The 137143-nt window shown below is 48.5% G+C and overlaps 9 protein-coding genes across 12 annotated transcripts; 4 read left to right on the top strand and 5 right to left on the bottom strand.

Moving 5' to 3' along the window:
* Positions 1 to 4871: 4871 nt before the first annotated feature.
* DARS2 (aspartyl-tRNA synthetase 2, mitochondrial) lies at positions 4872 to 22751 on the bottom strand. Of its 3 annotated transcripts, XR_007708595.1 has the most exons (18): positions 22486 to 22712; positions 21380 to 21479; positions 19995 to 20061; positions 19600 to 19701; positions 18238 to 18333; positions 17144 to 17267; positions 16476 to 16522; positions 13315 to 13421; positions 12429 to 12498; positions 11675 to 11854; positions 11090 to 11197; positions 9854 to 9916; positions 9504 to 9656; positions 8434 to 8652; positions 7450 to 7560; positions 7187 to 7262; positions 5077 to 5967; positions 4872 to 4960 (listed from the first exon to the last, which is right to left on the bottom strand). XR_007708595.1 is itself a non-coding variant. In XM_035537394.2 (17 exons), exons 1-17 carry the CDS (start codon positions 22589 to 22591, stop codon positions 5780 to 5782), a joined length of 1917 nt encoding a protein of 638 aa, XP_035393287.1. In that variant the 5' UTR covers positions 22592 to 22751; the 3' UTR covers positions 5033 to 5779. The 3 variants fall into 3 exon arrangements, 2 of the variants coding, with proteins under 2 accessions (XP_035393287.1, XP_035393288.1); XM_035537394.2 differs by lacking the exon at positions 4872 to 4960 and having other exon boundaries at positions 5033 to 5967; positions 22486 to 22751; XM_035537395.2 differs by lacking the exons at positions 4872 to 4960; positions 19995 to 20061; positions 21380 to 21479; positions 22486 to 22712 and adding an exon at positions 19811 to 19973 and having other exon boundaries at positions 5035 to 5967.
* Positions 22752 to 22769: 18 nt separating this feature from the next.
* On the top strand, positions 22770 to 25627 carry CENPL (centromere protein L). The gene is made up of 4 exons (XM_035537393.2): positions 22770 to 22986; positions 23075 to 23326; positions 24043 to 24585; positions 25481 to 25627. The coding sequence occupies exons 1-4, from the start codon at positions 22819 to 22821 to the stop codon at positions 25550 to 25552; spliced, it is 1035 nt and encodes a 344-aa protein (XP_035393286.1). The 5' UTR covers positions 22770 to 22818; the 3' UTR covers positions 25553 to 25627.
* Positions 25628 to 27653: 2026 nt separating this feature from the next.
* On the bottom strand, positions 27654 to 52891 carry KLHL20 (kelch like family member 20). The gene is made up of 12 exons (XM_035537392.2): positions 52764 to 52891; positions 51342 to 51402; positions 43516 to 44089; positions 39142 to 39300; positions 37904 to 37998; positions 36577 to 36692; positions 36005 to 36188; positions 34720 to 34863; positions 34400 to 34533; positions 33605 to 33813; positions 31812 to 31918; positions 27654 to 29569 (listed from the first exon to the last, which is right to left on the bottom strand). Exons 2-12 carry the CDS (start codon positions 51362 to 51364, stop codon positions 29485 to 29487), a joined length of 1830 nt encoding a protein of 609 aa, XP_035393285.1. The 5' UTR covers positions 51365 to 51402; positions 52764 to 52891; the 3' UTR covers positions 27654 to 29484.
* Positions 52892 to 61549: 8658 nt separating this feature from the next.
* On the bottom strand, positions 61550 to 78719 carry UCK2 (uridine-cytidine kinase 2). Its single transcript, XM_035537989.2, has 7 exons — positions 78472 to 78719; positions 69918 to 70077; positions 68917 to 69013; positions 67986 to 68128; positions 64463 to 64560; positions 62446 to 62494; positions 61550 to 61944 (listed from the first exon to the last, which is right to left on the bottom strand). Exons 1-7 carry the CDS (start codon positions 78568 to 78570, stop codon positions 61805 to 61807), a joined length of 786 nt encoding a protein of 261 aa, XP_035393882.1. The 5' UTR covers positions 78571 to 78719; the 3' UTR covers positions 61550 to 61804.
* Positions 78720 to 82353: 3634 nt separating this feature from the next.
* On the top strand, positions 82354 to 101720 carry TMCO1 (transmembrane and coiled-coil domains 1). Of its 2 annotated transcripts, none has more exons than XM_035537713.2 (7): positions 82354 to 82503; positions 84510 to 84587; positions 87959 to 88018; positions 91438 to 91484; positions 92086 to 92153; positions 95599 to 95743; positions 101367 to 101720. In XM_035537713.2, exons 1-7 carry the CDS (start codon positions 82434 to 82436, stop codon positions 101463 to 101465), a joined length of 567 nt encoding a protein of 188 aa, XP_035393606.1. In that variant the 5' UTR covers positions 82354 to 82433; the 3' UTR covers positions 101466 to 101720. The 2 variants fall into 2 exon arrangements, with proteins under 2 accessions (XP_035393606.1, XP_035393607.1); XM_035537714.2 differs by lacking the exon at positions 101367 to 101720 and adding an exon at positions 96534 to 96857.
* Positions 101721 to 103354: 1634 nt separating this feature from the next.
* On the top strand, positions 103355 to 110877 carry ALDH9A1 (aldehyde dehydrogenase 9 family member A1). Its single transcript, XM_035537712.2, has 11 exons — positions 103355 to 103626; positions 104145 to 104290; positions 105313 to 105442; positions 105744 to 105878; positions 106377 to 106573; positions 107411 to 107551; positions 108190 to 108378; positions 109205 to 109292; positions 109483 to 109624; positions 110186 to 110298; positions 110706 to 110877. Exons 1-11 carry the CDS (start codon positions 103446 to 103448, stop codon positions 110798 to 110800), a joined length of 1557 nt encoding a protein of 518 aa, XP_035393605.1. The 5' UTR covers positions 103355 to 103445; the 3' UTR covers positions 110801 to 110877.
* Positions 110878 to 111824: 947 nt separating this feature from the next.
* On the bottom strand, positions 111825 to 117565 carry MGST3 (microsomal glutathione S-transferase 3). The gene is made up of 6 exons (XM_035537710.2): positions 117462 to 117565; positions 115222 to 115345; positions 114180 to 114253; positions 113714 to 113771; positions 112575 to 112647; positions 111825 to 112057 (listed from the first exon to the last, which is right to left on the bottom strand). The coding sequence occupies exons 2-6, from the start codon at positions 115336 to 115338 to the stop codon at positions 111948 to 111950; spliced, it is 432 nt and encodes a 143-aa protein (XP_035393603.1). The 5' UTR covers positions 115339 to 115345; positions 117462 to 117565; the 3' UTR covers positions 111825 to 111947.
* A 996-nt stretch (positions 117566 to 118561) lies between these two features.
* LRRC52 (leucine rich repeat containing 52) lies at positions 118562 to 120981 on the bottom strand. Its single transcript, XM_035537433.1, has 2 exons — positions 120351 to 120981; positions 118562 to 118818 (listed from the first exon to the last, which is right to left on the bottom strand). The coding sequence occupies exons 1-2, from the start codon at positions 120979 to 120981 to the stop codon at positions 118562 to 118564; spliced, it is 888 nt and encodes a 295-aa protein (XP_035393326.1).
* Positions 120982 to 121539: 558 nt separating this feature from the next.
* On the top strand, positions 121540 to 134837 carry NUF2 (NUF2 component of NDC80 kinetochore complex). Its single transcript, XM_035537527.2, has 13 exons — positions 121540 to 121696; positions 121857 to 121931; positions 123604 to 123680; positions 124409 to 124470; positions 125335 to 125432; positions 126043 to 126116; positions 127813 to 127909; positions 128669 to 128731; positions 129422 to 129559; positions 130441 to 130581; positions 131371 to 131546; positions 133245 to 133380; positions 133846 to 134837. Exons 1-13 carry the CDS (start codon positions 121574 to 121576, stop codon positions 133993 to 133995), a joined length of 1410 nt encoding a protein of 469 aa, XP_035393420.1. The 5' UTR covers positions 121540 to 121573; the 3' UTR covers positions 133996 to 134837.
* The last annotated feature ends 2306 nt before the right edge of the window (positions 134838 to 137143 follow it).

The raw sequence follows: 137143 nt of genomic DNA, 5'->3' as shown, positions 1-137143 counted from the left end.
AATACCACAATTTAATATAAGAACTCCACCACAGAAATACAAATACATTTAAAATATAACCAACTTCATGGGAGAACAGTACAGAACACCTTTCTTCAACTCTAATTTAGTATTACAGTAAAACCAACAGCCATCAAAACACAACAAGAAAGCTGGAACTGTCTTGATGTTATTAGGGGCAAATGTGATCCAGGCTGAATATATCTGCCATGGAGTTCCTTGCTGTAAAATTGTGGCTGGCACAGCTGGTGAATGCATATAAGCAACATTTTTTAATTACATAAAACAATGCTTTGAAAAAACAACAAACTAAAACACAAGCCTAAAATAAGAGCCTAAATATTTAGAGGTGCAGTCATGCGAAGCCTACACCAGGGATTTCCATCTGGTAGCATTTATATGCCTGTCAGTTGTCCGTGCCTTTTCAGCTGCTGTTAACGCATGGGCCAAAGGGACAGGGAGCATACCAAGCATCATCATGAGACTGCTGGCTATGTACACTGACACCAGTGGGCAAATGTGGTCAAAATTTGTCGTTGTGTAAGCAGCTAATGGTCTAAAAAGTGGGGGAAAATAGAAACGCTTACATTCGGTAGAATAAGCTCTCCTTATCCTTTCACTCTTACCATTATAGACTTGCTCTGAGGCTGCCTGTATTAACCAGATGCTGGATATCAGCACTGATTTCAGTGTCACCCCATGTCATACCTGCCACATCCATCCCGGTGAGGGACATACCTGCGAAATAGAGCAGTGGAGTTACGCCTCCCTATGGTTGTTGAAGATTTCCCATGCATATGTACAAAGGACCAACATATGGGTCTAGCGTGTGATCCGCCTCCAGGAATAGTTTTGCACACCCAAGAAATGGCCTCTTGCTTGCATGGCACTGAGTCTCCTTACATCAGATCTTAGCTAAGGTCCCCAGGCTCACAAAGACAAAGAAACAAAGCATATATAAACGGACTTCTGCCAGAGTACAGGAGAGTGGTGGTACAGAGCAGTAGCTCCCCCCTTCTCCCATGGGCTAAATTGTGGGTTAAAATCCAGCTGCAGACAGCTGAAACAACTCAAGAATTTCTGCTGACCTGTCATGAAGACAGATAATATTTTCTTAAAGTAGCAGTCTGTTTTCAACAGAATTGGAAATTAATCAGCATTTTTAACCTCTGTGTATCTGCAAAACCGCTGTGAAGTTATTTTCTCTGTAATTTAGCTAACTCTAGACCAATAGATATCAGCACAGTATAGGATTAAGCTCCAGCTTGAGTTCTCAAAATGGCTCTTGCCTTTATGACAGTTTGTGCAAAGCCCTTGCAGCCAAACTCACCCAAGCTATCCGGGACTGTTGAAATCAAACACAGATCTTTCCCCAGCTCGGCCCAACTCTGAAATCTTCTGGATAGGCTTGGAAGCTTTTCAACAAAAGGCACGCTTTGCCTGCTGAGAATCCCATCAGCATGCAACATTTCAGTTCTGGAAAAAAAACTGAAAATAAGTTCCCAAAGTGTTTTTAAATGTTAAGAAGGGAAGTATAAACTTACTAGGTTTTTCTAGTCAAAACTATTGACACATGCTAAAGGTTGAAATGCAGAACACATGTGGGAAATAAACTGCCTCTCAGCTTGACCAGTGTTTTGTTCTGATCTAACAGGAGGAAGCTGGGCAGGGCAGGTTATGTTAAAGCAGTAGAGACACCTTATATACAACTCCTGCTTCTGCAAGAATGCTCCTTGTACAATCCGATCACCAAACCTAACGTTCATATCTCATGCATATTGGTCATTAAGTTCTCTGGGCTGCAGAATACCCTATTAGGAAACACACCCAACCACCACACACGTACAAGGTTGAAGACAGAGCAGAAGAGTCATCATAACACATGGAAATTACGATCCCGATTCCTACAGTAATGATTTTTTGTTAATTATTTTATGTGTATGCATACCGTAGCGTGGGAAGCTGCTGTCTATGGAAGGGGCATTTCTGGTGACAGCAAGCAGTCTCGTTAGTATCCCCAGTACAGGGAGAAGTTTGCATACACTAATTGTGTTACTTCTCGCTCTATGGAAAAAAAAGAATTAGTACAGAGACACCCTCAAGCACTTTGGACTCTCAGTAAACAGCTAAACAGCTTTACACCTCTGTTACATTGGGTAGGAAAAAAATAAACAAATAAATAAAGCCAAGCAGCAATATAGATTAACCAACCTTTTCTTACACATCACACCCCTAACAGTGAGTTTACTTTAATATTAACTCTTAGGGGACGAGTCCAGAACTTTTTATCTTCTGACAGCAACATTTCTCCATAGGTTCATCTCAGTCGTACAGAAGAAAGGAGGACAGAAGCAACAAAGGCTCTGTGAAAGCTTGCAGCTCGTGGTTATGCCACAGCTTATTTTCACCAGGTGTCTCTGATGAAAACACAATTCACAATTTACATTGTACTGAAATGAAGGAATGTCTTTAACATCCAGGCCAGCAGCTTTTCTGGCAAACGTATCAGCCTGCAATACGATCAGCCCTTATTTCCATGTATTTCTTTGTAATGTCTGTCTACTCTTGCTTCTACCAAAATATGCAGCTAAGTATGCCAACTAGATTGTGGTTTAGAAGTGATTATCTGAAGATCAGGCTTCCACAAACCCAAGTGAAGCCTTAAACAGTACTCTATAAAAACAAAACAAGTAATGTCTTCTCTGTGGTAACATCATATCACCACTCATGAATTCATACAGTTGTGTTGTAAGCTACCTTCATTCACCAGTCCAAGCACAGATGGTTTGCATCCATTTGGGATCCATCTTTTCACTGACCTCATCGTGGCAGCACTGCAGCAGCTCAGATGACAGGTTTTGCAGCATTTTTTCATTGTGGTTAATCATAACTGTATAACACACAACTGCAATGAGGCCTTAATATAGCAGTGGGTAAATAAACATCACACAAAACAGTCTGCACATAAGAAGGATGCTTTGGAGACAGCTTGCTCACACATTTTAACAAGTGATCTCAACAAGAACATTCCAAGCAGTGTTACAGTTCTGCCTAAGCCCCTCAGAGCATGTTACACTTTGAACACTTGATAATAATCCTAATTTAAAGAACTGGGACTCTTCAGATGTAAACATTTGCCTTTGCAGTTACTTACAAAATGACACGGTACCCCTTATGTCACAATTAAAAAAAACAAACCTTTAACATACTATGTTTACAGTTACTATAAATAATAGCCTGGGGGAGTGAAGAACTTCTCAGAAAAACTGGTTTTCTGTGCTTTCGTGTCCTCAGAGAAGCCTCTGATAATCCCTGCTTTAGAAACACTGATGACTCTCAAGCAACTTCCATTTAAGTCTTATTCTCACTACCAGTAAAGCTAAATAGCAAAATCCATCATCCTCTAAAGAAGCAACCCACATACAACATAGCCTTGTTCCAGCTGTATTCCTTATCATCACTGAAAAGTTAAGGGATTGGTATCTCGGCTATAACTCTCACAAGGTAGTGCTTGAACACTTTGTTCTAACTTAGGTATTTCCATTTTATTCCAATCAAAGATTTGCAGATTTGCTCTTCAGCCAAAAACTCTATGTATTATGGAACCACATATGCAGATAATAGACACATGCTTTTGGCCCGACAGCAGGTAAATTCTTGTGCAAGTCATATAAGACACTTACTGTGCTTAACCCCTAACCCTCTAGCATTAAAATCAGTCTCACACATCTTGTACAACAAGGTGGCTTCTCTGAACCAGACACCTGCAGGTCCATCAGCACTGCACCATCTAAAATCTCTCCAAATCAGTTATTCTCTGCTGTTATCTAATTCAGCCATGCTGTTGGAGATTGCATGGGATTTACTAGTTTCTCCTAATCAAAAGCTTCCTAATTCCATTTTAACAACATTCTGGAGCACTCAATCTAGCATTTTCCAAAGTTTCTCCACTAAAAGTCACACTTTGAAATCTCTCTATAGCATCTCTGAACACAGGTTAGAGAAACAAATCTAAATTAATCTTTCTTCCCAGTCTTCATGAAAACCATCCTAAACCTCTCTCTTCTAGAAGACCATAGCTTCTGCAAGGTCTTACTCTAATTTATTTATTTATTTTAACACTTAGTCACTTGTGTCTCACTCAATTTAAAAGATGCTTTTAACATGGATCTGCTTTTCAAGCTATCAAGTCACCAAACTTCTTGAGCCAGCATTAGTACACAAATCAGTGTTTCACATGTAATTCCACCCAAAATCCTGCATCCACCTCTGAGTGCTGAAGGAAAGAGAGGCAAACTCAGCTTCTCTCTGAAAACTGATCCTCACTCTGTTATTGACAGCTTCTACTCAGAAAAAAAAAAAAAAGAAACAAAGCAAGGGTGAATTAATTTAAGATAAAAATATCTTCTACAAAGGAAAAATAAGGAATTCAGTATTTGATGACAAAGAATGTGAACCTAAATCCAGAATTTTGTTGTTTTTTCTTTTTTTTAAACAGTATTTAATCATGTTCTGAGACTGTTAACAGTAATAATATGAGATGAGATCAGATTTAAGATACCTCCCTTGTCTTGTAATCTACAAAGAGTGAGCAAGTCAGTTCTGCTGTTACTTGCCTATGGACAGTACTCTCAGCCTGTACGAGAAATCAAAAAAAAAACAACCTTAAGGAAAAGAGCCACCTCCCCTACTGTTTTTTTATCAACAGGATGGTCCAGTTATTAAAAAACACCAGCAGTCCACACCACGTAATGTTGTCCCACAACGTGCAGACTGTATTAGCTTTCGCCCCACCAATTCTGCTTTATCCAACCTACGCAGAGATAAAAACACCTACTGGCAGCGTCACCTGCAAGGGGCTTGCAGCTGCATCACTCACGGCTGTAGCAGCAGGTTTGCAGGAGGCTGCAGAACTCACAAGGCACTGGCAGTCCTGCTGTCACAGATTTCTTGTCACGTCCTGGATGGTCAGAGGTCACAGAGAAGAACTGGTGGTTCTTTATTCTTGTAGCGAAAGCCCAAAGCCAAGCTCAGTCAAAACCATATTGCCAGATAAACTTTATTTAGAAAGGATACAAACTTCAGAACTAGAGTTCTGAAAGCTGCAGGACCACAGGCCCCAAAGACAGATCAACTCCTGTTCGATGAGCGTTACGAGGACAACTGTTGCAAATGCTACGCACGCTCCTCTCCCCGTCTTTGAATAGGAAACACTGCCAAATATGAACTCCCTATGGCAAGTTCTGGATGATCTTGTATCCTCCAGCAAGAGACAAATTGCTGGCTGCACTGAAGTCTCGTTATTAAGTACCCAGAGCTTTGTCCAGCACAGCACTACCCTGTCATAACAGTTCTCAGCTACCAGGGATTCAGTGATTATCAGGAATACAGGACCATCTTCCAGAGATGCTGGTACACTATCTCTTCCAGATGTGAGGAAAAATAGTTTACAAAGGACATGTAAGAACTGGGGAGTGGAAAAAGAAATCCCACCTTCAATATAACACCCCAAAGGCAACAGTCTCAACATCCTATGCTGAAATGATGTTTTTTTAATTTCACTTTCCTTCTTCTCCTTCCCATTACCAACCCAAAGGTGGATTCCTATCAGGAGAACTCTCATGTCTATTCCCCATTCAATTCTGAAACTGCCATGGCACAGCGGGGTTGTATTCCCCTGACCCTCCCATAACAGCTGATGTTTTCTGAGCTGCCTGCTAGTATTAGAAGTTGGAACCATCTCTACTTAAACAGCTCAGCTCACATCACTGGCTATAAATCAGTTTTTCTTTGCCTCTGTTTCTGCAACAGGCCAGGAAACCTGGATGTGATATGGCTCTAATTCTTCTGGAGTGACATAGTCTGGAGCGTTGCCCATCAGGTCCCGTCCCCTGAATGACTTAGGAAAAGCGATGACATCTCGGATACTTGGAGCACCAACGATGAGAGAGATCAGCCTGTCAAGTCCTAGAAGCAGAAAACAAACTGATGAACCACTTGAATTACGATGCTGTATTAATTTCTCCAATTCAGAAAATCGGAAAAATAGAGCAGATAACATTACTGGGGCTTTAAGAATAAAACTGAAGCAAATACGTGAAAAAATAATCTCAACAAGTAAGCAGAGAAACAGACTTGCCTAGACAGCAGAAGTGCCAAGCAAAACAAAGCTTTTCAACATTACAAAAAAAAAGCCTGTGATACACCATGGACTGCGAGACAGAGGCAGTGTCTTTGCAGAGAGAGCATAACAATGCCAGGACCACTAAGTGTCAGGAACACCATCAGCGCCCTGTTTAATTGATCTGACAAAGCTCTTGGTCAATCAGTTCTGAAGAACTAAACCAGGAGGACTTGAGAAAGAACAAGAGCCTCTGGGTGCTACTCTTTCATTGCTTATTTTTAAAACAAAAACCTGAAAGATTCTAGGAAAACAATCTGACATTCCTGTAATGCTGTATACAGCACTCAAATGACTTCTGAAGATGCCATTCCACAACACCTAGGTCAGTGCAGCCAACTCCTCATACTCCCTCTGACTCCAGAGTTTGATCTGCTTCCTGTCGTGGCACAGGTGTCCATCAGATCCATGCTGAGCCAGATCAGGGAGCTAGCTTGGCAGCATTCGCTTACAGCCAGTCTAGCTCTCTGAATTGGTGAATGTAACAGAGAAAGAAGATGGCAAATGAGACTGACGCAAAGGCTGAGGTTGTGGCAGTGACCCAGGGCATGGAACAGTACCGTGCTGTCCCAGCCCTCTGGGCATGCAGTACAGAGAACCTGCTCTGGCTGCACAGGAAGGAGAATAGAGATGACCTAATGCTAATGAGCATGCTGTTTGTAGAGCAGCAGATAAAAAATGTCCTTAGAGATACCAACACATGATTTGGTCCTTGCATAAGAACTAAAACACGTATGATACTGGAGAGGAACACCAAAACATTCTGCATTGGTGATGAGTGCCCTGTTTCTTCCATAAAGCAGCTATAGAGACAGAAACACTGTAGAAGCCCACAAAGTGTTACCATGTTGATGTTTGTACTTGGCACCACCAAAACAGCCATCTCTGTCAGGAGGAGGCAAGGCTTTGGCTAACAAACTTGTTCTCAGGCTTGTTCATGAGAATCTAATAAGCCAGAAGAAAGTCACAAGACACCTGCATTCTGGAGGACTACAGAGCACTTACCTAAAGCAATTCCTCCATGGGGAGGAGCTCCAAACTCCAGAGCCTCGAGCAGATGGGAAAGCACCTCTGAGTCCTCCTGCAAAGTTACGTAAGAAATACCACTGAACAGACAACACTTCCCGCTAGCGACATTCGATGAAAGTACAATGGAGTCCTCCATCTCTCAGGGCTAGGAGTTATGTTTCTTTAGAATCTGAAACATATTCAAATGAAGTACTCATTTAAAACTTCAAGAGGATGTTGGAGACATCTACAGGCATTACCTTCAGCACTTTCTCCAGCACAAAACGTTGCTGTTCTGCATCATGAATTCTGATGGAGCCGCCTCCAATTTCATTGCCATTCAGCACAAGGTCATAGTGCTGGCTACGGACCTGGGAAAAGAAATGAACGAGCACCTTAGCGAAGCTGGGACAGACCTGCATTTAATGCCAACCAGCACAGACACGACAAAGATGCTGTGAATGAAGACATGTCATACCACAACACTGCTTTCTCAGTGGAGCCTCATACATTCACAGACACATAATAACAGTTTCAAAACACTAAAGAGGAGAAAGCTTTCTACTGAATTCCTCCGGGGGTGACAGATTTCTAGCTTTGGAATAACAGGTACACAGATTGCAACAAAAGCCCAAGAGAAAACTCCCATTCATTTCCTTTGGCTCTGGACAAAGTCCTACTAGCACATGCAGAGCCAGGCAGACTGTGCATCTCCCCAGCACTCCTCTCCTAGTTCAAGCCCCAGCAGGACTCCTGCTCTGCATTACTCAGCAAGGCACAAATATGAAAGATATCACATGGACACATCTCCTACAGCTTCCTTTGTGGCTTTCTCACTGCCTAACTCCAAGCCCAAGCACGAGAAGGTGACAGTTCAAGTACCAGTCCTACCAGAAGCACGGACTGCAGCTGACAGAGGTGCATGCTACCTCAGGGTGGCGTGTAGCTTAACAGAAACTGGTCCAGTACAAGTCCTTTTGTAAAGTTAGTCAAAACCTGAAGCAATATGGGATGGGTCAGAATTCAAGATTCCTCACCTGAAGTAACCGTTTCTAATATGCCCTTTTTGTCAGAGTGGTACCTAGATATTTGCTATTCAGAATAATCTGGAAGCAATCTTTTCCAAACAGAGTAAGCACAGTATGAAGTTAATTCCACAAAATATCCCTTTTTATAGTAAAAGGATTGCTACTTGCCTAGTTTTCCACAAAACACATCTGTAAAAGGGCCAACATGGCAGTTACCTTTGTGGGGTCAGAATAGAGGAGGTTGGTATCTACAGGATGAGGGGCAGTGAAGGGGTGATGAGCAGATTCCAGTTCAGCAGGATTCTCTTCCTTGGGGAGGAACAGTGGGAAATCTACCACCCACAGGAAGTGAAAAGCTGTAGGATCACGGAGTGTCATTCCGGCCGCCTCCAGGAGGTCAGCACTCTCCAACCGTAGGCTTCCTAATGCAGAGCACTGCAAAAAAAGAAAGGAGCTAATGAGAAGGGGCAATTTACCGCCAAGGAAGTTGCTCATACATCAGCCATACATCATACATGAGCTTTTCATAACTGCAGCATCACAGACAGCATAAGTTGTACTGTGGTGCTGCCTTAAAAAACATTTTTGCCTTGTCTCCTAAAAGACATCACCTTCCTGCTGAGGCAGGCTTTGACCATAAAAAAAAAAAAGCCAAATAAGGAGCTGGAAAGTCCATTTTTTTCCACGTGTTCCATCCTCACAGAGCTCTCTTCAACTGACACCTCAAGCTCTACGCATGTGGATTAACTGGGGAAGCACAAGATCTCACTTAACAGGCAGAGAAATGAAGGCACAGAAAGAAGTTACACGGCTTTGGCAGTCATGCAAAGTATGACACATGCAGTGCTTGGAAGGCAACATCTACTGGCAGGAATATAGAGAAGCCTTGAGACAGAATCTCCTCTCCCCTCTGCTAATAAGCAGCCGTGCTTCGCTCCTGTCACCTCATTACGGGAGACAGTTACCTAGCTGACCTTGTTTTCCAATCTGTTTAGTGCTTTAAAAAAAATTATGTTGACGTGAGAGAAAATGAGGCACCAATTTGTTCCTGTTCTATATTCCAGCCTTCATTTCGGTTACGAGTTCTTCCCAGAAGCTGACTGGTGGAAATAAAAGCAATAAGTACATTTCATGCTTTATTTGTTATTGCTACGTCTTCAGATCCAGAGAAACACGGAATTAGATGATGACCTATTGTAATGATCAGAGGAATTAAACTAAGGACAGGTAACCTCCAAGCCATCAGTGACATTCAACTCACACAGACACCCAGAAATGCTTCCTACCACTCGCTTGTGTTCTCCAGCTGCCAGCAGTACCACATCATCCACCTGCACGTTCAGCGCTCGGGTGAGCTCTGACTGCTGCTCCTTGCCAAGAAGCTTTGTAAGCAGAGACTTCAAGCTTCCATCAGGCCTGCAGATAACATCCATGACCTCCTAATGCAAGATCAGTAAAAGAATATGTTCAGTTCAGTGCTGCTGTCTCTTCTCTGGAACCCTGACGTGTTCCAGCACTACCTCTCAGCAAACAGCCTTATTAAAAACAGCTCTTCTGCCTTCCTCTACCTGCACATGCTTTTATACACAGCTCACCATTCACTGCTGCTAATGCTTCAGCAGTGTTTCTGTCTCACCTGGTTGAACTGGGATTTTGCAGACTCCTTTAATGACTCCAGATCTTTATTTTTAAGGTATCTCTGGGGAAAGAGCAAGAAAAGACACATCAAACAGCAGCAAAATCTATGGAAAGCCAAGACAGGATTCAAATCTATTGTCTGAGCTGTTTCCAAAGCTCTCGAGTTCTTTTCTTTCTAGCACAAGATTTGCATGATGGCTGTGGAATAAGAGGGCCTGCAGCATTAGACTGCAGCTGAGTGTGTCTTCTCCAAGAAAGTGGCCCCTCTAGGCAGCAGTTGTACTCCCTGCTTACAGACCAGATGTAGCTAGTCAGTAGTGCTGGATCATGCCAACTAACTGCCTCCAGCATGTGGGTTACAGAGCAGGAACAAGGTTACAACATCACACTGCTGACGGTGAAGGCAAAACTCACCATCACCATCATGTAGGCTGATCCTCATATGCAGAGGATATGAAAATTTCCATCAAGTTACTGATTTTTTTTAAACTACTTGAAGGTAGAGAGGCTCCAGATTCCACTTGTTTTGCAAATGCACACCTTTAGTGCCCTCTCGTGGGAAGCCAGGAACTTGTGCTTTCAGCCAAAATTAAAGGAATCCCAAAAGGAAGTCCTATTCCTCAAATAAAACTAGGTGTCTAGTGGACACTTTTTCCCCTTCCTGCTTATGCTGCAAAGACGCTCACAGCCAGAATTAAATCTGCTTCCCTGCCAAGATATGTCAAACATGGCTCTCGATTTACTGTCAGCCTTGGATTTGGTTGGTGACAGTCCCATTACAAGACGTGAGCAGTGCCCACAAACGCAACAGAAGCGAACAGGATGGACTTTTCTCTCATTAGCCAGAACAGAGCCGTGCCATACCTGGCTCTATTTCAACCTCTCCTCGCAGGGCACAATTTATTATTCAGATGTTATCCTTGACACAAGCAAGCCAAAGCCCCAGGAGGCTTCCCTAACCTCAAGGGACCTCGCAGCCTTGCAGCTCTGTTCTCCTCCCAGCCTTCATGAGGACAATATATTATAAAATCACATTTTTCCCATCGCCTCATCACCTCCATTCCCCTGCTTCTAACAACCCTCAGCCCAACCTGACGTCACTCACAACCAATCCCAAGTTCCCTGAAGGACACCACTCCCCCAGTCACAGCAGGGAACATTTCCATACCAACAAAGGAATTCAAATTGGTATTTTATTTCATAAACATACGCATTATGTAAAAGCATCACTTACCACTCCCTGAGGGATACAAATAGCTTTGACAGTGCCATGCGGGTAACTGAGCGCATTCTGCACAAACTGAATGTCCGATCTTCGTAAAATATCGCTGATATCCACTATCTGAGCAAGGAGAGAACACAGGAAAAAGCAGTGGTGGGAAGAACATGAAAAGAACATGAAGCAAAAATGCTGCTCCTGGGTCTTACTGCCTTCAGAAACCATTCCCTGGGACACAGTTTCCTTACTCAAAGAAATCAAAAGGTTCACAGAAAGAAATGAATGGGGCCCAATGCGAATAACCATTAGAAGACAGAGGACTACAGAGACAAATATGAAAGGCAGCCAGAAAAACCCTGGAGACATTATCTTCAGAATAGTGGTCTAAAAATACACATTTTCCCACAAACAAGCCAACCCTTTTCTTCTCTAAGGCATCATTACCTGTGCAAAGCAGTGATGATGGGAAAGGCACCTTGGGTATATTACATAATTTAGAACTCCAGTTAACCACGTACACGTGATTTAATCAAAGATTATTCCTAAAACACTAACAGGGAGAAAAAGAAAAACCGCACGTTTCCAACGGGCAAGGCTCACCTTCATCCCAAAACGGGTGTCTGGTTTATCAGTCCCATAGTCAGCCAGTGCCTCCTCATAGGTCATGGAAGGGAAAGGAGTCGTAATAGTGCCTCTTTCCTGAGGCCAGGAATATTGCAGGAGGCCCTCTATCAGCCCCTGGATCCCAGCCTGATCCACAAATGACATCTCTATATCTATCTTAAAACAGAAAATAAGAGAGATTCCACATTAGCTACAGTTTTTGCCTTTGCACTGCTACTTGCAGAAGCTCTTAAGCCAGCATAAAAGGAAACAAAATATTAAATTAAGTCATAGCATGACTGCATTAGACTGAGGGTACGTTTATGATCTCCCTACAGCCTGCTGACTCAGGCAACAACCTCCTCAGAGTACTAAATGAGGTAATGATGACAAGGACAGTGAGAGAAGCCTTGAATGGACCAAGCTAACTCTGCCTGGGCTCTCAAGGCTGATGAACAGGATGCCCAGCTCTGCAGGACAGCAGCAGAGATGCATCATCAAGTACTATCATTGCTGCAACACAATCCCACATCTACTGACTGGCACTTGGGACTGTACAGTCAGCTGAGGACCATAACCTGTGCACGTCCCAAACCAACTGCAAGGGGCTGTGGCTGTGAAACACGCAACCAACAACATTCTAACCCCCAAGCAGCACAAGGACCAGCAGACACCAGGCCTTCGGAAGGCAAAACAGCTACAAGGTTTGTTTGTGTGAGGCAGAGGGTGCAAGGTAGTGCAAGGTGGTTACCTGAGTGAATTCAGGCTGCCTGTCAGGCCGTGAGCCTTCATCTCGGTAGCAGCGAGCAACCTGAAAGTACCTGCAATAGTACTTACATTTAGACTCCAATTTAAAGTACCCTACATTAAATTGTGACTATGGAATTGATCAGCAAAAAGAACGCTCTGCTCTGTATGTAGTGGATTATCACAGCCCTGGTTGCTGCCATCCCTTCAAGAGTGTGACATTTTGAGTGGAAGCAGCCGTATCAGCAGCTGTATCCTTCTCCAGCCATACCCTCCAGAGGCACGAGGAGGCTACCAGGTGAGCTGTGGCCTGACAGGGCACGTGCAACGCCTTTTCCCACCTTCCACTCCAAACATCGGCCTTACTGAGGGCCATACAAAATTCATTCACAGTCAAGACCTGGTCTGAAGTCCACTGCAGGAATATCTCCCTCTCCTTCAGTTCTATTTGGAGGAACAAGCCCAATTAAAAGCTTTGTACCTATGCATCTGGAGGATGTGCTTACCTTGCCTCAGTCATGTTCAGTTGACCAGCCTCATCCCAGTTAGTTCTATAGGATACATTGCATGAGGCTTTTTCTCATAAACTAGATCTTCTGCCCTTCAGGCAGACTGTCTCTGCAAAGCTTATTCCTACTTCTGTGCTTAAGATCAGGTTTCCATTTTAAAACAGTGAAGATTTCAACCATCAAACAGGGATAAACTTCTGCTTACTAGGCAGCATTACTGCTAATGAGCCTGGCCTAGGATAATTCTAAGTACTTAAGGATCCTGCTTTGAAACAAAGCCATTGGCAGGAAGTTCTTGGGGAAGTCTCTAAAAGCTCACACTGCAAAAGAAACAAACCCTGGACAGGATACGCAGAGAACGGGAGTTCAGGTAACTCTTACCTGTCCACGCCTCCAACCATGAGGAGCTGCTTGAATTGCTGAGGACTCTGAGGCAGAGAGTAAAACTTGCCCGCTTCCCGTGAGGGCACAAGGAATTCTTTTGCCCCCTGGCATGAGAAAGAAAAGTTCACACAGTTCAGCAAGTGACCTCAATTCCCAACTGAAAGGAAAGTGACCTGAATATAACCAGCACACAGATCTACTGCCTTCCAAGAGTCATTGGGTTTTAGGACATTCTTCCCCCCTTCTCTTTCAGATTCGTCTCTCTCTCATCCTGGCTCTACTTGCTCAGAATGTCACAAGCGGACAAGGAATGGCAAAAGCATACAGTTCATCAAGGATAACAGATGGATCTGAAAGAAAAGGTCACCTCGACTTTTTCACCTGAGTACCTGAATAGAGATTTCCATTCCCTACAATCAGCCCATCCAATAAAACACATCAAGCGGAGCGTTCTACATCCTTCCTCCCACAGATTCTTTTTTGTTTGACAGCACGAGGTCACACTGTAGCCTTTCCCTCTACTATGGGGGTACTTCACTCCAAGAACTTCTTGTTTTCAAAACCCTTGCCCCTGAGGAAAATTACAAAGGGATTTAAAAGTTTCGGAGAAGGGCAATGGAATTGCTGCCTTGTTTCCACAGGCAGCCAAGCTAAACACTAAGATTCAGAGGCTGGTGTTTTAGTTCTGGACCTCTACCTTCAAAATTGTAGGCAAGCTAGCCACGAGCCTGGGCTAGGATCCTTTTGCTGAAACCAGCAGTTGATGTGGCTATGGTTGGGTTGGCAGGGAGGAGTCCTTTCTCTAGATCCTGAGAAGGAGAAGTTTTAGTTCTGTCACCTGGTCTATTGCTTCTGCCTTATAAATCCATCTTGGCTGCTCGGCCACTTATACCAAGGTTGTGCCAGAGAATTGGGGCATCACCGAGGAAAGTAAAGGGGAAAATACAGGGTTTACTACACTGCTGCTTCATACAGACCTGCACACCCACATAGGCTTTACATCCATCTACCACTTATGTTTACTGGCCAAAAATCTTTTTTTTTTCACCAGGACAGACTCCACGCCTTTGCACAGTCCAGCTGCGTGACAATGTTCTGAAGAACTACAAAGCAACTCCAGAGATGATGCACACGGCGACGCACGCTAAGGCAGACTACCCTCTTACAGAGGTAGCTGGAGGATGGCTGTGGAATGACTAGCAGCTATTAAGAGCAAATATAGAACAGCTTGCCGCTTTAACAGACTATAGCCTGTGCAAGCCTCCAGACTGCTCATCTACTGCAACATGGGCTGGCTGCAGCCTCAACGGGTCCGTACCACGGTCCTCATAACCACTCTGCACAAACCCCATCCGAACCTACGTGCAATATCATTATTTCATCTTCAAATGCGCATTCAAGGTGGGGATGTTCCTTTCTCTGAGCATTAGGGAGCTAGTAAGGTCAGAGGTATCAACACTTTGCTCCCACCGGCCTGCCTCTGGCAGCAGAGCTAAGTGGAAGACAGGTCAGTGCAGTGCTTCCTCGAGTGACCCAAACAGTTGTATCAACAGGCTATAAATAGCATTTGGAAGCGAGCAGGCAGAGACCTGTTCAGTATCTAGTAAAACTTTAATCATCTCTTGAAATCTGGGTCCACTTCTGCTTCCCTGACACTTCCTGCCCTCCATTGCCTCACATGAGATATGGGCTTTAGTCTTGGCTAGCGTCACAGTCCAGGCCCAGAAACAAATACAGCTGCAATTTGCTCAGCTCTGAGAGAAAGAAATACCTGATACGTGAAGGAAGGCTGCTGCGCAGCACAGAAATGGCACCAAACTCAGAAAAAGATTACTGTCCTCCGTCAGAAGGAGGGCATAAAGCTATCATTCAGAGAAACTTAAAATAAAATTAAAAATTGAGGGGAATGTCTGAGCACCCCTCTTAAAGTACAAAGAAGTTACCATACAAACAATAATTAAAAAAAATCAGAGCATGTGTATCCTAGTCTGAGTCAAATTTTCCACACTCTACAGACTTCCTTCCACTCACCTAGGCAAGTCAAGACAGAAATACTGAAGAAACACTGAACTTTCAAGCAATTAAAGAACAATAAATATATCAAATAAACTGATAATGAAATGCATTTTTTTCAGAATTTCCTAAGAACTGCAGCAAACTGAGGTCTTCACAGGGCCTGATTACAAATCCTTCAAAGGTAGTTGAAGTCTTCAGTACTTTCCCAAACAGCTTCCTTTGCCATCTTTAGCTCCCACCACAGGAAAACATCTATCACTGAGCTCTGCCCAACTGCTGATTCAAATCTGGTATCAACATCTCAGATCTTTTTGCAGCCATTAGGTTGGACACATACAGGACTTTAAGTCTCACATAAATACCTAACGGAGAAACTGGGTGTATGGTATCATTGTTGATAGTCTGGATTCCCTGCTGGGCAATTACACAGCCTCAGCTCGTTTGCAGAAGTAAATCTAGAAATTCTAGGCTATCATCGCAGCCTAGAAATGCAAGAGGAAAGGACCTCCTTTATCCCATTATAAAATCCTACTTGTGAGGAAACAGCTGTTTCTATATTAAATAATCTGTTAATCAACTTGTTCTGAAATACCCAGAAGGAGGTTTATACACCTCTTGCTTGGCAAGACTAATGTCTAACAATCCACAATTCATGACAGGGGTCTACACGCAAGAACTCCGTTATGCTAGCTGCATCAACAATTCCTGGTCTATAGCTCCCTTGCCTGGGATTAATTTGGAAATGAAAGAAAGGAATATGAACGCACAAGTTAAAATGGCTTGAGTACTGCCACTGCAGTAACCTACCAGTTAAGAGATAAATGCTAGGGAAATTGTGCTTAAGAGGAAGATTTTTTGTTTTGATAATCTGTCCCAGGACAGGACTTGCATTCAACATGCTCTACAGGAAGCTTTTTTCTTTTATAGTAATTGAAGGCTGAAGGTTAAGGCACAAGGTACCACATCTTCCCTTTCACTCCCTCTACTATTAGAAGGATCAACGCATTGTATCAGAAATTGGCACACAAGCTGTTACCTAGTGAGGGAACAGCATGAAGGTTAGTGGCAAGTGACAATAATCCAACCATGAACTGCCTAGGCAATTGCAGTAGGCTAAAATGCATTAGTAACAGCATACATACCCCTGGGGTTCTCTTAAAGAGCGTTGGAGTTTCTACATCCACAAACCCTAAGGAACAAAAACATGCTTCAGACACAGAATATCGTGACAGCAGGGAAAAGAACTGGTATGGTACAAAATAGGATGGAGTAAGGTAAGTTAGTCAGCTCAATAAGTAATCTAGCACACGATGTAGCCTCTCCAAATCTCCAGACTTCACTGTTTCTAACTTGTGCATTGCCAAGTTTAAAGACTCTGAGCTTCCCCAAGGGCTGCCAGAACTGCTGATGACAGAGGACTCCATATAGCCTGAGAAATAGTTAATTCTCAATCCATTTTGAACTAGGCTTTGGTTTTCTGAACAGACCTTCAATCCGTCCCACTTATATGCCTTGAGTTAAGTGACCAAAAGGGGGAAACTACTTGCAAAAAGCCTTTGTTCACTTAAATTTCTGGATATGGCTTATTTGAAACAATCGTTTTATAGCATGCTAAGATATTTCAACATACTTTGTTCTTTAGACCTGCCAACATCTCCCTAAATTCCCCACTGCAAGCAGACACATTCTTACCAAGTGGAAACTGTTTGGAGTTTTAAGTAGGTTGGTAACCTCTCCAGCAACAGGAAAGGGTATAAAGGAACTCTAAAATGCCATATGCTACACACTGTTGTTCAAGCACTTTTCTTACCATGGAGGTTACACAGATACTCCCGCATCCTCATCACTATCTGGGATCTCAGCCGCAAGTTGTACTGTAACTGGAAGCTGCGCAGGTCCAAGTAGCGATACTGCATGCGTAAGGCCTCTGATTTCTGGAGATAAGAGACAAAAATCAAACTGCATGTCCAATGAAGCTGCTCCCAAACCCACAGGTAAAAAAAGGTGGAAGCTAAGAAAGAATACTGCTCGGTTGTCACAACCCACCCATTACCCGCAACCTGCACGGAGAAACTTCAGCCACTGAGAGCATCTCCATGCATGACTTTTTTTTTTTTTTAAAAGAAAAAACGACAGACATTTATTATTCTATCGTAAGAGTAGCCTCAAAAAAAGCTCAGGATTTCAGCCCTCATAATGAGTCCACTACAACAGACTGTAGCAATCCTCCTCAGGATTTCTAAGTAGAAGAGCAGTGTCACACACAGATCTAAAGGAACTACCAAATGGTGAGATGCTCTTATTACAGACAGGAAAACTGAAGTACTGCAGATGGTGAGAACTGTCCAGAATCTGTAACATGCAAGGAACAGGCCCCAGCTCTCCCAATTCCTACTCTTACTTATCAGTCATGTTCAATGGCATAGAGAAGATCTTAACAGTGATGCCTCTCAGACACCACAGAGACTACACTAAAAATAACCTTTTATAAGACTCTGTACTTCCAGAGGAAGAAAATCCTCTGGCCAGCTAGCTCCTTGTCCAGATAAGACTAAGCAGCCTTGACTTAAAACACAGCAGTGCATTGGCAGGTTCTGTTTCACACTCAAAAGAGCTAGAATAGCCTGAATTTATTCCACTCTTCCCCTTACCATCTGTTCTTGAAGTGATATTTTAAAACCCTCTGCACTGGAATAATTCAAGCCTTGTTTTCTGCTTAAGTCCAATTAGAATTACAACCTCACAGTTAACAATAAGCACATCCTATTTTAAATGCCACGCTTCCTCCAAAGCAGAGCTGGAGATAATCAGATGAAGCTCTCGCAGATGTTTTGCAATCACCCTGGGCAAATTCTCAATTTACTGAAAAAACACTACTTGGGTGCCAGAGAAAAATGCAGACACCTTGATGAAATCCTTGATTTCAAAAGGCAGCTTCTTGCAGGAGTTCAGGATCTCTGCAGTCTCCACCTTCACTTCAATGTCCCCAGTTGGCATTTTCTGGAGCAAAAAGCAAGAAAAAATTAGATTCAAAACTTAGGGAAAAAAACTGCACAAAGGTATTTCACAGATGATCAGAAGGAAAAAAACATACGATTATCCTCCCTGCCTTCTAACACAGTATAATTCAGAGAACTTCTGTCAAGGACAGATTTCTCCTAGATTTCCCTTCTGTTCAGAAAAAAAACACAAGCCAGCTCACCAAAAATGACATGTTCTTTCCTAGCAGTGTACCCAACTCCACAAGATATAAAATTGCTTTTCCTTTGCCTTCTGCTTCAATGACATGCTGAGCACAGAGGAACAGTCAGGCCCAGAGCCTGGTAGGGCACATGCATTTGGACAAAATACTAGTTCCATTAGCTCCAGTGAAATAACACAGTATGAATTTTAGAGTGCATTAGCAGCATCACCATTACCCTTCAATAAAAGTCAAAAAAGGCAACTTGTTCAGAACTGGAAGTTCTGAGAAGTTCCTCACACCAGTTCTCAGAACTAGTCTTCTTTTTCTTAAATCCCGAGGGAAAGCAGATAGCTTCCCCAACTTAAAACTGTGCCACGCTGAAGTTCACTTGGTCCTACAGAACTCTTTCTATTTACTAGGGGAAAGAATACACAAACTTCCAGCAACATGGTAACTGATTAAAAGAAATAAAAACATGGCTTGAAGCTAGCATCCTTTATGGACATCTGTATGTGGTCACAGCAAAATAAATAAATATAAAAATCATAGTCATAAATCCAGGGTTCTCTTTCCAGGCCTGCCAATGATGTAGGAAGGCAGACTGCACACAATCCTGACAGATTATCTACATCTGATTACAATGAAAACTAAGAAATGCACATTTTTAGAAGTATTGAACCTCTGTTTCCTATACAATGAGAACAGAAGAATTTATTGAGTGAGAAACAGGTCATCACGTACTGTGGAACATATAGTGACAGCACTTATTTTCAGGAAAATTAAATTATCTCAACCACAATTTGAAAGACTGAAAAAGTTAGTTTTTCAGCGGTTCTCATTATCCTTTCAAAGGGCTGGAGTAGAATTTAAATCGTGGGCATCTGTAACATGCTGTGACGTTCTCCTAAGTTCCATGTCATAGCAGTTACTCCTGCCTCACATTATCTGAGGACAGCCTGTCACACATCTCAGAACAAAACTGCCTGTGGCAAAGCTATGACGCACATAAACCACCACAAACCCACTACCCAGTGCTCTGTTCCGCAAGGAATAAAAAGCTTGAGAGACCCCAGCATCCTCACCGGATTCTCCTGCCCTGGGGGCCGAGAAGAGACAATCCCAGTCACTCGCACAACAGACTCCACTGGCGCATTGGACAACAGCTTCCTCACGTGGGAATGTGCCTGCAAGAAGATGCCAACATTTCTCAGAAATTCAAAGAACAGGACAAAAGCACCAAGCTCCAAGGCCTCATTCGTTAATGGCCTGTTTGAATCAGGGACCACTGCTTACAATCCAGAAGAAACAGCATTAGTGCTTCTGATGCAGCATCACAGAAGGGCTCTCATACCGCCGAAGTCTGCTTGTGTGTCAGAGCCCTCCGTCTGACCAAAGACCTCGTTCTGCCCTCAACATCTGCTGGACACAAGCTATCAGAGGAGAAAAAGCTTGAGACTCATACTTAGGTAGCACTTACCTCATCCTGTGGAAGGATGATCTGGGTGAGTCCCTGGAAATCCCTCAAAACCAGAAACAGGCCTTGTCTGATCCGTGAAAAACACAAAAAGAAAATAATTTTATCAAGAATCCAGTCGTCTTTTGCTTTTTAAGCCAAAGCAGGTGGCAACTAGCTACCATCTATATCTTGTGACTAATACCTCAAGGCACTTCCAAAGTAACATACATACACATACTTTTCCCACATCTGAACCTAATCTGAACAATTTGTTTCAGATTTCATACAGTCACAGACAAACAATGTACAAATAACTAGGAGAGACAGTATTTTGATTTGAATGTTAATCCACACAGACCATGGACTCTGAACACATGCAATTCTTAGAGATTTCCTGCTGAGAAACATTATCCAGATAAACACATTTAGATGAGCAATAAAACTAAAGTTCACATGGATACCCCCCACTTAAAAAAAATCTTAAAAAACAGAAAGAAAACCTACAACCATAATAACAAGAAGAACACTAATCTCAAAAAAGTTTCACGTGAGCAATCCATGCTCCTAGACCCAGCATCACAAATCTTGATCTCTTCAGCTGCAATAGTGACAGCTACCATTGTACTTAAACCATCACGAAGCTGTCAAATTGAACACGCTCTGACTGCCTTTAAAGGCAAAAGCACAACAATGCCATTGCTACAATCATAACTCTGTTCCTGGAACTGCACCTACGACTGCTCAAAGATGAGATGTTCAAGTCCTCTTCATAAAATCCATGCAGACCATCCCCGCAGAATGATGCTGGATGAAATTAAGCCTCACTGCATTGTAAAACGCAAAAGGCTACTTCTGATGCTAATTAATTTCATCAAAACCATAGGACCTATCTCCTTTTTACAAGCACATAACCAAGATCATAACATTTAAGAGTTATACTGCAGGTATGCTTTCTACCCTATATTTGCAAAATGTACAACTGTATTAGTAATGATTATATCGCATCACTTATAGCCAACTGTTGAAATTAACATTTCATCCTCTGTTTACTAGCTTCTCGTAATATTTTTTTTGAGCAAAGCATGCATACTTTAAATATGCATCATTACATGCTATAGCTGAAAAGACAAAAACATCTTTTGCTTAAAATTTAAGGAATGTATATAAAAGCAATTATATTGGGTGGAAATTATATACGGGTGGACAGAAGATCAATTAATATTTGTACCAAACTCTAACATTTTCAATACTGCTCTGGCACGATTCTCAACTGTTTTAGTCAGATACTTCAAAAGTAACCATGGCAGGACATGAAAAGATAACCTCTAGCATAAAAAACACTGGCCTAGAACATACACTGAGTCTGGCAATTAAGCATCTCAGTTTTCAGCTTGGCTTGCATTTACCTTTGATACTGAATCCATCCATACAGAGTGACCTCTTGTCCCACATGAGCAGAACGCAACTCTCCACAGGTGTTGGTCCGAGCGACAAAGCTATTGAAGTCTCAAATAAATAAATAAAATGTTATAACTTTTGCAGACAACCAATATATGAAGCAGTGCTGTGATTTTTTTCAGAGGTTCAAATACAATTTGGACATACACGTGAAGAAATTACTTCACATAATCCCATCACGACCACTGTGAGACCTTGGTACATAAATACGAGATGAAATTGCACAAAACAGATTTTAAAGAATTAGCGCTATGTCCCAATCATACTTCCACATAGAACTCTGAGCACAGCCTAGCTGCAAACTTGCTCAGCAAATTTCAGGGATGAGAGAAGCAAAAGCTGCAGAGCAGCCCTGAGGCATGCTGACAATCCTGCACTTAAATCCAGAAGACACAGCAGAACGGGGGCTTGGGAAGCCAAAACTAAACCATACCAACACCCACCACGTTGGCATAAATCAGTTTTCTGTCTGCAACAAGTGAAAGGCCTGAACAACAACTACAGAAGGCTTTCTGTAGACCCCAGCGTGCCTGGCATCACGGCTTAGTTATAAAACCAAACACATCATTTAGAGAATGTTTTAGACTATCAGCTTGCAAGAAAAAATACAGGATGCTATTGACTATATATATGCCTATATATATATATGAACTACTCTCCCTGGCTGCCTTCATCACGGCCTTTACAATTAAAGAAGTAACGCATAGAGCAAGAAGCTTTGTTTTGCAATTATTCTTATGTTACGTATTCGGTTCCCCCTGTTCTTAATAGATCTTGCATGCTATGGGAGAAAGAAGAGGCAAACGCAAAGTAAGAGCTAGGGGAAAAAACCACAAAAACTGGTTCTGTTGTACTTTTGAATCCCAATTCACTGTGAGATACCAAAAGTTGAGTAAAAATGAGTTCTAAGTGAAGACGCTATGAAAAGCGCCCCAGGTGCAACACCTGCCGACGACCGAGGCCCTGCCCTTCAGCGTGGACTCCCCTGCCCCGGGACCGGCGGGGCAGAAGGAGCAGAAGGGGCAGGGGGCAGCCGGCCGGGGCCGCTCCTCACCTGCAGCCCCGGGCGTCGAGGCAGAGCCGCGGGCCGGCCGCGCCAGCTCCCAGCCGAGGCGGGGCAGCCCGCCGCGCAGCAGCCGCAGGACGTGAGGACAGGGCATGCTGCCGAGCCACCCACGGAAAAAAGGGGCCGAGAGGGACCCGCAGGCTGCCAAAAACGAGCGGCAAGAGCCGGTTCTCCTCAGCGAGAAGCCGCCGGAGCGCGAACTCCCGTCCCGCCCCAGCCCCGCCGCCCGCCCCTAAGATGGCGGCCGGGGCGGTGCTCGGTGCCGCGGGGGCAGACGGGACGCGCGTTCAAACGGCGCCCGGCGGGGAGCGGCCCGGGGCCATGGAGCCGGCCGAGGGCGCTGCGCGGACACTGCCTAGCACCGGGCGGGTCTCCGTGGCCGGGAGGATCTCTGGAGCCGGGCGGCTGTCGCGGGGGCCGCACCTCAGGAAGCTCAGCGGGCAGCTCGGGGTCAGCCCCAGCGGCCGGGCGCTGCCGCCGGGCTCGCAGGTAGGGCTGAGGCCCGGCCGCCCCCTCAGCGCTGCTAAGGGACTGAGGGGAGCGCTGCCATCGCTCCTTCTTTCTCGTTTGTTCCTAGGAGAACGCGGATCCGCAGAAAATAGCGTTTCTTCTGCGCAAGCAGTGGACCCTGTACAGCGTGACCCCTCTGTACAAGTTCTCCAGCGCTCACCTGAAGGACTACGGCCGGCAGCTCGGCGCTTTCATCGCCGCCGAGAAGCAGAAAGGGCTGGCGGTGGAGGTCGGGGTCGAGCTGGGCATCAAAGTGGCTGTCTCCAGCCTGCCGGACCTGAAGGGCAACGACCAGGACCATGCCGCAGTTCTCGTGCAGGTAAGGAGTCTCGCCAGCAGCTTTGAGGACTACTGCTACTACTTGCATCTCACAGCTTGCTTTTGCTGCCATAAATTACCCCATCCATTTCAAAAGTCCCAGCTATGTGAAACTATTACTGTAGTGTCTGTTGAGACTTAATAAAGGTGCCTTCTGGCCACTTTCAGCTCAGATGGAACATCTCGTAACTCCAATGTGTGCGTTTAAATTTGGAGTTCTGAGTTCAACTCCCTTGTTAGATCACAGTAGAAACACAAGGAGCGCTCCTCATGTTTTAACTCAGCTCAATTTACTGCAAGAACTTTGACAGGTTATTGAACTTCATGGGTGAAATTGGTATAACTCTACCTCCTGGCCATAGCCCCCATCCAGTTAGTACTTCTGCAGTGCTTTGCCTTGAGTGAAGTGCCAAGCTCCCTCAGTATGGCTATGGTTATAGGATGTACCATGAACCCACTTTTCCAAATGAAACATCATAAACTCAGATTTGAGGAGTGTTTCTAGTGGAGTAAAAAGTGCTTTTCCCAAAGATCACACCTTTTAGAGATGTAATGGCTAGATTGAATAACTGTATGAACTTTACAGAAAAGGATGTTAAGTGTGAAGTCCTGAGAAAAATCTTCCACCAAATACTTGAAATAATAAAACCCATCTTCAACTAAAAAAAAGGTAAAACTTGCTCTGTAGCATTCAAACACTTTTTTTCCCCAATCCAGCTTTCCTTGAAATCATCTGCTTCTCAGAAAAAAACAGAAGAGAAACTGATATGGTCAGGATGGTTCTGCTGTGTGGCTGGAGATGATCTTTCATTGAGTGTGCTGGAGGACTTCACGTGTTTACCTTTGTTTCTTGCTAATGGGGCAGAGAGTTACACATCCCTTGTTGGAAGCTGGTTTCAGAAGACTTTTGACTGCTGCTTCCGTCGCTTAGTCATCAGCCCTCTCATTCTCACTTGGATGGCAGCATTGTGGACTGGATACAAAGTGGACAAAACTTCATCTGCCATGGAACTCGTTTTCTCTGTCCCCTGTCTGCCCCAGCCTCTGGATATTTCATATGCCATTCACACAGAGGATGCAAAAGCTCTGTGGGACACTGTCCAAAAAACTCCAGGAGAGATCACTCAAGAAGAGGTGGATGTCTTTATGGACTGCCTTTACTCTCACTTCCACAGACACTTTAAGATTCACTTGTCAGCTACAAAACTGGTCAAAGTTTCTACAGGAATTGCCTCGGCACACTGTGATGGGATTATAAAGGTGAGGTTTTAGATAGCATGTTATCCTAACTAATACTGGGCAACTAAAAGAGTTGTACATGACTAAAAATGACTTCCTTTTAAAAATTAAAGCTGCCTGCTTTTTATGCGTAATTTCCTACTAGAACTTAGTTGAATTTTCCAGTCTTCCAGATCTTGGTCCCTCCCTTTCTCCTTCATTATGGAGGTATTGCTTCCTCTCAGTGCAGGAAATCTGTAACTTATCACTGCACCTTTTTTCCATCATATGGAATAAGACTGTATCAAGATGAAATTCTGAAAAACTAAGCTTTGCTGGAAAGCATCTCTTAACAATTTTGGCCTTTGGTAGGACAATTACAAAGCACTGAACAGTAGTGTTGCATTGCCTCTTCTTTTACCTGCAGCAGTTTAAGAGTGGCAAAAACAACTTTTTGTGTTGCAGGCAAGTAAACATGAGATTCTCAGACCTCCTGAGAAAGCATTTTCTAGAAAGTGGGGTTTATGAACTCCAAAGCCCCATTATGGTAGAGTTGTAACCGAGTTTAAGTCAGACATCTGTATAGCAAAATATGGGTACTTGAGGAAAGTGGCAGCCTAACTTAAGTTCCTAAAGAAGGGAAGTAGCCGAAGAAGAAGTGCTAGGACTCCTTCCTCCAAACAGCCAGAGCAGGAGCAGGCCATCTCTTCAGGTACTGTGGGACTGGAGCAGAAGGTGGGGGGCTCCAACTGGCACAGGATTTAGGCAGGAGTGTTTTCTCCATAGCCAGAGTCAAAATGGTAATAAAGGTATCTTGCAGATGACAGAGAAGCTAACTGTAATCCCAAGGAGCACCTAGTGTTTGGTCTCCGACCAGTTAAGGGTGTGGAAATCTGACCACTGATTTATTTTAATATGCTTTTTTTTCTTTAAACAGTTTCTACAAAGCCAGTACATTATTAGAGTGCTGATGCTACTGACAGAACTGGCAATCGCTCAGATACAGTGAGACTCAATTCAGCAAATCTTCACGCTATGAAGGCTTACAGTTGGAAGACGGAAGCTGAGGAACCTATTGGAAACTCATTCTTGCAGCATTTTTTTTAACCTTTCCTGCTTGCTGTTCAAATTGGAACTGTAACTTCTGCACTGAGATCCGTAACTAGCTAAAATTTAACATCATGCACAAAGAAAAGCAGACATTTTGCCCTGAAGGACTACAGTAGCTTCTTAAGCACCCTTCTGTTACAGTTACTGTATTCAGTTGTATATAGTGTTATTTGCTGGGGGCTATGAGGTAAAACTTTGCGAATTCTTGGATGCAACTTACTGACAGGTGTGTGTTTGCTGCTGTTAGCAATTTGGTTTTCACTGAAGTTGACAAGCCTAGCTATACAGATATTAGCTATACTGTGGTACTGTTGGGCTGAAGTCTAAATGCACAGTCAGGCACACCTGAGAAAGGGATGCATGTTCTGCAGTCTATGGCAGAAAAATCCAGGTTTCTAACTTTCTAGAAACTAAGGCCAGTTGGTAATAGTCAAAGTGTTCATCTATTCCCCAGGTGGGCTAAGGTGAAAAGCATGACTGACAACTGCCTCGTTTCCAGCACTGGGGGTCCTCAGAGATGAGTTAATATAGGGGAACTTGAGATCTGTCTGTAAACTAGAGCTTTACGATGCTTTACCTGATGTAATCTTGTAGACCACAGAACTTTATACTGGATCTCTTCCCTACTGTAGGTGGCAGTTCAGAAAGCTAGTGCATAGAGGCTGGTTACAGCTTAAATGAGCAGAAAGGAAGTAGAAGTACATCCTAAATACTATGATTAATATTACAGTACTACATAAACATTGCCATTTTTTAGCCAGTGGGAGAGAATAGCTATAGCTAAACATGTACTTGTCTTTTGCTAATCTCTAAATTATTTTTTACCTGACTAAACTACTCATTGTTACCTCTTAAATAAATCTGCGAGCAAAGCTGAAAGTCTAGTTTCTTATAGAATTTGCTCATAACTTCACTTATGTAACATCTCTAAGGTCTAAACAGCTGAGCACGCGTTGCAACCTTCCCCTTAAACAGTGATGTAAGTTTTCCTTTCTTTACCAAATCACAACTTTTGGCATCATTCATCAACTCTCACTAAAAGCGGCTAGTACATTCTTCACTCTCCCCAGCAAGATTGAGAGGAACCAGCCATGCAAACATGAATAGCTGCCTAACACAACATAATTGCACGCCTAGTTCCTAATCTACTTCTAATAAAGGAGCCTTTAGTCTCCTATTACAGTTAGGAAAAGGAATCATGCACTTGCTTTTAGTTTTTATGTTTACTAATTGAAGATGGATTATTTTTGCTTGTAAAGCAATGATGCTTACCCTGTTAGAAGTAATTGAGCCATCTTCTGAAGCTTCTAGCAGCTATTAAAAACTACCAGTTCTGATTTCCTTTCAGGAACCATCTTAGACAAAAATTTGCTATATTGATTCAGAGGAACACTAGGTAAGCAGAAATAGGTGGTCTGACACAAACTGGCAGCTGTATTTGATTTGAAAAAAAAAAAGGCTGTTACTCCCAGGGGTCAATTTTAGATCTAATGCTCAGCTCTTTCCAGCAGCTTTGCATAATCAGTTTCTAAACTTCTAAATTCAGTGTAGCCGCCTTAAAACAAGGAATAGGTTAAGAACACAAACAAAGAGCATATAAAACCTGTGAGAATTCCCTGTGAGTACTCTGCTCTCAAGACTGGTACTTCCCTAAATTTGCTGCTTTGCTAAGCATGTTCAGTATCTGCTACAGCCTTCCTGTAGGACACTGCTGGAATGAAGGGCTACTTCCTCCTTTTTACGCGCTTATCCACAAATTGGAATACGTAACTGCAGTTAAGTCAAAGCTAGATTTAGGAAGATATTGCAGATGCTTTCTTCCAGCAAAAAGTTGGTTCTGAATCATGTGCTTCCAAGGAATTGAGGTTAACACCAAACAGCAGAGTTTTTAAGCCAGTTTTACTTTGACTGGTACCTGGAAAAAAAATAGCATCTATATCCACCGTATGTATACAAACTATACAGAACCACTGCTTTCAACCAAAGGAACAAGCGAAAAACAGCATAGAAGAAATTTATTAAGATAGCACTATTTATACAAGTTACTCATGCTAGAAAAAAGCATAAATGATAAATGTAAACATTTGTTTACAGAATACTTGTTTTCCTTGTAAAGGTGCAAATGATTTTCATATGTAAACACAATATCAACCTTGAGGGGAAAGGGGGCTTTTTAAAAACTTTTAATGACCCATTTATTACTGTAGTGTAATTTTTACTATATTCAAGCACATTAAAATGCTGAGTTACATGAATCAAACTATGAAGTTAAAGAACTTAAGATATCAGCACTGCCTTTTTCATCTCAAGAATTTACAGTCCTGTCCTCTTACTCTTTTAAAATCAGATTTAGTAAGGTCCAAAGTTACATCAGGTGCAACAGGTCTTTCTTTCATACTAGATAGAAATTACAGTACAAATGTATCAGAACCTTTGAGTCTAGAGTTCCTCTTTCCTCTCTCCCCACCCCTGGGTACCTCTGCACTCACCAAAACATGACAAGTTACAGTGCCAGCAAACAGTCCTTCCCCTCCAAACTCTTAAATGAGTCTCAGACCTTTCCCTGCTCAAAACCAGCCCACAGAAAGTACATAAAAATCACTAAGAGGGAGGTTACCATCCCGTCACAGTCAGTGTTTTACAACAGGAATTCTGAAGACAGACAAGAGGCAGGAGGGCAGCTAAGGTGATGCTAGTCTAAGCATTTTTCACAGCAGGCACTGACTGCGGGTCTGCCACTCCAGCAAGAATCTGAGGAGTGTTGATCTAGGCTAGTAAGAATTAACAGATGACACCTGCATACCAGCTTCAGACAAAAAGTGATATCTAGTAGGCAACGTGAGAAAGATTTTTCTAAGTAAGCAACAACTAGTTGTTTCTAGGTTCATATACAGGGGCGTTGAGAGACAAAAGCTGAACTTCTGTACCACACACTGTACACTAAAAAGGCATTGTCTGAAATCCTTTTCACTCTCTTTTGGGGCATCTCACTGATTCAGTCGATAGATGAGAGTTCCAGTTCTACTTCTTGCCTCTAGCAAGACTGAAAAGATACTCAGGGCACCCATCTTCATACCTCTCCTGTACTCTAAGAGACCCTAACACATACCACAAGGGTTGGAACCACAATAGCTTGCAGGACATAGCCCTGCCCTAACCATCAACCCGTCAAAACTCAAATCGCACATGCACATATACATATATATAAAATACATACATATATGCACACATATATATGTATATAAAAAGCTGGAATCATCGCTGTGAGCGATACAAAGAAAATACATGATACAAATTAAATGAAAAAATAAATATACTCTGAGCACAGGAAAGCTTCTGTGCAAAGGTGGCACCTTGCAGGTCAAGTACTTTTTTTTTTTTTGAAGCTCTCTGTAAATAAGGCAAAAGCAATGTTTTCCGTATTACTTTCCTCTTTCGCCCACCACACAGCTGCCACATCCACTGCTCACAGCAGGAGGGAAGGCAGGAAACTCTCTTCCTTGCCAGACTCCCATTATAGCTTGTAGTCTTTACATCAGTATTACTTACACTATAGTGACATTTACAGTTTGATTTATTCAAAATTGTAGACTATTTAGAAAAAATACAGACATAAGCAACACTTCTACTTTTGTCCAGTGGTTCCCTGGAGTCTGACAACGTGGTCTCCCATTGGGCACACTCTGACAGAAGTCATTTTTATAGTTCCATAAGAAAGAGTTACATCGGGTCTAGACCGTTCATACTAGAGCTGCAAAGAGGTCCAGTGTCAACAAGTCTCTTCAGTTTTTCTAGAAACGAGAAGCTAGGGGTCTCCTTCCCTCTCGATGCTTACCATATATGAGATTCACAGTGTGTCATTTTGATAACACCTACTCCTCCTCCCAGCCGCCGATAGTTCATCCCACCATACAACCTGCAAAGACAAGGCTTCCGTGAGCACACTGCTTCAGCTCCTTCATGGAGCTACCACGGGAAAGACTGAACCAGCCTTTGAAACCACAGTTACCCCACTGATAACCTCTGGTTACAGCAGATCGTGACAAGTAGCAGGGCAGCAGGCTTTTTATGTACTTCCAAGGTAAACGCTTCTATTTGCTTATGCCTTTCTCTCAAAAGAGAAATTGCTTCTTGTCTTGACACGATAGTTTTCTGTTACTTGAGTAATCACTTGCTTTCTCCCTGTCTTGTTGTGTGCAAGATTAAAAAAAACAACTTACAGGCTGTAGCTGACCTTGGGCTAACGTTTTGGATAGCACTGGATCAAGGAGAGGGTTTGTCACTTATAATTCAAGTCATTTCTCTTACATTTCTAATATCCTAAATTCAGCTGATCTGACCAAGATATAACACATCCCAAGCGCCATCTGCTTCTCCAAGATATGCTACTGAAACGGTGCCTGCATTTCATATGGAAATCTGATCCCTATAGACTCCAGTATCCTACTCACTTCAGCTGCATACTTCTGTGCCACTGAAGTCTACTGGCAGAAATAGGAGTTCTTCAACCAACTGATACCATTTGGGATTAACAAATTGTATCACAAGAATTTCTCATCAGGCTACACACACACACTAAAAACCTTCTCAGAGCAAGAAGTTCAGCAAAGAAAAGAAAGATGACCAGATGTTGATCAGCTACATCGACATAAGTGAGGGGGAAAAGCCCACAAGCTATTACCTTGAACAACCTCCTAAGCTTCTGTGGAAGCCAGCCCAGACAGTAACTCTTAATTCAATATATGTTATGGTTACGGTCACTGGAAGTAGCTGAAACAATGCAGCTAAGGAATATGAAGTAAGTACTACTTTCTATTCAGCTGTTTTTTCCTCAGCAGTTCATAAAGCATTGACCATAGCTCAGCAAACAAAGGGAAGGGTCTCCACTGCTTCTCATGACAGCTTGTCTCAGAAAAGGATTAATTTACTAGTATTATTATACCAGAAGGAATAAGGACATTAATTTCTATTCCTCTCCCTACACCCTTCCAGATTACTAAAGCAACAAGAATACAGATAGGAGATTGAAACTTTATACTAATCAGATTTGGGAATAAACATACAGGTAATTGCTTTCAAGCGTGGTTATGAATAGAAGACAAATGGGAAATACAAACCAGCAATTTCATAATTTTCTCTCATCTCATAAATCAGACAAAATTCTAATTGCTGCCTTCCAGATTTAAAGGGGAAGAACATCATATGCTCAAAGTATTCCATTTCAGCTCCTCCAGACAGATTTGGAAATCAGAGCCTCAGCTTGATAGCCAAAAATGAGTAGGCTGAGTTCTACACCATGACTGTGAGCTCGTTCTGCTAAGGGCAAGCTTGTTTTTGGAAGCAGAAGAGGCGCAGCCCAAAATAAACAGAAGGGGCATATCTCTTTCGGCGTGGTTCATTTTTATAAATTCAAAAGCAGCATTTAAAAACAAATTAGGTTTTGGTATGACATTTTACCTAGCAAGCCTGCTAAACAGCTTTAGTCTGGGTCTCAATTACCTACCTATACATGGCTTTCCAACCTGAAAAAAGATGCAATGAGACTTTACTCATTCAGCGTTAGTTACCCTTTGCAATACCAGGGTGGGAAGAAAAATAGGCAGAACTCACTCCCACTTCACCTAAAATGGACTTAATGGCTGGAGTTCAAGCAGAAATTTGCAAGAAAATGTTTCTCAACTGCCCCTTACTCCTATAGTTATGCACATGGGGATTGCAGTAGGTAAATGACATCAGGATATTAAAACTGTTCAACTTCCATCCATATTTAAATGGAGAAGTCATATTGTCATAGAAGGATTTCACAGTCAGGCACCAGTGACAGAGATACAAGCCTGCCACAAGGTTAGTGTGAGCAGCAAGTGCCCCTTGTATATGGGGATTTCTAAGCCTTAGACTGCATTTCTGGAATTATGTGGTAGCAACAGCTGAAAGAAATTCCTGTGCCTTCACTTTTTTTTTTTTTTTTTTAAATACAACCCTCTTCCTTACAGTTTCATGCAAACTAACAAGCTACAGCATGAAACTTATTCTGGTTACTGCACCAAGTTCCTCATGATGGTGTATGTCATTTTTCTAATTTGCCTAGGACAGTTCCAGCTGGGTGGCAGCACCTATAGCTGGAGACTGCCATTTGATTGTTTCACAAACTTAGTTACCTCCACGTGTTTGCATCTGGATCAAACACCTCAATGGTCTTCAAGTACGTTGTGCCATCAAAACCCCCCACTGCCATTAGCTGTCCATTCACCACTGCAAGGCCAACCTGCAAAACAACCATCACAGATAGTCGCTGTTTAGCTGGGACGTACTGAGAAGACGTGTTCCTCAATGTATATCCTGAAACGAATGGTTAAAACAAGTATTAATAAAAGAGTTTAGTAACCATTTTTGGGGAAAGTCAGTCTACGGTAGAGAATTTTTGGGGAAAAGAGGACAAACAAAATAGCCAAGAATGCATCTAGCTAGAACATACTGATACAGGATGCTACACAGTCCAAGTACTGGGTTTAAAATAGCAAGACATTAAGAGGTAAATATACGTCTGAAAACAGAGAAAGTCTCCTTTTTCTCTGAGAAGGTTCCCTGTATTACCAGCTACAAGAACTGGAACTGCCTGAATGGTTACAGACACATCAGGCCCTAAGCCTTTACCAGCCAAAACACATCATGTCCTGGATGGAACTTCTTGACAAGAGAACACACACACACCAGAATATCTACCAGCCTACAGCCTGGAGTGCTTGCTTAAACTGTGACAGAACCATACGTAAGCCCTGGCCTTCTCCTTTTCAGCTGTGGTTTGGACCGTCTGTAAGCACCTTGGTCTCCAGCCTATCTTTCTAAAGAAGCGCAAAATCACCAAAATCTCAAACAGTTCTATGGTTTAAGAAGATCCCCTCTATTGAAAACATTGTGGTACAGAGATGACAACGACAACACAATGTAAAATAGTCATTATTTTGCCTCAGAGGAAGTTAGAGCAAACTCAGGAGGGCTGCAGATACAACAGCATCCGTTGAGCAATTTCTACGCAAAGCAAATATAGAATAAACTCATAACAAAATAACCCTTAATGAGTGACTAAGAGGGACAGTGCTGAACAGCGTACTATAAGCTTTGAGGAAGGAAATATACATTGTCCCCAAAACCAGTACTTGAGCAAGTTATGATTCACACTTGCCTCACCAGACACTGAAATACTAACACAGAGAATTAATCCATGCTTTACTATATAATCCAGTATCCAGCGATAAATATTCATAACACTTGCATCTGCCCAAGCAAGATGACTACTTAAAACACTGCGTTAATCTTTTGTTCAGATGCCTACTAAAAGCAGGAAGATTAGCAGTTGATGAAAACATGCTGTCACTTCCTATAACCACATGATTCAGTGAAGAGAAGCAACATTTTAAGTGAAAGCCCAAAAATCCTGTTCCCACACGCATAAAGGCAATGAAAAAAGGCTTAGCAAGAATGTCGTATCTAAATACAATTGCCCAGTTTTCCAGCTCTTTCTTCTGGGCAGACAGGTTTGCTGACCTCCTAATTCATCCAAAATGCATTGCCGGATGAGACCCAGGTACTAATTTGGACAGTGTTCTCTAATGGTATCACCATACCACATATGGCTACTTCACTAATTAAGAAACTAAAGAACTCCTCTGTTTCCTCAGTCAGTATAATGGACCAAAACTACTAAAGAAGACCTTCAAACAACTGGATGTCCCCATCTTCAGGCATGTTAAGCAGCCGTCTATGCCATGACACGACTACCCCTTCACTCTCAGGTCTTAAGTTGCTTTGCCTCTTTGCAAACATTTCCCTCACGGAAGAATAGAGGTGAAAGTACAGAGGAAGCAAGAGGAAAATCTCAGAAGATGATGCTCTATCCCATGCTCTTAGCACATTATGTACATTATAAGCAAGCAAACCAAGCCAAACTCACTCCACTCCGGCGGGATGTCATGGCCACAACAGGAGACCACTGGTTTGTTCGAGGGTTGTATCTCTCAGCACTACTGAGCTCTGTCGTATCATCTCTGCCTCCCACAGCATATATCATGTCTTGGTACACCGCACAGCCCAGGTGCTTCCTTCTAGTCCCCATGGGTGCAATCGTATGCCAGCGGTTCTCCTGGGGATTGTATCGTTCCACTGCAGAGGAAATGACATATCTTTGGACAACAGGGTTGGCAAGCAGTGGTATTGCTCTATCTGTAAAGACACTGCAGTTTCCACACAGCAAAGATATAATGTACCAGTTTGTTCTGTCACTCTAATGCTTCACTTCCCTAAAAAGGTTGCTATTCTCTCTCCTGTCTCCAATCCCACACAGTCAATCACATAAAGCATCTTCACTCAAGAAGAAGCTGGCAGTGCTAGAAAATGATCTGCATTGGCATCTTGCAGTAGTTTGACCTTTGGTACTTTCCCTGCTGGGGAAGGGCTGTTGTAGGGGGGAAAAAAAAGATGCGCTTGCAACTGTTATGCAAACGAATAAAGTATTGTATTCAGGAGACACTGCCAAATGCAGCATCAAGAAACAAAAACACCACACACAATCAAGTAATAGGGGTTCACAAGTCCAGAGAGTGAATAATAATATAGCAAAACCACACGTGAAGGAGAAAACACACAGCAAATGACCACCATGATATTCAGCTGCTACCTGAAGACATTAAGGACAACAAACAGGACCATGAGAAGCTCTGACTGCAGTGAGGGACAGCAAAAGGCATACCAGTATTGAGAGGAGAAGTTCCATCAGAGCCTCCCACTGCATAGAGGAAGCCCCCTAGGACAGCCACTGCAACTCCCAGGCGCCTGGTGCTCATGGAAGCCACTCGAGTCCATTTGTTTTCTTTGGGATCATACCTGGCAGAAAAATAAACATCAGAGCTCAGCAAAGCATCAACATCTTCGCAAAAGGGGCAGGAAGACTCATCTTATACTCTCCAAAGAAAAATCCCCATGAGATTTGAACATTTACCTTCTCTGAAGTTGATCTGCACCTGCTAAGAGACCCACTTCTCCTTGCGCCCCACTTTTAAAATTAAGTACCTTTCCACAATGTTGAGACAAGAGACACCATCCTGGCCACCCACAGCATAGAGGTAGCCCCCAAGAACCGCTACTCCAACACTGGTCCTGCAGGTGCTGGTGGGAGCCACGTCACTGCTCCACTGATTGGTCTTCGGATCATATCTAGAAAAACACCAAACAGGACAAGTTGTTTGTCTAGGATGCTTCAGACTCCCCCATGCTTGGGAACTACGGAGGCAGTAAAGTTTGCCTGTCTTGAGCTTGAACTGCACCGCAACTATTTATAAGTTGGATAAGTGTCCTAGAATGATGTAACGCATCCAATACATGTTATCCCAGGGATGTTCAAACTGCAGCTTGGATGATTCAAACTGAAGATTAAAGGTTCAGACTCGTAAGAGAGCAGGTTACCAGGGACTGGCTGACGTGGTAACTTACACTTGTGCAGAGAGCGGCAGGCAGAGTTGCTCTGCTGGATGTTCTCTGCAGGTCACACAAGAACTCAGCTAGCACTGAGTGATACCTGCACTTCTAGATAAAGATGAAGGAACCAGGTGGACTTGGGAACCCAGAGACAAGAAAATATAGTGCAGAACATTGGAGACGTAACACTAGGGTCATGATTTGGGAACCCAGGAGTACGCAAAGAGATGTGGAAAGAAGGGGAGGAATGACATATTTGTATAGCTCATTGGATTTGTTAAAGAGAAGACACAGAGTGCTAGGAGCGCTTGAGTCATGGGGCTTTTAGCCATGCAGACTGCCGTATGCTGCTCCCAGTAACAGGAAGCTTGACACAGCTTGTTTGACTCGTCTTCCACAGGTCTAAAACTGACCTATTTTCCTCCTCCTGTGTTTGCAAGGTTCCTTAATTCTGTAGTTACCAACCCACAATGAAATTCCAGGATGCTTTCCCTCAGCACTGAAGCTATGCATACTGTAACCTCACCTTCCTCAACAATGCTAAAAACAAACCAGCAAATGCAAAGAAGGTTAACCAGGATCATCACTGCTCCCAATTACAGCCAGACCCACCTCCTGCCTATTCCTTCCTTATAGGAAAGGCTACATCTTCTCTCATTAAGTTGGGGATAACGTGACAAGCTGCTACACGTGAAGACCTAGTTCAGCAGTAAACCAACACTATATTGAAGAGGTATCCATGCAGGTAACATAATATAAATTTCAGGTTCTCAGCAGAAAAAGAACGCAGCTCACAAAACCGAACCATTTTTTAAAAGGCTGCACCCAAGTTTAAATATTCAGAACTAATATTTTGCATATGGGCCTTACGAAGACCTACCTTTCCACACTGTTAAGATAAGAGGAACCATCGTGGCCTCCCACTGCGTAGAGGAGGTCATCCAGAACACTGACTCCAACGCCACAGCGTCTTTTGCTCATGGAAGCCACCATCCGCCACTCGTTGGTCTGAGGGTCATACCGCTCCACACTGGAAATTGCATCCCCACTGCACCAGCCCCCCACTGCAGGAACCAAACACAAGAAACAGTGTCACAACAATGCACCGAGCTCACATATCGTACATGTGCCTCATACAAATGATCCCTCTGGACTTTGTCAGCCTTAATCCAGTAGCCACATCTCTCAGAGTTCCTCATTTTGAGGATTATAATTGGAAGACAATGTAAATCTTGAAAATGACAAAGTTTGGGAGTACTGTGGCATTAACACCACCAAAAAGATAATGTGAGCCAGAAAGTGTAAGTTAACTCAAACCTCCAGATATTAACACACAGGTCATTTCAGAAAAATGTGGAAAAGATTAGGCTTACAGGAACACTATCACCAGAAAAAAAAATAATAAACACAGACTTGAATCTCCTGACTTAAGCCAGCAGGAGTTGTACACACCTGCAAAGAGTACTTCTCCACAGCGGATGGGTTTGCGTGGTCTGGTTCGTGGTCCTTGCATCAGTGGCCTCTCTTGGGGCAGCAGGAGATAGTTTTTGGCTTCATCCACTAAATCCCTGTGCAACACAGGAAAATATTAATTCCCAAAGTTGACGAGATACAGGTCTAAGGAAAAAGCACAAACCAAAGCTGATGGCAAGAGCAGCCAGCAACAGTTGTACACTTCAGGTATTCACAAATCACATAAGTGCATGAATAGCTCTAGTTAAAACGCGCACTGTCACCTAAATACTCATCAACTGCTTACAAGTCATTTAGAAGTGGATCAGTATCAATATTTGGCTGGAGTTTAATATTAGATATTACAAGCTATAAAGACTGATTAAAAAACGATGAGATTTGTCAGGCTTACTGTACAGAAAAGAAAAACCCAGTCTGCCTCAAGCTAAATCTTAACAAATCAGTGGTTTTGCCTGGGAACAAAACAAGACTTGAAAAGCACACAAATACATAATACACACACGACCAATAGATGGAGATAGTACCCTTCTGATGAATATTTTCTCCATGAGCTCTGGCCAGCTCACACTGTCCATCCATTCATGACTTGTCACCTGGTCTAATCCTAATATTCCAAACCCTTGAATAAAACAAAAAAGAAAAAAAGTCCTCCTTCCCTCTAAAAGCGTGGAATTCCCCCAGTATGAATGCTTACTTCAGGAAGAGAACAGTTTAGCCTATCCCTTTAACTTTTACACATTAAGCACAAAAAGAAAAATTGCGTGCTTTATAGATAATGCAGAATTCAGCAAAACTAGAAAGGTGAGACTTATACCACAAGAGAAGGAAACAACAGTTTCTTTGCACTAGCATTGCACAAAACAGCAGACTCTAACCACTGAGTCCTATTCAGTTATCAAAGTCAAGATGTTTTGCATACAGAAACTACTTTAAGTCATGAAGAGATTATGAATAAATACCATGGAAGTAAGTGGCAAGCTGCAATGAAAAGCCATGACTACAGAAATAAAAATGTGAAATGGAAAACAATACACTGAAAGGTATTTTACCAAAAGTCAACCTGTGTACTCAAAGTCTGCTATTTCACTGAAAACTTTAAAAGAAAAAAAAAATCCTCTGTGGCACACTACCAACTATTATGCAAATAGGAAATGCTGTCTTGCATTTCTTCTCCTCCCAGTTGCAAAAGAGGAAACTGAGATATTACCCATTTACTACTGACAAATAAATAGCTTCAGAGAACAGATGTAAATAATGCACTCAAAGACAACACAATCCTATTCTGTAAATTAGCAAGGAGATTTACCGGCATTCCTCATCGCTCTTAATAAGAGGATCAGAGCCCACTGTACCCACAAGAAACTTGGGACTCAGCAGTGGCAGACGGACGTGTTGTAGGACCTGCAACACAAACCAGAACATCACTGTAGATAAGTCACATATTCCCACACAGATGTAAAGAGAAGCAAAATTGGAAAAAAAAAGATTGGCTAACAAGTTTTTGATAGAGAGTTAATAGCTCCTCTAATAAACATACACAGTCCTTTACACATCCAAACTCTAGCATTTGAGTTTAACATAGCTCAGCTTACAGTACACCTTCACCTTTCCAAATAGGAATTTAGATAGGCAGAAGGCAGGCAATCATGTTTTGAAAAGGGACAATCCGATGGATTTATTAACAGATGAGAACACGCTCACAAAAATACGGATGTCAATACATCCGCCTGAAACATGAGTTAGAAGTTTTATCGACAATTTAGCTCTCTTAAACGTGAGTGGTATTGCATATAACAAATAACATCCCTTTCATATCAGCTTACAATTCAGAAGCACAAACAAGTACAGACAGAAGGGCCTAAAAAGGCACACAGTTTAGCACCATTAAGAAGAGCTAGCTTGAGGATAGCATGGTTTTTTGTTTGCTTTTAAATAATTTTCAAAAGCTTTCCACCAAATAAAGTTGCATTTAGTATCTGCATTTCCAAAGTAAAAACACCGAGGTAGACAGACTCTCACTTCTTTTGATCAGAAAGCCTTGGACTTCAGAGGCTTTCCAGTTGACAGCTTTGTCAGAATGGGTGCTTCTCTGAAATGGCTTGGCCTAGATGAAGCACTGCATTTCAACAAAAGCATTCTGACAAGCTCCAGTATAAGATCGTGAGGGCTGTGGCATAAATCAAATAGCAGAGCTTAAAGATGCACCTCAAATGAAGGCAAGCTTTTTCTTACCCACTTTTTTTTTTGTACAACACTCAAAGCAATCCAGGCAGGTTTGTCTGGACAGACCACTGGAATGATCTAGTTTGGCAAGTCCTACCTGGAAAGGGTTCAATAAAGCCCCTATTAAAAGGTCTAGCCACTGCATCTTTCAGCCTAGATGAAAGCAAAATGCAAGCCTTCTAACACAGGTGGAAGTCAGAGAGAACTACTGTGTCATTGCATGCGTTCAGAACTGTCATGCTGGTGTTACGCCGCCGTATCAGTCCTCATTACTCTTCCCCTAGGTAAAGCAGTCTCAAATGTTATTGTGCTCAGCATTACCTGTGGCAGCTGGGGTCTTCTTTCTTGAATGCTGTATTTCACCCAGGCCATCACCGCGTTGAACACCTGCTCTTCGCTACGAACATTTAACTCGTCACTGGATATAATGTCTATGAGCTGATTGGCAGGAAGCAGCATGAACTCCTCGCTCTCCATTACCTGGTTAAATAGAAAAGGAAACAAAAAAAATGAGGACAGCGCCCAAAGCACCAGAACCTTTCACCACTCCAGCACTTCGGTGCAACTCTAAAGGACAGACAGCCCGCTTGAATTAGAGCCCAATGGACTGATCCAATGAAATACCAAATATCCATCGCTGCCTTGACATCAGCACACGAAGGGCTTGCTGTATGGTACAAAATGCAGACCCTAGCAACACAGATGCAAGTGAAAAAGTATCACAATTTTTTAGTAGGACACTTTTAAAGGGTTAAACCACAGAACATACTGACCAAGTTTCAAAATTTAAGAAAAGTAAACCCTTTCTTTAAGATCAGCTTTCTCATTCACCACATGTAAAAATAAGGTTACACAGGTGATAAATACTTCACTGAAAAGCAGTATCAGAAATAGAAAAGATCTATTCACAAGGAATCCAAAGCAGAACACAGAAGCAAGTCTCAGAAACAAGTTACCAGAGGCGTTGTAAAGAATATGGAAAATCTTCCTGAATGCCAATTCGCGGCAGAACAGAAAATATTTCTGGACAGGGAGACGGATTCATTTGATCCTGTCTCTTTCATTGGTTTTAAATATAGAGAGAGGACGTGTGAGTCCAAAGGCACTTAAGAGGGAATCAGAGCCTCCTAAGGACTCATCCCTTGTGAAATTCAAGCCACTGACAATCTGCAAACACGTTAATTCCTTCGGTACCCAAGACAGCGACCGATTTCTCAGGAGACCTTGGCTGCCGCTGGGGGACGGCGCGCACAGCACAGCCCAGAGCACACGTGCACCTGTCTGCAGAATACCTCGGGAGGCTGCAGAGCTAGCACACCACTGCGTCTTCTGCACAGGTACCAGGTAGATGGGAAAGCTGCAAGAATCTAAGGAAAGAACTGCAGAAAAGGTTTGATTGATAACCATTAGTTCGACTTCCCCATGAGCATTTCCAGTCTGTAGCCTGTAATCCGAGAGATTCAGTAAGAGAAGATAAATATTGGCTTGTCTTTATAATTTGCAACCACATTAGAATTGCACGACTTATGCTATGATTTGCAGCATAAATGAAAGAAAAATCCATGCTCATAATGATACCATTATCTCAACAGCAATTACATGTACAGTTCTTTTAATTACCTAAAGAAATGACTTAAAAGCACTGAATAAATGTGCAGAAATTGCCCAGTTACTGGCAACAACAAATACTGTTAAAAAGGAACACAGAAAACAATGAGATCAGTCACCAGACTTTGTTCTGGGATCCTGTGGGCTTTCAGGGGCAGTGAGAGTCACAAGGTGGGCCCACGCACTTCAGCCTCAGCCTACCAACAGGGTGGCTCACAAATGTCTGTATCAGCATTTTTCCAGTCTCCCTGTCTCCTAATTTTACCCTGACAGTTTAAGTGCTGCCTCAGACTCTGGAAATGGAGGCTCTGGAAATAACAGTTATGAGTTAGGGTCGGTCATCCAGGCTACCCCTTCCACCCTCTGAAAACCCAGCTGCATCAACAGCCCTACAGAACTCAAAAGTACTGTAAGCACTTCTGCAAACCAGGCTATTACTGCCATGCAACTTGCTAGTTTACATAGTAAAACTAATTATTTAAAATGCTTAGGCTTACTTTGGCTTAATTATCAGGACACTAATAATTATCTGACTAGTATTAGTGGTCTATTTGAGTGACTTGCTTACAAGATGTGAACAAAATCAGGAAAGCGTACAGTACTCATGTTGACTGCTGCACTTACAGATAGAATAAGTGTCAGAGTAGATAATATGGAGTGCAATTTTTGTCTATTGATACAAAGTACGAGCTGTTCAGCCTTACGTGGATTTTCTCCCTTCGTGCAGATGTCAGAGACCAAACAAAAAAATATGAAGGCTGTTCTCACACAGCGGAGCTGTTAATAGAACCATTTCACATTACACACACAAGATTCACTAGGGGTTTTAGGCAACATATTAAATTGATGGAAATAGAAAACTTAGAAAAACATTTCACCAAGAAGTTAATGATGTAATGCAGTAATACACATAAAAATTAATAGATCTAGAGGTTAGCACAGCAGAGGACATAAAGCAATTCAGACTGCATTCAAAGTGACTGCATGGGCTGGCCGGATGCCTAGTGCTTAATATTTTACATTGCCATTCAGGAAATTCCCATCTCATATTTCTTTTTGCCAGGTTGGAAGAACGATGACCACACAGCCTCCGCAGAGGACGACATTTTCTAACATTCTCTACCTCCAGTGGAGGATGCTTAAGTAGCCAAGTTACTGGCTTACATAAGGGACCACCAATCCACTCTCCAGATGGAAAATAACCAGGCCAAAACATGAGCCCAACAAGGAGCACCGTTAACACGGGCTGCAGAGAAACAATTGAAAGGAAAGAGGGGAGCATTAGGGATGAAGAACAGCAAAACTCTTGGAGTACTGAAAGGGACACCAAAGCCTGCCCAGGCCAAACAGTAAACTAATCTAAGCCGTTGTTTTCCAGAGGCCATGATTTAGTTGAGTCAATCATAATTTGCATTATCTTTGAGGAGGAGAGTGTTTTCTAGAGTGCAAAACTTGCCTGTGTGTGCTTTCACAGGGAAAACAAACACAGGAAGCTATCTTTGAGAAACTGCGAAAGAAAAGAACCCCATAGCGTGCAGCTCTTAACAGCCAGCTGCAAGTATTAATGCTAAAACATTCAAATACAAAATTGTTATGCTGTTAAGAAGTTATTTAGAGGCTTGTAAGCATGCCCTACTCATGTAATAATAAGAAGAGCACTGCTCAAACCATTAAAACCACCAAGTACTGAAAATAAACAACCATCTGGTTACCATCCTGCTCCCGAAAAAAACGCAGAAGAAAAGAAATGCAGAGCAAGCATAGAGCACATAAAATGGTCAGATAAAACGTAGGGCTTTTTGGGAAATCACCAAGTTCCAGAAAAAACAGCCTCTCATGTTAAATAGCAAATTCTGTTTTCCAGTCTTTATGGTTAGGAAAGCCATATTTAATTGCAACTTTTAAAGTAAGCTGATGTCATGTGTCTACAGTTAGATATCAAGTATTGTCTTCAGTGTGCCCAACAGTCAAGTTCAATTGTGTTTGCTTCTGCTCATAATTTTCTTAAGTATTATCTGACTGAAATTAATACAATTCCAATCTGCTTCCTCCAGGAGGAAAAGAAAAAGTCTGAAAGCTGCTATCAATCACATACTGCCACTTCTCTGGGGAAACTAAATTAGCATCAGTACTCAATTCCGGAGTTCCTACTGCCTTTGTAAAGGATCTACCTGTGAAGCAGGTGAAAAGAAAAGGTTTCTCCACAACAGGCTATCTGCTCCAAGGGATAGAAGAGCACGGTTTCAGGAAAAGGCAGGAGATCAATCTCTCTACCAGAGGGACAGACCTTCATGATGAGAGCACCCACTTCTAAAACATACCCAAATTCCTTCCCCTCCAATTAGGGCTCTGGCAAGACACCACTTAGAGGCATCAAGCTCTTTTCTGCATCTGGGTGTAATAGTTAAGTAAAGACTCACTCTTTTCCTAGTACTTCTCAGGAAATCCTTCATTATGCTGATCCTTCCCTAAGCTGGGAGACAGGGACTTTTTCTCCTAAAAAAAATCTTCTGTGAAGAATTAACAAAGCAAAAATCATTTGGTTTATAAAGGTCAGCCACAAAATAACACAGTTAAATTACTTTTAAACAAATTCTGCTGAATAATAGATGCAAAACTCTGTTTCCGCTGCAGCAAGAGAGTTGAAGACTCCTCTGAGGCAGCTGTATGCTCCCCACACACACCCACATCCAATCCCTATACTCAATACTATTTTTTTTTTGATGTATCGTCCTTATTTTAAGACCCCTCCAATCACATAGAATCCTGAAGACTTCTGAAAGGGGAGTGCAATGTTGTGCACAAAGTTGTGCAGCCACCTCGGATGCAACACCAAACACCAGCGATGCCTGTGGCCCTGCCTTCCGTATCACATTCACCACAGAACTCCAGGGGACAAAATGCCACAGATCACACACACAATAACAGTAGTCCTACAGGTACCTCTTCCCTCTCCTTTCCCCAGCTAATAGCTAGCACCGATCACTATTAGCAGACCAAATGGCAAAATTTGGAAAGAAGCATAAAATAAGAGTTGCCCAAAGGTCTCACATTTCAAGCCACGGTTCCAGCACAGGAGCTCCTTACCTCCTGGAAGTTGTGCTGGGTGAACTTGTCAGCAATCCTCAGCAGTTCACGACACGAGTGAGTATCGGCAAAAGCTCGGATGCCCAGGCAATTGGAAGGATCCAACTGTCTCTTAAGGAACTCGCAGCAGGCCTCCTGGATCTCGGCCAGCTGGAGAAGGCAAGCAGCTGGCAACAAGGTCTGGACATTTCCCTCTTCCACAGTGATCTGAGAGGTGTAGGCAAAGTCAATGAGCAGTTCCATGGCCCTTTCGTCGATGTCTCTGATCACAACTTCTGTCTGCCGACTCTCCGCCAGCTCCCCGGTGAACATGGCTCGGAAGTAAGGGCTGCAGGCTGACAGGATCACCCTGTGGGCGTAGATCTTCTTAGCGCCGACTACCAGCACCACATCGCACAACTCCCGGTGCTTCCGGAGAAGATTGATGACCTCCAAAGTTTGTCGAGGGTGCTTGTCGGAGATGTAGGGCATGCGCGCAGGCTGTGGCACCCCTTCCGGCAGTTTGTTGGGATCTCCGAGTGTGCAGCGGCTGGTCACGTCCATTCCGGTCTCTCCTGGTCGAGTACTGGTACACCTGCAGCAGGGAAGCCATGAGAAAGGACCATCAGCAGCTCATCAATCACTGCCAGGCAAAGCTTTAACGCTCACACCAATTAGGGGGTGCAAAAACAGCACTGCCTGTAGCTCCATGTGAGAATGTGAAAACACATGCTCATGCGCTAAAAGAAGCAGTCTCAAGCCAAAGTATACCTAGAAATAAACAAATGTCCACCTTCAGGCTTATATTTATATCTATTTTATATGCTTTTTATGACACACTGCTGTAACATCCAACTACACATACATATTTATTAACTGAACCTCAAAAGAGCCTTGTGTGGTAGAGAAATATTATCCCCATTTCAGAGACAGTGACTCAAAGCAACGAAGATTATCTGACTGTCCCATTCTCACTTGAGTTTTGTCAGTGCTGGAGATGGATTTCCACTGCAAAGAATTCCAGTCACATAATTTAACCAAACTTCTCTGCTCTCCTACCTACATTTTTTATAGGGTCGCTCATCACTGTTACCTAACCACGCTCAACTGTCACGCAGACTTGGGTAACTTAAAATGGCCTGAAGCCTACTACAAGGATCTTTCAGGTTCACAAACTATCCATTTAATCATTACCTCTTCTGTTATTTTTAAATTAAGGGAGCTTCTGACACAATCCACCTTCCCTGACACATTTCATCAAAGGTCAATCCTTCCCAAGAATGGCAGACTAGGAGCTGCAGAAGGCAACTGGGATTATCAAGCCAATCAGAAGAAGAGTCAAAAGCAGAGTATTCAACTATTAGCGTACCAAAAAAAAAAAAAAAAAAAGTCTAGGTGGTAATTTTAGAGATGAGAAATCATTTGGGAAGGTGCAAGCTAAGTTTCTGGCACAGAGTAGGTAAGAAATACTATCCTGCTAGCTCCATGTGTAATGTTCTAGCTACTTGCTGTTCTCCTTTACATAACTTCAGGTCTCTCTCCTCCATCCCTCGCATCCCCAAGCAGATGTCAGCTCTGCTGTGGTTGAAGTGCAATATCCCTCTGTGCAGCAGCGCTGAGAGATGATGCTTGGTGCCCAGTCTGTAATGGTGACACCCCACACAGCTCCTGTATGCTAACTGGAGGGAACAGGAATGCAGTATTGCCCCGAGCCCTCCTGCACTTCTGTAGGGATGAACCAAGCTGACACATTTCATACCTCACTTTGCAAGCTGTCTGCCAACATCCCAGGCTTCACTATCACATTAGCACTGAATTCAGCCATAAACAAAAAGAATTAAACCCAACTCTGTTTTCAGCAACCTGAGTTTGCAGATCAGTGCACACTAAGTGCGCCACACACTTAACTGAGACATCATTTTGCACGCTCAGAGCATTATTTCTGCCCCACATGCAATTACTAAAAAGGATGCAACAGCACCTATCAACTGCTATGAAAATAAAGAAAATATGGGAAATTATCGCCTCTTCCACTTCAAAAGAAAACATCATTTGGAGCTGGTAAAATATACAGAGCAAAGCATCAGAACAATGGTAGTTCTGAGGGAGTGCACAGGCTGCTGGAGGTACGCTGAAAGAGCCAACACACATCTTATCCATTCCCAACTTCTCTGGTACACTGGTATTTGGGAGCTACACTACCTCACTTTGTTCATACTAAGAGTTAAAATGAGATCGCTCTGCCATTGCTCGATGTATTTTGCAGCATGCTTGAAGGAAAGGATTAAATAACTCACATCCTTTCCTCTCATTATTATGTCAAATGCGTTTTTTAACCACAGGTAAACCAGTCTCTTTGCAGCAGTTCAAATTATTCACTTGTATCTTAGACTGTTTTCCCATTCCCCCCACACCCTCTCCTTGATCATCGGATTCAGATGTTTCAGACCATTACCTCTTCCTCCTATCTTACTTACACAGATCCAGCTGGGTCTCCCCCCTGGGTTTTGCTGCTTGCTCCTGCTCAGCCTCTGCACCTTAAATGCCTTGGCTTTTTTTTTTTTTTATTTCTTGTTTTTAATCCCTACTCTATCTTTCTTCCATCCATCACTGTTCTCCTTTCTTGACACCTCTGACAAATCCTCCTGCTGTTACCCTGCCTCTCACTCTCCTCCACCCGCTCTTGTCCCCCACAACCCAAATTCACCTTGTGGGGTGACAACCATTTTCAAAGTTCCTCACAAACAATGCAGCTTAACACTCCTCACAGTAGCAAAAGAGAACTAAGTTCAACAGTACCCCTACAAAAACCTCAAGAAACCTTGGCTAAAGGTTAATTTACCTAATTGGCTTGCTTTCGTAGTCCTCAGCAGCAAAGGCCACAGGATAAGTAATTTAATCCCTCAACCAAGGGATGGAGAAAGGTGGGGACAAAATCCTCCTGTACCGAGTCTCTCTCTTGCTAAGCAAGCAAAATGGATTTTGTTGTGCTTTGGGGGTTTAAAGCTGTGTCAAACCCCTGGGAGAAGGAAAAAAAGAAAAGAAAAAGGCCTGATTGAGAAGCTTACTGCCGTAATAATTTTGGGCAGTTTGTCATAACCAGGCTGTCTGTCAAAGTATCTCACCATACAACAAGCACCCCTTAAACTGACACCCATTTCACACAGCTACAGATTACAAGACACGGCCTAGGACCGTGACAGGACCTCCTTTAGGAGAGCAGGACCCCTTCGCCATACCCCAAAACATACCAGGCTTTCCTCAAACAAAGGCAACCCCCTAAAAACACCCCTAAACCATCTCTCAGAGAGCTTTTTGGATTGGCACTGATTCTAACTGCAAAAGAGACTGGGTTAAGGCTACGGCCCCACGAGGATCACAGTGTGCCCCGTCAACACCGCCACCCAAAACTCTTCGCTGACAGCACAATACGGTGGAGCAGCTTATGTCAGGTGCTTAGCTGGCCAGATTTGGGCCTAGCCCTGCTGTGCCAGGCCAGAACAGGCTTTTCTCTCCAAATCTGACTGCTGAACATATCTCAGTTAACTAACTGAAAAGGAAACTGCTTAGTAAGAACTGCAGGAATTTCTGCATTGTTTATCTGAGTGTGCCCATTGTATCCAGCCTCCTTCCTTCGGGAAGGAAAGTGCTGGTTAATGATTAAAGAAAACTGAATGGATGGAAAAAGAATAATAAGCAAATTAGCACTTCTGATTCATCCATAACTTATCTGTGGGCAATGCAGAAGCTGGTGATCAATGGACTCGGGAATTTCCATACTGGATCAAGCCAGATGCTTGATGTTAAGCACTGTGGGTTGCTGCTATACACAGGCACAGAAGTGTGAATTAAAAGGACACCGTCCAACGGCATGCATCTCCACAAGGATAATAATTTCACTGCATTATGTGTGCATTATGCATATATATGCATAGAGAATGAAACGATGACTCAGTAGCTTAGAGGTGTGAAAGACATAAGGCAGCACTTGATTCTCACATGCTAGGCTAGCTGCTGCCCCCCCTTACACACGCAAAGCTAAGAGCTGCTCCTGAATACTTGGGGTGATTAAGAAGAGTTGAGGACCGAAGAGGAAACGTGTATGCAAGGATAAAAGATTCCTGCTCAGCTATGCAGATATTCTGGGATTAGCTTCCATCAAAATGCAGGGCTGGGGAAATCAGCAAACACAATGGGATTAAGAAAGGGCTGACAAAGGATTGGTTTTTGTAGCACACTGCTGAAAAGTACAAATGGGAATGCAGACAGTCTGCCACGCTGTCAGATAAATAGACTGCTCTACCTCCATTTTATTCATCTATGCCAGTTCCCAAAACTTCAATCATTAACATAGGCATCTATGAGACATCCATCCTTACAGCACACAGCAGCTTCTTCAAAAGTTCCAAAAATATCAAAGAAAAATACTTTCCGATACTGTCACAGAGCTCCTTAACTTAAAAGTCAGAATGGCCTGCATTTTTTTGGTTTAAGATTACGTCCGCTTTAGCATGAGATTACAAGAAAGCTTTAATGTAATTCTGAAAAAAACAATAGGCTGACATGAAACAGAGACCCACGAAACAGAACAAGTAACAGGCTGAAAAAGTCAACTGAAATCAGACATTGTTCTTATGGACTTCAGTAGCAATGGATTTTATCAACTAATTAAGATAATGAACCAAGCAGTAGCAATTTCTGTCAAAGCCTAGCTGTGAATTCTATGCATACACAAAGAAAAGGTTTCCTAGATTTATTACAGCACTGCCAGGACAAAGACCTTCAGTCTACTACAACACTGCCTACTAAGTAAATGGAAATGCCTAATTGCGGCAAACAAACCTCTGAATTAGTTAGAAATCTAATTATTAGTAAAAATACTGCTGACTTCTTTTCTTACCTAGACAGCAAGGTTTAGGCACATGTTCTCAACAGGGCTGTTATGCAAACAAGCACATATAAAATAATATTGCAGTCAGGTTTATTACTCAAAATGAGGGCAGCAGTGATCCAGCGTGCACGTCCCTATTTACATTGCTTAGTTTGATTTTCACTGTCCAAACCCAGAAATCTCTCAGTTTCACCAAAAATGAGGATGCTGATGTGCAGAAAGATGAGGTTGTTCCTTGAGTCTTCCAAAAACCCTCCTAAACCTTTTGCAGTTTGTCTTGGAAAAGAGCTCTGCCCATGCAATCAGCTAATTTCCCCAAGTGCATGAGGGCCCCAAGCACAACACCACGCTCTGCAACCTCTCCTTCTTGGCAGGGTTTGGCTGCCTGCACTGAAGCCAGCTCCAACACAATGTTGTTGTTACCTGGGAGCAAGCAGGCTGCTGGAAAAGAGCTTGGTGAAAGAGCCAGGAGGTCTCCCACTTGGCCTGGGAGCTGCTCCAGCCCTTGTGCCTTGCCTGAACTGTGTTACAGGCACATTAGCACCTGACCACATACCCCGCTGACATTGACCTCCTGGGCTGGCTTTCTGCTTTACCCCAGCCCTTCCTCATCACTACAGACTTGCCTGATGATTGCAGGACTCTTGGTCACCAGATCTGCTCTGCCTTCCTTGCCCAGGTACCATGGGACTATGCCCTTCTTGGTGAGGTCCCCTCTGCCTTGCCGTTGCCTTCAGCAGAAAAACTTCTCTTGCCACTCCCTGACAGTAAGAGCAGCTTGCCCCATCTACTGCTTCATTTCTGATGCAAGATAAATCCTGCTGGAACATCAGTGCATTCTCCCCACCACAGTCCTGACAGTAGTGGCTGCAATTCATTTTCTGTTCAAACTGTGCTTCCCATCCCCTGGACACTGTACGCATTTGATACCAAGTCACCATGCTTGTTAACACAAATACTGACCAAGCCTGGCTCCCCTCCTCTTGCAGTATCTGCCACGACTCTCGCTTGTGGTTTGAAATGGCTGCAGAGCCCTGAGTACAAGGATGAAAGCAAGTGCTCCCCCCCAGCTGCTTAGCTGCACTTCATAGGAAGATCTGGGAGCCTGAAACCCAGTCAGGAAGCTTTCATCCTTTTCTGCTAAAATAAGCAGTAGAACAACAAACAGAAATTTTAACAATCCACACAGGGGCCCTTACAACACAAGGATATTCAGGAACCAAAGTCCGCGGCCCGCTGTAGAGCCATGCTTGTCAGGCTAGACTGCAGCAATACAATGCATCCAGGCACAGTGATCCACTGAAGGGTTAGCTCAAAAATAATGCCCACGTAAGTCTGTCAAACACATCATCCATGCTCTGCACTGGCTTGCCACAGAGGGAGGGAAAACAAAAGGTAGTGAAAGGTCTGCATCAGAAGAGAAAACCTCTCCTTCTTCAGCCCAGCGCTGTTACCCAACACCAGAACTACCCCGGCCTGAGTGGCAGACAGAACTTCTGTGATACCAAACCTAAGGCCATAACCCCCCAGAATACCTCTGAACTTCGGCACTTTTGTTCTCCGCCTCAATGTCACAAGTAGAAATCAGCAGACAAATTTACAACCTCGATTTTCCCATTAGGAGCCCAAAAATACAGGAGAGAAAACAAGAACACAAGCCCAGCTATTCACAAATTCCATGCTGTTTTGCAAGAGGATTTTGATAAATGAAGTACAACATGAAAAATCTGAAGAGATATGGTTTTACATTAGTTAAGATTTAAACAGTCTCAGCTGCAGAAGACAAAGATGGAAGGGAGCTGGTCTACTACTTAATCTGTCTCGGAGTAAAAAGGAACTCACAATAGAGTTACATGTACATCCTCACTGTCTAAAAACCACATTTCTTATCTTGGCAAAAATATCAAACAATACATAGCCCCAGTGATGCCCATATCATGTCCCAAGGTTTACTCATTAGCTTAACTGAAGCAGCAGCACAGTCTTTTTTGTTACGCTTGAGGGGTTTATTTAATTAAACAACAGTGTCATTCCTCAAGAGTTTAAATGATTATTTATTTCTTACCTCCTTCTACAATATAGAAGTCAGAATAATATTTTCCGCAAATGCTACAGCTAAAAACTCTATATAGAGAGTTCATGCATGGTTAACATTCCTTGTCTTCTCTCACACTAACATTTACAGAATTATCTATCGTAAAGTCTCCCTACTTTTAACATCCTAGAGTACAGACAGCCTAGGCAATTTGCATTTGCATTTACTTCATTTGGAGGTGTAAAACTTCAGGACACTTTGCTTCCACACAGCTTGTATGCAGAAATATATCTGCTGTTAAGACTTGTCATTGCACATTTGATAGTGAACAGCAACTAGAACCAGCAATCTTGTTTGCCAACCTGTCGTCATGCTAATTACTGGAACATTTTTTTTCCTTCTACATAACAGATAATGTTTCTGACATAACCACAGCAAGGCACACCCCAGACTTAAACTTCAGCTGCATCTTCAGCTCATTAGAACTGAGGCAGCTGGCATCCATAATTAGAAGAGGAAATCTCCTTTTCACCCAAGACCTCACCCCATCAAAGGAGCTAAACTCCTTTAGTTAAGGGGAAAATAATACCCCTTAGAAATCAAGTTCATTTTTATTCCCAGGCAGTTTACTTCACACAATCATAACACAAAAGTAATTAAATACTGGATTTTAAATGATAGTAAGTGAGGAGGGGGAGAGGAGAACAGAGAATTATAACTTGTTTCCATACCCTTTTCCTCAAAGCATATTGAAAACTAAATACATAGAAGCAAGGACTAAAGATAAATGCTTTATATTCTAATTCTCCTATCCAGGTCTTAAAAAAAAAAAAAAAACTTTTATGGTGTAGGCACTTCTGAAACCAACTCACATGATTTACTGTACTGGGGTAAGAGAAGGACAATAGGTTTTCATCTTACCTGCGCATTGGCTTTCCGTCCATGCACCGTGAAGAGAAACCTTCACCCTACACTTCAAGACCTGATCCAAGACAAGAAAAAAAAAAGGTGAAGCAAGAGTCTTCTTTCCTCTTCGGTCTGACTCTAGGACAGCAGAACTGACCACATCCACATCCTCATATGCCTTCAAGCTCTTACCCAGCTATAAATTCACAGCCCAGATTAACGATGTCTAGATTGCAGAGAATAAAGCAGAAAACATAATCATCATTAAAGGTAATTTCACCGCAGCTGCATAATGATTCTTTAGGCAAATGGAACACACAGATCAAAGTCAGCAAACTGTCTGCCTCCCCAATCCTTCAAGCTGTTCCACCAAAGGACAAAGTGTCTCGAGGAACTGGGTGCACTCCCTCTCACGCCTCGATCAGAAGCAGGAGGTCTCTCCCTGGTGCATTCAGCCGAGACCTAAGGCAGCCTGGCAGCTAACAAAAAACACAGCACTGCTGGGCCAGAATTCGATGCAAGATAAAACTTGGGCCTGGAAACTGAAGATAACTGTGTGCCCCAGAGGTAAAAGCGATGCTAATACCGGGACTACACCTGCAAAGATTAACGATGCTGCCTGGTGCTGGCCACTTCCACTCTACGTGCTTATTTTTTGAAAGGAATAACAGTTGCAAACTGCACAGCCCTTCCCTATTGATCCACTAAATTCTGATTTTAGTGTAGATTATCCCCGTTTTAAAAGGGCACCCATCACGTCAATTTCAGTTTTAATGACTGAGTTAGGAGTAAATTTAATTAAAGCATTATTTAAAGCAGTAAGCCTCTCTTGGTCACGGAAGGATGCTGTGTGTCCATGCTGACATGCACAGGCTTCCTCCCGTCCAGAAACAGAGCGAGGAATGGGAAACCGGTGAAACTTCGGGAAGAGCATGAGACTGGAAAACTTAAAAACAAAAATCGAGCGAACAAAACCAAAGCAAACAGCATGCTGAAGAGACAAGCTTAACTTCAAGAAGGTGAAAACAAACCCTTAAAATTGACACGGTCAGACGGGAGCCCGGCGTGCAACCCCACCGAAACCCCTCCGGCCCGCTGCAAGGGGGGGCTCCGAAGGCGGCCGTGCCGCTGCGGGTGCCCGGCAGCCCGGGGAGCCCTGCAGGCGCTGCGAGACGCGGCGGAGGCTGCCCGCAGGCCGGCGGCTGCACCGCCTTCGTAATCCCCCGACCGCCCAACGCCGCGAGCCGGGCACCAGCGGGGCCGGCCGAGGGCAGCAGCGCGGCTCGGGACGCCGCGGCTCCCCCGCTACCTTCCCCCGGCACCCCGCGGGCACCCGCGAGCCGGGGACTCCCGCCCGGAGACCCCCAACCCCCCCCCCCACCCCCAACGGGGCTGCCCCGCCGGCTCCGTGCCCCCCCGGCTCCCTCCGCAACTCACGCCGGGCGCGGGGAGCGCCGCCGAGCGCGGTCCCTGCCCGCCGCCGTGGGTGCCGAGCGGCAGGAAGCGCAGGGCCCGCACCGCCCCGCCAACAGCCGCCGCCGCCGCCCGCCCGCCCCTTCCGGCCCGGCCCCGGCCGCCCAGCGCCGCCCGCAGCCCGCTCCGCCTCCGCGCCGGGGAAGCCCGAGGGGTCTGAGGGGCAGGGGACTGACACCGGCCTCTGGGTGGTTACAGCGGGAGCATGCCCAGCCCGGGCAAGCCGGGGAGCTGCTCGGTTCTGGTGGTCGCTGCTGGAGCTCTGCTCGGGGTGACAGCCGGCACAAATATCAGTCTTCTTCCTGAACGCAGAACACCGTAAAACTCAGGCTGGCTCTTGCCCTTGTATGACTTTCTGCATGGTTTCATGCCTACCAGCTGCGCTTTGCAGCCGCTGCTGCTGGGACACGGAGGGCTGCTCCATTTGTGGGTTTGGGAGAACACGCCTGGAGGGGAATGGGGGAGCTGGGCTGGGAGAGAAGAGCTGTGAGGTGCCCCCCAGGCGCCCACGCCCCAGGAGGAGAGACCACATCCTGGCAGGGTGCCCGTGTCCCACTGAGGTTTCCTGGGGGTGCCCTTAGCCCTGGGAGGTGGCAGTGGCTGGTGAGTGCCCAGGACCCTGTGAGTCATGTCCCTGGGGGACTCATTCCAGACTAACTCCACTCCTACTTCACATCGCTTTACATTTGAAGGCTCCGCATAGGGACCTGGAAAGGTTGGATCGTGGCAGAGGCCAATGGGATGAGGTTCAACATGGCTAAGTGCCGGGTCCTGCGCTTTGGCCACAACAACCCCATGCAGCGCTACAGGCTTGGGACAGAGCGACTCGAAAGGTGTGCAGAGGAAACGGATCTGGGGGTGTTGGTCGATGCCTGCCTGAACATAAGCCAGCAGTGTGCCCAGGTGGCCAGGAAGGCCACCGGCGTCCTGGCTTGTGTCAGGAATAGTGTAGCCAGCAGGGCCAGGGAGGTGGTCGTTCCCTTGTACTCAGCTCTGGTGAGGCCGCACCTCGAGTGCTGTGTTCAGCTTTGGGCCCCTCGCTATGAGAAGCACATCGAGGCCCTGGAGCGTGTCCAGGGAAGGCCTGCGAAGCTGGTGAAGGGCCTGGAACAGGAGTCCTGTGAGGGGCGGCTGAGGGAATTGGGGGTGTTTGGTCCGGGGAAGAGGAGGCTCAGGGGAGACCTTATTGCTCTCCGCAACTCCCTGAAAGGAAGGTGTGGGGAGCTGGGGGTCGGCATCTTCTCACAGGTAACTAGCGATAGGACTAGAGGGAATGGCCTCAAGTTGTGCCAGGGGAGGCTCAGGTTGGAAATTAGAGAAATTTCTTCTCAGAAAGAGCAGTCAGGCATTGGAATGGGTTGCCCAGGGAGGTGGTGGAGTCACCATCCCGGGGGGTGTTTAAGGAAAGGTTGGACGTGGTGCCTAGGGACATGGTTTAGTGGGTGACATTGGTGGTAGGGGGGCAGTTGGAGCAGATGATCTTTTCCAACCTCAGTGATTCTATGGTTCTATGATTCTATGATTCTATTCAAAGCTTAATGATTCCATGATTTTATCCAACCAACAGCCAATTCGGGGCTTTCCTCTCGATGGGGGCTTCCACTCTGTGAGAAACAAAGTTGTGTTTTTGCAGTAGAGAACTGATTTTCTGTATTCAAAGGTAGTTGTGTAGTCATAACAAGGAGAAATGCTAAGTAGATAAGTGGACAGTAGTGGAAAATTATCCGCAGTCAGCCCAAAGGGGGGCAAGAACCAGGAATTCAATGCTTCCAAAATGTACAGGTAGATTTTACAGAACTCCTTAGAGTAGGTAGATTTAAATACTTATTAGACTTGGTAGATCATTTGTCAGAGTGGGTGGAAGCCTTCCCTTCAGTATCTGCTACTGTGAACATAGTAACTAAAGTAATTCTAGAACAAATAACTCCCAGGTACGGAATTGTTGAAAATATTGACTCTGATCAAAGAAATCACTTTATGTCAGAAATATTGCAAGGGATAATGTGGACTTTAGGAATTAAGTGGAAATTTCACACTCCTTGTCATCCTTCCTCTTCTGGAAGGGCGGAGAGGATCAGACAGTAAGGAAGCAATTGACTAAGTTCTGGAAAATCGGCTTCCCCAAACGAAGTGCTTACCTTTGGCACTTCTCCGAATTCAAAATGCACCAAGAAAAGATGTGGGAGTTTCACCATATGAAATATTATTTGGATTGCTGTACATGGACAAAGGGAATGAATTACCTCAATTTGTGTCAAAAGATGCTTTTCTTAAGAACTATATACTCGGGCTGTCATCCTCTTCGTCATCTCTTTTAAGGTTAAAACTGTTAAAACTATCTATTGTAAACCTATAACTTCTCCTTAGAGGAATTTTTAATGAATTAATGAGTAAAAGGGATTGAATTACACAGAATCAGAATGTTTCCAGCAAACACTCCCTGGAAGTGGGAGAAAGGGGGGTGTTTAATCCCCACCAGAAGAATCCTTATTAGTTTGTGATTTTTATTGTTTTTCTTAATTATTATTTCTTTATTATTATAGGGGTGTATATATACATAGAAAAGATGTATTTTAAGTTTATTTTAGTAATACCTATTCTCAATGGATTAGTGATAGGACGGAGGGAAAAATCAGCATTTCCAATTAATCCAGAACATCTCTTGAGTTCTATCTTGAAATAACTGTTGGATTTGCACCCAGATGCCTAGAAAGACTGAAAAGACCTTGTCCCTGATTACTGTTTCCAGCAGCAACTGTGTCTGGATTCTCTAGATTTCTAAAAATGTCAGATCATACTCAGTCCTGGGAAGGAAAAGATTTTGAAGTTGAGCTCCCTACACATAGTCCTGGCTAAAATATACTGTGTCATCAAAGGTGCCTATTAAACAACAATGATAGAAACTCAGGGGGCAATAGTACTGACCCTGGGTGTGGAAATATCCATGAAGTAGGGAATAATCCATACTGTACTGAATATGGTAGCCATGGGAATGCTAATATACATAATGCACACCAAATACAACATGAGAATCCTGTAACCAGATGGCCTTTCCCAAATGGCAAGGGGTAGTACTGGCTATGTGACAATAAAGCCAGGAAGGTGTTGCCCCTAAAATGGAAGGGAGCTTGCACCCTGGAGGCAATAATTCCAAATGTAACTATTATTGAAGACTCACAAAGCCAAAGCCCCCTTGAGACCACACGCAGAATTAAGCAGACTCCAGATAATCCTTTAGTACAATTCTCTAGCATTTCACAGTTTTGCAAGGTGGTTTTTACCTTGGTTAAGGGTGAGTGAATTAGAAAAAGCTATTGTAAATATCTCAAACTACAAAAATATTGTAAATATATTGAAGATCTAGAAAATAAGTTAGATAAGTTTGCAAAAATAGTACTCTGGAATCAAATAGTATTAGATTTATTAATAACCTCATAAGGAGGAGCGTGCACTGTAATTAATACTAGTTGCTGTATATATGAAGATCAAATGGGATGAATTTGACTGATCTCAAAAATATTTGGGGGAAAAAAAACACAACAAGATCCTACATAGAGTAGCTCAAGATGACACTTCCTGGGGATTTAGAAACATTTGGGAGAAACTAATTTTGTGTTTACCTGAATAGAATTGGCTCAAACAACTATTTGTTGGTATTGTAATAATAATGGCATTGCATATCTGTCATTCCCTGTGACATCCGAAGAAGAATATTGCACCTTAATGTTGGAAAAACTCAAGACTGCGGTATGTGAAGAGGTGCAAAAACAACAATAGGAGTAAGAAAAGAAGAGGGGGGAATTGTGAGAAACAAAGTTGTGTTTTTGCAGTAGAGAACTAATTTTCTGTATTCAAAGGTAGTTGTGTAGTCATAACAAGGAGAAATGCTAAGTAGATAAGTGGACAGTAGAAGGCCTCACTGTTCCAAAATAAGGTAGAAGCTTGAGAAAAACAGGATGAGCAGTGTGAGAACAGTAAAACAAAGATCACAAGTTCTCAAAACATAAGAAAGGAGAAATTAAAGGGTTGAAAAAAAAGAAAAATTGTACATATGTGGTATAGAGAGAGGAGCGTCGAGTAGCTTGTGAACCTGTAGTACTCAGCCAATGAGGAAACAGGGGAGGTGATCAGGCATTGGGTAATAGGGAATAAAAGGTTATGATTTGTTTATAAAATGTGCTCCTAATTGACAGGACGCCCGCCATTGCAACCGCGAATAAAATAGCTTCACCGAGGATCCTGTCTGGAGAAAATTATTTGAGATTTTTCTCACAACTCTGCCCCCAAGAGGGTATTGAGGAGAACCGTGCCACGGCTGCCCAGCTCGGATGTGGCTCTGGCCACGGCTCCTTCTCACTGAGAAACCCAGGGCACGGCCCAAACCACGGGGGGCTCAGGCCCACCGCCCTGCTGGGCAGGCAGACCCCCCGTGCGGACTGCAGCGGCAGCAGCAGGCTTCGAAGGCCGCCTGCCCGCGTCCTCCCCAGCCTCGCCGCGGCCTTCGTCGCCTGCCGGTCTCACAGCGCCGGGCCCTGTGACCTCACAGGGCCCCGCATAACATCAGGCTGCGGCTGGGCACAGCTGCTAGTGCTGGTGGTCACTGCCGGAGCTCTGCTCAGCGTGACAGCCGTCTCCAGCGTTGTTGTGTTCCTCAGGAGAGAGCAGGATGAAGCTCAGCCTGGCTCTCCTCCTGGCCGTGGCTCTGGCCATGGCTTTGTTCCGCCCGTGCGGCCAGGGCCTCTGCAGCCAGCGCTGCTGGGAGAGGGTCAGGGTCAGCAGGAGCCTTGGCACCAAGCGCCAGGTCTCCAACTGGCCCTGCAGCCTCGGCCTTTCCAGCTGCCCCAGCAGGCTCCGCCTCAGGCTGAACACCGTGGTCCCTTCAGAGGGCCCAAAGCAACGGCCCGTCAGCACCGAGCGCCAGCCCTCTGAGCTGCCCGACCCTCTGGGCCGCTTCTGGGAATACCTTGCCCAGGGTGGGAGAGTCTGGCTGCTCTGCCATAACTGGGACGCCGTCTGCCTCCTCGGCGTGGGGCTGCTTGCCCTCGGCCTCTGGAGAACAGTACAGAGACACCGCAGACAGGTGAGTGGCGGAGACGCAGCGTGCAGGAAAGGGCCAGCCTGCGGGGAGCGGGGACCCACAGGGACCTTGGCCACGAAGGCTTTCCAGAACAAAAAAGAACAAAACCCAGCAGGCACAAGGAAGCCTCAGCAGGCCCTGAGAGGCCCTCTGCCTCTTCCCCGGGGACTCGCCCAGCCGCAGGGAGGCCCCGGCACGGCCCAGGGCCTGCTGGCGCTGTTGTGAGCCCCCATGACTGCCCGGAGCAGTCCTGCGAGGCTGGACGCTCCCGAGGAAGCCGAGCCCAGCAGGACAGTTCTCCACCCCGCGAGCCCCCAGCCATGCCCTTCACTGTGCCTCTTCTCTTGTCGCTTCCAGGGAACGGGCCGGTGGGCCTCAGCTTCCGTGGGGACAGACCGCCGGGGAAAGGATGCTCTGGATGATTACGCCTTGCTCTGCCGGATGGAGGCCAACACTGCCTTCATGGTGAGGTGCCTGAGGCGCCTCTACCAGCTCCGCCTGCAAGAGCTCGGGCTCCCACAGCCGAGGAACAAGGCACTAAACAAGCACAGGAAAAGAAGAGCCCCCGGCGTAGCCCCGGCAAATTCATCTAGAGCGTGCACCCCGTGTACCGGCGACACGAAAGGCAGCGCAGAGAGTGAGTGCTGCTGTCCATGGGTCTGGGGAGGCTGATGCTCCAGGAGAAAGGGGGAGAGGAGCTAGGAGAGGACAGGCACCCATGGCTGAGGGTTGCCCCGTAGGAGCCCGTGACCCAGGAGAAGGGGTCCACGTCCCGGCCGCTGCCCACGTCCCTGTAAGATGGCAGTGGCCAGGGAATGCCCATGACCTGTTGGGGTAGCCCTTGGACTTAGGACCTCCAAGGCCCATGCGAGGGTAGGCATCGCACCGGGAAAAGACGCAGGTGGAAGGAAGTGCCTGGCTAATAATTCTGGCACAGCATTTTCACCCCTCTGACAGTCAGTTCTCTTCAGATTGACAGCGAGCCGGTGAGGCAGGACACACCTCAGCCCTCCGAAGGCTCCTGCGCTGAAGGCACCTCCCCTGACAACCGGATGCCAACACTGCCCTGATCACCTCCTCCCTGCATGGGCGCCACCGACATTGCCAGCTGTCCCCTGGTGGGCTGCCCGTGCCCAGCCAGCACAACAGCCAGCAGGGAATCAACATTCGTCTCATGAGGACCTCCAAGGAGAGTCCCCTTTTGCACCCTCCCAGAGGCGCCGCTGGGGCTGCTGGCATCCCAAAGGACGTGGCTCTGCTTCGTTGCTCCACAGAGGACAGCAGGAGCATGCGTGTGCAGCAGAGCTGGCTGGGGGACTCTTGGAAACTCCTGCTGGTAGCAGACCACTTCTCCCAGCTGAATAAAGATCATCCATACAGGAACTTGTGTCCTTTTGGTACCAAGGGGCTTGGGGCAGCAGCCACACGGGAGGCAGTGGGGCAAGTGAGGGCTGCTGCGTGCAGGTTTTAGAGAACACACCTGCAGAGGAATGAGGGAGCTGGGCTGGGAGAGAAGAGCTGTGAGGTGCTCCCCAGGCGCCCACGCCCCAGGAGGAGAGACCACATCCTGGCAGGGTGCCCGTGTCCCACTGAGGTTTCCTGGGGGTGCCCTTAGCCCTGGGAGGTGGCAGTGGCTGGTGAGTGCCCAGGACTCTGTGGGTTATGTCACTCTTTATCAATCTCTTTTGTAGAGACCTCCAGCTGTCACAGGAGACTAGTAAGCTCCCACACCTCTGTGGCAGCTGCTCAGGGGAACCACAGGCTGCCCTCAGCAGCAGTCAGACCTAGCCCCAAATATTGACCTGCCTATGGGCCACTTCCTATGCAGGCACCCGTTGCTGGAGTCTCTCTGGTAGCTCCATGTCTCTGTGGTACTGGTGAGCACACAACTGGACGCAGCACTGCAGGTTTGGCCTCAGCAACGCTGGGAAGGGTCACCTCCCTTATCTACCGACAATATTTGCCTGACGCAGCTCAGGATCCCATCAGCTTTTGAGACAACAGCCAGCAATATGCAGCACCAAAAACTGAAGATGAGAAACACCAGCATACAGTGGTTGTCTTTATTTGCAGGGGAGGGGAGATAAGATTTACTTTGAGATCTGTCTTGGCCACTAAAGCCCTGAGGAACCTCTCCAGACCTGTAGGGCTCTGGTCCATCTTACCCGTGGCTGACATGCTGTAGCTGGAATAATTCGGCTAGTGACAGCTCTTTACTATGACAAAGCTGTCACGCCTCGGGGGGTGTCTGCAGACAGTGAGGGGGATGAAGGGCTGATGCAAGCCCCCATCACACACCAAGAGGGAATAAGCCTGCCCCAGCAGACTTGGGGAGGAATTTCTTTTCTTGTTCTCTTGGTTAAAAATCAAAGCTCGTCTTGGCTCGCATTGGGCTGGAGAGTGATGGAGCACTGGGTTTCTAAAGTCTTAAGCTTTTAACCATGCAGAGCAAGAACAATGCTCTGGAAGGAGTGAAAACCATCAGAGAGAGCAAGGCTAAGAGGGTCCTTGCTCCAGGCTTTGTGGGATGCCTCTGAGACTTGTTTTTTGGTGGGGCGACTCAAACCCAGCAGCATGTGCCAATTGATCTTTCCTGGCTACCATCCCATCACATCCCCTTCCTTCCCTGACTCCCACCAAGCCCCTGCCCCAGCCCATCTGCCCCACTTTGCTCTCCAGGTTCTGCAGAATAGCCTCACCAGGCTCTCCTGGGCTACTGCAGCACTACCAGGTTAGGGGAGCCTAATTCTCACCCCGAGCGAGTGAGTGCAGCCCCAAGCATGACACTGTGGGGACACCGTGTCCTCCCCCATCACATGATGAAGGGACACAGGCCAGGCAAGAGCGTGCTCTGAAAAGGGGGGAAGAGGGCATCCAGCTGGGACCTGTGGATGTGACACGTGGAGACAGATGTTAGGGAGACTGCTACACACTGCTGTCCCCACCTCAGGAAGCTTTGCAGCTGCTTTCCAGCATCCATTGCCCTTCTTTTGGTAGAGGTTGCTTCTCTCTTAATTGTATCTTACAGACCTGTGGGGTTGAGCCTGCAGCTTGGCTAGGAGTCCCACCCCAAACACGGCCGAGCTCCAGCAGGGCTGTGTCACCCATGTCCTTTACCCACAGAAGCCAGGCAGCAAGACCGCTAAAGGCAGCGGCTGCCATGCCCACGACCAGATTCCCAGCCTCACCTGCCAGGTTTTTGCTGGAGAGTGCAACAACAGCCCCCACACCAGCAGGGGAAGGTGTGTCAGAAACCCACAAGCATGCTGTTGAGGAACTGAGACCTGGAGCTGCAGAGACAGTCAGTGGAGGGATTGCACGTTGTTCTCCCATCTCCCCGTGGCATTGTGCAGTGCCTGCCAGCCCAAACCAGGCTGCTTTGGACCTGAGCTGCAACGGCAGGAGGGGGCAACCAGAGCCTAGTCGCAAAGTCTGTGTGACGCTGAAGCTGCCTGCTCCAGCACAGCTCATCCCTTCCCTGGGAAGGAGACCACAGAGATACTAAAGCAGCTGTTGGATGCTCTTCCTCTCGTCTACGAGGTGAGGATCCTGACCCCAGCATCTCTTCCCATCCTGACCCTCTTCCCAGCCCCCTCCCAGCAACACCAAGCCTGGCAAATACCTTATGGCAAGTAATTTTACGTTATTCTGCATTTACACAAAAATAGAGCAATTCTATATTTATAGAGATTTATAGCCGGTTCCATGCTGGAGGAGTTACTGAGCAAGGCCAGGAGCTGTGGGCGGTCCAGGCTCCCGAGCAGCCGGCTGCTTCTCATTCGGCATTTCCAACATACAAAATTAAAGGCATTCGTCTCCGTCTGGTTTCTTAAATAGATAAGGGGGGAATGAACAGACAGTATGTACAGGGGGGCAGTGGCAGGGCCCCAGCGCCCTCCGCCCCCAGCCTCACGCCTGCCGCCCGGGGTCAGTGAGGCCGGCTGCTGGACTCTGAGGGCTGCCGCTGGCGGGGAGGAGTGTAGCCGTTCAGGTAGCCGTTGCTCTGGCGTTTGCTGAGTCCTCCGTTAAGAATGTCCTGGATGTGCTGCACGATCAGGTTGATGGCCACTGCGAGCAGAAGGGAGGGAGAGACATGGGGGAGAGGTTGCGTTAGGATTCTAGAAAACTAGAGCCAAGCTGGAGACGACGACCCTGCTCTCACCGCCTCCCATCCCACGGTGGGGAGCTGCAACCCTGCGGGGAGGAGCTGCCTCACTGCCACTTCATTCCCTCTCTCCTGGCCAGCGTGGTCAGGCAGGCTCCAGCCAGGGGGAGACCTGACCGTCCCTGCACGCCTGGCCCCGGAGAGGCACCTTTCCCTGTGCGTGGGATGAGCTGGGAGTTGTTTGCCTGGAGGCACTGCACACAGACGGGCTCCCAGGCTTGATAAGAGGAGCACAAACTCCCAGGCACCGATGCACCAGGCAGGAGCACAGGGCAGGGTTCAGCTCGGTGCGTGCGAGGTACCAGCACACTCTCAGGTGGCCGTGGGCTGAATCACCTCCGTGGCGGCCCCCGCTACCTCCTACGTAACACCAGGACATAACGGCACGATCTGGGTCTGCTCACCTTCGTTATCTGCTCCTCTGGGAATGATCACGTCAGCATACTTCTTGGTCTGGGAAGAAAGAGAGCATTGTGTTACAGGGAAAGTGGAGAGCCGCCAGGCTGGGGCATTACACCGCTTCCTGCGGCAGGTCCCGTCCCTCCCCTCACCAAGCCCAAACCCTCTGGGAGGTGCATTGATGCTGATGATACATTTTGGAACCTCTTCTTTGCCTTCTGCTCTGCATTTTGAGGGCCACACTTTGCACCTTGACTTCAATTCCCTGAGCTCAAATTCCAGAAAGAAGCAGCCCAACAAAGCCTTGTGATCACAGCACTCCAGCAGCTGATGCTCTAGGGAACAACCTCACCCCAAATCCAGGCAGACTTGGTAGAAGAGCAAGAGTTGGCATGCCTGGGCTGCGTGGACATGCAGGGCTGATCTGCTTGGGAATTGGGAGAAGTTTTCTACCAGCAACACTTGCAAAAAAAGGCCGACTCAGGATGCCAGTCCCGGCCTATTTTTGCTTGAAGGTGCCAGTCTCAGTTTCCTCTCCAACTTGTGCCAGCTTTTACAGCTGATCAGCTTCCTGACAGCCACGCTCCACAATCAGCAAGCAAGCCAGCCTGCGGGGCCAAGGGTGTGATCTGACACCTCCAGGCACTTCCAGCCCTATCAAACATCTCCAGGACGCGCTCAGAGCTGAGTAACAGCAGCGGTGGGTGCTGAGCCTGCTCCACAACCACATAATCGCTCTGCAGCCAAGCCCACCACTGGGTTGCAGGTGGGAGCAGACCAGTCCAGAGCTGGTGGGTGGGCACAAGGCAGTTGTTTTCTACCCTCCTCGTTTCACATTTCACCCTTCTACACTCTTCAGCAGACTTGATGCAGCGTCTGCTGCTTTGCAAAGCCGGGGATTCACCTTGCTGGGGACCTGCCAGGCACCCAGCTGGACCTGTCTCCCTGAAAAAGCCTTTCTGGGACTGACACCAACACTGGACCTTGGTCCACAGAGCCACATCTGCGTGAGACAGGGAGAAGGGAGCCCTGGAGCCCAGGCCCCTTCTGGTGTTCACCAGGGGCAGAGGTCCCTCTCATGGGAGGGGGCAGAGCTGGCCACATGGACAGGCACAGCGATGTTTCTGTGGGCAAGAAACATCAGGCACAGGTTCAGCTCGTGTTAGCACTTCTGACCCTCAGTTTCCAGGCTGTGGAACTCCTGGTTCAGTTCCTCCAGAATGAGAAATGCCTTGTATAACTTGAGAAGTCTCAAGAACCAAGCTGCAGGCTCCTCTCCACGAAGCAGTGGCCAGGAGAGGCGTGCAATGGCTGGACCTGCAAACATGCTCCATCACCTGCAAGTTCTCTGGGACTGCAGTGCTCTCCTGCATTCAGAGTCCCTGTCTGCTAGAGAGCCTGGCTTCCTACCTCAATTATCAGCTCCCAAAGTCACTTCCTTGCCCCAGGCAGCCCTGCAACCCTGGTCCCCAGCAAGGTCCATCTGCTCTACACCTTCACCTCTCACCGGGTGGGAAATGTGACCTGCAAGGCCACATCCTGCAGCACAGAGCAAAGGAAGAAGCTCCCCTGCTCTCCCGAGCACCCAGCCAGCAGCACACGGTGAAAAGAGCAGGCAGAACAGCCCGGAGCAGGAGGCAGGCACGGTGGTCACTGCCTGGGGACAGCGACCTATTCCCCAGCCAGATGCAGCCGAGGATCACCCGTCCTTGGCTGGCATCTGCTGAGCTGCCTGGCGTTGGCTTGGCTGACCCCGTGCAGGGAGGGGTTTCTCTTGCCGTGTCTGCCTTCCCATGGGGACAGCGATCTCACCGGGATGGCAGTGGCTGTACAAACAGTCCCCATCTCGCCCTGTCCCAGCCAGCACTGACACCCACCCCCCCCCTTTTTTTTTTTTTTTTTTTTTTTTGCCAGCGCCTGCAGGGAGACAGCACCGGCACATGTAATGCTGCTGTCTGATGAGCTGGCCGGGGAAAGAGGCCTTTCTGGCAGGCTCCTGCGCGTGCTGCTCCCCATACTTACCGGCAAACAGAACTCCTCGAAGGCAGGCTTCACAAAGGTGATGTACTGCGACAAGATCTGCTCGAGGTCCCTGCCTCGCTCACTGATGTCTCGTAGCACTGGGGGGCAGGCGTAAAACACAGTCAGGAGCCTAGACATGAATTTCTCCACCTCCCTTCCCTTCAGCAAGGTTTTGGCTGGCCACCCTGCTATTTTCCCTATGGTTCGTGTTCCTGGAAGCTGCTGCCCACGTGTCCGAGCACACCCAGCCCACTTCCAAGCCTTCCCAGGAGCCAAGGGCTTGTCTTGGCCTCCCTCCCTCATCAGCTCTGCAAGCACATTTCCCGCTGTAAGTGCCACCCCAGTCCTGGCTGTCCCCAGCCTCAGCCCTTGCGTCCCTCTTCTCCCTCTGGGGTCAGAGCATTCTCCCAGTCGTCCCGGGGGAAAGGTGCACAAAGAGAGAAGCTCTGGGATTCACTATGTGCTCACACAAAGGCACACTTCAGCTCAGGTCTGCAGACCCGAGGGGAGCAAAACCCACGCACGCAGCTCTGCCAGGCCTCCTCGTGCTGTCCCCAGCTGAGTGGGACCGGGAGGCAAAGCAGGCTCTCAAAAACAGAAGCTGGTGCCGTGCTGGGAGGAGATCAGCCCGGGAGGAAGCCAGAAGGCAGGAGAAGAGGCTGCCTACTGCTCGCTGTGCCATTCAGGCCTTGCACCCTGTTTGCACCCTGGCGCTTGGGCTGCTGCCAGCTCCGATCCGAAACCCCTTCAGCACAGGCACGTGCCCCAGCCCGGCAGGAATTCGATCCCCTGGTGAGGGCCAGCACAGCCCCGGGGCCGAGCAGACGGGTCTTGGCTCTCCCCTAGGGGCTGCCTGGCTTCTCCCCAGCGCTGGGTTGGGAGCCAGCCTCCTCCACGTGCCAAGCCGAGCCGAGCCACCGTGCCGCCAGCCCGCCCGAGCCGCTCGGCAGCCAGCCCCCGCCTGCTTGCAGGGCCAGGCCGGTGCTGCTCCCCGGATGGTGGCTTGGCACCGTCCCCACGGCTCGGTTTGCTCACTGCCTGCTTTTTCGCAGCCCCACGTGGGGAGGCGAGGGGCTGGCCGCGTGGCCAGCTCCTGGAAGGGCTTGGCCAGCTCAGGCTGCTCCAGCCAGCTCCTTGCCCTCTCTGGAGAGCGGGAGCAAGCCCCAGCACAAACAATACAAAAAAAAAAAAAGCAAGGAAAATTAAAAAAAAAAAATCAAGACAGAGAGACTTTTGTTTCCCAGGTCCCACACCCTGTTTGTTGGCTGCTCTGGGGCAGGGAAGCAGCAGCACAGCGAGGGTGTACACGCCGCACACCCCGCTGGGGCAGTGCAGGAGGTCCGCGAGCTGCAAGGGTGAGTGCCCGGGCTGCAGGGTGCTCCTGGCAGGGCAGAGCTCTCCTGCCTGCTCCCAGGGCACACCACCGCAGGGCAATGACCCCCAAAACACGAATCAAGCACCTGCTGTGTTGTACTTGGCCCCAGAGCAACACGTCCCAGCGAGAGGAGCACGCAGCCCTATCTGGAGGGATCACCCTCTACTCGCAGGGCAGGCCAGTGCCCCAAGGACACGTCAGCACCCGTCCAGAGCCAGCAGGCATCACTCAAATCAGACCCGAAAAATGCATGTGACACCTGGCTTGGTCTTTTTTTTTTTTTTTATGGAATTTGGCACAGGACAGGGCAGCGAGGGACCTTGGCCAGAAGCAGCTCTGCACGGACCGGGCTGCTGGAGGCACCTGGCAGATCTGGGCCCTTGCACTCTGGTGGCAGCGTTTTTCTCGGGAAGAGATGCTGCGATGGGGGCAGTGCAAGTCACACGTACTGAACCCCAGCGCTACTGATTAACTGAGCTGCCAGCTACGTTTCCAGGAACTTCATCTCCTGCTGCCACCCAGCCCAAAAGCCCGTTGCTGCAACTCTTCAGGACTTCTGGGAGAGCAAGATGGCCCAGGGCCATGTCACAACGCAGGATTCCGACTCGCTCTTGCTACAAGCCGCCTCCAGCTACATTCCAGGGACATGATTACACCTTCGGCATCTCACACGCTGGCCTTCCTTTCCCAGCAATGCCAGGGAGACGTACAGTAAACAGACTTGCTGCTGTGGTGGTCCTACCAACTGATGACGGCAGGCCAGGAGACTCGCCACATGGACGGGCAGCTCCCTACCGGGAGGCAGACAAGCTGCCCCGACGAGGAGACACCAGCGCCTCAGCCAGCCAGCAGCAGCCCAGCTGCCCCTTTGCGAGGCTTTAGTGATTGATGCTGGGTGGGAGAAATCCCTGAGAATGGCACAAAGTGACTGAAGCAGGCGCTGCAGAGCGCGATCGGGATGCACACGTGGTCACAGGGCGCTGCAGATGCACAAATGCCTTCGGACAGCTGATACAGGGCACTGCCAAAAACACGGGCTGCCCACCCAAGGGCCTGCACTGCATAGTCTGTTTATGGGATAAGGCTCACGTTGCAGGATCTTGCAAACGTGCATCTGTGACCCGCTAATACGTCTCCCTGCGATGAGTGTGCTGTCAGCTCCCCGCATGAGTCACGCAGGAACAGTGGGCAGGGTCAAGGAGGATGCGTAAAGAGCAGCTTTTCATCAGCACTGATGACATCCCCGCACGGAGGAGGCTGTGCATCTGGCAGCAGGAGGGCTGCAGGACTTTGAGCAGGCAAGACCAGTTCTGGCTCTGAGTGGGACAGTCCTACATGCACACAGGCAGTCCCCAGCTGAAGCACTGGGACACGCTTCTCTTGTCACAGCGCAAAGGCCTGTGTGGGACCCCTCCTCTAAGTCATCTGCATCCCAGACACGCTGGGGAGGCTGTCAGAGATCAGGCACGAGGAGGAACAGTTCAGACAGAACTGAATTCTGCCCCAAGAACCCCCTAATTCTTGGTCACCCAGGAGGCTCAGGCGCTTCACCAGCAACCCCACTCTTACAGGCAGCTCTAGCTGCGCAGACTTGGCAGAGCTGGAGCTCCTCCTGCACCACCCAGCAACGTGCAGCCAAGCCAGCTGGACGGGGGGAGTCCTACAGAGGGATATTGTGGTTCCTAGGGCTCCTCGCCCCCACAGTCTTCACCCCAGTGCCAAGGAGCACAGAGACTCCACGCTGCTGTGCTTGCGGAGACCGAATGTATGAGCACACTCCCTGTATGCATCACCCAGGACGGACACCCTCACACCCATTTGCCAACCTCGGAGCACACCCATACCCCGGGTCCTGAGCGGATCCATCGGGCGCTGCCTTTTGACTGAGACGTCGAGCTGCCCCGCTCTGCCCACCGCACCCTCCTCTGCTGCTACCAGCTGACTGTGGCGGCTGCCGTGGCACGGGGCCACGCGAGGACACAGCACACTCTGGAGTTGCACTGCTGCACGCATCAAAGGAGGGATCCCAGACGAGGCAGCAAAACCCCTGCTGGATCCCTGCTAGGAGCCACATTTCTCTCACGTTTCTAGGAGCCACAGTTCGGCCACATTTCTCTCCCTGCTGCACTGGGCAAGTTTGGGCCTCACCTCTGCGGGACAGCCGAGTGTCTGCATCCGTGTCCACAAAGAGCTTCATGCGGAAGAGATCCCGCACCTCCTGGCTGTAGAAGGCCAGGATGCCTTCGAAGAGCACCACGTCGGCGGGGTAGACGGTCACCGTCTCCTCTTTCCTAGCAGAGGAGAAGGAGGAGAGTCAAAAATGTGCTGGCAGGGGGGAAAACAAGCCAAGAGGGGTGGGGGTAAACAGCGGCGCTCCTGGGCGCTGCTCCAGCCCTGGGACATCGCTGCTGCACCAGGGGGGCGACCGAGGGGAGAGCAGACCTACCCCACCGCGGCGAAGGGAATCCAAGGCATACGTACGCTTCCTAGAAGGACAAACGGCAGAGCAGGAAGCAGACTAGCCCCTCTCCCCCAGCCTCGGCCAGCTGCTGCTTGCAAGCATTACATGCCAAGGTGCAAAGCCCAGGAGGCCTGCGCGCAGGGAACCCGCAGGGGCCAGCTCTGCTCCCCTGATGCCACAGCGCTTTTGCAGGACAAGGAGCAGGGTCACGCCATGCCGACCAATGCAGGCATGCAAAAACAAGCTGAACGCATGCAAGGGAGGAGTTACGGGAGCAAGAGCTGCAAGAACTCTTTTCCTGGCAGTGCAGGAGTGTTTGAGCCTGGAATACTTGTTACAGCCACAAACACAGAGTTTACGGGGAGAGGAAGTGTGGGTGGGGGGCCGTAGCCCTCCTCCACTGCTGCCTGTATGTTGCTGGATGGCATCACATGGCCGTGCAGCTTTCCAGACCCCCAGACTGTGCCTGTGCCAGCCTCGGATCCTCTAACCAAGAGGCCTGGAGCCGTTAGCATGGGAGCTTTGGGTTGGCACAAGCGGAGGGGCGGGTGGTTGGGGCGGCAGGGCTGCGTGCCGCGCCGCAGCAGAGGTGCAGCAAGGCAGGAGCAGCTGTTAGACCTGGAGTGGGAGACAAAGTCATAGACGGGGATCTGGACCGTCTTCCCTTCCGTGATCTCTTTGAGTGTTTTCACGATCAGCTCGTTGTCAAAGGCATCTAAGGAGAGAGCAAGCGTTACCCGAGGCGGCTTCGCACGCAACGCTGCGCTTAGCCTAGACAGAGCCACTGGCACCCTGCTCGTGGCTCTGGCGGTGTGTCTGGAGGAAAGCCCTGCCTGTCCCACGGGTGCTGCAAAGCCCAGGGCTCTGCTGCTTTGCACCAGCCTGGGATCTGGTCTGCAGAAATCAATACCATCCTTGTACGGCAGCGCTGAGAGCCTGGGTTTGGGAAGGCATCGCCGGGGCTCCAGCCCTCGCAGAGACTGGAGCAGTGTTTCAGCCTTGAGCCACCAGACAGACAGGGCTCTGTTTGCTCGGTGCTCGCTGCCTGCAGCCATTGTCCTCGTGGGGACGAGGGGACAGTGGCTCTGGAATTTCCCCACCAAGCCTGGGGACAGTTCAAAGAGCCCCTGTTGTAGCAGCAGGGCACGGCCGCCTCGGCAGAGGGGTTTGCAGGGCAGCTGCACAAGACGGTTCCCTCCTTGAAGGAGGGACATGGAGCTGGTGGCTCCAGGGGGCTGTGCCAGGCTGGATCTCCCTGGTCTTGACCCAGAAGGGTTTTCAAACCAGGGCATGTTTTTGCAGAGAGGAGAAGAGGAGCATCTTAAGGAGCTTGAGAGCTCACAACCTGCCCTTCCTCATCCCAAGCACTCCACCCCACAGGCAGCTGCTTTCCCAGAAAGACAGAGATTGTGCTGCAGGAGACACAGGTGGCCCCACCGGCGACACAAGGCTCCTAGCTCCACAAGGGCTTAACTAAGCCGGCCACAGATCCCCAGCCTGCCCCATGCAGAGACAGAGTCCTGGTGTCCATGCAAGGCTTTTTGCCCGTGGGATGGGGGCTCCCACCCCAGACCCTGTCCCCGCTGCGCGGCAGGGCCCCGGTGCCGTTCTCCATTCACCTGGGTGGTCAAAATTGAACTGGCCTTTGAGCGCTTTGGATTTCTGCTCTGAGGTGAGGACCCGGTAGAAGCTGTCTTGGCTCACGATCACCACCTGCTTCTGGCGGTAGTCCACCTCGTTCTGGCCCAGCAGCTGGACGATCTTGGAGCAGACCGAGGACTGGGAAAAGAACAGCAAAGGGGACAAGTCAGGGGCAGCGGTGTCTGAGCCATGTGGGGAGAATGTCCCCAGGTAATGGCAAGCATGGGACACCGCGTGCTGGACCTTCAGCCAGGAGTTTGTGGTCTCCTCGAAGGCACAGCCCAAAGGCACAGAGGGAGAAGTGCTTCAAGGGCATCACCATGGGACCCTCTGGTGTGAAAGCAGCACCAAGCAGCATCCCCCCAGCCCAGAAACCCCATGGCTGCACGGCTAGGAAGAAAAAAATCTGCAGAGAGGCAGGGCCAGGTTGTCTTCATACCCTAAATAAAACCCAAGATGAAAAGATACCAGGAGGAGAGCCCTGGGACTTTATCAGAGCTCTGCCACAGCTGCCAGGGCTGGGAGGAGCAGCTGTGAGCATATCCTGGTGCCTCTTGGCACAGCAAAGCAAAGGGCACTGCGGAGCCAGCAACCGAACAGCCACGTGGCTCTGGCTGCTGGCACAAGATCCCCACGAGTGCCACTGGCACGGGGACCGACACCTTTTACCAGACACAAATCAGAGCACGGCGTGGGGGACAAACCCCAAAGCGCGCTTCTGTCCCTTTTCCTTCGTCACAGGAGGCCTTGGCTGCTGCCCGCCCTGGCCAGTGAGAGTCCAGGTGAGGCTGGCGGGCAGTGCTCTGCCACCAGCAGGACCCCTGCCCATCCACCCCCAGCATCCCCCCGACTTGGGACGGGGGGAAAAGGGGTGCTCCTGGCACCAAGCTGAGCAGCTTCACCTCCCGCGTGAATCATGCTCGCTGCAAACACCCAGCTGAGCTGCTGCTGGCCTCAGCCACCAAAAATACCCTCTGCCGAGCTCTCTGCTTTGCAGTGAGAGGCTCGCTTGCCCCAGCCTGCCCGTGGCTCTATCCATGCTCCCATCTTGCTGCTGGCTCGGCCATCTGCCCCGTACCTGGCTGGCAGCCCCGGGAGGCAGCGCTGCAGGTAGCGGTGGCGAGGGGAAGGAGGAGGGGAAGGCACGCCTGGCAGAGGAGGTCGCCCCGGCAGGCGGAGGGCAAGGCAGTTTGCCTGCGAAGCTGGAAGATCTGACGGCATTGCTGTCCCCAGAGAGCGTCTCTTCCCCTCGGGCCAGGCTGACCTGACTTGGCTGTGACCGCGCCGCGCTGTGAGTCAGCCCCAGCCGTGCTGCAGAGCCGCCGAGCGCAGCCAGCGAACCGGCTCGGGCTGCCCGACAGCGGTCCCGCGGCCCTGCGCAGACGTTCGGGTTGCAGGCCAGGGTCGGGGTCTCCCTGAGCATCCCACCCACCTTCTCGGGCGGGCGAGCCGTGCTTCCCCGAGCCACGTCGGCAGCCCTGCCCTGCGCCCAGAACAAAGCACTGCGGCGAGCCGCTGCCGGGCGCTGGCTCTTCGGCACGCACAACCTGCGTGCGTGACAGAGCAGGAGCCCCCGTTCTCTGTTTCCTCTGTTTTCCCACTCCCCACATCCTTCTCCAGCCCTATTGCTTATCCAGCTGTATCCCATAGGTTGTGCAAAAACAGGGCGTGCACTGTGCCTCTCCTCCGCTTTTCCTCCCCGCGCTCTCGCCTGGACGCCGCTGCCGTTCCTCGCTGCCCATGCAGACGGCGCAGCAGGGCTCGGCCTTGGCCGCAGCTGCCGAGGACACCAGATTTCCCAGGTTTTATGCAAGTTTTAATCAGCCACCTTCCAGCGCAGCCTTCAGGACAGATCCCCAGCCCGCAGATCAGCAGGATCCATAAAGATCTGCACCAGAAACTGCTTTCCCCAGCCTGGGGAAGGGAGCAAAGCTCCTTCAGATCGGAGAAACCAACACACAAGTTGCCCTCTCCCCTTGGACCTCAGCACACAGATGGACAATAAAATTATTTCACAGCATCAGACAGCTCCTCTCAGTCCTTATTCTGCCTTATGCACACTCACGCCCAGTCTACTGATCCTGGAAAGCAAGGAGAAGTCCCCATCAGCTCTGAGAATCACCCTCGTGTTCCACGATGCCCAACTTAAGACACCTGACGGTGAGAAAAAACCCAGAGAGAAAGTCACCCTCAGCAGCTGTAGAGAGGAACATAAAGCCTGGCTCACACGTAGGCCCTCCCGCTGGGGCCTAAGAGGACTGGAGCATATCCCGGCTGTATTCACCTTCTAGCGCTCTGGAGTGGCAAGTGCCCCTTGCTTTGGACCCCTTCCCTTTTCTCTGGTGGGTTTCAGAGAGCTGCGAGAAGCGGCAGACGAGGAAGATCACAAGGACACCCTGCAGGACCGTCACAGCTGGGCTCAGGGAAGGGGCACATGTGTCACCCTGGCTCCCTGTAGGCCCCGCGGGGGACACAGCGTGCTCCTCCAGCCCAGTGGCACAGCAGGCCCCGGGAGGCCTCCCGCAGCCTCTTTGGGGCTGGTAAGAACAGTTTCCCCCCCAGGTCTTGGTGCAGAGGGGTTTTCCCCTCCTTGTGATCACTTGTGGCAGGAACAAGGGCGGTTTGTGACAGGCATTCCCTGATGCCAGCCCAAACTCTCCTATGGCTGGGCAGGCAGCTTTTCCCCTTGGTTGACAAACACCATACGCTAAGGAGGAAGCAAAACCAGAAATGCAGAGGTTACAAATTCCCCTACAAGCAGGAACAGAAACTCCCAGCCTCAGGAAACATCTTCCAAGTAAGTGACGCAAGTGCCCTGCTCAAACCCCCTTCTCGCAGACCAGCACCATGTACATACACGTGGCCAAAGTTAATCAGGAGCGTGAAAAATCCACTCGTAACTGCAAATGATGGTGGCTGGGCTCTGGGAAGGCCTGCAGGAACCCAAGAGGACACGTTGGCCAAAGCATGACTAAGAAGGACCACGCTGGGATGAGGCCAGCCTGGATGCACTGGTGGGACGGTGACCCAGGGGATGCATGGTGCTGACACCCAGCTCCCACCTGAAGCAACGACCTGGGCCCCGATTTCTTCCTCCCCTCTTCCTAACTCCCACCAGCAACCACTTCTCCCGGGGGTGAAGAAAATCATTTCTTCCCTGAGAAGCCCAGGAGTGCAGAGGCAGACAGAGGAACGACTTGAGGGAGATGCAGTGATGCTTTACGTGAATCCCTACACTGAAACTCCAGGATTTGGGCCTCATCCCAAGTTCTAGCTCTGCTACATGCTTTGAAGGTGAGAGGCACAGCATGAAAGGCCTCCTTGCCTCTGCTCGGCCTCTTCCCTGGCCATCCACCATTCACACATGCCCCAGCCACACACAGCTTTACTCGTCATGGCCCAAAGCAAACGCTGGGGCTGATTCATGCCCAGCAAGCAGGATGGCTCCAGAGCCTGGTTAAAACCAAAATATAGACAGGACACAGCAGCCTCTGAGCCTCCAAGGTTGCCGAGCAGACCCTTGCCACGCCAGCCACACCACGCCAAGGCAGGACTTCCTAGGCACGCAGGCAGGGAGCCCTGGTCGCTCTGCCATCGTTCTTTGAGCTCGAGCTGGTCCCTGGGAAAGCTGTGCGAACCAACCCACAGCACACGCAGACGGCTCAGAGGGAGGTATCTGCACAGCCCAGCTCAAGAAGAGAGCTCGGAGATGTCGTTCCTGAGCAGAAGCAGCTGCAGCTCCCCTTGCAGGATTCCTCCTCTGCTCCAAGCACACAACTAGCTAGTGTTTAAGGAAGAAGCACAGCTTTATTCTGCTGGGAAGGGAAGACACAGGGGGTACCTGGGGAAGAACACCAGCATATTTTCCTGAAAGGACAGAGGTGGTGCACCAGGGAAGGAACCCGGCAAAAGGGTGTTCGAAGCCTGACATTTAGTTGAAATATATGAATTACATTACATATTTAAGTCATATTCGCTCATGGCCTATAGCCAGCCGCTCAAATACACTTCAGCTGACTAATTCACCAATATTATTATGCAGATTAGCCCGCAGTCCCTCTTGGGTAGCTGTGAATTACGACTTCAGATGGGTACTGGGGAGAACGCAGCCGGACAGTGCTGCAGGCACCAGGCGGGACCCTGTGATCTGCAGGAGCCTGGCCGGGTGTTCTCATCACACCTGTAGTTTAAAGTCTCCATTTTCGGGATCTCACAGGATTTCCCCTAAGGTCACATCAAGGGACCGCTGGGATGATGCCCCCGGTAGCACAGGGCATGGCTTCCTTTCCAGACATCACCTGGGACTTCTACTCAACTGAGTCCCAGGAAATCAGGACCCTTGTAACACTGCCTTTCTCTACAGCTCATCTCCTGCAGCACACTAACTGTCGATTTTTTCTAAGGTTATATTAATTATAGAGTATTAGGAAGCACTCAGTGGACTGGGGTGGCACACAGAACAGATGCCAAATTGGGAAGGGTCCCAGAGCATCTATTAAACATCTGCCTGCAACTGCAGAGAGCCAGTTCGTGACCCACGCAGTCCTTTCTAGTCCTGATGGAGCACATGCGTACAGCAGCACTGGGACTGGAAACTTGCTATTCTCGTACCAAAAGGCCGGGCCTCCACCCAGAGCTTTCCCAGGCAGGTTCACCACTCCTGCCTTTCCCTCTGTGAGCCACAGGCTGAGCAGTCCCGGACTGGGACAGCCAGGTTCCTATTCATTCACACAGCATCAGCAGTTCTGGGTTCCAGCACGAACAGGTGCACGCAAACGCAGAGGATCTGAACACAGACGATGTGTGGGCAGAAAGACAACCCCCCTGACACAATCCCTCCTAATCCACCTGTTTTTGCTGCAAGATATTCTTCTGGAGCCCGTGGGACAAGACCAGAGAGGCTCCCTAGCGAGCTTGCACATACTCAGTCGGCCCCAGGGAAGGGCTGACCCATCAAAACGCCCCGTGTCTCAGGCTGATCAGTGGCTGGCACAGAGCAGTGTTCTACCAGAAGGTTTGACGAGTCTCTAGCGCACTCTGACACCAGCGTTTATGAAGTCAGACCTTGTGATCCGGGGCTCCTGCCAGCCATGAAACGTCACCAGGAAATGGTGTTGAACCGCCACAAGGCTGCTGCAGTCCCTGCGAGTCCTCCTCCATAGGCTCCCGTGGCTAGCGCAAGCCTCTGGATCGCTCCTGGCTCTTCCCTGGGCTTCTCTGCCGGGCATCCAAGTGGTGACACAGTGACCACGACCCACAGGTTGCTGTGGGGGACCTCAACCCTTGCTAGTGCAGGGGTCTGAGCTCTCTGTCGTACAAGAAACCCTGTGTGGAGAGGGAACTGCTCCATGGGGAAATGTGAGGAACCACTCGCTGCCTGGGGACCAAGACACTGGTTGTCACACCTGCCCAGTGCCTTCTTCAGCCTCCTGGCTGGCTCCAGCCTAGCCACATCGGCCCCAAACAGCAGTTTTGGTGTTGAAAGCAGAAGTGCCTTGAGGATTAGCAGCAAAGAAGACACCTGGCTGAACACACACTGCAGTTTTGGTGCTCTGCAGTCTGGACACTCTTAGGCCTGCATGTTCAAACAGACATTTACTACTTTTTGTGCTAATTAAAGATCTCAAAAGCGCAGCCACCAGGCCCCGGTGGCACCCGTGTTCAGCCCTCACATCATCAAGCAGCCAGCGAGAGCACTCAGCCCATTGTAAATCTCTCCTTTCTTACAACCTCCCGCTGGAAGGTAGCGATCAGCACTTCGTTTCGCATCACGTGGGGCCAAGCAATCAATGCTTCAGCCTGGGTTTGAAGAGCTCTCCCCACCCCTGCAGCCACCCCAGCACCAGATGCTGCTGGCAGCAAGCCGGCAGAGCCGCAGCGTCCCAGCAGCTCAGCTGACGTGGGGACACCTGAAGACCTCCAGGAGATATCCTGACATTTTCCAGCTCATCCCAGTAATCACCTTGCTGAGCTCCCCTCCAGCCTGGCAGCCTGCCTCGTGTGCTGCGGTGCTTTGTAGTCAGGAGTCTCTCGTGGGAGGGAGGGAAGAAGCTGTTAGCACAAAGACCACGAGTAGAAGAAGAGAACTAGAGCTTCAGCAGAGCACTTTGAAGGCTTTTAGCATGAACGAAAACGCTACCACCAGCCATGGGAATCCCTCTGAGGGAATGAGGCGGTTGCAGTCCTCTCTGGTTTTGGCACAGGAGGGGGTCTCAATGCCAAGTCATCTCCTCCACATCAGACGGCAGCACACTTTGCCTGTGCTGGACATGGCTTGGATTTAGTGGGACAAAGGGAGAAGCTCTGTCTCCCATCAAGCTTTTGGGAGGAGCCGCCACAGCTCTGGCACTGCCCTCCGAGGGGCCGCAGCACGCCAGCCTGCCCAGCACCTCTGCCGCTCCCCAGCTGTCTGCCCAGCGCAGTCCAGGTTTCTTTCCAGGCCCAAATGCAGGAGGATGACCAGGTTTCTACCTCCTACCTCAGTCCTAAAAGTTCCTCAAGCCTCTCTTGCTCACTAGGGAACAGCAGTCAGCATTTGGATTCGACTTCTCAAAAATCTGCCTTTAAGAAACGCCAGGCAAGCGCTGCCCCGAGCCCGCGGGGGAAGGCTTCGGGAGCCAGCTCACCCAGGGCACCACACGATACAACAAGCTGCGGCAAGCTCCAAACAGGCTCCCTGCCTTCCACAGCCCTGGAGAGGGATGTGGGGGGACCGCGGAGCATTTTTTCCCCCCATCTTAGACTCAACAAAAGCAGCAGTGGGAGGAGCTGGGGGGGGCCCTCGGCCGGCAAATGCCCTCCGTTATCTTGGGGCTGGTGCGCTGCCAAAGGGGTGTGTTGGGACAACAACCCCCAATTGGTGCGAAGGCGGGTCGCACGAACTTGCCGCCTTCCCGGTGGGAAAGGTGCCTGCTTCGCCTTCCCTCCAGGAGCCTTGTGCTCCTGGGGGCCGGCTGGGAGCCGCTCTCCCGCAGCGTGCCAGGGACGCGGCAGCCCCTCCACAGCAGCTGCATCCCAGCAGCATCCCAGCACCAACTGAGGGTCTACGTGTGCAAGCCCCCGCTCCTTTCTTCCTATTGCTTCTCCTTGAGCAAGCTTGCTTTTTAAAAAATAAATATTTTTCTTATTTTATTTTTTGCCAGCATATTTCTTGCGGCCTTTTCCCACAAACTTTGTACTGATCTGCTGGACTCCCTTCAGTGGGCAGCACCGCACTGAGGTTTTTAGCAGCCAGCAAGCACTGGAGGGGGGGGAATCAAAGCTGAGAGACAGGAAAAGCCAGCTAGTACATCTCTCTAGTTAGAAAGAACCATTTCCCTATTTTTTTTCTAAGGCAGCCTGCTGCTGCTAAAGCATTTTCACTTTGAAGTTGGGAACAACTGCGGCGTATTGTACTGTAATCACTGCTTTTACCTTGTGGGCCAGAGACACAGTGTTCAGAGACATAACAGTTCAGCAGCGCCAGACACAATGTTATTGGGACAGCTACAGAGAGGCAGCCCCACGCATCAGAGAGCAGACAAACCCAGCGCATTTGAGTCACCAGAGCCGTGCCGCAGGAACAACCCAGCCCTGGTTCCCAGTGGAAGAGATTGCATCCTCTCTCGCCATCCCTTCCCTGTTATATCTGGATTTTTCCTCCTTGCAGGAGGATCTGCAGTCCAAGAATCAATAGGATACTTGGCGACACGTTCTTAAAACGCTGTTATTATGGGCTGGGGTGCAGCAGCAGGGTTTTGCCACCCTTCAAGCCAGAAAGAGGCCCCCTCCGAACACGAATGAACCCAGAGACACCAGGCTCTGTCTCCATGTGGCGGCCACGCTCAGTCCCCTTAGCGAGAAATATCTCAGAGGTATTCCTACTCCCATGGGTGCTCTCCCCTTTAAAAAAAGCAGGTAGAATTTCTGCGCTGGGTGGATGGGTCGGCTGTGGGTTTGCTCTTAAACGAGGCGGGGGGGGAAAAAAAAAGTATATTTCTTCCAGTATGGGGACAGAAAGCGACCTACCTCGGGCTGAGCACAGGAGCAAGCAGGGATTCCCCGCAGCGGGCCGGGCTGCGGAGCAAAGCCCCGGCGCTGCGGCTGGGGTGCAGCAGCCCCCCGGGAACACCCGCAGCTCGCCCCCCAGAGCTGGGCGAAGCGGGGCCGTGAGTCAGCAGCTCCCCGCACCACGCCGGCTCCTGCACGAGTCCCCCCCACCCAAAAAAAAATAAAAATAAAAAAAAACACAAAACCCAAATAAAAATAAAAGAACCGGGGAGGAGGGGGGGGGGGGGGGGGAAGGGGGGACCGGGGGGTAAAACACCGAGGGCAGCCGCATCGCTGCCGGCCGGGGGGCAGCACGAGGGGCTGCAGGAGGGGCAGCAGGACGGCGGTGCCCGCACGGAGCCCCCCTCCCCGCCGCGGTGCCCCGCCGGGTCCCCGCCGCGGGCCCGGCCCCGCAGCGCACGTGGCGCGGCGGCCGCCCGGCCCCGCTCCCGGAGCAGCTCCCGGAGCTCTCCCGGAGCCGGTGCCGCTGTCCGGTGGGCGCACCTTGCCGCTGGCCGTGCCGCCGCTGACCCCGATGAGGAAGGGCTCTCCGCCGCTGGGCTGCCCCTGCTCCTCCAGCCGCTGCTCGCTGTCCCCCGCCATCCTCCCCTGCGTGCTCAGCGCCGCGCCTCCTCCGCCTTCGCTCTCCTGGCGGGGCTGGATTTATCTGATGAGTCAAGGGCCTTCCTCCCCGCCTGCCTCACATCCCCGGCGCTGCGGCTCCCTGCCAGGTGCCTGCCGCAGCTGCACATGCTCCGGCTCCCGGCCGCGCCGGCCCCGCGCCTCCCCCCCGCCGGCCCCGGGGACAAAGGCGAGGCGGCCCCCGGGTCCCTGCCCCTCGGCCCCGGGCTCTGTCTGTGCCCCGGGGAATGTCCCTTAGTGTCTGCCCCTGTCCCTTAGTGCCTGTCCCCGGGGTCTCCCCCTCAGCGCGTCTCAGGCCGGTGTACCCCACAAGGTTTGTCCCCCGCCCCTGCCCCGGCTTCTCGCACCCACAGGATGCTGCTTAGCAGCCCAAGGCCGGGAATAAAGGTTATACTCGCAGCTCTGTTAAATGGGAGCAGGCCCAGAGGGGCCTCAAGCGCCCCAGAGACCAGGAGGCAAAGGCAAAAAGGCCCAGCGAGGTGCAGGGTGGGGGCCACGCGGGTGGGTGCGAAGTGCTGCGCTGAGATGGGAGCAATCCGGTGTGAAAAGGCAAGAGGGGAACCTGCTGGCTGGCCAGCCTTTCGCTGATAAAGATCCGGGTGCAGCGGATCAAAGAGTCAATGCCGTGCCGCTGTGAAAAAGGCAAACATCCCGCTGGGACACAGAAAACACAGGCGGAACGCAGTCGCTGGCCCTCGGCTTGGCACGAACGCCGCTGGGTACCGTGTTTTGGGAGAGATGAGGCCTGGCGGAGACACGGAGCCTCCGGCAACAGGCAGAGGTCTGATTTTGCAGAAGGACCACGGGAACTCTGGGTTTAGTCTAGGGACGAGATGGCTGAGGGAACACATGACGCTCACTTCAAAAATACATAAAGGGACATCACAGACAGCAGGGAAAACATTTCTGCTACCCGTAGGGACCAGAACAAAATGTTGCCAGCTCAAATTCAACAAGGGCAATTCAGGATAGATATTAAGGGACATTTGCTAAATGTGAGAGTGTTTAAGTCCCAGACTAGGTTGTTTAGGGATAGTAAGGATTTTTCACCACCAAGGATTTAAAACAAACAAACAAATAAACAAAAAAACACACTAGGCAAGTTCCTGTATAGAAATTTTGATTAGAGTCGATCCTGCTTTGGGGCAGGGTATGGCCTAAGCAACACACTGAGATTCCTCCCAGCCCCATCCATAAGATTACAAGTTTTGGTGAGGTTTTAGCTTCTCCCAGTCCAATACAGTGGTGTGGAAACATCTGCCAGACGGGGTCCCACATCCCAGCCTTCACCATGCAGGGGAAGGATGAGGAGAGGATCTCTTGGGAAGGTGCAGCCTCTCTGTCCACCGCTCCCAAGTGCCCTTGAGCAGTGTCGGCTTGTCGCTTGGGAGCATGGCACCGCGGGCAGGAAGTGCTAAATGCGGCCGAGAGCTTCCTGCGAGGACGAATTCCAGTGGGTTCCCACGGCTCCATGCCAATTTCCAAGAGCCGATCACAGGCACGGTTCCTGCGCATCACCAGGAGCTGTTCTGAGTTCATCTTTCTTACCCTGTATCTGAATGGCAAAGCCCCTTTGGTGCGCGGTGACCTCCAGGTTATCTGGTTCTCCTCCCTCACTGCTGCCAGCCTCTCTCTTGCCCTTTTTGGAGGCAGATCAAAACCTCTGCTGAGCTGCAGCCATTTCAGACTGTGCTGTCCCTGACCCCAGAGCCAAGTGGCTCTGCGGGATGCCCATCACAGCATTTCATCACCCGTTCCCCTTAAAAAACAGATTCTTGGCACGTGGCGGGAGCAGACACACTTCTAGAGGAGCAGATAAGTAAACGCTTCTTGATGGCGGTACAAGTGGGGGATATTCAAGGTTTATTTGTACAGAGCACAAAGAGAACTTGCAGAGAGCGGATTAACAGCTCTTTCAAAACCAGGCCACAGCAGTAAACTGAAAGTGAATCAAATCCAAGTCCCAGTTAGTTTTAGATGGCAGCTTTCATCAGAATGTACCTGAGAATTTTACGCTCTGTTTCTCCTAAGTGCCTGTCGCTAACACACTGTGCAAAGCAACCTTTTTGTTCAGTTTAAGTCTGGAGACTTCAGTATATGAAATCTGCTCAGAAATGTCTTCCTCCAGTCTGGACTTGAAGGTTACCTCCAGAAATATTACCTCTGCTGCACCTAGAATATTTGTAGATGGGACTGGCCCTTAGCTCGTGCATCCAGAGCCATGTATTATGCAAACGTTTTCCTTTTGCTCACATCCCAGGCTCGTTCAAATCAAACTGCACCCAACTCCTCGTCTGTCCTTCACACGTTGATCAAAGCACAGAATACTGTTTTAAAAAGGAAATGCCATTGAGAGTAATATGCCTTCTGTTGTCTGGAAAAACCTGCTGATAAGGATCCTGGTGTGATTCAAAACGACAGGATGAAATTACAAAGAGCCCGTGTCACCTCTGCGTCCAGTTCAAAGCACGGGCCCTGGACAGTGGTCCGGCAATGACTGTCTGCTCCTGACCCGCTTCTGCTGCACGGTTGTTCCATGACAGACCGCGGTCGGTATTGGCAACTGATATTGTGTGAATCATTTTGCCATAGCAGTTATAAAACTATTTCTAAATATTGTAGTAGTGAAAAATCGCACAGACAGGAAAGCCAAGGAGCTCCAAAGAAAGGGAGAGGGGGCAGAGGCACATAAGCAAGGCACAAAGTATTATCAAGGGTCCTGCCACACCAGCAGCTGTAGTATTTTCCTGTCGCTCACCCTAAACTGAAGTATCCATATTAATTTCATCCCTGTCTCTCTGATGGCTCTCGCTCACTTCCCTCTGAGGTTTTCCAGGCAGCGCAGCGGGCGCTGAGCTGGAAGTTTTAGTGACGCCAGAGCCATCGCGTAGCCACCTGCACGCGCAGTGCTTTTGTGTTTCCTTGTACGCGAATGTCGCCGGGCTGTGGAGGATTTGTTTGCCGTCTAATCCCACTCCCTCACTTATCACTCGTGCTGCCTCCCCTCAACTGCAATTATGCCACCATCCTTCTGCGCACAGTGTTTAATTTGTGGGCGACGGCGGGGCTTTTTACCCTCTTATTTCTCGCCTGTCCCTGCGGGTGCCATTTCCCAGGACACGGGTTACCGAGGGCCAACCCCCGAGTTACGGGAGGAGGCGCCGCGCTGCCACGTCCCACGGCCCTGTTTCCCTTTCTGCTTCCCAGGTCTCCTCGCCCCATCGCTGGGGGGCCAGTTCTGTCGCCCCACGTGCCGGAGCCTCACTAAAAGTTGTAATTGCTGGTTAATTGCGACGTTAATTCCCTGCCCGCGTTGGCGCTCTCAGCCCGCCCCACCTGCAGACGGTGCGCACGGACATGGCGTTTGGGGGGCTTGCGGGGTTTGCTCCCCTGCTCCCGGCCCTTTGGCTCCCCAGGAGCACAGTGAGCAGCCCCCCGTCGCAATAAGGAGCCGACAATCGCGTTTCAACAACTTTTATTTTATTCCTTTTATTGCTGATGCGCCAGCAGGACGAGCACCCCAGGCTGGGCCGCGCCGGGCCCCGCCGCCATGACAGGCCACACACCGCCCCCAGGCCGCGCTCCCCTACCCCGCAGCCGGGGGGCGGGGCCCATCGCGCTGACAGCCCCCTCGTCCAATCACAGCGCCGCCTTCCCTCCTTTTCCCCTCCCCTCGCCCTTCCGCCTCGTTCCTCCCAGCGCCGAGCCCATTGGCTGACTCCCTCACCCGGAAGCGCCGGCTGCGCCTCGCTTCCGGCCGTTGCTAGGCAACGCGCTGCCCGCTGCACTTCCGGGTTGCGAGGCGGCCCGCTTCCGGCGGCGCCATGAGCACCATGTTCGCCGACACCCTCCTCATCGTCTTCATCTCCGTCTGCACCGCGCTGCTGGCCGAGGGTGGGCGCCCGGAGCGGGCCCGGCACCGGGGGCGGGCGGGGGGGCGGAGCTGCCCGCTGCGGGGGGCGGTGGGAGGCTGCTGGGGGGGGGGGGGGGGGGGGAAAGGCCTGGGGAGGAAGGGTTGGGGGGCCTCGGGGGGGGGGGCGGTATGGGGTCTGCGGGGGTTGGGGGGGGTGTGAGGAGCGGGGCTCGGCTTGAAATAGAGGTGAGTTAAATGGGCTGCTTCTCGAGGTGAGTTAAAGTGGGTGCTTCTAAAGAGGGGGTGGGGGTGGGGTGGGTGTTTAATCTTGCGTTGGAGAAATGCTCGTTGGGGAGGTTAAAGCCGGCGGGGAGGTTGCTTCCTCTTCGTGGCGCTGAGCTGCGCCCCAGAATCTCCTCGCGTCCCGGGGCCGAGGCTGCAAGACCGCGTCTTTCCCTGGGGAAATTCAGAGCCCCTGGATGAGTACGGTGTGCTTGCTTTCTAGGAGCCCTCCTGCACTGCACTGGGCTCAGACAGCGTGCACCTTGTGGCCTCTCAGAGGACGAAGCTGCGTTACCCTCAGAAGTTCCTACGTGGTTCTGTTCCTTGCAGCTGGGGGTCCCAGGGGCTCAGCAGCACAGCACTGTTGTCAAACCGAAGCCAAAAAGGGGCCGAGAGCCTCTTACAGGAGCTCAGACTAAACAATTCACAAACCGCTGGGGCAGTGCGTGTGGCACAACGAATTTCGGCCATGTTTTAATGCGCACTGTTAAACTGGAGAATCTTGTCAGGTCCCTTCTAGCTGGATATCTCTGTTTGCCTTTTTGAGGTGTGCTGTAACTAATAGTCAGGTCCTCGTAGGAGCAGAAATTATTCCTCGGACCTTAATTAGGTGCTCTGAAAATGCAGAACGAAAAGGTGTTTATTGCCTTAATCAGCTCATAGGTTTAAGGTGAGCAGCAGCTGAGGAATAGAAGCAGGAAGGGGCTGAACGAGTCCCACAGAACAGAAGGGCTCTGTGAGATAGCCGGTGCCTTGCAAACGTTTTTGTTTACGTATGACCTCGACAAGCTTGAGAAGCGGGCCCACGTGAACCTGGTGAGGTTCAAGTCCAAGCGCAAGGTGCTGCACCTCGGACGGGGCGATCCCAGGCGTGAGCACAGGCTGGGAGAAGAAGTCACGGAGAGCAGCCCTGCAGAGAGGGACCTGGGGGGTTCTGGTGGATGAAAAGCTCGCCGTGAGCCAGCAGCGCGTGCCTGCGGCCCAGAAGGGCGGCTGCGTCCTGGGCTGCATCACCAGAGGGGTGGGCAGCAGGGGAGGGAGGGGATTGTCCCCCTCTGCTCTGCCCTGGTGAGGCCCCACCTGGAGCCCTGCGTCCAGGTCTGGGGCCCCCAGCACCAGAAGGAGGTGGGGCTGTTAGAGGGGGTCCAGAGGAGGCCGTGAGGATGATCAGAGGCTGGAGCACCTCTCCTGCGAAGAAAGGCTGAGAGAGCTGGGGCTGTTCAGCCTGAAGAAGAGAAGGCTCCAGGGTGACCTCATTGCAGCTTTTTAGTACTTAGAGGGGGCTTATTAAAAAGATGGAGAGCGAGTTCTTGCTCAGGCAGACAAAGACAGGACAAAGGAGCAACAGCTTTAAACTAAAAGAGGGGAGGTTTAAATTACATGTTAGGAGGAAATTCTTCGCTCAGAGGGTGGCGAGGCACTGGAACAGGTTGCCCAGAGAAGTTGTGGATGTCCTGGAGGTGTTCAAGCCCAGGTTAGATGAGGCCCTGAGCAACCTGATCTAGTGGGTGGTGTCCCTGCCTCTGGCAGGGGGTTGGAGCTGGATGATCCTTGAGCTCCCTTCCAACACAAGCCATTCTGTGATTATTTTATAGGCACCACCGGAGTGTGAAAAGGGGATGTGAAGTAAAGTGCTGTAGCTTGCTGGTGGTTGTAACATGGTGTTGCAGGCGTGATGTGTGTTTTTGCATATGTATTTGCTGACTTGTTTCTTTATTGCAAGAGGCCGTCGCTTACCTAGGTACCTGTTGGCTCTTTGTTTCAGGCATAACTTGGGTGCTGGTGTACCGAACAGACAAATACAAGAGATTAAAGGCTGAAGTGGAAAAGCAGAGCAAAAAATGTAAGTACTCTTCAGACACGGGAGAGAATGTTCTCCGTGTTATATCCCGCTTTAGCAAACCTCAGATTGAATGGGGCCTGTGCTCTGAGAAGTTCCTGCTGCGTTTTCTGCTGAGAGGGCAGTGAACGTTCTTCAGTTTAGGTTTCATAGGAGCTGAATTTTACAGGTTACCCAAACTGGTGTGGAGCAGACGTAGTTCTCTCCTTAATTCTCCTCTTGTTGGAGGCGAGGCTGGTCCTGAGATGTGCGGTGTTGTCCGAATTGTCCCCTCACCCCCCTTCCTGGGGGGCAGGACGGAGATCAGTACTGGCATCCGTTTCTGAGCACGGGTAGCCAGTGTGTGTGTACGTGCGTGGATTCCTTTGTATGCCTGAAATAACTTCAAGGATGCGGTTTCTGCTTTTCAAGGAGAATGAGGCATGAGATGTGTACTAAGAGAGAGCTAGAGTTGAAGGAATGCCATGAGAGGTAAAGCATAATAAAAAAAAAAAGCGGCTATCAGCGATGGGGAATGAGTAAGGACAGAGTCATGACAGGAAGGTCTGAGCTGTCAGCTGATGCAGGAATAAATTGTACTGGCATAAACTGGAAACAAAAATAGTAATGAGTAGAAAAATGTCCCAGATAACTTCTGTAGGGAGGAGATTTTTAGAGGCCTGGGAAGGACTGAATAAATGACGAGGGAGGATAGGAAAAGGGAGTAGAGGGCCAGCAGCCAGAAGATGTGCATCAGATATTAAAACTTGTTTAAATATCTGCCAGGAAATGGTAAAATGGTGGTTTGAGCACGGCGTGTTTCAATAGACCTGTCTGCATCAGAAGCGAAGGAGCGGAGGAGAAACTGCGCTAAGCTTTCAAACTCTGTGTTCCCTATGCAAGTTGCAGCAGTTACAGACAGCACACGGTGGTGCTGGGGCTGAACCAGAGCTGGTTTTACCTTAAAAAATATTTCACTGTGCTGTCAGTGCTCCAGGTTTGTGAGAACAGGATTACCAAACCCCGTTCCTTCCAGTCTAGCTTATTGCAGCCTTCCCCTGGGCAAGACGAGCTGAAGAGTAGGGCTGCAGTCACGCTTGTATCAGCTCCTAAATTAGGGGCTTTTGTCAGCACGGTGGTATCAGATGGAGATTGCATCTCTGCCTGCCCCCGTTGGTTGATAAAAATGTGTCGGGTAGAATTGGCCCCAGAGGGCAGGTCAGGGGAGCAGCCGAAACCCAGCTGCAGCCATAGAGGTAACGTCCTGCTGCGGAACTCGCGGGCAGTTAGCATGGCTTCGTCTCGGGGGGTTAATCACTGCTCTAGGAGTTGAGTGCTGTTTGTTTTTATAGCTCTCCTGATATCTAGGTTAGAATCTGTGAAGGGAAAGATGTGAGGTTCATGCATCTCAGTCGGTTCCCAACCTCGTTTGACGCTTCCCTCCCACCCTGCCCCCAAATCCCCTTCCTCTCCAGAAAAGTGAAACAGAATCCTGAGGAGTCACTAAAAACCCAGGCTTGATGGTTTTTTTTTTTGGTGTTTTCTCTCATGCTGAGGACAGCTGGCTTACAGACAGTTTGTAAAGTAGACCACTTGAACCACACCTTTCAACTGTTATCCAACACATCTGAAACAGGAAAAAACACATTTGAGATCCCAAGTTCTCCCTTGGGAGCACTAGCAATCCTAGCAGCTTGCCAAAACAAGCGGGCCGAGTAGCGTGCTTGACCAGCCGCTGTTATTCATAAGCCTCAGCTTCGTCTCTTCCTATCCTCTTGTTTCTATTGAGAGCCACTGTTGTTGGAGACTGCTGAAGAAATGCTAGCAAGTGTCCTGGGATAAATGTGGTGGTAAACTTGCAAGGCTCGAGTAAGTCTGATCAGAAGGGTGTGTTTGGAAGAGTGACTGTGTGACTTAACGGTCCTGCAGACGGGCTTGTGAGACTGCCTGACAGTTGTTTGTTCTGTGCAAACCAGTAGGGCCGCAGGGATCCTCAGGGTTGGCGTAAGTTGGCAACAGTGCTCCTCTAGAGTGAAAGTGGGATGTGGAGGAGCCCTCTTGTTGGGCCTGGGAGCAATAGCTAGGCCAGAAGAGTCAGTGCTCTCCAGCTGGAGTTCGAGTTGGGGGCCGTGGGATTCTGTGGACTGGTCAGGGTCTCCCGGCTGGATTTGGCACCAGCTGCTCCATCAGCCTTCCTTGTGAGCGGTGCGCGTTGTCTGGCGTGCTCCAGCATTCCCTTCGAGCAGGCTTGCCTGGTTTGTGCCCTTGTAGCCTGCCCGTGTAAGATGTGCTTGTTCTTTGGAAAACGCACGTGCCTTACAACATCGCTGTGGAGAAGATGTTTGGAAACCTTCTACAGGCTTTCTGCGTGGCTGACTTGCAGGTAACGAGCAGGTCAGAAGCCAGCATGACTTGTGTGACTTGGAAGGCTGTCTTTATTTCACCTGTGCTTTGAAATGAGAGCTAGAAAGTCTGTGCTGAGCTAGTGCTAATGTGGGAGAGGTCCTCATGCTCGGCTCTCTGCAGGTGATTGTGTGAGCTGACAGGAGCCGGCTCTGTTTGTTGGTAGAGTAGATACAATACAGCTACATAGAGCTTAGAGTAAAAAAGAACTTCTCTTGGTGGACCAGAGCCATGTTTTATCACCCTGGCTTCTTGTAGTACTCATCTTACAGAACTTTAAGACCTGTCTCTCTCCGGAAAAGCTGTTCTGGCTCTTAGAAGATGAGCGGCCCGCTTCCTAGATTGTTTGCCCTGCTGGTTTTATGGCGTTTTTTTGCTGCAGTGTTAGTTGCTTGCAGCTGTTTGAGTGTCTGACTGGGGGTTTTAGTAAGTATAAGCTTAGGCTCTTACTTTAAAATATTGGAAATGCTTCAGTACTAATTAATTGAAAGAGAATGGAGAGGCTGTGGCCGACTGCTTGGACAGCATTTCCCCTGAGAATTACATCCCTTCTTCACAGGCAGGCAGAGAACACAGGCTTTCCTGTGTTCTGCTTCCCACTGCAGATAATCTGAGCAGAGCTTGCCACAAAGCTCTTTTCATTAGACTTGCTGAATCAAAAGGACTGCCTAGTGCTAATGACAGATCAGCAAGGGTCATTTCAGCCGAAGCTGTCCTCAGGCTGCTTGGTTACAGCGTAATGGGGTCTTGACAGAGTTTAAAATTAACCCTTTGAAATATTCCTATCCCTCATCCGAGCTTTGGAAAGTATTTTGGCTTTTAAACATTTGGTTTGCTCAGCCTTGGTGGTTTATAGCTTGTAGAGTCTGAACACGCTCTACCTTGCTGCCTTTCATGCCTGTCTTATAAAGGTAATAAAATGGTTTTCTTGTGTGGAACAGGAGGCTGGTATCTATGTAGAACTGAAGGAATATTTTTCTTTGCATTTACAGTGGAAAAGAAGAAGGAAACGATAACTGAATCAGCAGGCCGACAGCAGAAAAAGAAAATAGGTAAGTTTAGGAGAGGCGTGCAGTGCCCCGAGGACAGGGGAGCAGTAAGGAAGTGATTTTTCTTTCCTTCCGAAGTGGTGCTAGAGCTGGCTCTTGGCCCGTCGACTGGCAGTGAACCCTTTGGCCTCACTCCTCCAGGACAGGAGGCCTGTAGCTTCTCGATGCTTTTCATCAAATTCAGAGAGTGGCAGCATCGCTGAGAGTTGACTAGTAGTTATATCCAGGACTATTATTAACCTGAGTTGCCGAAGTTCCTTGCTGTTCGATGCAGAGCCTGCAACAGCTCTGGCTGCATGAGTGATTGTGGATCTTTTGTTTTTCTTCACTTGAATGCTTCGCAGCTTTAGGTGTTTGCGTGAGTTGACTCTAACTGCACTTAGATTTACTTAACATTTGATAAATCAGTACTGAGAACCGAGCTAAATAATTTTTTTCCCATTCTTTCTATTTCATTGTCAATATACTTAATTCTTTCTGTATTAAGGTAACTCTTTAAATACTGGACTGTGCGAGAACAACGTGATAGATGTTAGGGGAACTTTCTAAAGCTCAGGTTCATTAATCTGCAGGGTTCTAAAGTAAAACACGCAGTAAAGCCCGCTTAAAATATTACAGAAATCAGAGCAGGAACACTTCTGAGAGCTCCTGGGAGTTGGTTTCCTCATTCCTCTGTAACACCAGGTAGCTGGATTAGTCATTTGATCTGCACAAAGCTTGGGAGTAATCATAAACATATCTTCAAACGGTTCTTCCTAGGTATAAAAACCTGTGATTGCTAGACTTCTGAAGGGATGGGAACCAGAATTCTTCCTCTAGTGTATCTTCAGTTTTTAGTCCTGAGCAATCCGTGCGTACTATGACTGCTGATGAGATAGGCCGATCTTTATAAAGTCGTTACATGCTGCTGTTATCTACGGTCACTTTTAATTGTGTCAATGACTTTGTTTTGCAGGGCGCTATCCAAGCTATGTTTCTATCAGGGTATATTTAACTTGTGCTTGAATTAAACTAATAAACAGTAGAATCTGAGGAATTTAAAACTGTTTTTTTTTAAATACACTGAAATAATCTTGTTTTGCAAATGAAAAACAAAGCACAAAGGAGCTAAGAGCAAAACTTAGGAAGTGACCACTGATTTTGTTTGCTGTGATGCTTGCTGGCCAAGCTTAAGATTCTCGGACTGTTGGGTTGTTTTTTGTTTTGTTTTGCAAGTGCCGCATAACTTTGGTGTCTCATTTGCTTTCAGGCAAGGCTGAATTCTTAGTGCTTCTGCAAAATCAGGCCTAAATGTCAAGCTGGACATCCAGAAAATGACTCATAGCTGTTAACTACTGCAAAAACTCTGATCTCAGTGACTTACTGAATGTTAAATCATTCTGCAGTGTGTAGCGTTGGTAGAACAGCCAGATCACTCGGGCCGGAGTCACTTAAAAGAACTAGAATTGTAGAATTTAAAGAAAACAAAACAACTCAGGCTTGACAGATAAGCTGTAGCCGTGGTCAGGACCTGCCTCAGCTGCCATCCGTCTTCTGCCCAGAGCAAGGCAGGGGGTGTGCGTGTGGCCTGGCTTGGTCACGTAAGGGATGAATCGTGCATGTGCACAAGGAGGGGGGATGAAAGTTGTGTGGGCAAGCTTAATTTGGCGTTTCCTACTTACCGATTTCTATTAATTGTAAAGCGAGCCCATTTCAGTCGTATTCTATCCAAATAGCCTTTCGTAGTGCTGCAGCAGCGCACCTCTAACACCGCGATGCAGCTTTGTCACCTCAGCTGGAAGAGTGGGCTCGTTAACTTGCGGCTTTGCTGTGCCTTCTGCCTCCACGCGCCCCTAGAAGAAAAGACAGCGATGTGCCCAGCACCCACAGAAGTGCTTGTAGACAGCAGAAGAAACAGTGCTGGCAAATAAGGTGCTTGCTGTATCCCCGTGGTTTGTGTTCTGATGGGCAGAATTAGAAGAGCTGGCACTCTGGGCTGTTCCTTGTTGACCCAGTCTTAACTAGCTTAAACTACTTAAATGCTGCTTATGTGTGGCTTGGGCGGGAATAACCACTTACGTAGGGTGGTAGGACACCTGAGGGGGGGTTGCTTTGAGTTCGTAGAAACGGGTGAGAAACAGGTCGGGTATATCGGGCATCTGGCTGTGTTCTTGATCCCCGCGCAACCTTCAGCCCATCTCATAGATGGCTCGTTATGTAGCAGAGGGGGGAAAAAACAAGTATTTGTGCCAAATCCGATTCCTAAAGAGCTGGCCTAGTTGCTGAAATGTCCGAAAACAAAATTCTCCACCTAGGTCAGGAAGCAGGTGTCTGGGAAGTTCCTGCCTGAGGGGGTGGTTTGCAGCTAGGAGCAACTGAAAACAGCAAGGAGGATTCTAAGAGGTCGGGTGGGGGTGTTGCTGTTGCTTCGTGGTAACACGGTGAGGCCCTGTATTCACCAGCTCTTAACTGGGGCTTGAAAGGTAACTGTTGAGCTTCTGTGTTGTACCTCTTGTGCTGAAGCATCACAGGGGTCCATCAGACAACTCACCTGTTGAATAGCCCTTCCCTCCTCTTCTCACACTGTTTCTTGTTTAATTCATCTGCCACGGCCTTACTCCAGCTTAAATGTTGCTTCAAAGCCCTGGTGCTGCTCCGGATCCTCAGCCTGAGAGGAGCACAGGGGATGGGGTGGCATGGGGAGATGGGACGTGTGAAGTGATGGGTGGTGGGTGGTCCTTGAGACCTGAGCAGTTCTCCAGCGAGGGGCACAGGAAATGCAGTGGGGGAAAAATGAGCGCTTTTGAAGTTTGTGGTGACTTAAGGACAGAGTGAATTTCAGAAGAAGTGTTCTCTGCGAAGCACAGTAGTGTGCGCTTTGCTGGAATTCATGTAGAAAACATTTTTCTTCTTTGGAGAACCTTTTAGGAGTGACAGAAGTACAAAAGTAATTGCTAAGGCTGGCAGGATGTTAACCTTGCTGGCTCTGTGTACAGTTTGGGAGTCCCAAAAACCTCCAAAATGAAATCCTTGTTTATGTAACGTGCTTACAGTGGTGAGCCTGTGGCAAATTGGGCCTGCTCTCTTTCGGAAGCATGCTTTGTAGGCACTGTCTTTGTTTTCTGGCAACATTGCTCGTGCTACTGTGTTAGTTGGTTGAGTTGGCAAATCTGACATTCTGTGCATTTCTTCTTGAAGTGCTGAATGTGTGATTCCAGCCTCCTCCTCTTTTGTGCCTGCGTTGCTGCATGCTGCTGGGATGGAGGAGCAGTTGGCTTTGTACAGCTTTTCACTTGATACGTCTGGCACAGAGAGCTGGAGCTGGTTTTGGGAATGTTACTTGTTTGGAGAGCCAGGAAGGTTAAAGCTTCCTGGAGATGAAAACACTTTGGTTTCTAGGTTGGTATAACTGATGATAACTGTTGTTGTTTTTGTCCTTCCAGAGAGACAAGAGGAGAAGCTGAAGAATAACAACAGGGACTTGTCAATGGTAAGGAAACTAAAGCCAGTTCCTAACTGCTGAAGATCTCAGTCAACAGCTTTCTGACAGAAAGACTCTGTTCAGCGGTCAGCTGTAGCAAGTCCTCCTTACAGTTCTTTCTGGATTCTCTAATAGGTACAGATCTTAGTATGAGCCACAGAGCTCTCCAGCAGTTACCGCCTTGTTTTATCCCCAGCCTCAGCTATTTTCATCTCTATAAGCCTCTGATGTTTTCAAAGTAGAATTAATTAGTCTGACTTCCCCCTGTAAGTTCTCTCGTTGTAATGGGTTTCTGCTGGTGGTGTAGGCTTACCTGTGGAAGGTAACAGCACAATTTCTGAGCACTCCGTTTTTTTTTTTTTCCACCTCTCTGAATTGGCTCTTGACATCAGTGGTCTGTGCTGTGGCTGCCTTTGTGCCCAGTTGTTGATCAGATGTTACTTTGGGTGTTCTCTGGTCACTTCTTTTACAGTCTTCCAGACTTCTGCATCATCCTTTTTTTTTTTTCTTCTAGATTGCAGTGATGCTATACAAAGCCTGTTCTTGAGGGTTTGAGCCCCTAATCCCTCAGTGCAGGCCTGTTGTTCATCTCTGACCTTTCTACTCGCAGGTTCGGATGAAATCCATGTTTGCCATTGGCTTCTGCTTCACTGCCTTGATGGGAATGTTTAACTCCATGTAAGTATCAACTTTCTGGATTTTTCTTAAACTTCCATGGACTTCTCAGTTTTCACTCCACCACCTGAAGTATTCTAGTGGCAGGGTCTTCTCCAAGGCCCGTAACTGATCTGCGTGAAACGGATCGGTCATAGCATGCATCTTCTTGAGAGTGGACGCTCCGTGCTGAATGCAATCGCATCGAACAAATGGAAGGCCAGCTAGATGCAGCTCTAACATCCTTCTGTGTGGGAACATCTTGACTGGGGCAGGTTTGGTTGATGTCAGGCAAGCAGCCGTGGTCTTCAGCTTCTTTGGCTCTGCTGTAATGTGACTGAAGAACGCTTGCAAGCAAAACTGGGTCAGCTCTTCTGCCCTCAGAAATGAGCTGTAATTGCAGAGTTTGCTGCTGCCCTACTTAAGGTGATCAGAGTGGAGATACTAACAGGTCCAGGCATGTGCTCTAATCTTCTTTTGCTTTAAAAATGACCTGAGGTTGGTCTAGTTGAAATCAAAACCAAAAAAAAATGTTTTGCGTGGTTATAGAAGGCTTTCTTTCAGACACACAAGACTGAGAGACTGTTCTTGGCTTTTAAAACTTGGCTCAGTCTTGAAATGTGGACTTCCCATTGGCTGTTAAATCTGAAGATAATACGAATATAGTCAATATGACCTTCAGGAGACTGTGTAGTATCTGGGCAATATACTTATGCTGCAAATGAGAATTTACGTTCTTGGACACCAAAACCTCTGGCTTCTCTGCTGGCAGTCCTCAGGATACAGTCGATTGTTATTTTACTGCAGATCTGTGGGTGGATAAATTGCAAACAGGGGGTAACATAATATCAGAACTGCCACTGTGTGGACTCTTTATTCAGCTTAGTCAGACTTCAGCATCTAGCGTTCTCTGGAATGCTCTGAAACTGAGCAAAAGAGCACAGCACTAACGGACTTTAAAATCTGGGTATGGTCTTGAGTCGTTGTCTGATCTGCAGCCCTGAGGGTGCATTGGAGGTGCATCTTGAGTCATGTGCCCAGCAGCACGGTGTCTGTAGTGCTGTACCTGCGGCATTCAAGTGCTTGACGAGCTATTTTTGGTGCAATACAATTAAAAAAAACCCCACCCTATTCTGTTTTAGTTTCTTAGAGCGGAAAGAGGCAGCTTGGAGTATGCTGAGTGACAAGTGTTAGGGGACTGTAGATTCATTGAGTTTTTTAGGAAGGAATTGATTTTTGGTTGAATTTAGAGTGTCCCTTCCTTATGTATTATCCTAAAAATGAGCTTATTGGTTTCTCCTCCTTTAGGACCACCAGGTTGACTTGTCTTGTTCCTCTTCTGAGGTTTCTTATCTATAGAGATCATGCTACCTGCCATGGGGCTGATGTGTAGCTTATGGCGCGTCCTGCCTTTAACTGCCTCTTCTTCAGAGCCCATCCTGGAAACGTAAACATGAGCATCCAAAGGGCAGTGTTTGAACTGAAACAGCTTTCTTGCTAAGTCCGGCAGTTCTGAGGCAACTGAGTCAAAATCTGGAGGTTTGGCTGTCTTGTCTTTGGGGGTAGATAGCTAGATCTTTTTTCTTGGTCTCAGTACGCTTGTATCTGAATGGCAGCTTTGCTGGCTTGTACCTGCACCGTCTGAAGCCTGTAGAATGGTTTGATGGAGTTGTTTCTCATGTACTGCTGCTCTCCTGACGTAGCGTAAGGAGCAGCTGCTTGGCTCAAGAGAATGCTTCAGTTATGAATTCAGGAGGCTTTTAGGCACCGTGTGGGAAGCTGCTGCCGCCAGGTCATTCACTGAAGTGCCGTGGGTGTGGTAAGAGGAGGAGGAAAAGGCTGGCTGACACCTGCAGTGACTGTAGCCCCATTTCCTTGCCTTTCCTTTTCTTGAATGAGTTCATCGCTCTGGGGGGGCAAAAGGAGCAGGAGTTGCATGGAAGTAACATGACGTGCCACCCCTTGGACGAGGGCTATGCAGGCGCTGCTGCTCTGTGCCTGGGCACCTCACCGTTGCCAAGTCCTCAGCAGATAGCTAAGCCAAAACAGAAATCACCCTGATGGTTGCCTCTCTTTCTTAAAGTGTAGTGGTAATGGACCACGCCAGAAGGATAAGTAGAAAACTGGTTTAAACCCAGAGAGCAGAATGCCGTGTGAAGACGAGCAGCTGAATGACTGCTGTGGCTTAAAAGGTTCTCTAGGGCTGGGAGCTCTGTAGCAGCGTTGGCCTCCAAGCAGATGGGCTTTCTCTTGGGAGAGAAATTAGCTTCTGTGTGTCTCAATTTTCTCCTGTCAGAAGCTTCTTAATGTAATCAAGTCCCTGTTTTGCTCTGAGCTGCGCATTTCGGTACCCCTGCACAATAACTGTGAAAACCTGCTGGAGATGAAAAGCAGGTACCTCAGGGTGCTACTGCTGAAGTACTTGTCATTCTCACAGCAGGAATAACGCAGAGTTTGAAGCCACTGGGGGATGTTACCGGGAGATAAACATCCGTTCCTAGCTCCTCTGCCAAGCTGCTTGTGAGATGTAAACAAAGTTGGCGTGTGTTTGAGCTGTAGCTGTGTGAATGCATCTCCACAGGAAAGAACGCTCATTTAGGATCTCTTGAAACAAGAAACACCTGTTAGAAAATCAGCACATGCAGAGAAAATAACATGCAGATACGCACATGCTGATGAGGCATCGTACACGCTTTACTTCAAAAGATTGGGTTGACTGTCTGGGTTGGGAGAAATCTTTGCGAACTGGCCAGAATTCACACTCTGCCTGATGCCCTGGAATGTGGAGCTGGAGGAGCTCCAGGAGCAGGACAGGCTGCTCGGGACAGGCAGCATCGTCCTGCCTCTGCACTGCCCTTGCCCGCAGAGCTAATGCGGAGAAGGCTGTTTGGGTTAACAAGTGTGCTGTTTGTGGTTCTTCTCTGCATCTTGTGCTGAGAAGCATAGCTGCTCTAGGAAAGGAGCAGATGTCTTTGACTTATGCTCTGCTTCAAATGCTGTTTTGCTTAAAGCAAAGAGTCTGTCGTCTTGCAGTAGCTGCAGTACGTCGGGGTGGTAGTAATCCGTCTTTTTGTTCCAGTGCTGACTGTGTTCTGGGGAGTGATCTGTTAAGTCTGGTTTTTGAATAAAATGCCCCGGTAAATGCAAAATGCCGACAGAGATCTCCTGAATCAACAACGTGTCCAGCTGATCACTTGCGTATCGCTATGAAATGCTCTGACCGTGGCAAAACGGCTATCGAGGGAAGCCTACCAACCTTCTGGGTGGTTGGGTGCGGAGGGCTTTCTGAGAGGCGTATTCGCCTCCTGTAGTGTATATAAAGGTGAGCTGGGGAAAAGCAGCATGGCTTTTTCAGTCTTCCATGTCGTCTTATCTGCTCTGGTGGCCTGCTAGAAGTGTTCGCTTGTTCTTTACGTAGCCAAAGGCATTTTTGCTCTCCCTATTTATGATCCGGTGCTCTCTTTTTCAGATTTGATGGCCGAGTGGTGGCAAAGCTTCCCTTTATCCCCCTGTCATACATCCAGGGTTTGTCCCACCGCAACCTTCTGGGTGAGGATTACACTGACTGCTCCTTCATCTTCCTCTACATTCTCTGCACAATGTCCATCAGACAGGTGAGTACACTGTTGTCTCTTGTATGCCTGGAGCAAGGAAAGCACGTGAAGAAGCTATCAAAGAAGAAGAGTATCGCTCTGTCCAGTTTGCATGTGTATTCTGTGACCTGTTTCTGTCACTCCTGTGCTTCATATTCATGGTAATTGTAGGTTGGGATCTTAAAAGCAGCCACGATCCTGGACGGTGTGGAAGGCTTGATTGGAAACATCAGAATTGCACCAGGATGCTAAGACAGGGTTGGCAGAAATGGGTTTTTCTCGTGTGTGCCTCTGATTAACGTTGTGTTTTACTGTGTCAAGAGACCGTCTGCATCAGAAGGCAATACAAGTACTGCTTCTTACCCATTACGACCCTCACAATAATATGGGGACGGAAGTGTAGCATCTTCAAGATTTCCTGGTGGCTTGAGGTCTGTCAAGGTTAAATCAGTCCTCAGACTTGTTAAAAACTAGGGAAAGAGTTAAACTTGTTCTTTTGCTTTTGTCCTTACTGTTTTTGCTAACCTCCTAATTTTTTTTAAGGACATTGCCTTCAGAATTGAGTCTCTCCCAGTGTTAGGGACATGACTCGGGAAAGGGGTCTGGTGCGATAAGCCAGGAGTAGGCTACGCATAGTTCCCCAGCTAAGCTGGTTGGTTTTGTCTCTCGAAAAGAGAAAAGCGTCAATGAGGATAAAAGGAAGCGCCTGTTCGGGATCAGGCTGTGTTATCCAGCTGGCTAACACCCTTGTGTTGAGCAGCAGTGATGTGTTGCGATGAGGATGAAGGTTCATTAACTGTTTAATTGGCAGGAAGGCTGGTGAGGACAAGCGGACCTCTTCAGCGCAACCAGCAGTCTACTTTGTTTGCCAAATTTTCTCGGAGTGCTGGGGATACGATAATAGATCCTGGGATTTGGATGAATGCTGGTGCAACTAGCTGCAAATGATCTGCTCTTCCGTATTTGTTTCCCTTTTCTTTGATTCGCTTCCTGAATTCTTGCTGCTTTTCTCCTTGACTGACTTGTTGCTTTTCCCCGGCGGATCGGCGAAGGGAAGTGACATGTTACGCCAGCTGTCAGAGGTTTGGGTGAGCTCGGTGGGGCAACTTAATAATAAAGTTCCTTTAGTCAAAAAGTGCCTGCTAATGGGTCGGCTCCGACATAATTCTCCGTTCTGGGTGCTTGTGTTGAAATGAATCTGTGCCTGGCTGTATGCAAAAGCAAGTAATGAATTGTAAAATACCTCGTGACCTCCAGATGATCCTCTCAACCTTTGGTCAACCCCCTCGCTCGAAGCAGGGGCAGCTTCCAAGTGCTAAAGGCCAGGGACTTCCCCATTGTGTTCTCTGCAAGACAAATCTTGTTTCACTTCCCAATAGCTGGAGCAGTATATGCTGCTTTGAAAGAAACGAGACCTTTTGAGGTCTTTGGATCGCGTTCCTGCGATGCTGTGGTCTGACACTGTTCTTTGAGGGAATCTTCTGTGGTGCTGCTCTGTGACTTTACCTGTTGCATGGGAAGTCCCTTTTTTCTAGTGGCGCAGGCTATTACATGAAACTAAATAACACCGTCTGTGAGAATTTTTTTGCACCCGTTGAGTTGATAGGGGAACTCCTTTGCTCAAAAATCCCCCGTGGATTTTTTTGTCCAGAAATAAAATTCCTGCAGTTAGTTCTAGCCCTGGGCATTTCCTGCTGTGCTCGTCGTGAAATGAGTAGACATCACGAACCAAGTGGTTGTCCGCTCTGGTTCTGGAGAGAAATGTTGAGCTGGTTGCAGTGGATTGGGTTTTCAAGAGGAAATTCAGGCAAAAAAATAATCCTTTTGCAGGAGAGTTCATGCCGATGGCCCTGTGAGGATGGAAGTTAACGTTGCTTTGGAGAAAAGGCTGGTTTTGCACTGAAGCACTAGACAGTGGCCTTTATAGTGCTGCCTTATTTACGTGATCGTGACTAACGGTACCTGGGGTTCTCCATCTGCCAGGCGGCTCCAAATTTCTTCCTCCTTGCTACACAGAGGGATGGGCAGAGACCAGCTGCGTTGCTGTGAGCAAAAGCTAGGAACTGAAGCTGTGATTCCTGGCATCCCGCTCTTGGTTTTATTGCTGTTTGAAGGTACTTCGATGATGACAGCATGGGGAAGAGGACTTTGAAGGGTTGAGAGGTCAAGGGAGAAGGGAAGAAAGCAATCGAGGGCTTACAGTGGTGCAAAGACTTGCTTTTGGTGCTGTGACTATAGAGGTGAAAGTTTCGTGACCCTGTGTGCAGCAGGGGAAATTTCACTAGGCTGGCCTCAAAGCAGCTGCTGGCCTGAGGGAGGAGAACTGATGTGGGAGTGTCTGGTATACGGGAGGAGAAGGAACAGAGCTGTGCTGTAAGTCAGGGACCGGGCTGTAAACAAGTTAAGGGAACTACACAGCCCTCAGCCATCCCTTAAATCCTGGAGCTGCCTGGGCAGGGATCAAAGGCAGGCAGAAGAGACATCTCCGTGGAACTCCGAAATAAGGAACTCCTGTGTACGTGAAAACGGGTGATCCTGAGGGAAATGCAGGGGAGTACGTGAGGGTGGGGAGACGAACTGGCTGTTGATTAAGCTGCCGTTAATGAGATGGGCGGCAGCAGCATCAGGCAGTCTCTTCACGCAGTCCTCAGGCGTGTGGGGGTGCTAAACTCTTCAGACGCTGACTGGGAAGCTCGCTGCCTGTGACCTGGCCAGCATCTCCCGAAATAGTCTACTCGCAGTGAGTAACTTCCTTTGCGCTGTTCCTAGCTCTCCCTGGCACGTAAATCCTGTCCCCCAGTTCCTCCTGCCTTCCTGTTTGGAGAGAGGAGGGTTGCTGGGAGAGGCCTTCCAAGGGTCCTTGAGCCGCTGGGTTTCAGCTGGGAAAGTCCGCTGCGGGGCTGGGCGTGAGGCACGCTGTCAGGGTTACATCCTCTGTCCCCGCTGCTGCCGCTGAACTCGCAGCCTTCACCTGTGAAGAGGAATAGGCTGCTGGTCCTCGGGCGTCTCCGGGTCTTCGCTTCCTTTTCACGCATGCCTGAGCTGTAGATGAGGCCTCTCCGCTCCAACGTGTTCCCAGGGGGAGAGGGAGCCGGCAGTTATCGCTGCTGCCGGGAGCGCGCTTTCCCACGTGGCCTCATCTAGGGGCAGGGAACCGTTTGGATCTAAGTTTTATCATCTTCCTTCCGTGCTCCTGGAGGTAGTGGTCTTGTTTGTGGTGGATGGAGGCTCTGCAGGCTTCCCTGTGCAGCACGGTGCGTGGCAGGCGGGATGGATTCCTGCCGGGCCTTGCCTGGAGCTCCCGGCTGTGTAGGTGCTGGGATTGCTGTTCAGCAAAACCCGCGTGGCAGCTAGTGCGGAAGTGTGCAGAGGACTCCTGGGGAAGGATAAGGCCCGGAGCGTGACTGGAGACTTGAATCCACATACGGACAAGTTGTCTCTCTTCCTTGTAGAACCATGCAAGCGGATGGAGTAACTTCAGCCCCACGGTGCTCTGTCCTGACACTCAGAGGAACAGGGAGGGAGGTGGTCGTTGCTTTGGATGCTCTGCTAGGACCTCGTTCCGCTCCATGCGTGAGCCAGTACAAAGCTGGTAGGATGCTGGTCCTGCCTGCTGCCGACTCTGCAGCACCCTCTGGTGTTGCCTAGGCTGCCCGATAGCTGCTCTTGTTTTCCCCCCATGTCCATCTCGACTGGAAGCTCTTCAGAGGAACCACACAAAGGAGTCTCCTGCAGTGAACTGCTCTCCTTCATGTATTCAGCTGCCGAATATCAGTGAGTGGCGAACTTATGTAGGCCGTGGACTTGACTATGCTATGGATAAAGCTAGTCAGTGGTTGTGCAGGGCTCAATTTTGGTCTGTGTCTGGCCTTCCTGAAGTACAGAACCACACAATTGTGGCTAGGCTGCTTCCACAGCCACCTCGGGGCTGGAACCAGTTGATCTGCGTTTCTGTGCTGCAGAGCCCGAGTTAGTTGCTGACTTCTTCCTGGCAAGTCTTAGGTGCGTCCTCCCTGCAGGCCTGGGATACCGAGGCACAGCACAGTGCTGCTGCTCGCGCTCGCTGGAGCCTTGGAGGTGGTGAAAGGCTCAGGTGCCCTGATCTCCGGGGAGCAGGGTCAGTGACAGTGCTCCGTGGCTGGCCGGGCTCACAGCGAGGCAGTGCTACTGAAGTTATTCATGGGGAAGTGATGCAGATCTCTGCACTGTCTCCTGGTGCTGCTGTTCTCTAGGTGTTCCTCAAGAACAGCGTGCCCAAGTCTCAGAACGATGGAGAGCTGGTTGCATGCTCCATGTGTTGGTCCTGAGTCCAGGTGTGCTTCCTACTGGTGCCACTCCTGCACAGTGTTCCCCTCCTTTACTTTCACGCTTGTGTGTGCAGGCTGAGGCCTTCCTTTCCTTAATCTCTACCCAGAATGATCCTTTTCAGTTACTGTAGAATTAAAAAGCTTTGCTTCTTTATTTTTGTTGTTCTCCTTCCATGATCCAAAAAAGTTCAAGAACTCAGTGACCTCGTTATCTGACCTGTCCTGACAGTTATTCTGGGGAAGACACTCAGGTTTGAAGAGAATCCTCCTTCCTCCTTTTGTTGTCTGGATAGCCAGCCCTCAGCAGATGACAGGAGGGGGCACAGTTGTTTTCTTCTTCCCCTTGCATCAGACGTCCTTGTTTTGCCAGCACTGCATAAGCAGCTTCTTGAGCTGTAGTTATTTGCAGCAAAGCAAATTTAGATGAAACTAAAAGAAAAGTGAACTTCTGTAGTTGCACTGTTGCGGATTTTAAAGGGAGTGTCACAAAAAACAGGAAAGCTTTGAACTTTCAAATACTCTGTAGTGAGGTGTTTAGCTAGTGCCTGACTCTTACTACTGAATTCCTCCCTTGTTTTCTACCTAAACACCTCGCTCGGATACAGACGTGAATGCAGAGGAGCGCATTTCAGCAGTCAGTTTCTTGGTACATGTGGCCTGTTACGCAGTATGTCTCCTCCAATCCACTGCTCTTGTCTGCATCACCAGCATGCAGATTAATTCTGTGCCTAACTGTCTGGCTCGAACTTGGCGTGTGCTTTGGTTGCCATGTTGCTGACCCAAATTCAGACTGCATTTGTTCCTCGCTAGTTGTCAGGCTCTGCTGGATGGCACTGCCATTGACAGTGGTTTCTAGAACTCGTGAAAACTGAGGGCTGCTTTGGTTCTGCCTGTGAGCACGTGTTAGGAACCTGCTTCTGTGTATACACTGCAGCTAAATTGCCAGTGTAACTATTGCAGGTTGAAGACACCAACCCCTAAACAAAGTTATTAATTAATGCTGTGCCTGCCAGCTGTGTAGCTGGAGGTGGGAAAGAGCCCCCAGCCAAAATGGGGATTTAGTCGTGGGGCTTCAGCTGGGGTCGAAGAGAGGGGCCCAGCTATAACTGTAGCCATTGGTGATGGATGGTTGGCTCTGTACTAAAGCATTTTTAGAACTTGCGGGGTCAGATGTCCACTGTGTATTAGGCAGTTTGGTAGGACTGTGTGGGTGAGGACCTGAATCTGCTGAAGCTGGCAGGAAGGCTGCACTTGCAGGCAGAGCTGGGATTTCTTCCTCTTTGGTGTCTCCCTTGTCACGGCCTTACCGATGTGCTCCTCTGCTCTTGTTTTTGCAGAACATTCAGAAGATGCTCGGCCTTGCTCCGTCCCGGGCTGCCACCAAGCAAGCAGGGGGCTTCCTTGGCCCACCGCCTCAGGCAGGGAAGTTTTCCTAAAGCACAGTTAGAGCCTTCACTGCAGGTCTGACAGCCGCACAAGTCTGCCCTGGGGAGGTAGAAGGATGGGATTCTGCACCAGGCTTCATGTGTCGAAAACCAGCCTATGCAGTATCTGCCACAGCCTTGGAAACATCTCGCGTTTGGAGTATTCTACCAGCAGCTGTTTGCTCATCAAACCAAGAAAGTTCTCAGAAGATAACTTGACCTTTTGTTTCTGGTGTTTCTGAGAAATAAACGGCATGGGCATGTTGATTTAGATGTCTGTTAATTGTGCTATAGGACAAGTAGAACTACCTTCATGTAGCACAGTTGGCTTCAGTTTATGGCATGGAAATCAATTAAGATATCACGAACGAGATCTTCAAAACAGCTTAGAAAACTTGGGACAGTTGTGCTGAGAGGTGTCCCTTGTCTTAGACCTACTGGCTGTACTCCTGTGTAGTGGAGAGCTGGGCAAGAAGGTGTGCTTAGTTCTCCTGTGTAAAACTTCCAGTGTTCAGGGTGAGGTTTTCTTTTTCTTTTATTAGCTCACATGCCTGGGGGCCCAGGAACCTGCCCCTGTGCCAAGCTGCTCTTTGAGGTTGCAAGTATTGCTGGATGTCTGCCCGTGTCTTCCTGGCAGAATACAGTGCCACAGAGATTTGTAGCATTGTGCAGCTTCTGTTAAAGTTGCTTACTTAAGCAGAATCTGCTCAACTGCAGAAACAAACCTGGCCTTCAGTTTAATGAGTAAACTGTTAAATTATGTCAGTGCTGCCCAGTGCTACTGAACCCTTTTTATTGCCTGAGCGGTTAGGACAGCCGCATTTTTGTTCATGCCCCTTAGTTTACTGATCAGCGGTCCATTTAGCAGTATGAATCTTAAAAATGCTTCCTTCCTTCATAGGCCAGTAAGTTCCCTATGCTGCCTTCCGCTTTGCCAAATAATTACCTGGTTCAGTCCTGTTGGCCAGGCCTTGTTTAAAAGGGCTGAATAAATTTTGCTGCTGCTGCTCTCAAGTTAGGCTGACAGTTTTCTTGAAGCGTTGTGGTACCTGTAGGGGCTACTGATTCCTCGCTTCTGTGCCCAGAAGCGTATAATACAGAATACTTTACTAGGAGGCTTTGACAAGGTGCAGGGCAAGGGGATAAATCTGAAATGCCTCATGGCAGTGTGGAGCATGTGTAACACCACATTAAATCCTACGTCTTGGAGCAGCACGGAGCATGAGGATGCTGCATTTTTGACACAGTTGCATCTGGTGTAGGTGCAGCCTTCCCCAAGGAGCAGCCATGGTCGTGTAAGTCCTCGGTTTCCTACATGTGGCCTCTGCGTGATGGCCTGATCCTGCTGCAAAGCCAGAAACTCCCAAACCCGCTGCACCGGGTTTGGTGAGTTAGTTTATTCGGCAGCATACGGTCATCAGATCCGGCAGGGCGAGTGGGGAGAGCTGTGAGAGCCAAACTGATGGAGTGTGACGACAGAGTGCACCCCGCGGGGCTGGGAGGTGCTACGGGCAGCACAGCGAGCTTCCCCGTGCCGTCCCAAACCCTGCCGCAGCACCGTGCTGCCTTTCGCCGAGCATCGCACCGCGTGTTATCGCTTTGTGGGGGCGGCCCTCGCCCGTCCAAAGCTTCTCTGAAAATTAGGGCTTCGACGCCGTGACCCGGCTCGCTGTCTGCTGCCCGTTTGATGCAGCAGGTCTGTGGGGGGGCTAATCCTAACAAAGGGAGAACGACTCTCTAGGTCTGAATTCTCAGAACCCACAGAATATAACGGAGGGGTACACACCTACCTTTTGGGGGAAGGAAGAACGGTTTCGGTTCTATCATTTTTTACACCCGCGGGCCCTCCGCGCCGCGGGGGGGCGCCCGGGGCAGGGGCAGGGGCCGGGCCTGCCGGGGGGGCGGTCCGGGGCTCGGGGTGGGGGGGCTCCCCCCATTTCTCCGCCGCCACCGAGCGGGACCGCGGGTCTCCCCGAGCCCGGCTGCCGGCTCATGGTGCCGCGGCCCCTGCTGCAGCCCCTCGTGCCCCGGCTCCGCCGCCTGCTGCCCGGCCTCGCCATGAGCAGCGCCACCGGCTCCTTCTCCCTGCAGCAGCCCCTCAACTACCGGGGGGGGGCCCGGCTGCAGCCCGCCGACGGTGGGCAGGTCGAGGAGGTGTACGAGCCGGCCACAGGTGGGGACACGCGTGGGGACACGGCTCTGCTGGGGGCTGGCTGTCCCGGGGGGCTGCCCCGACCCCCATGTTCCCAGCCCCTGCAGCCTGGGACTTGCTGTGACTTTCCGCCGAAGCGCCAGGGTCTGGCTCAGATGATTTCCACATTAATTGGTTTTTCCTCGCCCGGGTTTCGGCAGACCCCCGGCAAGGTGGCGAGGGGCTAACGGAGCCGAAGAATGCACGGCGGGGTGCTGGCGGTGGAAGCTCAAGGGGGGAGAGCGAAGAAATTTGTAATGCTGGGAGCTAGTTAGTAACTGGAACACGAGTGTGGGAGAAGGGTCTTAATGCAAACCCTTTAAACCACAACACCTCTTCAAGAAACCAGTCACAAATAAGTGGGTTTTGTTTGAAACCGTTACATTCGTAGCCTGGTGCAGGTGGTGGGACCAAAATCTTTGCTGCAAGATAAATCGTATTTTCTGTGCCCTTTCTCTGACGTGAACATCTCATTTGTTTCCTACTTAAAACGTGCCCAGGCCGAGTGATAGCCAAGCTGCTGTGCTCCGGGGAGAAGGAGGTGGACCTGGCTGTGCAGAGCGCGAAGGCTGCCTTTAAAGTATGGAGCCAAATGTCGGGCATGGAGCGGAGCCGGGTGCTGCTGGAGGCCGCCAGAATTATTCGGGTATGTCGGGGGGCTCGCTGCACGTTTTGTCTGCCAGCATTTTCGTGGATTAAGGCGGCTGCTGGGGGCTGCGGTTCCAGCGGCACTTCCAGAGCTCGAGGAGGTAAAACCCCACCTTTGACCGGCAGAGACGGTTGGTTGCCTTGGGCAGGGCACCCAGTCTTATCAGTCTCAGTTCAAGGCCGGTGTGTGCTGCAGCACCTGTTCTGCTTAATTCTGGTAGGGGACATAAAGCTGAAGCAATCCAGTCAGGACCCTGCAGGCATGTGATTTCCAAGCTGAAGTTCCGTAGCTGTCACGTTCTTGAACTTTAGGATTTCGGACCCTGTTGTCACGTGGCAGAAGCATATGTTGTTTTAGCAATAAGAAAATGTAGGAGTGCTCTTTTTTTTTCCCTTAGCAGATAATACACATGGGGAGAGGATACAAATATGCTAGCTTTATCACAAACTTGTTTGTGAGATAACACGTTCTTGGGCCTCAGAGTTAATCCCCGTTGAGGCACAGGTCTGTAAGAAACCGGACCTTGCCCCAGCGTGTACATGCGATGAGAATATTCTCTTTCTGCCAGATTTCTGCTTCTGCCAGACTTCTGCAGCAGGGTAATATTTCTGCCTGGGAGATGGTCTGTTAAAGGATGCTTCCCAACTCTGCTGCTTTGTCCGTCTTTCGCTAAGTCCTCTGGATCGGTTTTGGTCTTGCTGTTTGCTGTCCCTCCCGCCTTAGTTCTGTGAATTCCAGTCACTGTTTACCAGCTGGCTTTTCAGCTCAGGTTTGCTCGTCTTTCAGATAAACACGGCTGTTAAGCAAGACCAGACTAGCAGTGAACGCCAGCAGCTCTCTGTTTGGCATTCTCTTGTGGTCGGTTGCCTCTGGCGAATTGACAAATGACAGTTGGGAATGTATCTTTTAGATAAAATGATTACTCAAGGCAGAGCCTGGCTTGGAGGTCGAATGCTTGGGATGCAGCTAGCTCCTTGTGGCTTCTCTGATGTGCTGTCATTGTGCTGCGCTCCTCACAGGAACAGAGAGATGAAATTGCCACCTTGGAAACCATCAACAATGGGAAATCCATCTTTGAAGCCAGAGCGGACATTGACGTATCCTGGCAGTGCCTGGAGTATTACGCAGGGCTGGCAGGATCTCTAGCTGGTGAGAACTTTATGGGAGTTGGCTCTTTATTCTCTGTCCTGCCTCTTGTTTTCTCTGCTAACTTCCACGATACAAGACCATTTTTGGTGTCGATTCCTCTAAGAGAAGGACTGCTCCTTTTTCTGAAGATCTTGGGAGAATTTTCAGAGCTGTCTGCCTAATGCTGCCATGCTCTGTGAGCTTGTCGGGGTAAAAGCCGTGTGTGTCTGTTCCCAGTCTAAGTGGGATCTGGCCCCTGAGCCTCAGATTAAACAGGAAGGGGCTTTGTTCTCTTATTTCTGTCTGTCTGTCTTCCCTGCAGGTGAACACATCCAGCTTCCTGGGGGATCCTTTGGGTACACTCGCAGAGAGCCCCTGGGTGTGTGTGCTGGGATCGGAGCCTGGAATTACCCTTTCCAGATTGCCTGCTGGAAGTCTGCCCCGGCCCTGGCTTGCGGTATGGAGACTCTGTGCCCATGCAGGCTTCCCTCTGAAGCCTAGTGATCCTGTGGGGGAGAGTGAGATTTGGGGGACAGAGAACTGACTAGGGCCGCCTCGAAGGAGGCATTGAAGGACTAGCAGAGCCTTCAGGCAGGAAGGGAAAGGAAATGGAAGGGGGAACCTGGCAGGTGCTAAGAGGGCAGGGGACACATCAGGAGAAAGACTGATTGCATGGCTTTGTACCAGAGGAGGAAGGTCTTTGGAAACGTTTGCAGTGCAGGACCAGTATCCTCATCTCCCCAGCCCTTCCCAGCGTGAAGGTGCAGTTTTCCCCATTCATTGATTGCAGAGCGTTCAGACAAAACTATTTCCTTCTCTCTTGGGGGTCTTTTGATTCTGCAGGGACAAATTCGTTGTGTAGGGTGTTTTTTTTTTTTTTTGTTTTCTTTTTTTTTTTACCCCCTGATGCAGTTTGGGTGTTAACCCCACCTTGCCTCTGTCTGGGTTCCCTTAGGCAACGCGGTCGTCTTCAAGCCCTCTCCCTTCACTCCCATTTCGGTGGTGAGGCTGGCAGAGATCTTCACTGAGGCCGGTGTGCCCAAGGGGCTCTTCAACGTGGTGCAGGGCGGGGTGGCCACAGGCCAGTTCCTCTGTCAGCACCCAGATGTGGCCAAAATCTCTTTCACTGGCAGCGTGCCGACTGGCATCAAGGTAAAGGCACCGTCACACTGGGGGACACACGGGGGTTGTCGTGCCAGCCTTCCTGGTGTAACGGGGAGGTCGAAGCCTCCTTCAGCCTTTGTGCACGAGGCTTGCAAGGATGGGGTGTGAGGTGGCATTCCTGCGTCCAAGCAAGGAGCTTGCACCTACAGCATTATGCTGGGGTCCCAGTTAGGGTATTGGGCACGAGCTCGAGCACTCGGTCCTTTTGGAGGAGCCCTTTGGGCTGAACACGTGCAGACGACCGTGGTGGCAGTGAAGGCTCTGAGCTGCTAAAGCGGGCATCTCTGTGGGGAGGTGGGTCTGTAAAACAGCTGGGGAGACGTGTGAATGCTTCTGGCAGTAATAGCTCAGTTTAACTGCATGCAGCCTGCCATTTTAAGAAGTAGGCTAGTTTCTCTGAATTTCCCACACTTGATTTAGTCAAAACAAATGAAACATCCCTAAAAAGATCTAAAAAATAAGTTTTGATTTGAAAGGTGGGAGATATTGCCCCTTGAGCACTCCTACATGAATGTACCTGTGGGGTGCAGCGACAAAGGTGCAGTTGTGGTTGTCCTGTGGGCTTGCTCTGAGCTTGAGACTTCCTGCAGATGCCTCCTCAGAGTTTTCATTTTTACCTTTAACAAAAAAAGAACCTAAACCCTTTGAGAATGTCTGCAGTCTGAACTCAACAAGTCGAAGGAACCCAGCTTGCCCTTTGTGTGCGCTGGCTGCTTCTGTTGTTGGTGAAGACCCCTGGTAGCTCTCCCCTTGAGTGTCTCTTACCTCCTCCAGCCTCCGTATTGCCCGTGTGTCACTTGTCTCTTGTGTCCTTGCTTCTGCCAGATCATGGAGATGGCAGCTAAAGGGATCAAACCCATCACCTTGGAGCTGGGAGGCAAATCCCCCCTTATCATCTTTTCGGACTGCGCCCTGGAGAACGCTGTGAACGGAGCCCTCATGGCCAACTTCCTCACGCAGGGCGAGGTGCGTGGCCGAGGGGCACCGGTTTGGGAACGGGGCCGCACGGGCAGCCTGAGGGCCACCGAGATAGCCAGCCTGGGGCCTTGTGTTGGAGGGGATGCCCTGAAGCTCCCATCTCGCCACCCATCTCCTCCTTTCCCAGGGGTGGGGCCTCTCTAGCACCCGGTACCCAGCTCAGAGCAGCCCCCCTGTGCCCTGGGCTCCGGTTTGGAGCACAGATGTCAGAAGAGACCGTGCTGGATGCCTCTGGTTCCAGCCCGGCACGATGAGCCACAGCTCCCCGGGGCTCTGTCAGTCCCAAATTTGAGATTTCCACGTGTGCTGCAGGTTTTGTGTAGTCCTCTTGGCAAACTGCCTTACACGGTCATCTCTGGGGACTGAACGGTCAGCTCCTCATCTGCTGGTGACCCGGTGCGTTTTGGCCACTTGGTGGCATCAGTTCTGCTGCGCCCAGAGCGGATTGTTCAGTGCAGGCAAGAACAGCAGGACTGCCTGTCTGCTCTCCGCTGTCCCCAGGGTCAAGCTGGCTGGTTTAGCATCCGTGGAGGGGCTTTTCAGAGAACCCCTGTAGCAGGGCCCTTGCAGGGAAGGCTTGCGAAGTGCGGTGTGGCTTGTTGTGAGCAGCCCGTTCTGTGTCCCAGGTGTGCTGCAACGGCACGCGGGTGTTTGTGGAGAGGAAGATACTGGATACCTTCACAAAGGAGGTGGTGAAACGCACCCAGAAGATCAAAATTGGAGACCCGCTTCTGGAAGACACCCGGATGGGAGCCCTCATCAACCGGCCCCACCTGGATCGTGTCCAGAGCTTTATCAAACAGGCAAAGGAGCAGGTGAGATCGTGATGCTGCCTTGAGACTGCCCTGAAATATCTTTTTTTTTGTTAGACAAGCAGACCAATAGCTGCTTTCTTACTCCCTGCCTTTGTAGTTAAGCTCTTTACTTGCAGTGGCTGAATTACACAGCAGGTGTCTTGGGCCAACAGAATAAAAGTGATTCATGTGCACTTCTCTGAATCAGCACGCAAGGTGACATTGCTTCTCACATCCTGATGCTGCCACGTTTTAGAGGTTATGAGATACCCAGCACTGTAGTGAGTAAAATAGGAGAATCCAAAGGAGGAGGATCAAAGACCAAATTTACAGGCTGCTGGAACCAAGCTCTCTAAGAGCCCTTAGACCTACAGAGCCTTTTCTCCTGCTTTATTGTCAAGTCTGGAGATGTTTTAAATGTCAGCGCTAGGTGTATGACTGGCCATTTTGGGGAAGGGCTGGAAAAGGGGAGGTGCGAGTGAAAGGCAGGAGGGGTAGATGAGGATTTGGAAACAGGAAGAGGGATGTGGAAGGCGATACAGGGGAGGAGAGGAGAGATCTCCCAGCTCCAAAGCAGGGTGTCTGAGGGGGGAGGTGTTTCTTGCTAGGTGCAGTGTTAAAGGACTGATGGACTCACTAATGAGGGAGTCGACACCATGTGGAGATGTGGAAGTTAACGTGATGCTGGATGAGGATCTGCTCCTGGTTTTGATTTTTTTTTTTGAGGGCCCAGGTGTGGTTTGTCTGACAGGGCAGCACAGCAGCAAGGATTATTGGCCCAGAGCTGCTGCAGCTGGGCGGGATGCCCCGGTCCGTGCCTGCCCACCTTCTGCTGGCTCTTTTTCAGGGTGCCCAGGTGCTGTGCGGTGGGGACCTTTACGTACCAGATGACCCGAAGCTGAAGAATGGCTTCTACATGCGCCCCTGTGTGCTAGGTATGTCCTTCCTATCCGTGGCGCGGGCATCTTCTGCGTGGGTGTCGCTGACTTTCTTCTAGAGAGAGCTGTGTTCGGCGTCACCCATCTCTGCGTGTGCCCCCGGTGGGCTCAGGCACTCGGGTGGGTGTACTGGAGGTAGCTGAGGTGCCCAAATGAGTGGTATCCAGAGCGATCTCTGTGCTTGCAGGGAACTGCACCGATGACATGACGTGTGTGAAGGAAGAGATCTTCGGGCCTGTCATGTCCATTCTGCCGTTTGACACCGAGGAGGAGGTTGTGGAGAGAGCCAACAACACCAAGTTTGGCCTGGCAGGTGGCGTCTTCACCAGGTACAGCTGGGCAGCGCGGTGCTCTGGGGAGGTCAGGGGAGAGGAGGAGAAGAGAAATACGGCAGCAACCTGATGCTCCTCGTGTGGAGTCTGGGCATGGGCACGGATATCCTCTTCTGGGAAAGTTGCAGCAAGGGAATGCCAGAAGGGAACTTTGTAAATGACCGTGCATCTCCTCCCAGCTCTCCTGAAGGGTTAGGTGGGCCCAGCCGTCCTTCAGACTCCTTCCAGCCTGTGCTTGGCCTGCTGCCTGCCTTCTGCATCTCCAGGAGGTGTTCGCCAGGAGCCTGCCATGCTGCTGAAAGCGTGCAAAGACGGCTTTTGGCTGCTTGCCACAGTCTGCTCTGCTGGTGTCCTTGTCCTGCCCTCTCAAATCAAGTGCTGTTCTGAGTGTCCTTGGGGATAGGTGCTGTATCCTCTGGGCGGGCAAGGACTGAGAAGGGCAGGACGGGCCCCAAAAAGCACCGCGACCTGCCGGGGGCCTTTCTGTAGCAGGATGTCAGCTGGCACGGGAGGAGAGGATGGAAGGGAGGCTCCAGCTGAGTTGCCCTTTTCCTGCAGGGACATCCAGAAGGCTCACAGGGTCGTGGCTGCTCTTAATGCCGGGATGTGCTTCATTAACAACTACAACGTCAGCCCCGTGGAGCTGCCCTTCGGAGGATACAAGGCATCAGGTGAGCAGTGCTTGGCCGTCCCTGGGCTTGGCTCTGCTGCGCCCAGGGGTGAGGATGTGCCTGTGTCTGCGGTGGCAGACGTGAGCGGCCTCTCTGCTGTGTCGCTGAGTGGATACCTCACCGGCAGATGAAAGGGAAGCTGGAGAAAAGGGGTTGTGGGTTTGGAAAGAGAAAGGAGGGAGATAAACTTTTATATATACGTAGCCTTCCTTCAGCTGAGCTCATCCGGTTAGTGCTCGGGGCTTGCTCAGAAGCCCTGCTGTGAGGTCGTGCTGCAGCTGCACTGAGTGTGTGGCTCGTGTTCGCCCTGGTCCGGCTCTGTGCTGGTCACAGGGGGCACGGACGATGCACGATCGATGCCTGGCGCTGCCTGGAGCTGTGCTCTCACTGCTGCCTCGTCCTTGCAGGATTTGGCAGAGAGAACGGACGGGCGGCCATCGAGTACTACTCGCAGCTGAAGACGGTCTGTGTGGAGATGGGTGATGTGGAGTCCGTGTTTTAGTGGCTCTGGGGCCATCCGAGGGGCGCGTCAGCTCAGAATCGTGAATCATTTACCCAGCAATAAAGTGCTCTGAGATTGTAAGTGCCTGGGGGTGGGGCAGAGCGAGGGCAGCATTTAGCCATCCTGCTCCCACGAGGGGAAACGTGCACACGGGGCTCGGTCTGTGGGCCTGAGCTGCCCTGGCTGGTGGGAGAAGGGAACCTCGGACCAGGAGGGAGCAACCTGGCTTTCAGCAGCTGGCACCTGCAGCTTCTTCGATGTTAGCGGGGGCTTGGCAGTGGCAGAGGCTCAGCCCAGGCTGCTTCCCCCCAGCGTATCTTGAACCCCGCTCTCTTTCACCTTCAGTCAAGTTCGGTCTCACCTTAACAAGCACGACTCTCAATGCACCTAAAAGCTCTGGGACACATTGCTGTGCTGTAGCTCCACAGCCTGTCTTTTCTCTGGCTATATAAAAGCCTTAAGAGTAGCCTTTAGTTTTTCCTTCTAGCCCACTTGTGAACCCAAGTCGTTTCTTATCTGTGCCTCACCTCCGGGCTGGGACAGAGGATACTGTGGGGGTGGAGAGCTGATGCTGACAGGCATGGTGCTGCAGATCCTCTCCTCGCACAGTACAGAGGATAACCAGAGTGGTAGCAAGCTCTGACATAGAACAGCTTCTGCCTAAGACAGGCAGACATCTATTTGATTTCTTTCCTATAGGCCTACTGCTCTTTATAAACACGATGAAATAGAAAATTTAAATGTTTACCTAATCTTCTTTTTTAAGTAATCAAATAAATATTAACTCTGGAACATTGTGTTGGAGAGTGACATGAATCAAGGAGTCCAGAAATACATTCTGATAGAGAGCTGGGCTGTTGCTGTATGGGTTAACCAAATGGGTTGCAAGATCGCTTTTCATTCACCAGAACCATAAAAGCTAGAACATCCCTGCCCGACAGGCAGATTTCTGTAGTCCTATAAAATCAGTCGTTCTGGCCTTCTGCAGAACTTAAGACGGCCCTCTGTAACTTCAAAATAAAAATACAGAACTGACAACTTCATTTTATTGAATGAGGAGAAAAACAGCCAACAGGCAATGAAATGTTGTACAAGAAAACAGAACAAGAATCCCTTTGGGTTCCCAAGGAGCCACCGCGATGGTCAGTTAGTCCTGGCAGATCCAACCAAGGTGCTGGAAAGCTGAATACACGCCTGTGCCCGCCAGTCCAATGAGTGCAGCGGAACTGATGGCCCCTCTCCTTCGATTTTTTGGCTCTGGAAAAAGACAGATTTTATCAGTCCAGCAGCAGTACCCGGCTCTCTCACCCAGGCCACTCCCAGCTCTGCCGCACACAACCTTGACTTGCTGCAAGTATGTTTAGCTTTGGCTGACCTTGTCCTCACCTTTAGAAAGGAAAGCTGGGAAACTGCTGTGAGTGTGGCAGACCCGAACCAATAAAAGTACACAGTCAGGTGCCCGGGATGATCCCCCCAGCGTGGTTTGCTGCAACTAGTGTGGGAAGCAGCAGATGAAACTAAAGAGGGAGCAGGAACTAGAGATTAATCTCAAGGCGTACCCTGAGTTTGTGCTATTATTAGAGCGGAGCTCTTTCTGTTGTCAGGAAGAGCACAATGCAGCGTGCAGCCTGTGCACCTGCATCCTCCGCTCCGCACCCTGGCTGGAGGGAAGCTTTATGCTGCCTCCTCGACAGGAGCTGGCGAGAAGCGTCTGGAGCCCCTGTAGGAGGCTTCAGTTTCCAAGCACCTGCTGTGCTACAGGATGAAGACCTACCTCCTGTGTAGTAGCCGTAGGCGTAGAGGATTCGCCCAATGATCCAGGCAACGCCGAGCCCTGTGGCAGTCCGCTAGGAGGAAAGGAGAAGCATTAAAGGTTTTGGAGGCTTGTTGCTTGCACCTGCTCAGTGTTACAGCAGCCCTGCGTGTGGCTGCCAAAAACCACAAACTGACCAAAAGCGTGTGGCTGCCAAAAACCACAAGTGACCACAAACTACAGTGGAGGTCCTGACCCAGCTGGGAGAACTGGGAATCAGCCTGGGAGAAGGGTGTGAGTGGTGTGGGGAGCTAGGGTGAGTTTCGGATTGGGTCCCTTTCATGGCACCTCTGGGGTGCCTGTGATGTGCTGCAGGGCCTTGCGAGCCCCCCCTCCACAGGCACAAGCAGGTGTACAGGTTTCCCTGCTGTGGATTTCTGCCTTGCCACTTAATTTCAAGCTTGCTGCAATGTGGCTTCAGTTTGTCAGATCCGCCTGTGTCACTTCCTTCCCTCTCCGAAAAGGAATGTTCAAGATGGACCTGATTTGTCTGGTGGTGGTAAAGAAAAAGCTCCTGGTTTAGTCTCTCCCAGATGAACTGCCTCCTCAAGAGTTGTCTACCTCTTTCATTTAAAAATAATCCAGGCTTTTTTTGCATCCTTCACACACCTTCTTTGGTGGTGAAGGTGGGTGGGAAGATCACAGTGTTCCCCGTCTATTTTTTGTCAAACTCTTCTTGAAAATGTGCTTAAAAAGGAAGTGAAAGGGTCCCCAGCCTGTACAAAACCAGCTGCTGAGTGGCCCTACTGTAAGCCCAGCAGGACCCTGCAGGTGTGGGAGAATCAAGCAGGGTTGGAGGGACCCTCCCCAGCTGTGGGGCTGGAGGCTGTGAATGCTGCAGTTTGTCTAACAAGCCACACTCAGGGGAAGGGAAGGGGCCCAGTGGCTGAAGTATCGGCAATGATTTATGAAATACGTGTGGTTCCCCTGCACAAGAGCTCGTATCACTGCATTTTCAGAAGGGGCGCGGCTGTGCAGTGGGATGTGGCTGGGGAGGGAGCCTGGCTGCCTCCAGAGGGGCGGGCTTGGCCTCCTGCCTGCTCTCAGTCAGGGATTAAGGGCAGAGTTCAGTCACGCAGCCCTGCGTGCCAGTCACTTACCGGATGGTAGATGCCACCAGTGGCTAAGAAGAACAGGAAGGAGGGATAAACTTCCAGTCTGAAAATGAGAGAGGGGGTTATGTTTGTGTTCAATTGCTCGTAGAGAGAACACGTAGACATGCAGAGAGTTGCAAGCATCCCTTGTCAAGGTCCCTGGTGGGCCTGGCTGCTGGGAGTCTCCGTGCTCAGGCGGGCTGCTCAGTGCTGTGGCCAGAGATGGAGGCACAAGCGAACTGCAGCACACGCAGGCTTTCAGGGACTTCATCCCTGCCTGTGCCTCTGTCCGGCCGCCCACCTCTTCTTTCCACTTCGTGCCCAAGCTGCTGCTAAATGCTGCCTACCACCAGCTGACCCAGGAGGAGCTGTTCCCCCCAGCCTCCCTCCGACGTGCTCTGGCCCACGTTAGCCGGGTGGACCCTGACCACGAGGAGACGAGGGCAGTACGGCATTCGCACGCGGTACTCACGTGTTCTGGTGCGCACGCTGGATGCAGTTGAATATACGGCCATGCTCAGGATCTGTGCTGTACATGGTGGGGTACTGTCAAAGAAACCCAAGAGCAGAACGTGAGCAATGCAGCCCGGCCTCCTCCAGCAGCAAGGTGCAGGCCTTGCGGCACCTCTCCCCGGGGAGCCCCGTGCTGTGCTGCTGCCTCTAAGACTGACTTGCTTCAAGTTAGAGCCTCGCTCCCTGCCCCGCGGCCACAGCTACTTTGATGAAACTGCTGCTTGCTCCCGAATGCTTTTGTTCCACTGAGGTCCCTTTGCTCCCAACACTGCGTCTGCCTTCTTCGCAGGGAAAAGAGGCTGTGTGGTTTCTTGCCTGTCAGTGTTTCCGGGCTCGAAGCCTTCTGCTTTCAGTCGTCTCGGCTCAGTGCCAAGTGCCCGATCTGCCAAACCCTGATTTCTGCTGTGCGTCTGCTCCAGTTTGGAGAGCCGAAATGTCGGCTCCATCCCTTCTGCATCCACATGGCGGGGTAGGAAGTGCCAGCGGGGCACCCAGAAATAAACAAGGTGTCGCCGAGCTTATCTGTAGCTCTACAGCCCGGGAAGGCAAGGCCTGCGCGCCCTTCTGGGCCGGGGAGGGGACGAAGGAAGGGTGCTGGAGTGGGCCGGCTGCAGCTCCCTGCAGACAGGCTGTGGTGTCCCTGCTGCCAGGTCCTGCGTGTTGCCTGCTTTAGGAAGAGCAGCCAGGGGACCCAGCAGCACCAGGGGCCTGACGGTGACCCAGACCAGCTCCCAGACACACTCCTAATGCTCCTGAGGCTGCTGTTTGAACCCGTATGAGGGGCTGAAGCACGAGGCAGTGCCAGGCTCTGGCTGTGAGCACGCTGCATCTGCTACAACTCAGGCACACGCAGCACGTGTGGCAGCAAGCCGCTGGCACCGAGGGAGCAGCCCACTGCCTCAGACGGGGATCGCTCAGCAAGGCCTGGGGCTCTCCCTCCTCACCAGCGTCGGAGCTGCAGCCCCTTCCCGGCCCCTCCGCCCGAGGAGAGGAGGGCTCACCTCCACGTTGTACTTCTTGCGGGCCTTTGCCACTTTCATGGCGAGGTGCGTGACCAGGACGAAGCTGGCGGCCCCCGTCAGGATGACGTAGCCGTACTCTTTGGAGAGAACAGCCATCTTGGTGCTGGGAGGAAAAGAGAGCCCGTTACTACTGCAGGGTGGGGTTGGGGCAGTGGCAGCTCAGCGCAGGCAGAATTGTGTGTGTGTGCACGTAAGAATTGCTGAGCATGGACCACAGTCATCCTAGCACAAGGACTGGCTGAAGGAGAGGAGAAACTCTCGGGGATTTTTTACCTTTTGGTGCCTGCTGGGTATTAAGCAGAACAAACCAAGGGCTCCCTGCTCAATTCCAGTCAAGCAAGCCTTAAATCACGGACGTGTTGGTGTCTGGAGGACCCTAGTCTGGCCTCTGGCTCGGAGCACCCCTACAGCCAAGAGCAGACCCCCTCAGCTCCGGCTGGCCACAACCCCTGACACTGCTGTCCTCGCTGACACTGCTGTCTCTGCGGGGGTGCTCGGGTCTGCGGGGACAGACAGAGCGCTCTGTGGAGGACTTGTCCCCTTCCTGCACCCCGGTGCTCCTCCTGCACGAAACCAAGGAGTGGTGGGCACTGCCCCGTACCTGCTCCCATCCCAGCCTCTGGGCAGGATGCAGGCAGGACCTGCACTTGCAGGAATTTCTCCACGATCAGGCTAGAGACCAGGTCAGCAAACGTAATTATGTCACTGTGCAAAGCCTTGGTTCACCTCCGGCCTGAGCAGCGCAGCCAATTCTTGTCCCACCACCTTAAAAAGCTTGTAGCAAAACCAGGAACGGGCCAGAGTGGTGCTGCAAGGACGGTTAAAGATCTGCAACAGCTTTAATGTGAGGAACAATCAAGTAAGTCAAGACTCTTCGTCTTGGAGAGCAGACAAAGAGGAATGGTATTCAATAAAGCCTGTAAAAGCTAAAGAGGGTGGACAGAAACCGGTTGTTTGCTCCAACACCAGAACTCGGGGCCACCAAATGCAGCCAGGACAGAGATTCAAAACAAGCAGAGGTGTTTTTTCACACGATAAAATGGCCAGACGAGCGACGCCCGCTCCCAGCAGCCTCAAGAAACGGGCTCAGAGTCACAGAGGGCGGCCCCACCACCATCTGGCACCAGTCCTCTTGCACCATCCCAACCTCTGGTTGTGTCCACGTGAACAGAGCCTGTGCTGTGTCATGCACCACAGCAGCAGGCAGCGGACACCTCTCTCTCCAGCACTAAGCCAATTCCCTCTCCAAACCAAACCTAACCGAAGCCCACTGCCGTGATGCAGCAAGGTGTTGGTGTCTCTGGCACTGTCGCACCAGCACGATCTGTTGGCAGGGGGAAAAACGTCCCTCCTCGAGGAAGCAGTGCAGCCAGCCTTCCTACTGCACCAGCACCGCTCACAGGGGCTCAGCAGGGAGCAGGGGTTTTATTTCTCGTTTGCAAAGGGATTTTGATCAAGACAACAGCTGCCTTTGTCCACGTGAAGGTTGGTAAAAAAATTCTTAGTAAGAATGCTGAAAACTTTAACTAAGACAGGTCAGCTGCACCCACATGTAATAGCAGTTAGAGGTCACGCTGCAAATACAGACCCTTCCCACGGCGTAGAGCAGCTCCACGGTCACATTTCCCCCTTCAACTCCCAGGCTCGGTGGAGAAGCCCCGCGCAGCAGCACGGACCAGGCCTTTGGCAGTGCTACGCTGTCATTTGGAGTTTTACCTTTTATCTCAGTAGCAAAGGGCGCAGCTCAGTCGCAGCAAAGCATTAAGCCAGGCGTTATAAACCTGCTGCTGGACCTCCGCTACCGGTAGAACTACACAGTGCGCCTTTGCTCTAGTAACCAGGAGCCAGAGCAATTAAAAGCCAACACCTTCGGCTGCCCTGACCGCACGCCTCGCGGCTGCTCCCTGGCGCTGGTGCGTTTCACCAACCTTTGTCCGCAGCGCAAGGCCTCTGCCGACGAGCACCGGCGCCCCGCACAAGACTAAATCCGTATCTTCCCCGCAGCAGCGCTTGCGCCTGGGCCCGCACCGCCGGGGGCCAGCGGAGCACGATGCAGCACGGCCGGAGGGCTGCGGGAGGGCTCCCAGGGAGCGCTTTTCCCCCACGGCAACGATTCCCGGCAGGCTTGCCACGACCACCGCCGCAATCCGGACTCAGCAGGGCCGCCCAGCCTCCCCTGCAGCCCCCCGCCCCCCCGCAGCCCCCCGGCCCGCACTCACCCGCACACCGGGTCCCGGCTCAGGCGCGGTGCGGAGCAGCCCGGGGCGGGAGCGGAGCCGGAGCGGGGCCGGGGCCGGGCTTGGCCGCGCCCCGAGGCGGGGCGAGAGCCGCGGGCTCCGTGCTGCCGGCCGGGGCCCCCCCCGGCGGCTGCGCCCTCTCCCGGCCTGCCGCAGGCCGGAGGAGATTTTGCAGGGTGCTTTTTGGGGTCCTCTCGTGGTGGTCGTGCCCTGTTCCCTCGCAGCCGGTGCGGGGTGGGGAAGGCAGCCCCTCACTGCTGTGTTTGTTCGTGGAAGCGGATACCGCGCCTGCAGCCACCCGCGCCGGCGATCCGCGGGATCTCGCTTACGTCCCGCTCTGTGCTGGCCCGCGACACTTGGGCAGGGAGACACAAGCCCCTTTCAGCAGCGGGGCTGGGTGTAAGCGGTGTTTTACTTTAAAAAGAAACGCAGTGTTAGGGAAACGCGGTACAGAACAAATTAGCAGGTGGATTTTTTGGTTCTGAAGGCGTGCATAAACCAGTAGAGGGACAGGGGGACCCACCACAGCAGGACAGAGCGCGTCTTTTGCTGTTGCAGGTATAATGGAGAAGAAAGCAGGACCCCAGGCCCCTAAAAGTCCTGGGTTTAAGCTCTTTGCTCACACACCTGCCTTCCCACAGCAGGGAGCTCTCTGGGCTGGTCCCAGTCTGGCCAAAAAGGCCTCGGTGAACTCCCTGGCTACGGCACAGCTCTGGGGCCTCTCCTGCACCTCCTAACTCCTCATGCCTGTCCCCGTGACAGGGCAGGCCGCGCGCTGACCCTGCTGTCCTGCAGTCTCACGGTAAAACAGGAGCGTAAACGCTGCTGGTCGGTGCATGGCTCTGTCCGCACCTCTCGCGCCCTCACTGAATATTCTGCCAAGGTCCCGGGTCCCAGCGGAAGAAGAAAGGCGGAGGGAGCACAGCGAGTGAAATTGGAGCACAGAGGCTTTCTTCTCTGGCAGTTTTATTTCACTTCAAAAAAAAATAGCATCTAAAGTGGGGCATAATATGGGAAATCATTCAGGAAGGGCCTGCCTTCAGTTCCCAAGTCGGCGTTCGGAACGCTTTGTAGGGCTGGTTCTAAGCGACTGTGTCGTCCTCCTCCTCCTCGTCCTCCTCCCCCTTCGAAGTGTGGACTTGGTAGATGACGGCACAGACGCCAGCCAGCCAGGCTGCCACGGTGCCAGCAAAGAATATGCAGAAGCCAACGAAACACAGGAAGATGTAGTCCTGCTTGTGCAGCTGGGTCAGGCAGCTGAAGTGCAGCTGTACCTCCGCCGCAGGCAACTTCAAGGCACGAAAGGCTTCTGGTGTGTAGCAGGTGATGTTGTCAGCATCTGCAGAGAGAAGAGCAATGGCACGATTCTTTTGCCTGTTTCTAAGGCATTAGTGAGTAGGAGTGCTGCTAGAAAAATGACGGAGCACTTTGCTAAACTGGAAGATTTCTCCACACTTCATATCCTCCTCCCTCCACAGCCCAGGAAAAATCAGAGTCACACCTTTGCCAAACCACAGCTGCCAGAGTGATTTCTGTGGTGGTGTCTCCATAGGAAAATATAGATCGTTGGATTATGGGACGCGACAAACTGCTATAGCTCACTTTTATTTTAATAGAAGAGCACTTGTAGGTTGCTTTTCTTTTTTTTTTTTTTAAATCTTAGCTTCTGAAGTGACAGGGCTAAACTGAAAGAGGCCCTTGTAGGCTAGAATAACGAGGCTTGCATGCAGGGAGTCAAGTTTGAAAACTAGAGTGGTTTGCAATTAGGCATAGTCTCACCTGCTTTGTGAGAGAGAAAGGAAACTCATTAGCGATTCAGTTCCACTGAAGTAATGACTATGTCCTGTCGGATTCTAATATAGGCTGTGATACAACAGATGCTGGCTTTTCCCTCTGAAGTCAGCAAAGGCTGGTTGTGGTAAAAAGCACTGTCTCCTTTTGGTGTCTGTAGAAGCACAGCGCGCCTTTGGCCACAGCCCTCTCCTTCGCCTGCAGGTTAACACCCTGCGTGCCAGCCACAGTTACGGTGACAGACACATGCGGGTCACGTATGGAAATGGGTCAGCAGGGAACAGTGTGATCGCAGCCCCACTGAATTCAGCAGCAAAACTCCTGCTGGCTTCCACAGCAGCACCCTGACTCTTCCTGCAGACCCTGTCCAGTGAGAGCCGAGAGCAGAAAAGGGGCTGACTGGGTTTCAGCCCAGCTTTGTTTTCAGCATTGAGCAGAACTGCTGTAGCAGGACTGCAAAGAACATCTGCCTCCCAGGGATGCTGCGCAGGAACAAGGGCAGTGTTCAAGGTCAATGACGCTGGAGGAACCCGAGAGCCCAGGACTGGGGAGGTTGCACCAAGGAGGTGAGAACAGAGGCAGGAACAGACTGCAGACATTTCCACAGAGTGTGGAGGGGGGTTAGCTGGCCCTTAGGGACACACTGATACTGCAGCAGCAAGAGAAGATCAGATGGAGAAAAGGCAGGACATGCAGAGCAGTAGCTTTCCCACCGCAGATTTCCCCAGAGCCACATCAGGCTCCTTATTCTTGGCACCATGGCCACTGACTCGCAGGCACAGTGACACCTCCTGAGGCTGGAGCCAGGTGTTTTAAGGCAGCAGCAGTGGCCTAGCTACTGGCTGCACTTCCCCTACTGTCCTGAGGATGTGAGCAAGTGGGACTGTGAGGGTGGAGTGTACGTAAGCTGGCTGCTCTGACCCATATTTTGTGGAACACTGTAAGATGGGACCCACAGCTGGCATGCAGTGGCACAGCCCTGTAAGATATAGTTTTGGGAAAGAGATCAGGGAGCCCTCGCTATTCCGCATAGGTTTGCGGGAGTAGGGAGGAGAGGGGTCCTGCTCACATAGCCCTCACCTGGGAAATGCACGTTGGTGTCTGTCATCCAGGTGATGAAGTCCAAAAAGGAACAGTTGCAGTGCCACGGGTTGTCACTGAGCCCCAGAAACCTCAGGTTGGGCAGGTCCCGGACGGTGCTGGTGTCCAGAAACGTTAAGCCAGTCCGGCTCACATCCAGGTGCCTCAGCCAGGTGTTGTTGGCAAAAGCATCCTTCTCGATCGCTACAAGGTTGGGGTTGTCCGAGATCTTCAGCACCACCAGGCTGAGGAGCTGCGAGAAGGTGCCGAAGGTGACCTGCGTGAGGTTGTTGAAGCTGAGGTCCAGGTAGACAAGCTTGGCCACACCGATGAAAGTGAAATCCAGGTCGTCCCCTAAGAGGTTCTTCTGGCAGTCCAGGTAGACCAGATCAGCCAGGAAGCTCAACTCCACTGCTGGCAGGTAGGAGACGTTGTTGGCTGCCAGAATCAGCTGCCTGGTGTCCAGCGGGATGGCTGCGGGGAACTCCTGCAACTGTTGCCCCGTGCAGTTCACCTCCAGGTACCCACAGCTGCACCTGCTAGGGCAGTGCGCGCTCCCCGCTGCCATCCCTGTCCCCAGGAGCAGCAGGAGGAGGAGGCTGAGGGGCCGCCGTCCACCTGAGGGAGACATGGCCTCCCACCTCGCGCGCCACTCGGCCCTAGGCGGGCAGCGTTACCATCGCCACGGAGCCGTCCCTGGGGAAGCGCTGGGACTCACCTGACTCCTTGGCACGGCGCCTGGCTGGAAGCTGAGCTCCCAGCGGGTTTTCACCTCAGCGCGGCGACGCCTCTCCAGCCACCTGGGGGGGGGAGCGCCATTTTACCTCAGGGCAACTTCTCCCTGAGCCGCATCCCCAGGGAAAGGGGGCCGGCCGCCCGCCACCCTCCTCACACCTTTGTCTCCTCCTCGCACCTTCCTCGTCTCCTCGCACCTTCCGAGCCTCCTCGCACCTCTCGGGGCCGCTGCCCGCCCGCAGGGGGCGCCTCACCCCCGGAGCCTCTCGCGGCCGCGCCGCCCCGGCCTCCGCCTCCCTCCCGCCTCCCCCCGGCCCCTCAGCGCCTCACGCGGCCCCGCCGGGCGGTTGGCCGTTAGGGGCGGGGCTCCCTTAACGCCCGCCCCCTCACCGCCCAGCTCCGCCGCTGATAGGCCGGCTCGAGCGCTCCATCACGGCGCCGGCCAATCGGCGGCGGAGGGGGGCATTTTGAAGCGGCGGCGCGGCAAGATGGAGACACTCACCTTCCCCCGCTACAGCCCCGACGACATCGTCACGTACCTGCGCGGGCACCTGCTGGCCGGCGCTGAGGCCCGCGGCCTCACCAAGGCCGACCTCTTCGCCACTCCCAAGGTGCTGGGGGGACGCGGGGGGCCGTAGCTGGGTTAATGGCCGGGGGTTGTGTTCACGTAATGGGGCGTTAGGGCTCGAGCCGCCGGGGGTTCGGTCTCGGGGGTTAATTACCTCAGTAATTAGCGGGGGAGGTGCTGACCCGTGTCCTCTCCTCTCGCAGCCCGAGGTCCTGCACATGATTTTCATGAGGATCCTGCAGAAGGTCTATGGGATCCGCCTGGAGCACTTCTACATGGTACGTGTGTAGTTGCAGACATAACAAAACATAAAAAGAAAAAAAAAACTGCACTTTCCAAACTACACGTTCAGTTATCTCCCTTTTATCTTCTCTCTAGTGAGTGGCAAATAACATACTGTGTTTTTGCCTAATCAAATGAACAGGAGCTTAGTAATCCTTCCTCTCTTCCAGAAAACTTGTTATAGGGCATCTTGCGCGTGTGAGGGTTTGTGCTCCCTATGTTCAGTGAGGCGGCTGCTCTGTTCGCTTGGGCAGGAATGAACGTGTGTCACTGCAGCCATCAGCATTGCTACCACAGGCTTCTTCCAGCCTGGAAATACCTGCCCAGGAAAGGTTCTTCACTGAGGCAGCGGCTGGGAATGCTCCCTGGAGGAGTAGTCGCAGCACCTGGCCTGCTTCAAGAAGCTCAAGAAGCGTTTGGACAACACTCTCAGAAATAGCATTTAATTTTTGAGTGGGCCTGTGTGGAGCCAGGAGTTGGGCTCAATGATCCTTACTGGTCCCAGCTCTGGATATTCTGTGGTCTGTGAGGTATTGCTGAGGCCTTGCTGGTTTGAACAGCCCACCTGGTCTGGAAGCTAGCTTCAGCCCAAGTTACTTGTAGAAATATATAGTGGTTTTGTGGGTGTCCTCCCTCAGGGTATTTTTATTTTTGTTTTTATGGAGAGGAGAATGCCTTCTCCCCAAAGGAACTAGAGGACATGAAGAGCTCACTCACCACTGTAGGCTATAAGAAAATTCTCTGTGGTTAAGCTGTGGATTTAAGCTGTGGATTCTTCTCTGATACGGTGCAGGTGCCAGAAATGTCTGGAAGGCCTAGGAGGGGCTGCACAAGCCCTGTGAAGGGCTGTTAAATCTCAAGGCACTATCTCTGGCCTTGAAATGACATTGTCTTCTTGGGCATCTGGCTTTGGCCATTGCTGAAGGAGGGTCTCTTAGAAGGACCGGTCTAGAAGGAAAGTAAATGGTGCCTTTTGTGTTTAATCATTTCCACCTCTGAAATGGAGAGGAAGGCAAAGAGAAGTGCAGTCAGTGGTCTGGGCTAACTGATACCTTGTTGATTAACATTTAACTTACCTTGTTTCCGCGAGACAGGAATGGATTCCTGACAGCAAGAGTAAATAGTATTGTTTCGTGCTGGTTTTGGATAAGCTGAAAGGGAAAATCATATGTGCTCATGACAACTTAGTTCTTCAGACAATAACATTAGCTGGGATATTGTATTATGAGATTTAAATTATCAGAAAAGGCAACAGTGTACTACTATCTTCTCCTTCTAAATTCTTCATTTTAAAAGAGTTTAATGTTTGATTTTCAGATCTTTAAAGAAAGAGGCAGTCTTGCTGTTTGTTAGGTGTGTAATGCAGAGACTGTTTTGATTCTATTTTAAACAAATCAAAACAGTGGATTTAAATTGAATTCCAGCATTTGTGGTGTTGTTGCTTTAGTTATTGCTGTCTTTTTCAATTTTGGCCAGCCAAAACTGACACTGAAAATAATCTACTAACTAACTTGATGACATCTTTCTGCTTCTAACTTGTGTTCCCCAAGCATGGGGAAACAAATATCTGCATGTTTAGCCTATTTGAATGATTTTATATTGTGGAAGTGATCCTTTGTGTTTTCTTATAAGTATTCTCTACTGATGTGTTGACTCTTTATTCTTCAGATGCCCGTCAATGTTGAAATAATGTATCCGCAGATATTTGAAGGCTTTCTACCTGTTTGTAATATGTATATTCACATGTAAGTACAAGAAGGCATCTGTTCATTCGTTTCTCCTTATAAAGGTTCCATTTAGTAGAAACTATGCTTTTATTGTGGGTAGTGGCTCTGCTACTTTTGGCTCTGAGTGAAGTGAAGTCTGCAGATAAACGAGAGACAGCAATGCTGTAGTGCAGGGTAATTCTCAGAGGGCAGCTATCTTGACAAAAAGAACGTATTAGCTTAACTATATCTAGCCTCCTGTGAGGAGGCTTATTTTAGTCTTATTTAAAACAAAACAATAAAAACCCTAGCCATCCCCCCCAACCAAGGTGGGGCACTAATCTATTCTTTTAATGGCTAGAGGTTCATTGTTACACCTGGCAGAGGAATCTTGGATACCTGTTGTGTGAATTTGCTGTGTGAATTCTGTTTAGACTTTGTTGAAATGTGTGTTAGTTTTCGCCTTAAAACCGAGATGAAGCCTCAAATCTGACTCCCTTAGTTAAGTGAAGGAGTTCCTTAATTAAGGTGAAAGGCTGATCTGCAGGCAGGTATTTTGTCTATAGAATTCCTTATGAGATACTGTAAGAATACCAATTTTTAACACTGATCTGTGTAGTCCTACTATTTATTCTCCTGAGACATGTTGTTGCTATATGCTTGTACATGTGCTCTCGAGTGAGAGGACAATGTCTTTAATAAATGTGTATAGTGCAAAAACTGAGTGCTGATGACTGAAAATAAGGCTGTATTCTGTTTCCTTACAGGGAGCGCTTCCTTCCAGTGTGCCGGGTTAATGATTTTCAAATTGCTGATGTTATAAATCCAAGTAAGCAAGTGCATTGTCAGCCTTGTGTTTCCTGGGGTGGATATCTTGATATCGAGGGGCTTTTTCTCATTTGGCATAGGTGGGCATCTGCTCCTCTGATCCTGAAGGTGGTCTTTAGACAAGATGGTTCTAGTGAGTGGTTTTCCACCTTAGTCCCTATGTAGGCTAGTCCAGTTAAATATCTGAGGAGAGTCTTTTGTACTGCTCTTGTCTTCTGATCTGGAGAGCGAAGTGTGACAAGCTTTTAATAATGTAGGAATAGGTGGTAATGGAAATTATATGGCATTCCAGAGTTGATAGGAAGAATGTCTTATGCCAATGCCTATGTAGGAACTAATTGAATTTTTGCTTCATTCTTTCCAATGCCTAACTTTGGTGATTCTGGTGCAAAGAAACTTAGAGTTCTTTAGAATTGCCTTTTCTATCACTTCTGGGTCTGGCTTGCGTAAGACATTTGAGAAGGTTGTGATCATCTTTCACGCAGTTTACTTGGAATAGAGCCAAAATGTCCCTGCAGTTCCAACAGCTAGCTTCGGTTAGCCTGAGAGTTACAGTGAGGTTCGGTCTTCAGGGCTGTAGGCAAATATTGACACTCGCTTCATTGTGAAGCTGTATATTACTAGTCTTTCTACTAGGTGCCATTTTTATTCGTTAAGTAACATCGAATTGCTGAGACCTTGTAAGTTCATAGCTTGGTGCTGCTTTATGTGGGGTCCATGAAATCTTTGCAAGGTGAGCAGGGAAATAGCGCATTTGCATGCTTCGGTAATTTCTCTCTTTGAATTGCGTTTTGCCCAACTTCTTCTAAGCAATTGCAATGCAGGTGGAGACCAAAATAGTGATGTCTTGTCATTTCCATTCCAGAGGCAAAGAGGACAGCTCGCTTCTTGAGTGGCATTCTCAACTTTGTGCATTTCAGAGAATCCCGACGTGAGGCCTACTTGGAGCTGCAGATGAACTATGTAAGATTGGGTGCATGTTACTCCAGATGCTTACTTAAGTATACTTAATGTTAACCTACATTTGGGAGCATAGAGGTAGTGGATTTTTTAACAGTGTGTAAAATAACACATGAGAATCTTAAATATAGCCGAGTAATATAGGAATGTACCCATTTAATATTAAATAAAACTTCTTGTGCAGCTACATTACGCACTGTAAGCATACACGACTACTGTAAATGGCTTAAGAAAAAACATTGCTGTGCTCTTAGGGAAACATCTCAGTTTAGAACAGTGAGTCGATGGGCTTGTTGATAATGTTGTAAAGGTTTCTGTATGGTACCATGGCTGAGTTACTACTTAGGCTATCCTCTGAGTTTTTTCCAGTAACTTGTGTGATAGTTCAGTTCAGCCTTGTAAGTGAAGGTTTGACAATTCAAATCACTTTGAGAGAATATAGATGTAGCAGTTGTTGGGCTGAAGCTAGGGCTGTGGGCAGTTTCTTTTGACTATCTCAGTAATTCAGAGATTGTGAATGCCATGTGAAATAATGATGAACAGAGCTCTAACAGAACTCAAAAAAAACAATACTCCCCTAAAATAAAAATCTTCATGAATGCTTAACTTGCAGAAATCAGCTATGGAGAAACACCAGCAACTGGAGACTGCAAATCAGGAGGCAGCAGTGAAGCTGGAGAAACTGAAGTAAGTATGAGGAGTAAGGGTTGTGAGATGCAGTATTTCTTGGCTTGCTCAGTGTATGTGCACAATGGGACGCCTAAACAGGAACTGGATATTTGAGTTTAGTGATTTGATGGAATTGGCTGATAACAACAGACTTCTTTGAACTTGATCGCAGCATTGTACTGTTCAACTGGCGCCCAGAATCCATTTCCATCTGTTGGAAATAAAGCTCTTTTTAGACCGTAAGAGACATGATTGCATTCAGTAACCTGTTTTTGGTGTGTGTGTGAGACTAGATAGTTATAGATAGTGGGATCTAAGTGTGCGGATGCTGTGAGTAGACATACTAATTAGTATTTGTTAATGGGAGTGAAATTCATAGCTCACTTTCATCATTTTTCTTTCAATTGACTACTGTCTCCTCCAGCAAGTGCTGTCACCAGGTGCATCCACGTGCCTGTGGTGGTTTTACTGTGCTGGGCAGCTGAACTCTACTATAGCTGCTCTCTTACCCACCCCTCCTCAAAGGAAGAGGGGGAGAAAATACAATGGAAAAGGGCTCAAGGGTTGAGATAAGGACAGGGCGACAGCTCGCCAATTACTGTCTCATGGGCAAAACAGGCTCAACGTAGGGAGACTAATATAACTTATTGCCTATCACTAGCAGACTAGAACAGTGAGAAACTAAAAGCAAACTAAAAACATCTTCCTCCCATCCACCCTCTTCTGCCTCCTCCCCCTGAGCAGCACAGGGGAATGGGGATTGTGGTCAGCCCATAACATTCTCTCCTGCTCCTTCGTAGCCGCTCTGCCCCTGCTCCACGTGGGGTCCCTCCCACGGGATGCTCTCTCTTCCAAACTAATCCTCTGCTGGTTAGCCTCCTTGGGAGATAAGCCAGACACTATAGAGATGTTTCTGTTGTGTTGCACTCACAGTTATAGAAGTAGTTCTACTGGTATTAGGCTAGAAGAGTTGCTGGCAGGAAATAAAAATGTGACTTCAGGAGTATGTAGTTGCTTTGAGAGGATACTTTGTAAATTGGGGGACTAGGATGAAACTTTCTTGCTGTTATAGTTGTTTTTTAGTGATCTGTCTTTATTGCTTATATAGCTGTAGGAAGTTCGTCTTTAACTTAATGGATGGGTAAAGTTGCCTTCCTCAGTTATTTGACGTGGCTGCCCCATTCTCTGTTTCAGATTAGTCCTACTGACTGTGTCTTTGCACCATTAAGTTTTGTTTTGCTTGTAGGTAATAGGATGAGAAGGTGGCTAGTTTCCAAGATCGCTTTCAAAACAGAAAGCTGCTTCCCTGATAACTGCTCCCAGTATGTGCAAGGCAGGAGGTTTTCTGGCTAGCAGTAGTTCTATCCCAATATGAGCTGTTTCTATGGCATGTAATATTATGCAAACACCGTAAATCCAGATAAATTGGTAGAAGTGTTGTGCTTTTGTACTTGTCTTTATTTAATGGTATCTTTAAATTTACAGTCCTATATTAAGCCCGTTTTGCTTATTTCTGAAATAGCTCTTCAGAGTATGCTTCACCTCCAAAGCCTTGTAAGCAGAGGAAAATAAGTTGGATTAATTTCAGACTGCCTTAACCCGCTCCGTGATGTTGCTGGCTGTAAGCTCTTTGAAAGAGTGTTTTATCTGCTGTACACTACTGACCTGACTATAATGATGCTGAAATTGTCCAACACCTTTATTTTTTGTTTAGTACTGTTCCAGTTGAACAGCAAGCAGAGTTCAAGCAGCTGTCAGATGACATTCAAGAACTGGAGCAACTGCTAAGCCACGACTATCGTCGGAAAACAGTATGATATCTTTATATAATCCTCTGAACTGCTGCCATGGCTTCTGATCACGGGTGTTCCTTAGTTCTGTTCGTTCTTTGGGTTTGTTCCCTACTTCTACAAAGAATAAAAAGGACTTTGGTTTAAATCAGAAAAGGTCATTGCAACACCATGTCCTGTCTAATCCCTAGCATTACCTGTGAGGAGCCTGAAACATGCATGATATCAGAAGTTTATTCAGCTCTTCCTTTTTGAAATACGGTATTGTGTTGACTTGAGAGATCCCTGTATTATTCTTAGAAATGTGATGCATATGTTTCTCTCTTACACTGTTTTCTTTCTGAATTCAGAGAAGGAACTGGAGGTGAGCTGTGGCAGGAAATAGGATGAGGCCTATGAAGGGTCACCCCAGTGGAATGACTAGGAGAAAGAGTAGGGTTGATCATGGGGTGGGGTCACTTCCCAGCAGTGGCACCTTTCACCTAAGATCTCATAGGTAAACTTTTCAGCTGCAATAGGGTGAAAAATATCTGTGGTTGCTCTTTTTTGTTACTTTAAGCCACCATTATTAATAATATTAACCATGTACTCGAATTCTCTATTACAAGGGGCCTTGTGTTAACTTTTCTCAAAAATGGTGCCTTTTAGACTGCAGTTTTGTATTCTAGTCATGGTGCTCCAAAGAAACTATCAGTGGGTCTCTCAGAGACAGATCTGTGATAGAAGGGCAAAGGAGCTAGTAGTTGTAGAGGTGTTTAAATTTGTTACTTTTTTTCTCAGGCAGCTTTGCAAGAAGTGATTTCACAGAAGAAGTCAGATATTACAGAGAGGACCCGAAAACTGGTAAGTACACCTCAGTGTAGGCTGTAGCTTAAATCCGTGTTCAGCTAATAGATTGGTTTTCTTTCTAAGATCAGATTATTCTTGGAGCTAGGTAATATTCACGTGGTGATTACTAGCTGTTTTTTCTTTCAAAAACTGCTTCAGCAGTTTTTTCCAGAAGCGTTGCTGCAGTAGCCTGTTTTGTTGTTACTTTTTTAAATGCCCGTCCTTGCAATGTAAAGCTGTGTGTTCAGGAAGCTCATCACGGGCAACCGTTCTGAATGCTTGAGAAGGTACAGACTAGCTTACATTCATAGAATGGCTAACGAGGCAGCCACTGAGCTGGCTGGAGAGAAGTTAGGAGGTTTTTGAGAGGTTGTATGGGAAGAGTTGCCCTAAGTGAGGGGCTGTGAAGGAGAGAGCTGCTGGTCATGTGTGTTAGCTGGAAGGATGTTTGTGGAATACTAGTTAAATACTGTCCTTGCAACTTAGTGCTGTACCACTGTAGACATGTTCAGGGAGCAAAGTGGACTGTTAATTGTTTTGAGTGAGAATGTTATGATTTTAAAAAAAACAAACTCTGAATAAACTTCCTAATGAGGAATGACTTACAACAGAGAAAAGAATGTGTCTAGCCTTAAGATCCTGACAATTCTGCTTTACTATTAGCAATGTAAGTGAACAAAAGTACATCTTTGTCTTTAAAACTAGAATGAGCTTAAAGTGACAATGGCTACTTTGAAAGAAGAACAAGAGCAGCTAAAATCAAAAATTGTGGAGAGTCCAGAGGAACTGAAGAACTATAAGGAACTGATGAAAGAGACTGTTAAGAAGCTCAAGAAATCCAAGGTGAGGTTTTTTTCCTCCTTCCATGTGAGGAGGTATTTGATTAGAAAAAAGTACATGTTTTACTGAACTCACATTGTCTTGAACTGGTTCTTGAATAAGTTATACTTCTGGTTAAAAAGCAATGTAATGGTGGTTAGTCTCAAATGAAATCAAAACTTCACAGAAAACTGAAGACTTTTGGTGTTTTTTTTCCTTTTTGAGAAACGGAGTTGTAGTCACTGGTGCTTTGTCTTAAGAGTAATTGTTTACTTCTGAAACTAGGTGTATAGCTCTTGAATTTATTTATTCCTTCCTAACTGCTTGCTCTGGAGAGATGCCAGTATTTTTGGCAGCTCACAAATGTCCTCGGGTTTAGAACAGGTGCTTTATACCATCTCTGTTCTCATTCATGGTTTCTGGAATTGCTGTCTGTCTCTACTAGCATGCTGAACTCTGAGCTCCCTTCCTAGTGTTTTTATGCTTTTTTTATGGTAATGTCCATTTTAAAAAATGTTTGTTGTTCATGAGCATTCATGAATCTGTGAAGCTTACCTAACCTTCTCTCCCTAAGGATTTTTGCTCCAAAACATGGCAATTTTATTGCTGTAATTCCAGACATCTGTTTTTGTTTCATGTAACTTCTGTTTTACTAGTATTGAACTTCTTCACTGTACAGTTTTTCTGTCCTGACAGCTTTTGTAGTAAGCTGGTTGGTTCAGTGCAAAACACTTATGTCACTTTTCCTATGTTTTTGTTTACAAAGATCTCATTTCAACAAATACTAAATATTAATTCCAGTGTATGTTAAACAATGAGGGAATGGGCATAAGTCAGTATACCTTAGTGCTGTACAAAATAACTGCTGAATTCCTAAATTGTTCTATTAATACTTTTTTTTGAAGCAAGAGGTTATTGAAAAATATGAAGGTTACCGAGACCTAGTTGAAGTTCTGCCGTCATGCCAGTTGGAGGTGCAGTTATATCAAAATAAGATGGAAAGACAGGGAGAAAATGTGGAGAGACTGGCCAGTGTATTATCAGAGGTTTGTATTCCCCCTAACCAGATATAATTTGGGTAAGTTTAATATCAATCCCAGTCAGGCAATCATCAGTAAACATCTGCTTTTTGAAAGCGCATCTCTTGTCTGCCCCAAAAAGAAAGAATTCAGATAACTTCAAAATCTCATTATGAAAAACATCAGTAAAACAGCTGCTGCTTTGCTGCATGTCACTAACTAATGTACTATTGACCACTTTTAATAGTCAAGCGTTTGTTGCCATAGAAACCTGACCTAAAATAGTTTGAACTGTCTTGGGGTTGTTGGTAGGAAATGATGGAGGAGGAAGAAAAGCGAGACCCAGTTTCTTGTGCCTATAGAGCAGAAACTAGAGCAAGAAATTACCAGTTCAGGACTATTTCACATCCGAAGTGCTTTAATTTTACTGATGTTACTAAGCTAGAGTTTCACTGGTGAAATGGTTATCTTAATAAAGCACCTTGTAGTGCTACTCAACTGTGTGAGAATGCAATTGTTAGGAGCATTTGGGGGGAAAAATGTAATCTTTCGGGGGTATTCGTATAACATGTTCAAATTACTGTTGCCTAAGAGTTACAGCAGACCTCCTAGTAGCTTCTAAAAATGACACAGGTAATAGGATCTTGTCCATTCCCATGTATTTCTAATCAGAAACTGGAATATTAGAGGGAGAACTGGTTAGTAATCAATCTTTTAAAAAGCAAGAAGACTGTTCTAATCTTAGGGAGCTTCTAACAGGATATATGGTTTTATTTCCCCCGTTTAATTTGTTTCAATACTTCTTACATGCTGTAGGTCAGAAATCTGGAGGACCAGCTTGAGAGTGCTCAGATAGAGCTGAAAAAGGGGAAGACGGATGAAATGTCCTTAAAGAGGCTGGTCACTGCAAAACATGAGAAGCTGTCTACAGCTGAAATAAGGATAAAAAAGAAGCGTGAAGATGTTGAGCAATATAAGCACACTGTGTTTGAGTATGGATGAGTTGATTTTTCCGCCTGGTGCTACTTTATGTCTTTATGTGCTACCAAAGTTCATGTCTGGTACAAGCATGTAGCTTAGCAGCAAGAGGAAAAAGAGTGATGTGGGATAGCTTTGTATGAAGACCAGTAGTGCTGCAGGCAGGGACTTGGTGTCTCAAATCAATAATTGCAATGTGACTTGACAGCAATTCTTTTATTGGATCACTAATTTAATTTATAATGCTTATTCTGGATTCTTTTATCTTCTTAAAGAGAATGTCACATTGGGATAATTTTCCAACATATCAGACTTCAACAAAGCCCCATTTGCCTTTCATGAATTTTTCATAATTTCCCTTGCCACTTTTGCTCATTATCAAAGATGTTCAAGACCCATGGGGAAATGGGGCTCGTATCTCAGAGGAGTATTATCCTGACATGATGCTTCTAAAACAAAAGGAAAAGTGTCATTTGATCAAAGCCTCTTAGCCCATCTTCCCTTCTACTGTATGCTAAAGGCAAGTTGCACAGCAGTGTTTACAGCGCAGCAGTAGCAAACTGCAGCGTTGTAAGGTCATGGCTTCACTGTGAGATTTGAAGTGCTGAACTGTGGTAGAGAAAGCTCGTTGTATAACATTTTTTTTGTACGCTGCTAGGAAATGAAACACGGAAAATTATTGGCTGGGGTAGCTTAACTATGGATGAAGAAAGCTTTTTCCGTGTAGCTGAGAGAGGCAACTAAGACTTAATCATGCGGAAAGGCTTATGTGTTGTGTGGAAAGGAAGCAAGATTCCCAGGCCTCTTTTGCTCTTCATGTAGGGTATTGTATCAGCTAAAGAATATTGGAAGGAAAAGTAGCTTTTAATTAAATAAAGAATGAAAATAATACAATCTAATGCTCTTCTATACTAAAAGTTGCTGCCAATTTGTTTTTAATGTGTTAGATATTTCCCTTGAGAATTGAAATTAGATCTTTTGATAAGAAAGAGGGAAAGGGAGTAACCTTGGTATGAAAACAAGTTTTCACTGGTGAATAAGAGAATGCGTCCTGATTGTTCCCTTGAGATAAGAAGCTATAAGTAGGCTTTCACTAAGTTTGAGTGATTTCAACCATTCTTTGGAGAAAGCAGCAGTTCCAATTCCAACTGTAATTATTGTGCAAATGTTAAATATAAACCGGTAAGTGTTTTACACGTGAAATCAGAGCAGATCTCCTGTTCCCACAGTAACTCTGCTGATTACGTGGTAGCTCACAATTGAAGCTATCTCAATTTACCTGCAAGCTGGGGTGAATTTGGAAATTACATGCATGGATGTATGGGATAGAGCTCTAACTTGGTGGGAGGGCATCTGAGGATGAGGAGAACGTGCACTTGGTGTTTCAGCATAAATGAAAGTCAACTGTATCACTTTTTCCCTGGTCCGGTGGGTCCCAGGCCAGGGGTGGCTTTTAGTCAGGGCTCTCTACTCACATCTGTGCTACATGGTTCAGAGGTTGGAAGATGCCGTGTCCAGTTGTCTGCTGGCTCGAGCTGGGTCAGTTCCATTGGAATCCTTTGAGTTGTCTTGATTGGCAGCGACTGAGGATGTTCAATGTATTGCTGTAACTCCATTCTGAATTTTTCTTCCTGTACCTATGCTGTCCTAGGTTAAGGATCAGACAAATTGGTTGAATAGCTCAATACTAACTCTTCTTCTCCCACTTTTAGGTATTGTAACAGAGTTCAGGAAAAGAGAGGTGCTGTGTATGATAAAGTGACAGCAATTCACAATGAAATTCAGCAGACAAGGTTCAAAATTCAGCAGCTGAATGAGAATGCTGAAAAAGAAGAAATGAAAGCCAAAGTGAGTGGTATGGTTTCCCTGGTTGTATGGTTTCCTATGGAAAAAGGCGGAAATCCTGGCGGGTTACAAGTAGAAGATCACAGTCTGCTTTTAGCATCTCCTTTTATCTGCTCATTGCTGAAGTACCATCTGTGCTGGGAGGACAGGGGTAGCTGTCACAGAGGCAGAGGTCTTGGTGGTACAGGTTAATACGGAATGGGGCGGTACCGGCGTGAACACTGTGCTAGTGCTGGTGTTTGACAGCCTTAGAATTGTGAGTGCTAGAGTTAAACAACAGGTCATAATACTGGGATTTTGCTTCCGGCTGCTCTTATTCTTAGGATGTTTTATAACTTTCCTGTATTCTGTGAATACTTCCTATGCCAAGGACAAAACTTTGAAATCACTTGTGACCACCAGACCACTTTCACTTAAGGTTTATACTTTGTAGGGATTTAACTTTGAATTACTTTTTCTTCTTCCTAGGAAATATACCTAAATCTGAAGGCTGGATTGGAGAAGCGCCATGACTCTCTCATAAAGACAGCAAAGAATTATGCAGCCTCAAGAGAAGATAAAATTGCTGAGCTGAAGAAGGGGCTGCTTAGCATTCAGAGTCCTGGAAGTAGTTCTTGAATCTGCCTCTACTTGTATTCCACTTGCATTATATTTGTCTTCGTATCTGAACTCAGCAGCTTGTGCTTTATGTGCAATGGCTAATTATTCCAGGCAAAACCCAACTTTCTCTAAAACCATGTCAGGACGCATTTAGCTTTCTAGACAGATCCCGATGTTGTGAGCTTGTTAATGTGGGTAAGAAAATACTTGGTTTCACCTGTTTGTATTGTTTTGGTCGGTACCCAATTTGGGAAGTAATAATTCGAGTCTTGACAATTTTTTTTTTGTCATTTAGACAGAATTCTGCTTTCTCTAGAAACTGTTATACAAATTTTAATCCAGGATGACCTGGCTTTTTGGGCTGGCCTGAATGGGCATACTGTTCAAGATAAGGCAGTAACAGCTGGTATTCCACTGACACTACTGAATTAAAATTAAATCCTGATGGAGCAGTAGCATCCATGTAAATGTCAAATTATTCTAGTCATGATGTTGGTGACTGTAAATGTTTAAAGGTGTCATTTTAGTTAACAGGTGAGTACCTCTAGATGCTCAAACTTGTTTTTACTCTGCATAGTATTGGACCCTCATCTGTCTTAAAGCCCATGTTTGGGTGCTTAGTCCTTTTAAAATAAAAAAGAAGTTATGTAGATGAATATTAGTAACGTAACTTGTGATGGCACTCAGCTTGCCATAGTGTTTTGAGAATGTTTTTGGTTACTTCAAGAAATAAAATGTTAATTTTTAAAATAGTTGATATAAGGATATTTAACCCTATTTCTGTTATGCTTTTTCCTTCCCTACTCTCCCAACTGACTTAGCGTAACGTTCCAATTGGAAAATAAAATTTGATTTGTACACTTGTAGGAACGGGTACTAAAAGCTTTCATAATGAAGGGGAGAGGATTCAAGCCTGTATAGAGAACATCTTTCTGATTTCTGTAATTCTTCAACTTCTCTTGGAGGTGCTAGCAAGTCAGTTAGGAACAGTGGGTGATCTTCTAAAGCTCTTACTGAGGCATTAGACTATTTTAAGTTTTTTCTTTGAATTTTCTTTTTACATCATAGCACTTAAACTTCAGTGAAAGTCTGTGTTAATCTGCAAATTTTAACTTGGTACAAAGTTTCTGGTACAGCTTTCCTATTTCCGCCACGTATAGTCTGAGTGTGGTAGGTCACTATTACAGGTAATGCAACTTAATGTTTTTAAGAGAGTGAATATATTGTTCATCCCAACAGTCCTGCAGTGTTGTGCAGTATTTCCTGGTGTAGAGACCAGGTAAGTGTAACCGCTCATGCAGTTGATCTTTCCAAGAGATAAAGGTGTTAAGTACATGAAAGGCACAGAAAAACTCTGTGGATTTAATGCACTAGGCCATATGTGGAATAATTAGTGACGTTTTGGGTATTGTGCTTTGAGAGTGAGCTTTTGTAATGAAACTGTATTTCCATGTTGTGTGTTGAAGCATTATGTTCTCCATGTGCAGGGGTGGAGATGCCTTCTATTTTTTTTTTGCCCCATTCCCTAAGCCATAGCATAGATTCTAGTCTGACACAGCTACTTTCTATGGGAAAATGCAGCTTTTCGTTGGCAGCACTCACTAATGAATTTGATGCCTATGTAACACAGCGTGACTAGTGTTTAGGTATTTCCAGACTTAGAGTACTTTGGAATCTCCAAAGACAGCAAGGATAGAGTTTTCCGTGAGCTTTCTTGCAGTATCCCTGCTTCTCATGCCTGTCTAGCCCATGTGGCAGCCAGCAGCAGCACAGGAAGCTAAGCATTCCTTCTTTCAACTGCTCTGAGAATTTTGGGGCGTGGGTTGTTTTGTTTTACTTTGATGTTATACAAATTCAAGAACACTCACTTGACTTGTATTCTCTAAACACAGCAGCAGTGTTTGCTTTCTCATATCGACTGGTTGGAGGTGTTCAGCTGCTTTAACAGCCTAGATGTTACAGCAGCTCTCATGAAAGAGATTCACAGAAGCTTCAATTAGATACCGTGAGGACTGTTTCAGCTACCAGTTTATTTTGACAGGAGTAGCTGGGAGGAAGCTGTGTGTAAAGATAAGGATTCTTAGATGAGGGATAGTGCCTGTATAACCCAGTCGTTAAGGATCTAGGACAAAGTAAATGCTAACTTCTGGTTCCTGCTTTCAGGAGTTTTCTGACACCAGCTGTTGGGTAAAATAAAAGGCTGCAGTTCATGGGGAAACAAAACTTATGATATCCAGGGAGGGGTTTATGTATTTCCAATAGGCTCTTGAGCCTTCAGAGGAGCTTGTCTACTTGTTCCCAAAATACCTATAAGCAAAACATAACAAAATTTATATTTTATCAAGAGATACATGATTCCTAGTTGTGAAGCTACCTGCTGCCTTTCAAGAACTTGTACTCATCTTCAACCATATGGCAAGGCAGTGGGGGGAGTTTTAGTGTGACCTGAATAGCAGCGCAGGGAGAATGGCTTTGCTAAGGCACCATAGCTCAGTTTCCCTCAAGAGGGCAGTGGCATTCCAAATTTTCTTTTTTGCTTGTTTGTTTCTTTTAGTATTACTTCTGTCTAAATGCCTATAATCCTCTGCTAAGCCCTAATTCAAAGAAAACAGCAAAATTCCTTGTTGAGACACTAGAGTGAAATTAGCAAATTAGAGATGGAAATGAATCATGGAGCTGATAGAGGAGAATAGGCAGGCGAGGCTTAGTGGAATGAGAGCTTCGCAGCCTTCCCTGTGGTCTACTTGTGAAAATAATTGAGTGTCAGCAGCTACTGTACAGCTTGGCATAATATTGTTCAAATTCGTAGCTTAATTTTTGCCTATACTGTAGTGCTTCATGTACTACAGAAAGCTTGCAGCAATCTTGCGTTGTACGGCTTGGGCTGACAGGCTTTCTCGACTTGCTTGTGTCAAATGTGTTTAATTACTGACAATGTCCTATAAGCAATGAAGGAACCAATTGTTGAAAAGAGCAGCCTATTAACAGGCTTTTGAAAAGACACTGTCTCTGCTTTCTGTACTCTTCCTTTAGACAGGCATAAGTGGTCTGGCATCTTATGGCCAATACCTGGATTTCTTCAGGGTGAAATATTTAGCATTACAAAAATACTGACTGCACACACAAGTGTGTTTGCAGCTAGATCCTGAGTTTAAATAACAACATG

The sequence above is a fragment of the Cygnus atratus genome, chromosome 8 (assembly GCF_013377495.2).
Source record: "Cygnus atratus isolate AKBS03 ecotype Queensland, Australia chromosome 8, CAtr_DNAZoo_HiC_assembly, whole genome shotgun sequence".
Lineage (NCBI taxonomy): Eukaryota > Metazoa > Chordata > Aves > Anseriformes > Anatidae > Cygnus > Cygnus atratus.
Note: the sequence above shows the minus strand (reverse complement) of the source record. Positions and strands in the feature narration are given on the sequence as shown.

What these genes read in the sequence shown, in the direction of transcription:
- DARS2 (XM_035537394.2), bottom strand. Translation starts at nt 22,591, where the DNA reads ATGCCCTGTCCTCACGTCCTGCGGCTGCTGCGCGGCGGGCTGCCCCGC. An exon ending in CTCGACGCCCGGGGCTGCAG is followed by an intron (nt 21,480 to 22,485) that starts GTGAGGAGCGGC and finishes TATTTATTTGAG; the next exon opens with ACTTCAATAGCTTTGTCGCT. An exon ending in GGATGGATTCAGTATCAAAG is followed by an intron (nt 20,062 to 21,379) that starts GTAAATGCAAGC and finishes TTCACGGATCAG; the next exon opens with ACAAGGCCTGTTTCTGGTTT.
- CENPL (XM_035537393.2), top strand. Translation starts at nt 22,819, where the DNA reads ATGGAGCCGGCCGAGGGCGCTGCGCGGACACTGCCTAGCACCGGGCGG. An exon ending in CGCTGCCGCCGGGCTCGCAG is followed by an intron (nt 22,987 to 23,074) that starts GTAGGGCTGAGG and finishes GTTTGTTCCTAG; the next exon opens with GAGAACGCGGATCCGCAGAA. An exon ending in ACTGTGATGGGATTATAAAG is followed by an intron (nt 24,586 to 25,480) that starts GTGAGGTTTTAG and finishes TTCTTTAAACAG; the next exon opens with TTTCTACAAAGCCAGTACAT.
- KLHL20 (XM_035537392.2), bottom strand. Translation starts at nt 51,364, where the DNA reads ATGGACGGAAAGCCAATGCGCAG. An exon ending in AAGAGCGATGAGGAATGCCG is followed by an intron (nt 36,693 to 37,903) that starts GTAAATCTCCTT and finishes TGTGTTGCACAG; the next exon opens with GGATTTAGTGGATGAAGCCA. An exon ending in TATCTTAACAGTGTGGAAAG is followed by an intron (nt 34,864 to 36,004) that starts GTAGGTCTTCGT and finishes GTGTTTTTCTAG; the next exon opens with ATATGATCCGAAGACCAATC.
- UCK2 (XM_035537989.2), bottom strand. Translation starts at nt 78,570, where the DNA reads ATGGCGGGGGACAGCGAGCAGCGGCTGGAGGAGCAGGGGCAGCCCAGC. An exon ending in GACTTTGTCTCCCACTCCAG is followed by an intron (nt 68,129 to 68,916) that starts GTCTAACAGCTG and finishes CTCCTCTGCTAG; the next exon opens with GAAAGAGGAGACGGTGACCG. An exon ending in CACTCGGCTGTCCCGCAGAG is followed by an intron (nt 64,561 to 67,985) that starts GTGAGGCCCAAA and finishes CCTGCCCCCCAG; the next exon opens with TGCTACGAGACATCAGTGAG.
- TMCO1 (XM_035537713.2), top strand. Translation starts at nt 82,434, where the DNA reads ATGAGCACCATGTTCGCCGACACCCTCCTCATCGTCTTCATCTCCGTC. An exon ending in CACCGCGCTGCTGGCCGAGG is followed by an intron (nt 82,504 to 84,509) that starts GTGGGCGCCCGG and finishes TCTTTGTTTCAG; the next exon opens with GCATAACTTGGGTGCTGGTG. An exon ending in ACAGCAGAAAAAGAAAATAG is followed by an intron (nt 88,019 to 91,437) that starts GTAAGTTTAGGA and finishes TTGTCCTTCCAG; the next exon opens with AGAGACAAGAGGAGAAGCTG.
- ALDH9A1 (XM_035537712.2), top strand. Translation starts at nt 103,446, where the DNA reads ATGGTGCCGCGGCCCCTGCTGCAGCCCCTCGTGCCCCGGCTCCGCCGC. An exon ending in CATGCGCCCCTGTGTGCTAG is followed by an intron (nt 109,293 to 109,482) that starts GTATGTCCTTCC and finishes CTGTGCTTGCAG; the next exon opens with GGAACTGCACCGATGACATG. An exon ending in GCAGGTGGCGTCTTCACCAG is followed by an intron (nt 109,625 to 110,185) that starts GTACAGCTGGGC and finishes CTTTTCCTGCAG; the next exon opens with GGACATCCAGAAGGCTCACA.
- MGST3 (XM_035537710.2), bottom strand. Translation starts at nt 115,338, where the DNA reads ATGGCTGTTCTCTCCAAAGAGTACGGCTACGTCATCCTGACGGGGGCC. An exon ending in GCAAGAAGTACAACGTGGAG is followed by an intron (nt 114,254 to 115,221) that starts GTGAGCCCTCCT and finishes TTTCTTTGACAG; the next exon opens with TACCCCACCATGTACAGCAC. An exon ending in CTACGGCTACTACACAGGAG is followed by an intron (nt 112,058 to 112,574) that starts GTAGGTCTTCAT and finishes GTCTTTTTCCAG; the next exon opens with AGCCAAAAAATCGAAGGAGA.
- LRRC52 (XM_035537433.1), bottom strand. Translation starts at nt 120,981, where the DNA reads ATGTCTCCCTCAGGTGGACGGCGGCCCCTCAGCCTCCTCCTCCTGCTG. An exon ending in CACCAACGTGCATTTCCCAG is followed by an intron (nt 118,819 to 120,350) that starts GTGAGGGCTATG and finishes TTCTCTCTGCAG; the next exon opens with ATGCTGACAACATCACCTGC.
- NUF2 (XM_035537527.2), top strand. Translation starts at nt 121,574, where the DNA reads ATGGAGACACTCACCTTCCCCCGCTACAGCCCCGACGACATCGTCACG. An exon ending in CAGAGAGGACCCGAAAACTG is followed by an intron (nt 128,732 to 129,421) that starts GTAAGTACACCT and finishes CTTTAAAACTAG; the next exon opens with AATGAGCTTAAAGTGACAAT. An exon ending in AAGAAGAAATGAAAGCCAAA is followed by an intron (nt 133,381 to 133,845) that starts GTGAGTGGTATG and finishes TCTTCTTCCTAG; the next exon opens with GAAATATACCTAAATCTGAA.